The 144,179-nt window shown below is 39.6% G+C and overlaps 4 protein-coding genes across 6 annotated transcripts in view; 1 reads left to right on the forward strand and 3 right to left on the reverse strand.

The window, feature by feature from the left end:
- The window catches only part of trim3b (tripartite motif containing 3b), a 32,520-nt gene extending 23,139 nt beyond the window's left edge, over positions 1–9,381 (forward strand). For 2 of the 3 annotated variants that reach the window (XM_028594799.1, XM_028594798.1), the window contains 14 exons: positions 180–290; positions 453–604; positions 2,172–2,352; positions 2,578–2,679; positions 2,835–2,933; positions 3,321–3,473; positions 3,858–4,236; positions 4,596–4,699; positions 4,809–4,976; positions 5,114–5,282; positions 5,805–5,846; positions 6,551–6,621; positions 6,723–6,863; positions 7,131–9,381. In XM_028594799.1, coding sequence (XP_028450600.1) covers positions 180–290; positions 453–604; positions 2,172–2,352; positions 2,578–2,679; positions 2,835–2,933; positions 3,321–3,473; positions 3,858–4,236; positions 4,596–4,699; positions 4,809–4,976; positions 5,114–5,282; positions 5,805–5,846; positions 6,551–6,621; positions 6,723–6,863; positions 7,131–7,283 — 2,025 coding nt within the window. In that variant the 3' untranslated portion in view covers positions 7,284–9,381. The remainder of the gene's footprint in view (positions 1–179; positions 291–452; positions 605–2,171; positions 2,353–2,577; positions 2,680–2,834; positions 2,934–3,320; positions 3,474–3,857; positions 4,237–4,595; positions 4,700–4,808; positions 4,977–5,113; positions 5,283–5,804; positions 5,847–6,550; positions 6,622–6,722; positions 6,864–7,130) is intronic. The other variant, XM_028594800.1, reaches the window with a different exon arrangement.
- Positions 9,382–10,635: 1,254 nt separating this feature from the next.
- On the reverse strand, positions 10,636–18,903 carry trim47 (tripartite motif containing 47). Its single transcript, XM_028595085.1, has 8 exons — positions 18,650–18,903; positions 18,035–18,246; positions 15,034–15,079; positions 14,713–14,808; positions 14,269–14,493; positions 13,977–13,999; positions 13,760–13,881; positions 10,636–12,846 (listed from the first exon to the last, which is right to left on the reverse strand). Exons 1-8 carry the CDS (start codon positions 18,830–18,832, stop codon positions 12,317–12,319), a joined length of 1,437 nt encoding a protein of 478 aa, XP_028450886.1. The 5' UTR covers positions 18,833–18,903; the 3' UTR covers positions 10,636–12,316.
- A 2,795-nt stretch (positions 18,904–21,698) lies between these two features.
- LOC114566569 (FRAS1 related extracellular matrix 2) lies at positions 21,699–82,519 on the reverse strand. The gene is made up of 24 exons (XM_028595127.1): positions 77,343–82,519; positions 74,011–74,100; positions 61,828–61,974; positions 48,498–48,728; positions 44,459–44,584; positions 42,924–43,175; positions 35,015–35,164; positions 34,682–34,891; positions 33,908–34,105; positions 33,312–33,476; positions 32,849–33,031; positions 31,700–31,830; positions 31,066–31,224; positions 30,042–30,345; positions 28,425–28,556; positions 27,702–28,033; positions 25,118–25,310; positions 24,879–25,004; positions 24,586–24,713; positions 24,339–24,473; positions 24,075–24,201; positions 23,283–23,470; positions 22,999–23,145; positions 21,699–22,443 (listed from the first exon to the last, which is right to left on the reverse strand). Exons 1-24 carry the CDS (start codon positions 82,315–82,317, stop codon positions 21,895–21,897), a joined length of 9,378 nt encoding a protein of 3,125 aa, XP_028450928.1. The 5' UTR covers positions 82,318–82,519; the 3' UTR covers positions 21,699–21,894.
- Positions 82,520–94,897: 12,378 nt separating this feature from the next.
- Positions 94,898–108,529, reverse strand: ufm1 (ubiquitin-fold modifier 1). The gene is made up of 6 exons (XM_028596111.1): positions 108,347–108,529; positions 108,180–108,236; positions 104,142–104,199; positions 102,186–102,225; positions 97,735–97,767; positions 94,898–95,624 (listed from the first exon to the last, which is right to left on the reverse strand). Coding segments are annotated over exons 1-6 (291 nt in total). The 5' UTR covers positions 108,349–108,529; the 3' UTR covers positions 94,898–95,523.
- Positions 108,530–144,179: the final 35,650 nt, after the last annotated feature.

Genomic DNA, 144,179 nt, shown 5'->3' on the forward strand with positions numbered 1-144,179 from the left:
CTGGCCAAGGACCTTTTGTTTAATGTCATTTCCCCTCTCTTTCTACTTTTGTTTTCTGTCACCTCTCAATTGTCCATTGCCAAATAAGGGGAAAAAATACCCCTTACAGATAATTATCTCTAAAAGTGTTTTGAAATGATTGAAAAGCTGCTGATGAAGTTTAAAATGTTTTCGTCCAGGTCCTTCAACGAGAGCCCGAGTGCTCACGGCCGGAGGCCTGCAGTGTCCTGGAGTCAGTTAGCGCTGCAGCTGCAGGGAAGCCCCTCTGCTGCCCAAACCATGAGGGAAAGGTGGGAAGCCCTTTTGTGATCACCTCATCAAAATTGCTCAACCTCATTAGTTTTAGCAATAATTAATGTAAAAGAAACTGAATCTTAAATGATATACTTACTTACTGCGAAGCCCAGCAGTGAAGCAGTTTTCTTTTTTACTCCGTTTGTCTCCCTCTGCAGGTGATGGAGTTCTACTGCGAGTCGTGTGAGACAGCCATGTGTCTGGACTGTACAGAGGGTGAGCACCAGGAGCATGTGACTGTTCCTCTGCAGGACGTCGTGGAACAGCACAAGGCTGCGCTGAAGACACAGCTGGATGCCATACTGAGCAGGTGGGGACTTGATACCTTTTTTCGGAATATTTATTTCACTTCAGGTGCTTTAAGCATTTGATGTAGAGCAGTAGTGGTAGTGGCAAAAAGGGGCTGGATACAACTGATAAGAATGAGATGCCCGCATTCTGTTAATACTCCCATACGTTTATTGTGCTGCAACGTTTCGACCCTGCCGGATCTTCCTCAGGCAAATGGCATTCAACAGTGGCTCAAGCATATACATAGGGCACATACATGGTCAGCTGATCATGCATCATTTAAACTGATGGGCCTAAGTGCCACCTTTACCATAGTTACCACATAAAACCATTAGTGATAAAATTACATATACACAATATGCACACAGACAATGAAACAGTAGGCTCGTTCGAGATGAACTGCGCCTCCCCTGTAAAGTGGACGAGAGCAGGCGGCAGCAGCCCGGGGCGGTGAGAAAAATCCGCTCTCAAGTCGGACAGTTTCCAGCCGTTTCCAGCAGCCTTCAGGCTGAACAGGAAGTGACAGAAACACTGTGGTCCGATTCTGATTTCATGAAATGTTATCAGACCCATATATCTGCTCTTACACAGTCTCCAGTTGTTTTTATTATGACTGAATGCTTAATGTAGAATGCTCTACATGCGATCTGTTGCTGATTTTAACCAACAACACAGTGTAGCTGATCCATAATCACATTTAGCAAACAGATTTAGTCTGTCTGACTTCTGAACATCACTATCAGCCACACAACATGTGTTCTGTACGGAATAAAATTTTAAATCAGACAAATAGCAGTTACAATCCCTCCAATTCAAAATCAATAAAAAGTTTATATAAAACGTCATTGTGTTGAGTCAATTCTGTACCAATCAGCTGTTAGATCAGCTGAGAGGCCGGCGTTTCCCAGCATGCCCTGGGTCCGCCTGGGTCTTGCAGTTGGTGGAGAGCAACTGCGGCGCCTGGCTCTAAAAACTGCGGCCGCCTTGATCTCGTGAGATTATCGTTGCCCCCGTGTGCGTGACGTCAGAGCAAGTTGGGATCAAGTCGGACACAAATCTAAGCGGCATGCATTGGGCGGCGATTGCCGGTGATCGATTCTGCGCAGATCTGGCTCATCTCGAACGGGCCTAATGAAAGAATTGGCCCAAAACCCTTACTTACAAAATAACATTATGTGCTACACTATCCCACATTTACACTGTTTTTCACATTAGACCAATCCCACACACAGTATCACAAGAAAAGACATTACAGAAAAGGCTTTATATCAAATTCTTCATTCAAGCCGTTTTGAGACATTGTGTTGAGGTAATAAATCCAAAAAGTTTCTCTCTGACGAAGCCTTCTACCATGACCTTGGAGGGTTCTAAGCAGAGTGCGGGCATCTCATTCTTTTCAGCTTTAAGCATTTGGCCCAGGTTTGACATCTGCCATCAAAGATCACCTATACTATGCTGTGATTAGCATGTCAAAACATGGTACTGGGTAAAGTGGCATGTTCATTAAAGAATAATTTTGTTTGTGTAGCTTTATAGCTAGTTCTTCAGATATTTTTTTTTCAAAATCACATTGTGACATCTTGCAGGCTCCCACAGCTAACAATATCCATCGAGCTGGTGAGTGAGATCTCCCGCCAGCTGAATGAAGGGAAGAACAAGGCGGTGGCAGAGATTACCAGTACGTTTGAAGAGCTGGAACGGGCGCTGCATCAGCGCAAGACGGCCCTCATCACAGACCTGGAGAACATCTGCAGCACTAAGCAGAAGGTTAGTTAGGTTTCAGACTTTCACATATATAGTCCATGCACTCACCCAGGTGCACTTGCATCTTTGCATGCTCATTGTCAGATGCACAAACACACACAGGCATTTTACGGAGTAGTTGAGCATGATATGCCACATCTCTCACATTCCTATCAACTCTTCTTCTCTCCTTTTTTTCTTACTCTTTTGTGCCCCTTTTTTCCTTATCTTTCATGTACCTGAGTGCAGGTCCTGCAGGCCCAGCTTTCATCTCTCCTCCAGGGGAAGGAACACATCCAGAGCAGTTGCAGCTTTACTGAGCAGGCTCTTAGCCATGGGAGTGCTACTGAGGTGAGCTGGCAGATTGTAATTTGTACAAGCAGGCTAACAAACAGGTTACAACTCAGATGGGAATTAACTGTGTTGCAGTCGTGTAGCAGGATGTGAGTTTTGCATTAAGATACACAAAAAAGACTGAATACAATATGTGTCTCTTGCAAGTATAGGTGCTGCTAGTTCAGAAGCAGATGAGTGAGCGGGTAACAGCGCTGGCAAGACACGACTTCCCAGAGAGACCACAGGAGAATGCACACCTGGATTGTCAGGTATTGTTTATTCTGATTCAAACTGTTTTTCTGCTCTCGGTTTTCATTACGGTGGTCTGACTGACGTTCCCACATTGTCACAAAATGAGACCTTTATGGCAACAGTTTTCTCTCACTTACAATCTCAAGTTAAAATGTGAGGTTTGTTGTAAACCCTTTTTCACTTTAGCTGGGATTGATCTCTGTAAGGAAAAGATAACTTCAGAACAAACTATTTTGACAACTTCTATTCCACAAGAAACTCACAAAGCCTTAATGTTCTGTTAGCTTGTGGCATTTGGCCACCAACCATGAAAATGTAATTTCTTCTAGCAGTTAGGGATTCTTCAGTCAAAAGTAGATTCTTCAGTTGAAAGTATTAAAAATCTTGTGTGCTGTTTGCTTCAGGTGGAGACTGAAGGTCTGCGGCGCTCTATCCAGAACCTGGGAGTTCTCATCACCACAGCCGCTGTGGCCCACACCTCCGTCGCCACAGGAGAGGGCCTCCGCCACGCAGCAACTGGGCAGATCCAAACAATTACTGTGACAACAAAAGACAAAGTACTGTCTTTATTTTTTAGCCTCACTGCCATTTTCTACACGTGCAGAGTGAACCCTGGATAAAGCATAGCAGCTTTTACATTTTGTTTTCACTTGAATATGTTGACCAACATACTGTATTTATTTGCTTTAGTCACATATTTCAATTTAGTTTTTCATTTGAATTCCAAATGTCATGCTTTTTCTCTTGTTCTCTTGCAAGAAGTCATTTATTTTATGATGGCCATTTTAACAGGGATTATTATAATCAAAAACAAATCTGTTAGGAGCTTGTGATGTGTCTGTAGAAAGTGCTGCCTTGGAAGCTGCAACTATGTGCTTATTGCTTGAACAAAAATAGATGTTCTTTTGTTCTGAAATTGAATCAATGACCTCTCTCTGCAGGATGGGGAGCTGGTGCGGACAGGAAATGCTGTTTTAAAAGCGGAGATAACGTCTGCTGACAGGAGCCGTGTTGCAGAGGCGGAGATAACGGACAATAAGAATGGGACATATGAGGTGGGCTACACGTTACGCTCTGAGGGAGAGTACACTTTCTCTCTGTTGCTGTATGGCCAACCGTTACGTGGCAGCCCGTTCCGCCTGCGGGCGATCAAGCCCTCAGATGTGCCACAATCTCCAGATGACGTGAAGAGGAGGGTGAAGTCTCCCAGCGGGACAGGGGGCCACATACGGCAGAAAGCAGTGCGACGGCCTTCCAGCATGTACAGCACCACCAAGAAAAAGGAGAACCCCATCGAGGATGAGCTCATCTACAGAGTGGGTAAGACAGATGACCCATCCAGGAGAGAAAGTTGCACACTGTACGTGCCAAACCAAACACCATGCAGACATTAGACTTATCATCACTGCAAACTCATTGCTAAGCCATACAACAAGTTTTTAGATTGACATCCTCCCCTCTAGGCAGCTTATGTTTTCACTTCATGCCAGTAGACCACAGAATGAGAATCGACTTGCTGTGACTTGATAGAAGAGATGACATCCAGAAAAAAAAAAAAAAAAAAAACATTACATACAGTATGTTGTCAGAAGGTGAAACGTAGAAAACAAATATGGTTGTTGTGAAAAAGGTGAATGGGAGAATTTGGTTTACTGAGTCTGTTATTATTTATTTGTCAGGTTCCCGAGGCAGAGAAAAAGGGGAGTTCACAAATCTGCAGGGAATCTCAGCGTCTTGTAGCGGCAGAGTGGTGGTGGCTGACAGCAACAACCAGTGTATACAGGTGAGACTGACTCAGAGAGAAAAATGCATGTAAGTGCAACCATGTATGCCTTTACTATATTGTAGTACTGTGATCATGACACAGTTCACTCAAAAGGGGCTGATTACAGGTATTCTCCAATGATGGCCAGTTCAAGATGCGCTTTGGGGTCAGAGGTCGGTCTCCGGGGCAACTGCAGAGACCGACTGGTGTCACTGTGGACATGAACGGGGACATTGTGGTGGCCGACTATGACAATAGATGGGTCAGCATCTTCTCCTCTGATGGGAAGTTTAAGGTGAAATCTCATAGTTTATTTGCTCAGTTCTGAAGATACAGTATGCCTAACTTAAGGTTCATTCGTTTCCCTATTGAAAAATAATTTCAAAGTTTTTCTTTCCCTCCTAAAATCCTTTTTGTCTTCCTCCCTCACAGAATAAGATCGGTGCAGGCCGGCTCATGGGTCCTAAGGGTGTTGCTGTTGATAAGAATGGACACATCATCACTGTGGACAACAAGGCCTGCTGTGTCTTTATCTTTCAATCCAATGGGAAGTTGGTGACTAAATTTGGAGGCAGGGGGACCTCTGACAGACAGTTTGCAGGTGAGACGGAGGCCTCAATATGTAACAAAAGACCACTTTTTAACTCCGCTCCCAAACAATGTCTGTCAGTGAGGCAGTGGTGTCTACAAGATTTTAAAGGAAATCCATCATAATATTTATCATAATTTAGCATATATGACAACACAAAATACCACATGGATACTATCTGTATTATTTTGAAAGAGATAAATACAGTAAATAAAACTAGCGAGGAATAAAACAATAATCAATATACAGTATATAGTTTTGTTGACCCCTTTACTGCCAGTTTGAGCAAAGCAATAATGTACCTCTGTGCTCTCATTCTATGTTTGAATATAGACCAATACATACATTCTGCTTCAAAATGGAAGCCTGTACATATACTTGTAGCCAAAGTCCCAGGCGGTGCAGTAGCCCCCTGCTTCCCTACAAACTGCGCCTGTGTGGACCACCCTACTCTTTTTTTCTTCTTTGCTTATGCTTTATCTCTGACTGCCTATTTTCCTTTCTTTCTGTTCTTCCTCCTGTTTTTCAATCCAGAAAAACTTGGCCCAAACTTTAATAAATCTGGCTCAGTTTTCAGTAAGTACTCAGTGTGGCCTTGCTGCAACCTTAATCCCACAGTGCAGTGCCCTCTGTCTAACCCGACTCCCTGATCATGTGTCCGTCCCTCTGAGAACTCAGATTGTTGACAAATGGAAGCTGTGCCTGTACAATATTAACCCAGAAACAAGTACATGCCATTGTAATAATCCCTTACTATTACAATAACGAACATTTTGTCATGTGCATTGTGTTTTTTTGTGTCAGTGGATATGAAAAGATTAGTGTGAATGATTTGCACTGCTCTGACTCCACTGCCATTAAACTAACCGGTGTTCCCTGTTTGCTACAAGACAATCAGTGTTGGGGGCTAAAGAGCTCATTAGTGGGTAACTCAGCCAATTGGTTTCGCTTCACATACATAGCTAGCCATATTAGCCTTAAGCCTTTCTTTATAATCTAATTTAGAGTTTTGGTACTGTTTTGACATTCTGAAAAATACAGGAAAACTATTTTAACTTACGTTAAAGCATTTAATGCATGAAAAGAATGCCATCAAATCAGAAAAAAATCTGATTAAACTAGGTTTTGTAATTGCAGCTTTAGGCACAACTAGCTAAAATTTGGGTTTAAACGGGCTTCTAACAGTAAAGACAATGGTGCAAACTACAGGGATCGGTTTATATTCCAAGTACAGCAAATTCCACATTAACCTGCCTCTCTCTCTCTCTCTCCTTATCCAGGTCCACACTTTGTTGCAGTGAACAACAAGAATGAAATTATTGTGACCGATTTTCACAATCACTCTGTAAAGGTAAAGGCATAGTTTTTCCTTCATAGAGATAATATGTACTGTATCAAAGTACACACTCATATGTAGACAACATGTGTGTTTTTACTGACTTCCTGCCCCAGGTTTACAGTGCAGATGGAGAGTTCTTGTTCAAATTTGGCTCTCACGGTGAAGGCAATGGCCAATTCAATGCTCCCACTGGTGTGGCTGTGGACGCCAACGGAAACATCATCGTAGCTGACTGGGGTAACAGCAGAATCCAGGTGAGACTATACAGGCTATATATATCAACTTCACAACTTTGAGATTTGTGTATATTTACAAAATAGCTGTGTTTTTCAGCAAATGAAAAATTGTCATATTTAAGTTACAAAGACAAAGTTACATTAGGTCATAAAATGCTATGGGAAAGGATAACTTTTTAAAAATAAAAAGCTAAATAAGATCTTGAGTATTTTGTTAATGCTAACACTGCATTATGTTGCGACATAAACACTGAAAACTCAAACTTTTGTGTTTTTCTATTTCAGGTGTTTGACAGCACAGGCTCCTTCTTATCTTACATTAACACCTCAGCTGACCCGCTGTACGGCCCCCAGGGGCTCGCCCTCACCTCAGATGGACATGTTGCTGTTGCCGACTCTGGGAACCACTGCTTTAAGGTTTACAGATATCTTCAGTAGGCTGAGGGAAAGCATCGCCGACACAACCCCTGCTTAAACGCGTACTGCTTGCGGACATAGAGCTGCAGTGTGCCTGCACACTTTACATTGGCCCCAGGTTCCACAAATGAATTTCATTTTCATTTTGTTTGTACATACTTCAGAATATCTACTATTCAGAGCTAAAGACAAAGACATGTTTTTGCATGAAAAACAACCAAAATACCTAAATTCAAGTCTAAAAAAAAGAATGTTATAAGGACAAAATAAGCTAGTTATCCCAAAACTTATTGCAAGAAGTGATATTAATTTCCTCTCTGAGAAAAAAGAAATTTCAAGAGACTATCCTGGTGAAATAAAGGTTAAAAAAGAAATAAAATGTCACATCCTGTAATAAGAGATTTCCCTATATGATCTCTCATGGTCATAGTCTTTGTTTTTCACCAAATCCTGTGAGGGAAAAAATGAACTTGAAAGTAACTAGGTGGAACAAGGTGGAACAAGGTGTTGCAGCTGTATGTCTCACAAGTGTGACCTCACCAGTAGATAGGCTGCCAGAACGAAGTTGGTGATACACTGCAATTTGTTTGGGCAATGCAGATGGACAACACTACCCGCAACCAGGAAAAAAAGCGAGGCACGGAAGCTAAAGTTTACTACCGGTTTCCTGATGTTGCTTTGTGATTGAAATAACAATGCTCAGGCCTTTCCTTGAACACTGTTTGATGTCTGTGTGCTCCAAAAAATGTCCTTGTCGTCACTGCCTTCAATTCCGCATCAGTAAACGCAACGGAACACATGCAGACAGGAATGTGTTGTTTAAAAGAAATTTTTTTGTATTCTTATTTTGCACCTTATCACTCTGACAAGATCCTTGCAGATATGTGCACAGATATAGATTTTGGTTTTCTTTTAAGTCATAAGATGGTGTTGACCTATACGCACGTTTTTTTCTTTTGGTAGCCAAAGACGAGCAGCAAGAAGCACAACAGTTCATAAAATAACAAGGTCATTGAACACAACATCTAGTCTTCTTCTTTAAACCAAAACAGACTTCTTACTGTATATCTGACCCCAATAGTTCTTGCACTTTTGTGTACCTAATGTAGTTGTACATGCGGTATGCATATTTAGGTGTACATATGGATTTGGTGTCCATGTTCTTTCACTATATAGCCTACTTATTACAACACTTAATGAATCAACACTGAAGCATAATTATACTAATACAGTAGAAGGTAGAAGTAGTAGCCAAATGAATAACTTGCAGACATCAATGGAACAAAGTTGTATAAACATTATTTGCTGTACTTTTTTTTTTCAAAGGATTTAGTTTTTTTTTTTTTTTTTTTCTTTTCTACATAATTTGTTCTACAAATTATTTTTCTAATTGGTGCATTTGAACTGTCTCCTCTTTGCCAAACATATTTGTACATAGGCCTTGTAACTGAAAGCGGTTCCCTCTTTCGCCTCTTCCCAGAGCTCCCATCCATTAAACAGTCCTTTTGCCAAAACATATCATTGTAAGTTGTTGTTGAACATTGCACAAAATACAAATATAAGAGTTATATAGTTTGTAAGAGTAATATATGCCTCTGTGTATAGTTATCATTTAACATAATCCTAAAGTGTACTGTATATTACAATCACATTCTTGTTGTCGCCGACAAGCCCCTTTATCATGGGTTTTTCCAGTATTTGTATTCATTTGCTTGGTTGTTCGGTGCTTTGAAGGTTTTCTGTGTGGTTTCTCAAGGAACAACACCACCAGCTAACACCAGGTTTTTCACCTGTATTTTATGGATAAACTGTCTCTGATAATTGATCTGTAATCCATTATATCTTCCCAACTGCATTTCCTATTTAATGGAAAACTTAGTTGACTTTCCATAAATCAGACCCATGTGTTTGTTTTTTATGTCTGTCTATCTCTCACCTGTGACGGTTCCACTTAATGTCCGTGTTAAACAAAGGAAGCACATAGGAAACAGTACATCAACCATCTTGTGTAGCCACTAGCCTACAGTATACTACAGGAGGCCAGTCTTGCAAGAAGTAATCACTACATTTATGTAATCATGGCAAAGGTATGATTGTAAATAAAGAATTACACTATGAACTATTGTGTGAATGCTCCGTTTTGTTAAGGGTTATGATATATTGTTTTTGAAATGAGGTTGATGTTTATATGCTGCTTTTTGGCATAATTTAGAAACCAACTTATCCACGTTTTTTTCTTGCTGAAAATAAGAGTCTGAATATACAGTTGCCTCATGAAGTAGATTAGTCACATCCTGACAGGCCGTTTTTGTTAAATGCCCTTACTCTAGTGGCTATTTGAAAAAAAATGTCAGTCAGTCAGTCAGTTTCATGCTATAGAAATTGGAAAAATGACTTGACTGAATCAGTTACTCCTAAAAACTCAATGAGTGGACATTTCATCTTATATCTTTGGTAGTAATTCGATTGTTAGGCCTTCATTTTCTTTATAAAAACTTATCTAAAAAACACTATTTTGCACATTCAACACAAATATAAATTTTAAATATATTGAATATTACAGAAATAAATCAGACATTGGCATCTTCATTGGAAGACGGTCAAAATCATCATCTATCTTTAGAGACTCATCTGTAACCCAAATGAGTCATAAAAGACTACCGATCAAAATCTGTTGCATAAGGTCACACAAGCAGCAATTACAAATTATGCTCATGATAATGCTTTGCCATGGATACCAAGTTGTCCCCATAAGTTCGTAGAGCCAAGCACCCATAAACATAGTTTTAATCAGTCTAATGAATGGACAATCATTCATGTTAATGCATTTGTATCACATTGTATGGTCAACCACATATCCGCAAAGAGACAGAAAAAAAAGTCATTACCGGTGCAGGATGGAAGAACTCCGATTTCTCACCTCCTCCTTAAATGTTCTGGCAGTATGAAAACTGAATCAGCAACACCAAAACTGTCTCAGAAGGTTAAATGAGAATGTTGGACCAGAATAACAAACTGGGAGCAGCAACCCACTTGAGAAGCCTCTTATAGGTAGCAGCCTGGTCACTGCACAAAGTTTGTTCCTTTGGCAATTCTGACAAGTGTAGTTTGGAATGTAAACAAAGGGAGCCCTTCACAGGAACTTCCACATACCAAAGTTATTCAGGTGTAAACATCAGACCTAATTCAGTAGGTTTTGACTCCACTGTTTTGCAGAGCCCTTGTGGGTAAACTATTAGATTTTTAAACCAAATACCAGGCCAGAAACACATTTCAACCCCTAACGAATATATTTGTTGTTTTGTTTTTATAACACCCATATAGACTGGCTGCCTCATGTAACGAAGGTAATGATGACACTGAGCAAAGTGGGTACACAAGTGGATAATAGAGGCTTTAAGGAAAATAAAACAATGATGTGTCCCCTTTTATTCTTGTAAAGTCTGAGAAACACTAAGCACATTTAAAGCAGGTGAAATGGCAACAAACTGGGACTACAGAGATTAGGGGTCATACTTGAGACACAGCCCAAACACTGCTAAGCTGAATACATGAATGAAACTAAGTAATGTAATGTTTATGTATTAAATGAGGTACAGCATCTTAGACAAAACATGGATCAGCAAATACTCCAAGTTAAAAAGTACAGTGTTTTGCAGTCATAACACCTTAGATGTGTGAAAATAAACTTAAAGAAAAGGAGCAGCTTGAAATTGGCTGGAGGAATGGCCAGTCTCAAATATCACTGCTCGTGTAGTTAAATGTTTCTATGCTCGTCGTTCATAAATCATTTGAAAATAAATACATAATAAAAAAAACGTACAACCCTGTAAGATAGCAAATATCCAACTTGTAGGTCCATAACACTGTGGAAAACTGCAGGAGAAAACATAAAAAGATAATCATCTCAAATAAAGCAAGGTTTAAAATCATAAGTTTATGAATGTCCAGATGAAAAACAGAAATTCCAATGGAAAGAGTTGGATAATTGACCTAAAAATGACAGAACCAATTTGTAGCACCAGGACAAACTCAACAACTAGCAATTAAAAATATAAAAAGGAGGACTACTTAAAGGAATATAATTAAGGAAATGCTGCGGGAATATGTAAATGCAAACAAAAAACATGAACATGTAATAAAACTTTCATTCAGCATTCCATAGGTTTACATTTCAGTCAAGTCCCCCAGGCTCTTGGCTGTTGATGGAATGTCTTTAAAGTAAAACACGTCTACCGGTTCACCCGTTAAACGACAACATACATGGGGACATTAAGCTGTAAAGCTTAATTCTTGTATAACATATGAAAATGGTTGCTTTGTCTTTTACCTGCTCATTTAAGCAGACTGAAAAAAAAGGTTTGATTTTTTTTTTTTTAAATACCTTGAACAAAGCGAAATGGAATGTAGTCATACCTTCAGTATCACTGCTCACAAAAAAAATAGGCACAAAATGTGACTCAGAGCAATATACAGAGGAATTTGCAATTTCAAAAATGTACGGAATTTAAAACAAAGTATAGATAAAAGGTGATTTTAAAAAGGCTAATGATCAAATGTCTGTACTGACGTTAACGTCAACAAAAACATACAACCTGAGCCATTCCTTTCTGAAAGTCTAATCATTGTCTGGGAGCTGAAATCCCAGTACATGGCGGCCAATTTCAGTCAAATAATTCTGACCACTAACAGCACTAAACTGACTGTTCTTCGGTCTAAAATGAATGACAGTTAACGGCTAAGATCCCCTCAATGTGATAATGAGGTCATATTTCCTTTAAGTTCTACCCAACAAGGCAACAGCACTGACCCTGCCTGGCAAATAATTTGCCCATATGAGTAAATGTACACTAGTATGGCATAGTGGTTGCTATAAGGAGAAGAGCTGCTCTAATCAATGAGAGCATCTGCATCCCAGCAGACACAGTGACAACAAAGCACCTCTCCAAAACCCCCCAGCCACAGTAGTAAGGGTATGAGCCTACATATCTGAAAACACTGGCATACAGAGTTTATCCTTTAGAACTAGATTTAAAACACTTATCGCAGCTCTCTCAGTAATAGTGACATATCTGCAGCCTGCTGCCTGGATCATTCTTTCCTGGGCTGAAGAAAGGATAGACCGGCTCTTCAAAGCATGTGTCAAACATGTACAATCTCTTCATTGTGACCGCGTCATAGAAACTAAGGCGCCCATTGTCATAGTCCAGGTACACGCCGACCCGAGGAGAGTTCCAGTAGTCGGCGACAGGGATGCGCCCGTCCTCTCCGTTGGCATACAGCCGGTCCTGCAGAGACAGGCTCCAGTATCCTGCGGAGGGAGTGAGGCTAACGAAGCCCTTCCTATTGCTGCACTCAGTGGTGACTCCCAGGTACCACACACCTTTGTCCTTCACATCCACTTCCCAGTAGTGCTGTCCACTGGCATACTGGGCTGTGGCAAGGACACCACAGAACCTGGTGAAACGGGCTGGCATGTCTGGTTCCTGGTTCCGAACACGGCCCTCCTCCACTTTGGTGTCAAAGTCTGAGATAAGCAGGTTTGGGTGAGCCGTGTCTGGGTCTAAGGTGAGGTTCTGAGGCACTACACAGAAAGAAGGAGCAGAGTTAGTTCACCTTGCTCTTAGATTAGGCTGAAGCTGGCAGTACATTTGGGAAGAAATGAGAAGAAAAAAAAAAAAAAAAATGTATTAATTGCTGCAGTGAAAGTAGGCTCCAAATCCATTGGATGCAACTTTATTGAACTTTTTATTTGTCTCTGCTCACTTACTTTTGCTTATAGCACCATAATCAATAGTAGTTTTGGGAGCACAAATGAATCCATCTATCCATTATCTATGCACACTTGTCCTTAGCAAGGGGGCGTGGAGCCTATCCCAGCTGACATTGGGCCAGAGGCGGGGGACACCCTGGACAAGTCACCAGTCGATCACATGGCTGACATTTCATTGGTTACTGGAAATTCTTAAGAAACCTTGTCATTGGTTTGTAAAAATATTAATTTGGCTGCTCTCCAATAAGCTGTGACTTATTCTTCTTGTGACATGTATATATTCACACTATGTTCCTATGTGTCATTTGAGAGCTGCGGAGTAAAACTGAATGACACTTTTGCTTTGTAACTTCCTGTAATTAATTACACATTAATTACATAAAACTTTTGCAATATAGCACTTTAACCAGTCTCTGCGTTTCTTTGTATTCTCTGTGTGCCAAAAAATATCCAAAACAGGACTGTGAGAGAAAGCCCTAGCATTCAGAGTAAACCCACACAGGCAAGGGAAGAACAGAAACCGGAAACCTTAGCTAGCTGGCAGGTTTGAACCCAGAATGTCCTGCTGTGATGAGACAGTGTTAATCTACTGCGCCACCATGACTCCCAAAATAAATGTGATTAAGATAAAAACATTTTAATAACTTGTGTATTCTGCCAGTCTTAGACCTTACAATGCAACACTTTGTTCAGTGCATGCTTCTGTTTGTAGAGTAAAACTCACTGGTATGCAGCACGTGCATCATCTTCTTCCACATGATCAGCTGGAAGGGCCCTGAGAAGTGTGTGAATTCAGTCGGACAATTAACAGTGTCCAGAGATGTGAAAGGCTTGCAATGGATGTATCTGTGGAATGAAATTTGAATAAAATGTGATTATGCAAAGGTTGATTTATTAAAAGTAAATATTAATTTAACATATCAAATAACTAAGCTACTTACTCATGGAATGTCTCAGCAAGGCTCTGTTTGAAGACCAAAAACACATTTGATTACTATTGAACACTTCATATCACTCAGTTGCAGAGAATTTTGCTTTGTACAATCAGTTGTGGTTTTAATGTGTAATTCAAACACGTTTCATAACATGTTTTTAAAGCTTTGGTTCATTATACCGACAGTAACCGTTTATCTTGGACAGAAATCAATCTCTACGGTAAGCCTCCTGAAGAAGTACGGTGTTTTGAGTGTTAAATAAATCTCCTCTGTGAATCAGACAGCTGATGTGACTCACCTCAAAGCTAGTTTTCCCACTGATGTGGCTGTGGATATCAGCAATAGCTTTATCCACAGCTGCCACCTCTGTCTCCACAATCTTCAAGTTCTCGTCTATGACGGCCATGGAGGCCACTTCCTCCGCATCCAGGCTCTCAAGCAGGGAGTCTCGCTCATCTAGCAAGAATTGGACCAAGGCACCAACATCTGCCTCAATCTTCTCCTTGAGTCTCTGTTTCTTCGACTGAGGTTCAGAGGATTAGGATGAAAAATTTGAGGATGATGAGAAGTGCCAATGGTGAGTATGTTCAGTGTTAACTGTAACATTTCTGTGCAGTGTGTATTCTAAAAATAAATAAATTAAAAGACTGCTTGAACCAAACATACACATTTAAAAGTCAACAGCAACAAAATATGCTTAAAAAGAAGAAAGAAAAAAAAAAAAAAAAGGGCCATTACATACCCTCACTTCACTTCTGGTGCGCTCATCAGCGGTTATAACTTTTACACATTGAGACTTCTGCCAGTTGAGCTCCATTAGCCTCAGTTTCAACTCCATCTGTAACAAACGTGTACATCAAGACACAGGCACGCAGGAAAACAGCCCATAATGAATCATATCACACAAAAAACAACAACAAAAAAAACCTGCAAATATTCTAGATTTAGTGGATAAGACATATGGCAAAGGCCTTTCAATCTCTGAACTCTTGGCCAAATATACAGGAGACGACTTACACACAGCAGAGAATGCATCCTAGCAAATTCATACATTTAGACTTACCTTCATGTCCTTCACAACTTCGGGCACTGGCGCTACCTCATGGTGTCTGAAACAAAAATAAAAAAAAACTTAACCAGGGGTGTACTATGAAGTAAGATTAGTGGGTTAGCAAGGTATGTTGATCCTTAAGCCAGAGTTATCAATGTTATGAAGGTGGCTCTCTTTTAACCTGGCTGGATCGCCATGGCAATTTATGCTACAGGCCTTACCTTATGGTTTTAGTTTTGGATTGAAATCCGCTAAAAAGTGACATTCACTAATCAACTCCTTTGGAAATAGTGTCACTCTATAGTCAATATTTAATCTACGAGTTTTATTTTAGGGTTTTCTGGCCATTTGCCCACACTGGCGCTAAAAGCATTCTTTAAAATCGCAGGTAGCATACTTTTACTTGCATATGAAATGCGGTATAATTCATTCAAACCATACCATAATGTTACCACTTAGGATTATGTTTTTATGCTTGGCAACAATTTGCTGAAGTCTGTTTTTTCACTGCTGGCATTGCAGCCAATAGAACACAAATTTGAAAAATCGAGTAGTCTATTGGTATTTATCATAGATAATCAAATTAATTAACTTTGATTGGCCAAAAACTAAAGTGATTTCCACGTATCCCTTATCATGGGACAGTGTCCCAGAATATGCAGATGTCAAGTTAGAAACTGTAGACATTGAGCGGTAGGAATTTTCACTATTAGTCATTTTTATGGGAACGTGTTTAGAGCCTTAGGAAGAAAGACTGGGTTAACAAAAGACGGTTGATAAGGCCCTTCGTTATAGCAGTTATCTCTGACTGGGGCTTCAGGCGGGCATCTGTTGAGCCAGCTAACGCAAAGAAAGTTTTGGTACGCTGTCTACAACAAACAGAAGATAGGTTTTCATTGAGTGCTTCTTACTAAACCACATTTCTTGTATCCTTGAGGTCAAACAAAAAAAAAAAAAAAAAAGTGTTCAAGAGTATTTCCTTCACAGCTTTTTTTTTTTTTTTTTTTTTTTTTTAAAATAGGGTCAAAAATTCCACAGGGTACCTTTAAAAAGGCTGTCTGAGTACTATTCCCAGGAAGCTTTTTTTTTTTAAAGATTATTTTTTGGGGCTTTTTCCTTTAATGACAGTGACTAGACCAGAAAAGGGGAGAGAGATGGGGGATGAAACGCAGCAAAGGGAAGCGGGTCGGATTCAAACCCGCGCCGCTGCAGGACTCAGCCAACATGGGGCGAATGCTCTTACTGGGTGAGCTAGGGGCCGCCCCTCCCAGGATGCATTTTAACATGGGTGCATGCTATAGGAACTCTAACCTTAGATGTCTTTTACTTGCATTCATGTTGAAAAGGTGCACACAAATACACACCATGTGCCCTGTTGCTTAGTGACTAATTTACCCTTAAACATTTCCCCAGCCCTGATGTTTGCTAAAGCCCATGTATTGTACATGTGAAGTTCTGCAGTGAAATCAAATGTCCTCTGCTCTGGAAGATATCACCACCATTTTGATCTGTGTGTCCACTTGTAATAGCGCACACACACACACACACACACACACACACACACACACACACACACACACACACACACACACACACACACACACACACACACACACACACACACACACACACACACACACACACACACACACACACACACACACACACACACACACACACACACACACACACACACACACACACACACACACACACACACACACACACACACACACACACACACACACACACACACACACACACACACACACACACACACACACATTCTTCACCACTCTGAAAACAGTCAATAATTTCAGTTGGACTTTAACTTCACATGACTATTTGGGTAATAATATCTACTTGTCATTCATTAAACTGTAAGCTTAATACAACAGTTTAACAGTACAAAACACTAAAAGGCCCAATGGTGGGGGGTGGGTATACTGATGAAGTTTAGAAGCCAACAGACACAGATAAGAGTTGGTACTCTTATAAAAGTGAAGGACATGACATCAAGGGCAGAAGATGATGTTGCAAGGCAAGCTGTATTTTGCATAAGCCAAGATACATGACACAGACTATCTTTTGGAAATGAGTCAAACAAAGTATGGTATAACTTTGCACATATTGATGTTATGTTCATGTTAAAACTATGGTGGCTTTTATTTAAACAGGGACAACGCACAAGTTAACATTTACCTTGTATAAGAACAAGGAGTGATGCATTGTAACGGGTTGTAGCACTTGGCATGTCAGTAAAAGTATACAATTGCCTGAATCCTTATTTTCTACAACACTCACACTGATGTGCATTAAAGTTTGCAATGCTATTATAAAGTGGAAAAGAGACACATTCAACCCTCTCAAAATGATCATCATCAACAGCTACATGTCCTGCTGTTGCTGATTTCTAATGGGAGATATGTTTGCAATGGTTTTATGGAGAGAAAAAAAAAGATAAAAATGGACTAGTGCATTGCTAGTAAACTGATATATCTTTATCATAACAATGATGGCTTATGAAGGGACAAAAAGACTAGACAAAAGATTGAGTTCTCATTAAGGTTTAGTGTAGGCATTACTACTGGCGGATATACATTTTCCAGTATCCCATTTGTCACAACAAATCGGATATTTTGTATTTAAATGGAAACCTTATTGAAATGTTCAGAAACCTGGCAATGGTTAAGTCACAGTTTTCACCAGATCAATACTTTAATCTGATAAAGAAACTGAGGTTTCAGAAGTGTTACTGTCAAACGCTGGGAATATCTGCAGTTCATAATGCATGTAAATGTAGCTAAAACATTGCATGTCATGGGTTTCGGCGCTTCTGCATGGGCATTAAGTTTAATATGTATTTGTATGGATTCATTTAACTGGCATCCTGACCTGTGCAATCTCAGAGACTAGTAATTAGTTGCAACCAAACTTGTGCAACAAATAGCTACCTTAATACAATGTGTCAAAATTTTCCCTTTTAAAAAAAGGAGGTGCAAACACAACCAACCTGTGTGCTCTAGATTCCCTGCAGACCACACAGATGGGCCTTTTATCAGTCTGGCAGTACAATTTCAGCTCCTCTCCATGTTGGTCACACTTTCCATCTACTTTAACGGGTTGAGATGGTGTAGGGCAAGACCCCAGACACTCCAAATCGTTCAGTTTAGCGACCAGGTTCTGAACCAGGTAGTTTTTAGTGAAGCTCCTCTTGTTGAACACCTGAGAGAACAAAGAAAGCAACTGAGAAAGACGCGGATATCTGCTTATAACCTAGGCCAAAGTTAGTATTATTTCGTTCAGTATATAATGTTATTCACTTATTCTGCATTAAAACGCATCATTAATAGCTAAAACACAAAGCTAGGTCGTTATTGTTAGCTAACTTACCTGCTGATAATTTAGCGTTAGCCAGCCATCATAGCAACGGTAACGTTAGCCCCAAAAAAAAAAAAAAAAACACTGCGTAGCTAATGTAATTTTTCAAAGACTAACCGTCAACCAGCTACTCTGAATTCGCTTACACGTAGAAGTAATACGGTCACAAGTATACTAAACATATTTCTTAGGGGGTGGGGGGTTAGGTGCACGATGGTATACATAACGTTAACGTGTATTAACTTACCGTTCGGCATTGAGGGCACTGATATCCGTAGTCTCCGCCATTTTCATCCCAGTGCATGCAGATGCAAAACCGACAGAAATTGTGCCCGCATTTCAGTATAACAGGGTCTTTGAAGAAGTCCAGACAAATTGCACATGTGAGCTCTTTCCTCAGGTCGTCGCCAGCTGCTCCAGCAGTAGCCATGTTTACCAGCCGAACAGACAGCAGCACAACACTGCCACTGCAGGAAGTGAAGAAAGAGGAGGGAGGGAAGCAAGCGGGCACATTTGTGGTGCGTCATTTCCTTCTTAACCAATCAGATTTCTCCTCTCTCTCACTCGCATGTGAAAAAGTAAAATATCTTGCGAGGGAAGTAAAATAACACTTAAATGAAATGACATTTACAGATGCTGCTGATATGTTGTATGATGATATGTAATGTAGGCCTATTCATTACGTCAGTTAGTGTCTCTTTCTTTAATTTTTTTCACTTTCCTAATAATCACACCAGTTGATTATTATGATTTGCCTATGAAATGTAATTTGGAAATGTGTGTGCTTATGTAAGATATGCATATAAACAGAACTGTTTTAACTTGTAAGGGACAAGTCAAAGTCAGGTCTCAAGTCAATGAGGGCAGGTTGCCAATCAATTGCAAGTTTCTCAGGTCTCTGACTGCTGACCATTAAAATGTAAATACGGTTTTCTACATAGCTGAGACTAAGTGCTTTATAATAAAAATCAAATATTCAAAGTGTTTGTGTGAGCTTGGCTCATACCTTTTTATTTTCATTTGTTCAAGAATTAACATGGCTGCCAACTGAGATAAGATTGAATGTTTTGGCTTTTCCAGTCTCAGGTCAAGTCTTTAGGTCTCAAGTAGGCCTATGCCCAGTGTCAAAGCAGTAAAGTCCCATCAAGTCATAAGTCCTTGTATTGGAGTCTGACTTAAGTCTGTCTCAAATCTCAACTCTAGAGCTCTGCATAAATACTTGGTAATCAACAACAACCAGTAAGCAACACTATTTATTCTTAAATACATATACATAAAAACCCATTCATAAAAAGACACAGACTGAATATTAAGTTTGATTGTTTGTGCAGAAATTGTAAAATACATGGTGATAACTGGCTGTGGAATATACATTACATTGCATAGCTTGGATTGGATTGTGAGGGATGTGACTCAAAAAGTGCATTTGATGTCAGATATGGTGCTATCTCCAAATTCATCAGGGCAAGAACAAAAAAATCACAACCGGGTTTCATCAGACTTTTCCATGTATAAACCATCACATCCCTCGCTGATTCACACCTCAGCTGATTTCCGGCTTAGGTTCATCACATAAGCTAGCCCTGATAAATATTAGAAATAATTACACAATGATGACCGACAACACCATAATAAGACAAATATTTAGGAACACTGATCTCAGCATGTTGTATATCCATAGCAGAGTAAGACACAGGTTTAACAACACATGTAAACAAGAAATTTCACCAGTGATATAAACAAACAAACGAGACAGCAGATTATAAATGCCTCAAACGTAATATTTTTACATGGTGACATACTGATTTGTAAGCAGCTATTTTGTTTGCCTCTTATGTTCGAAAACATGACTCAGAAGACTTAAATCCCACACAGCACGAGTGACAAATAAAGCTTACAGGAACATAATGTGAGAAGAAGGTCAAATCATTGGATATGGATACAGTATTTGCATGTTCACAGCACCACACTTAGTAGTAGTGTATCACAAAAGTGGAAAGTGGCTCTGTAGAGATTCTCTTCAGTCAACAGTAGTAAATTGCGTTACACCACACGGTCCATTGTCTGTAAAAGAAATAACTCCTGAGATGTGTGTCTTTATACACACGTATTAACCAGTATTATTATTAATATATATTTTTTTTAATTAGGAAACAGTATGCCCAACATATTTTGAATAAATATGACAACATCACAGAAACACATAGTGGAGCAACAACACTGAGAGGATGGATAGCAGTAAACGTTGTGGTAACAGAAGCAGTGATTAACTGTAAACACGTGACAAAGTAAATGAACAACCCAACTCAGCAGCAACTGAAATGTTCAATACATTTAACATTCCCCATCATACGGTAAACAAAATAAAGAACAGTGAATTAATAAAATGATTAACTGGTTAATAAACATACATTTTGACTGCAGTGGTATTAATCTCCTGTCTGATAAGAAACTTCAGCAGGTATAGTTCACAGATAAGAAACAGGTGGTGGCATCTTGTGTTTTTCATTATAAATTGTGTAATCCAGAATGACTGTCCAAGCCAATATTTCAGGACAAAATTGTATGCCTGAAGGCACAGTTCACCCTAGAATGAAAATAAATCTACTCATGCAGCATAATCTTAAATGTTTTGTAGCCAAACATTTAGGCTTTCAATACCCAATATATTCCTCAATGATATTATCCTCTGGCAATTGATGCACTTTACAACTTTGAGGACAGTAAGTGAAACACTGGACTTTTGCATGCATAATGCAATTGTCAAGAAACTAAATTAGAATAAGGCTGCACAATGTGTGCAGAAATCTGTTGTATCCTTTGCATGCTGTAGAAAAGATGGTCTTGTTACCATTAATATTTTGGTAGACACACAGCAGTACCAGGGCTCACAAACTTCAGTTAAGTTTTGACTGACAAAGGGGCAGGTCGATAACATCCAAGGGTTCTTTTTCACTGGAACTATTCCTTTTAGTATGAACATTGACATTATCCAGTCCCCTTTACCCGAGGTAAACCTGCAGCACTAAATCTCTGACTTGGCCTGTGTGACACTAGCTTTATGAGAAAAAGTGCTCTTAGTGACTGGGACTGCCCTGAAGGGATATAGCTGCTTCAGGCACTTTAACACCATAAAGCCATTAAGGGAGAAAGAAAATACCATGCTACTAGCAGCACAATTTGGAATGTTAAGTGAAGACAGTGTATAGGACTGTCTTCTCTGCTGTTTTCTGTTGCAGTTATCAAGGTATGTAATGGATTTAATACTATAGAACCCCCCCCACCACCACCACTACACACACACACACACACACACACACACACACACACACACACACACACACGCACACTAATGCATATGATCAATCTCAGATTTTTGGTGTTATGAAAGTAATTTAATACCAGTTTAAAAAAAAGGAAATCAAAAATTTTATAAAAGCCCTCACATACTCTACATCCCTTTGTCCATCTGTACATACAAGCATCCATTGCTCAGACCTCTGAGCTGTTGTGGCAGTCTTGCATCCTCACCACCAACATGGGCTCCGTACTGACAGACCCTTTCACCACCTCCTGCACCCCCTCTATCCATCCCTTCTTCCCATCCTTCTGTCTGGATCTCAGCACTAGTATGATGGTGACAATAATGAGGACAGTCAGCAGCAGCCCCACCAGTGCCCCCACCACAGTCACCAGACCATCCTCTTCCTCCTTTGCGTTCAGCCCACTAGTTTCCAGCCCATCAGTAAAAAGCTCATTTGACCCCCCTGCCCGCCGCTTGGTGCGGTCCAAAGCGATGTGCATGATATTGGTACCACGGTTGTTGTCTGCTCTGATATCCTCCGCAATCTCTGGGACTTCATCACCAGTCGACCTCCTGGAGCGATTACTTTTGCTGCTCGATGGGGTCAAGGAAAGATCGTTGCTTGTGGAAACCAAAGAGTGGTACTCTAGGCTGCGCTTTCCAATGCCTCTGTTGGCATTCTCTTTGGAGCGGACTGTGTAAATGGTGTGAATATACCACTCACGGCCTGCAGCAACCTGAAGAAAACACAAAATGATGCATATTTTAGAATTATGTTCAATTTATAAAATGAGCAGACATAATTGGTTAAATGGCCAAAATTAACACATCTTGCAAAATTCATTATGTACATTTATTTGTGATAAGATGGGACCTGCTGGTGTTAAATTGACTCATTAGACTATGGATTTACCAGCCTTGAATTGATTGAATGTATTTAATGATTTAAAATACAATAACTGCAATGCATTATTAACAATCATCGGGATTTAATCACCATAATGTCTCACATCCATTGTGGCCGAAACAATACAACATAAAACCCTATCACCACCAGTCGATACAAAACATATATACAACACTGTACATACAACAGGAGAGTGGCACAGCCTACATATTTCAAGTTCTATTCATATAGCTGCAAACTTCACAACTGTATCCCACAATAGCACATGCACAGCAAAACTTTTTAAAGATTTATACATTGAATGACAAAGTTACTTACTACTGTAGCTGCTGGTTCACAATACAAATCTGTCATTGGCAGTGAGGAACAGTAAGATGTAGAATACCTGGAACATGGCTGTAGAGTCCAACCTAAAGCCATCAGACCCGGGCTGTCTGACGAGGGACATGGCTGATGGATCATCCACTGCCAGCACAGCATTAAAACTGACATCACCAAACACACGTGCCTGAGTCTCTGGCTGAGCCTTGTCCTGGTGAGTAGTGTATAAAGAGAATAAAGGAAGTAAGGAAAATATTTTTTGTGTTGATTGTAAAATATTATTACTATTATTATTCATTATTACTGTTTGTAATGAAATTGCAACATTAAAAACCAGAATATACTCACAATAATCTTGAATCTATAGAGCAATGACGGGGAGTCAGCCAGGCAGCCAAATTCAAACTTGGTCGGGTTGTACTTTGGAACATACCCATCAGCACCAGTGCAGAGGAACACCTTCTCTATGCTACAGAAGAAAGAGTCCCCGAGGTTCTGCACAGGGTCCACCATCACACGGCCGTAGATGGTATCACCTGAAATAAAGGAAGAAGACATGAATCCTAAAGTCTACACCAAGTTATTATTACAAATTATACTTTTAAATCCAAGAAGGACAGACTATTTAATGGAAGTAAATTAAAATAAATGTAAAGGGCCCTAGACGGTTTTGTATGTTTTAGCCACTGAACTACAAATCCATGTATATTACTGTCAACCATGTCCACAGCATACAGTACCATTGCTTTCAACCATACTATGTTCCAGGTAGAAAAGAAAAGCACCAAATTCACTTTATCCTATTCATGATGTCAGTGTTTGCATTTTGGTTTTCTTTTAGAATTTATTTGTGAATTCAATGCTTTTAGACTCAAATATAAGATGTCAGTTCCTTTAAATGTCACACAACATTATCACATTTAACAAAAATAAAAAAAAAACTTTTGTTCACTGTGATGGATTAGCCACACTAGGTCAAGCAAGGCTTATTTTTGGCAAGTAGATTTTCATATTGTGCTGACATGAAGTGATATAAAATAAATTCACCTGTAGAGAATGGGATAAAAAACATCTACAACCACGAGTACTTTTAAATTTTCACTGCACTGAAAAGTCTTTACGTAGTGAGAGCGCACTTACCCTCAGAAAAGGCTATGTCAGTCTCCTGACCAAAGCCCATGGAGCCATCAGAGAGCCACAAGCTCCTCTTGGATAGCAAGAACATCTGAGTGTTCAGACTGAATTCCACTGCAACTGGGTCACTCACCTAAAGAGGGATGCATAGCAAAGTACAGCATAACAAAGGAAGAGAGACAGCCAGTGACAGAGAAAGAAAGAAAATCTTCACGAAACAAAGAAATATGTCACTTTTGGATCTTACAAATCAAACAGAAACTGCCTTACTTGCTGGAATCTGATGTCTAGATCGAAGGTGACGGGTTCTCTGGGACTGCAGACAGGTGGAAGCGTGTATTCCATATTCTGGGCTGTTGTGCAGGGGATCAGCTTCACTGTGTAGGTCCCAGAGTAGTCTCTCACCTGTACGGAGCAAAGAGGACAGATACTCAAGCCTCATTCTGTATTTGTATCTGTATCCGTCCAGCTGCTTGAGCACACAGGGCCCCAGGGCACAAACAAATTTCATACTTACAGCAAAGTCAGATGTGAAGGTCCACTGCTGGACTGGCTGGTTGTAAGTGGGCTCACTCCTCACTAATGTGAGGTTAAAGGTCAGGCCGGGATGGTCCACACTCATCACCATGGAGGACATGGGGGTTTCTTGGTAATGAAAAGGGGGGAGAAGTTCATATTAGAGGACTAATTTACAATCAAAAATCAAATGTGATGCCTTCAACTAATCACTCAAGCAATGTATCTGTATATTCAGTGACACTATTGAGGGATAGTAACAGTGACATGGTTATAATAATCTGTCAGTCTCACCATCTGATTTTATTCTTCCTCCAGAATGAGACTCCACAAACAGACCCCTGAAACGAGCCTTGGTGCGAAAATTTACCACCAAACGTCCCTGTTCATTGATGCGCATGCTCGTTGGATACAACGCACCTGGAAAAATGACATACAAACACACCGGATTCTAAAAAACTGTGTTTAGTTATGTGGATGATATTGAGTCCAGAACCGCAAAACATAACATATTCACGGTCTTGGGAGCTTACCTTGTAACTCGGCCTGCGGGGGGCTGCCGATGCCATCCTTCCAGAGAATGGCTGTGTCATACACGAAAGTGAGACGCAGCTCTGACTGCAGGTCAAAGTGCTGCCAGCCGCCAGTTCCAACAGGAGAGTGGAACACATACGACACGTAAAGAGGCACACGCAGGGTCACGTAGGACTGGACCAGATTCAGCACCTGTAAGGGTATTTCAGTCAGTGACGAGGGAAGAACTAGGGCTTTCAAAAACAGTCACTATTTTAGACAAATAATGTAAAATTCATTCAAAATGTAATATTGACAAGGCACTCTGTTTATGTACTTGATATTATGGTTGAAGTTACTGTATAAGCAAGAAATCCTCAGTATGTGTGACAAGAACTGTATTATCCTTTTAGATTACAGGGTGATTGTAGGTCGATAAGCTATAATAAGTGCTGAGAAGATGTAAAAGATGAACACATTGTCCTCCTCCACAAGGCGCTTGAACTGTTTCACTCCTACTCAGTGTTGCGGAAAAGTCTTCCTGTGTTGTACACAAGAAACCACAGTGGGCAGCAATGTGGGCTTGACTAGTTATTTTCTATCTTGGTTTTCTTTTTCAAGTTTTTTTAAGTATTTAAAAACCTGATCACAATTACTTTGATTTTGTAAGCTGAACAAAAAACAAAAAAAACATGTGGATACTATTCTATATGCTTTAAACCCCTGTTAACATGTATTCTTAGATGTATTTCAATGAGGGCAGCCACTAGGTGTCTCTGCTCACCCACATAACATGAACAAGTTTTTGAAAGTTTGACAAAGCCAGAGTATTTTAGAAACAGATTGAAATGTGCCACATCATCTTTGTTTGACTTGAAGTGGAAACAAGTCAATTTGTATTGTCAATTACCAAAATGAATGCTGGGCAGGAGATTAAGTGAAAAGAGAACCTAAGAAAAGCAATTTGGTAGAAGATGTTTTTTGGTATGTCTCTGATCAACCATTTTTCATCACTTGAGTACATACACTGTAACATCCCATCTTGTGGAACAGAAAGTGGTGCAATGTATACTGCACAGAACAGAATGAAGATAGCACATTGAGTCCGAGTGAGTTGTCTTGAAATATCATGATCTTTTTCTTTTCTTGTACTGTAAGTTCCACCTTTCAATTAGTGCATGTTTTCCACAGACAAAGAAAAGAAGTCCGCAGTTATGGAGACCAAAATACAAAGCTGTCACAAAAAACCAAGAATAAAACATTGATCAAGATGATTATTGCAGTCAAAAACCTGAAGTTTTTTAAACATTAATTTTGTCTTTTGTTCTTGAGAAGTAGCTGGATTATTTCATTGTTTCTGTGTGCTTTGATTCATGCACGCTGCTAGAGGCTGCAAGGCTTCCTTTTTTTTCTTTGGGCAATACTTTGAGAAAGAAAAAACATAACCCTAGTGACAGTGTGACAGTGATCTCTCTTAACGAAATGGACTTGAGGTCTTGGAGGATGACAGGCATCATGTGTAACTATGTGTGCAAGCAGTACTTACTCTGACTGGGGACGAGTAAACTAATTTCTTATGGCTTCACCATCTCCTTCTCTCTCTCTCACACACACACACACACACACACACACACACACACACACACACACACACACACACACACACACAAAACGCCACACACAATCAGCAGTCAGCAGCAACGGCAAGCAAGAAGCTCACAGATCAAAGGCTGGAGGAATAAAAGAGCAGCAGGACATGCGCGAGGGAGCAAGGGTTTCTCTCAATCCACAATAACAACGAGAACCATGAGTATACTGCAGATCTGTACAGTATACAACACAAACAACAATTGCAGCATCTGCTGCAATGACGCAACAACAGCGAACAGCTACTGGAAGTTTGTTAGCATGTACTTGAAAGCTGGCACGTAATACCAAAACTGCTATATTCTCTGGTGAGTTCAACTGTCATGCCACCAAGCCAGTAAAAGAAAAACTGTACAAAGCTGCCTGACAGGTTACTAAGATTTACCTTAACCTTGACAGAATGTTGGTGTAGTCAAGATTTCAAAGACTCCTAACAAAGTGTTTTCCCCTTTCATGATTTCAAAGACTTCCTGTGAATCTAAGCTTTAATGCTCCATTGCTCCACGTTAATACAGTAGCAGTGGTGAGCATTAGGGGAATGACAGGTTGGCAATACTTTGTTTGAGTGTGTATGTTTTTGTGTGGATGCAAACATGCACACAAAGGCACACTGGGGCACAGAGCTGGAAAACACACACAAACAAACCTGCAGTGAATGAGACGTAAAATGCAGGCAAACAAATATGGTGCCGTTCTGTCTGTGCAACCCTCTCAATCAGAAAGCTGTAAATAGACTGAACATACAGACAGAAACACACACAGGTGGACACACACATACACACACAAACACACACACACACACACACACACACACACACACACACACACACACACACACAAGGCTAACAGTCAAACAGATGTACATACAAAGCCTAGATTGGAATGTGTGCGTTTCTGTGTACATTTGTCTACAATGTAGACAAATGTACACAGAAACGCACAAAAACACACACACACCTGTCCATCAGTCCCTATGGTGCCTCCACAGTCTGTGAGAAGTTCAGACATGTGGAAGTAGCTGGTGAACTCCCAGAGACAGGCTTCCAGGTTGAGGTTCCTGTAGAAGCGCAATGTGCTGTTTCCCCGCAGAGAGTTGCTGAACTGATAGGGCGCTGTGTCTCCCACGCTTTCGGGGCTGCGCGTCAAGGCGGTGATGAAGCTGTGACCTGTGGTGACCTCGTTGTAGTCAAGCAAGTTGGAGCAGCGGTGGTTTCCGACCCGAGTTCCATCTTGACTGAGAGTCAGTTCAAAGTTCGTGAGGGCACGAGTGGAAATTACTGGAAGCATACCTGCAAGGTAAAAAAAGAAGATGTGATTCTTACTGTGTTCAACTATCTTTCAACCTGTACTGAAATAAATCATTATTTCAAAAACTTGGTGGAAAGAAATAGTTGAGAGCAAAAAAGTGCTGAAAAGAAAACCATCGGAGCAACAGAAAAAAAGGAAGAAGGAAACCTGGAGGAGACGAGGCAGAAGGAAACTGATTAAAAATCAAGAAGGGAATGTTAAGTAGCAGGTGGTGTGGAGGGTTTCTGCAGCAGGGGTTCGATACAACCCAGCAAGATCTACCGTATATTCTGGCTGTAACGCTCCTGAGGATCCACGGACGTGAATATTAGACACACTACATTACACTTCACTTCATCTGTGGTACAAGTCCTGCCTCCAGCTCCTACCTACCATCTATGTGAGGCATGGTGACAGTCACTTTGATAAGGTTGGGGTGTTTCTGGTCATCTGCTCCAGTGTAGCGCAGCTTGGCAGAGAAAGGCTCAGCGCCAACGGTCCCCATCTTACGTGGTTGACACATACCTTTATATGACAGAGGAGCAGAGAGGAGAGATTCTGAACCACACGACAGACTGCAACACTTTGGAGGAAAGACAATGGCTATGATTGTGTCTATAGCTGATTACTAATGTGATAAAGTTATGTTTACATTTAAATAACCTTGACAGAATGTAGGTGTGTATACTGTAATATCATGCTGGGACTATTTCTGAGTCAGGTAGCAATTTCCACTTTTCAAAGAATACCTTGAGACCACCCTGAGTATCCCTGAACTTGTTGCATTCATAATGTGTAGGTGGAATGTGTGCAGCATAAGTAATAACATAGCAACAGCAAAAAAGCGTGGTTTTATTTTTATAATTGAGAAAGAAAGAGTGTGAGCTTAGACCCTTGAGTACATCCAGCACATTTAAGAGTGAAATATTGTACTCCACTAAATATATCTGACAGTTTTACTTAGACAGTAGTTACATTGCAGAATATTTTGACATACAAAACATACAATGATCTTATAAAATATGACATATTGTTAAAACTACAACAGTAAAACTCTTATCACACATTGATGCATCAGTGACCATCCAATAAAACGATATTTGATACTATAACCAGCAGGTCATTTGAAGGGGAGGAGGGGTGATGACCAAAATGCATGTCCCTTGTTAACCTGCCATCCCCCCTCTCCATCCCCTAGCAGAGAAAGTGCAGGGAGGAGGGGTTATAATAAATAATAATTATTTATTTCAGACCCAGGGGGATCCATATCACAATGAAAAACACACAGAGTAAAACATACTTGTTGAATATGTTAATCTGTTAATCTAGTCTGCCTGACTCACTGATCTTTTATCTGACCGAAGTTTGTGCAAGTTAGAACATATGGCCCCAACGATGGCTCTGAAATACCAGTAGCCTAACTGTGCTGTGTATTGATAAATCCATGGCGCTGTCTGAGTCCCTTCCTGTCAGTTTCGTTGTGGATCTATAATGTTCTTTAAACTATATAGCTATGTGAGGGGGGGGGTATAAATAAATAAATAAATACAGAACCAAAAGAGTCATGGGGCGGTTCGCTAGTCGCAGGTGAACTGTTAAAAATTAATAAATCGCCTACTCACTATAACATTCACAGGGGGCAATTTTCTGCATTGAGAACTTTTTCTTTTTATACACATTTTGCTTAAATACATATTTATATTATATATATATATATATATATATATATATATATATATATATATATATATATATATATATATAGTATACACTATACTATATAATAATATGTATTTTAATCAAGGATCAAGGGATATTTTGAATTATGCAGCTGTACTGTACTGTAGGTACTGTTCATTCAAAGGCACTATTCCTGAACATTCATAATGCTTGGCGAACAAAGCCATTTGGCTTTTGGTTCTCATTGCAACATCGGGCCCTGTTCAATTCCTCCTCCAGAAAACTGGCAAAATAAAACATAGAGACGGATGTTCATTGTTCTGTCCTCACCTTCCTCCTGGCTGATAGTGATGATAGGGCTGTTGAGCTCTAATCCCTCATCCCCATTAGAATGAACAGCTCTAGCAGCACACTGGACCCTGGAGCCTGCCTGGAAGTAGACTGAGTCCAATGTGATCATCTTGGAGGACGTAAAGAAGGTGTCAAAGTCCAATTCCCTCATGGGACTGGTGACGCCATCAGGGCCAGCTGGGGCGCTGATGAGCCAGCGGTAGTGGGTCAAGGTGTTGTTGATGTGCTCGCTGACACAGATAGAGCCTGTCTTGTCATAGTCTGGGTATTTTGTGTTGCAAGCCTGGAGGATGGATAAGGAATAAAGCAGGAGTGGGCAGGGATAGCAGAGATATGGGAAAAATTCAGCAGATGCCACAGGACAAAAGGATAAAGAGGTGCAGAAAGAGGGTAAGCAACTGTTGCCAAGAACATCCAGGTGTTTCAGTGTGTTACATTTTCGTATTTAAGCTTTTAAAATGGCTTTCATACAATTAGAACGATACATATGGGATAAAGGGGTAAGCTTTGAAGTGTTACGTGGATATCCCAGTAAAACCTGTTGACAAAACGCCTCCTGATGCAGCACTCAACATTTCAATTTTGTCTCCCTGACCACAACGCAGACACACACACACACACACACACACACACACACACACACACACACACACACACACACACACACACACACACACACACACACACACACACACACACACACACACACACACACACACACACCAAATGACTTAACACATCACCAAAATCCATTTCAGTGTCTCACTATTCAATAGTGGAAGTGATTCTCCTATAAGGACTGTGGCCTACTAAACTGTATAATGTGTCTTTTAAGGACAGACTGGCCAACTACGGAAGGACAGCTTAACTTTGGCTGAAGAAAAGTATGGGTCCTGAGGGATAACAATGGGCCTTCTACTCCCAGAGGATGTGAGTCCTGATTAGATCCTGTTGAGTCACAGTTTCCTGGGCATTGCTAGAGAACTGTTTTTGTAGAACTCACCGTGACACAGATGACGGGGTAGCCGGCTGGTGGATGGAGGCTGTCTGTTGTCCTGGTGACATCATCGTAATGGAGCAGTGACACCACATGAGGCAAAGAGGGGAAGGTAACATCAGCCATGCTGTTGGTCTCCTCGATGTAAACTATCACTTTAGTTACCTGTTTCAGAAAAAAAGAGGTAAGATTAATACAAACTACTGACGCAGTGCTGTTTGTGAATCAAGACACATTGAATTACTATCAATGAAATGATTAAAGTTATCACAGAGCTGTTTACAATCTGAGTCATGGCTGCTTCTTGGTTTCTCTTTATACCCTTCTCTCTCATTTCTCCCACTCTGTCTGTTTTCTTCTGCAGATAATCTATTATTTATTGTGAAATGTTTTCATTGCTCTTTTTGGCTACAACTACAGTAAAGTGTTCTTGTTGTCTGGGCCAGGTCACCCTTGTAAAAGAGATCCCTGGTCTCAGTGGGACAGACCTGAATAAATATGGGAAATCCAAATCAGAAAAAATAAAAAATAAAATTGTTTTTCATCTCTTAACTTTTTCATCAACCATAAATTACATGACTGTTAGTTTGGATTTTGTGTGATATGTTGTGTGATGGATGGGCAGGAACACATTCCTAACCTGAGTTTTAGCCACCATGTTTTCATCAGGCTTCAGGTGGAGAGTAAAGGCTTCCCTCATCTCTCGGACACCATCAAATAGCACCTCCAGCTCCACCACGTGTTCCTTATCCCCCTGTTTGAACTTAATGTCTGGGCACACACAAACACACATAAAGGCACACACGAAAACCAAGAAAAGTAGTTTTATATAGATCATCATTAGAACAAGTGTTAAGCATTGATGGTTCTGGCACCGTGAGTAATTGTTGTTTATTGTTGAGTTTAGTTTTCCACATCAAAAATGAAAAGCCCAATTCACGTTTTATTACTTCAGTGGAAAATACCACTTAACTAAAAAGCATTGCAGGTTTTTATTTGAATAGTGCCAAAGGTGGTCCATCTTCTAGCAAGGCAGGTATGAGAGCTTTGCATTAGAAATGTGCTGCACTGAGAAAATATTGTGCAAAATGAGAAATTCAAAACTGTATGATTCCAAACTGCTGGGAAATTTGAACGGTGAGTAGGCACGTATAATTTGAATAAACTGAATGTATTTGTATAAATATTTCAAGCCTTGATCAAGCTAAGAGAGAACTGCGCTAAAAGCTGAGTGCATGGAAAGGAAGATTTAACCCTGCTGACAAAGCATGAAGTATACTGAAATTTAATTCAAAATGACATGACCCTCCACTGGACTATTGGAGAAATTACCTTTCCCCACTTGGGATGAAATTAGAAATCAATGACCGCCTATGTCTACTTTCATTAATTCAACTCTCATATAGGGAGTCTTGTTTCAAAACGTCTCTTATTATTGTAGCTGCTGCAAATGCATAATAAAAATCTATCAGGAGGATATCTGCAGGCCAGTAAGAATAAAGGTAATGTATGATGTGTAGTAATGTATGATGTGTAGTTTTTAACCAAAGATTGTTTTAGGACATTCATTTAACATGTTAAATGACTACAACGGTACAACGGTCCACTGGTTACCACTCTTTTCCTGTTAGTTAGTAAACTCTTCACTTCCTTGTTAAAGTCACATTACTGTTGCATGGTAATGCTGTTTAATTGCAGCCCGATTTGAGAAGTGAGGGTTTTTTAATATTAAAATGCCACAATGTTGCTTTAACCATGACAGACATAAGAGGATGCGTGTAAGCTTTACCTTGAGACACAGGGTAGTAGTCCTCTCCTGAGATAGCTGACCCGTCTTTGGTGTGAACGCGGACCACCGACACTTTCGATGTGTCACCCAGTCGTACCACAGGGATCCTCACAGTTGCCACAGCACCGGCTTCCTTCGGTTCACTGACACTGTACTTGGTCTCCAAAAAACGAATGATGGGTTCTGAGGTGCACAGAAAGGGAGAAGAATATAATAAAATGCTAACACATTGTTGGATTATGGACTAGAACCTTTAATTATCACTCCCTTTACTATTACTGCTGATGATAATTATAATAAAAAAACATATGTATTGAGGTATACTGCATTTACCATTCATATTTATCAGCCTAAACTACTTAACTACATTAACTGCTTTTTATTTTACTATATATTTTATTCATTATATACTGATATATATTTCTTTCCTACCCCTCCGTCTCCCCCTCTTCATCTCACTTACTGTCAGCTGTGTCCTTGATTTTCACCAGGGTCTCATTCAGAGCTCCCACTGATGCGCCAAACTGTGAGTCGCTCTTCGGGTTCCCTAAGACCAACCGCAGCTCTTCTCCTTCCTCGTAGAGCGTGTCATCAACCAGTGACAGAATGCATGGCTTCGCCGCCTCGCCTAGAGTGTACATCAAGATGGTGATGACAGTACATGTCAAAAAATTTCAGGTGGAAGAAAGGATAGAATAAGTTCTGCAATAATTCATTTTTTTCTTTTTACAACATACATCTTTTTTTTTATATAACTTTAACCCACACAACCCTTTCATCAGTTCCTCTAGAGTTTTCAGAAGCTGTTTGCACATATTTTGTAAAGAAATACTGAAAATGACAGCGCAGTAGGTAATGTGTGGAGCATAGTTAAACTTTCAAGCCCTTGTGATATCTGCAAGGCACTGTTGATTTTGCAGAAAAGGTGTGACAAAAAAAACTGCTTCTTGTTTAAAGCACTTTATTTGATTGAAAAGGTGTCAACTCTCAAGACACAAGATACATTTTTTTTAAAATGAGAGAAAATGTGTGATGTACTTGTGTGATTTATGAAATTACCTGGTAAGAAAGAGATCATAGATGTTTCTGTGTTTGGTCGCTCATCAAAGTCGGAGGCGACCTGTGCAGATCCTTGACGGGTGTAACAGCGAACAGTGGATTTGTGTCTGATGTCGCCACTGCGGTACACAGTTGCTGTGATCTGACCGTCACTCTCCTCTCCGGTGTACACCGGCTCGCGGAACTGGACCTTTGGCACTGGAAATCACATAGGAAAAAGCGAGTAATGATGTCTAGCGTGTTGTCTGGGCTGAATTTAACTGACTGGAGTGATTTTAAAAAGCCAATCAAACAGCAGAGGTGTCACAGCATGCCGAATGTAGGTAATGAAAGTTGTGAAACTATGAATACATAGTTAAAGAAAAGTGACAATATATTGCTGTCTAGTAAAGCTGCAAAATTGCAGTCTAAAGAAGTTGTCCTGACAAGCTGAAAAAAACATGTTTCTGGGTCGACCTCTAGCACACCCAGTAGAGTGTACACCCCATGTAAGATGAGTCCCTGGCAGTGGTCTGGGTTTAAATCCGACCCGTGGCCATTTGTTGCATGTTTTCTCCCCTTTCCTATCTTCAAGCTGTCCTATCAAAAGATAATCTTAAAAAAAAATAAAAAACATGTTTCAAAGACATTCATTAAATTTTTCAATGCTTTGGACAGTTATCTTCACTAATAACAATAAACTTTATTCATATAGCACATCCGACACAGACAGATACAATTACATATTCAGATTATACAAAGAAAAACTCCCAATTGATAAATGAAGTCACTCACAGTCAGACACAGAGTCATTGATGAAGACTGAAGCCTTCCCAGGTTCACCCAGGATGCCGTTCATTGGCATACGTAGGACAAGCTCAAAGCTCTCAGTCCCCTCCAGCTCTGGCTGTCCCAGGTCATCCAGAATGGTGACCCGGAACGTCTGCATGCTGATGCCCGGGGCAAAGTCCAGGTTACGACTGATGCCCACATAGTCAATACCGGCTAGAGGAATGACAATGATAAGACTTAGTAGACGTGCAGAATGCAGACAGATGATCTTATTGGTAAATTCAATAATTTCCAATAAATCACAAGCAACACTTGACTCTGTTACTGGGAGCTTACCTTCTGCAGAGACGGGTTCAGACTTGCGAGAGCGGACAGTGACAGTGCCAGATTTGGACAGATCGGTTCCTGTCCTCCACACTTTGACCTCCACGTATCCATCACTCTCATCCACATGATACTCTACCTCTCCAAAGTAAAACACGGGAGCTGTAGAACAAAGAACACAAAAGGGAAATAATTAAATTAATAGTATTTGTTTCATCTTTTATAATATTGTATTGTTGAACGAGAGTATGTGAAAATCCCAAAAACAATTAAAAACTATACTCCTGCTTTTTGAAATATTTTTGCTTTTTGAAATGTATTTGTATTAATCCAAAAGACAGCTAAAACTAAATGTATCAGCTCAAGAACAGTGGAGACTGTGCTTCTGCTTTTGACATGAGTTAACCCAAAAACAGCTAAAATATATTTCTGCTCTTGAAACTATAATACTGCCTTTGATTTTGGTTTATGAGTGCTAATGTGCCTTTAGAAATATAATCATGCTACGTTTTTGTGTTATTGAGATTACTATAAACATGCTTAGAGACATTTTAGTGTGAGTTACTGTGTGAAGCTGCCTATTTGACCCTGCAGTCGTGAAGAGGAAGTGTCTGCAAGAGGCTTCAGATGCCTAAGTTGCTTTGTGTAACTGTCTGCCTGAACCTGCACAGCTGGAAAGAGGAAGTGCTGTTGGGTCCTTGTATACATGCACTTGGGGGTTAGGCTCTGGGTGCATACAGGAGTGTAAAAGGTTACTGCTCTGACCTATTGATCAATGCAGTCGAACTGAGCCGTTAGATTCTATGTTAGATAGCAACATGCACATGTATAAAGGAAATATAGTCATATGAGATGGTTTTTACGTATATCCAACCTGATGCTTGCTTTAAGACTGAATTACCATGTAAGGTGAAACAAATGTGATAAAACACACCTCGCTGTGATGGGGGGTTGAACCCCAAGAAATGTAAATATAAAAATGCAAAAAGTGCTCTCTCTCCCTTGGGCTTGTTTTCTGCTCTTTTGACCAATACCCTACAACAGGGGTCGGCAACCTTAGGCACGCGTGCCACCATGGGCACGCGGGACCTTAACCAATGGCACGCTGGCAATATGTGTGCAAGAGAGTTATTGATGTGTTGAAATCATGGTTGAAATGCTGAAGCACTCTCTCATCCGCATGCCAAATTACAACGTTCACAGTTGCCGACCTCATAGGTGCTGATACCGTGGGTGCTCCGGAGCTTGAGCACCCACGAAAAATACTGAGCGTCTGTCATAGTGTGATTGGTCATGTCGGTGGCATTGATTTATAATTTCCCACGAAGCTGATTAAACTTCTCATCTCCAATCCTATCTGTGAGAAGTGGCGCTGTCCTGAGTTGAAAGCTAGCTTACTTTACGGCGTGTGTTCGTGTCGGCCGCTGTCCATTTCCTAAGGTTCTGAAATGCAAACAATGTTGACTACTTTTTTTTTTTTTTAACTGTGTGCGCGTGTGAGCACCCACGGAGGAAAACATAAATCGGCACCTGTGCGCGACCTGTTATTTACGGTAGTTTAATTGACTCATATCTCTGACTGGGAACAATACAAAGAGGATTACCAACGGCCGCTGGGGCAGATGAACTAACGCTAGTCTCGTTACTGTAAGGAGGCTACAATTAAACCTTCGTGAGTTAAAAGCCAAAACTTATCAGTGCACTCACCTGTGTAGACCGGCATCAACATGTAGAAAGCGATATTTCAATCTGCTCTGTCTGCTCAGTCCACTCTTGTCCACCGCACTGTTTTACTCAAACACAGCTCTACTCTAGTCTGCAAATAGCTAATTTTTACAAAACAAGCTAAAAGAAAAGCTGTCGGTTTGTAGTCTATTTTTCTTAGTTTGCAGGGAATCTTGAAATTTGGACAAATTCTTATAAACTTAAGCTGTCTGAAGAAACCATCCTCTCCGCTGGAGCGGTAAATATGGATGCATTATTAGACCAAAACAAATACATGTGGCTACTTAATATGCACGTGAATGACGCAATCGTTATGTTCTTCATTCTTGATAATGATGCTGGTTGTGTTATTATTTTGCCACAGCATCATTTCATTGAAAATGAGGCATACAGGACCTGCTTATCAGTCCATTCGTCATTAAAGCTGGGCTTTTCCACAACTTTTCGCTTCAGGCTCTTTGACAGTGATATTTTTGTCAGCCCATTTTCCACCAATCAGGACTGCATACTAAAACCATGTTTCCATAATAATAATATACAATAATAATAATAATTGCAAGGTCCTGATTATTACAGATTCCCTGGATATTACATTTTGATGTGATGTCATAAAAAAAAAAATTAATGTTAACATGGCACACTAATAAACAAGAAATTTTGAAAAGGGCACTTCATATCAAAAAGGTTGCCGACCCCTGCCCTACAAGTAGGGACCTCCTGTGTCTTAGAGCATTTTTTGAGTGATTGAACTCTGTTCATTTTTTCATTTATTTTATTTGCTTGTTAACTCTTTGCTTTTTAAAAAAATAATAAAATCACCTGTGTTCGTCTTGAGCAAGGTGACCCAAAAAACCTTGTGAGTCTTTTTTTGCTCTTTTAGAAGACTTTCTTTCCTTTTTTCCTTTTTCGAAAAGGGAAGTGGTGGCCTCCTCTTTAACCGTGCAGTTTGCAGCAACCCCGGGGACCGACCTGACAAGCAGACCTTTGATCCTCCAGCTGAGCGTAAACCTCTGTGACCAAGGCAGAGGCAGCTGTCCGAGTGTGAGTAATCAATTGTAATTGTTTGGTTATAAAGATCTTCTGTGTGCTGTGTATTTCACATACGGGGGACATCTAGGTTGTCAATCAAAAGCCTCTTGTCTCGTCATCGGGTTTCCACTGTAGCGAGAACCTGCGAATGCGGGGGTGTGTGTGTCTCTCTAAAAATAATCTAAAAACCATAGGGAAGTATCTAAACTAATTCCTTTGGACCTATTAATGTTTATAATACAATATTTATAATATTTGAACCTATAATGTTTTAATACCTACAGTATTAAATATAGGGAAGTATCTGAAATAACTCCTTTAATATAGGCTTAACCATCCGCCCCGCTGACAGTATCTATAACGGCTGTACGGCAGAAGAGGGCTTAGAGGGCGAGGGTTATCTAGAGGGAGAAAGGGAGTTGGCTTTAAATGAAAAAGTGATACCATGACTAGTTAACTGTCACATTGTTCCACAGTATATTCTAACATGAATTTCCAGACTGTTGAACATATTAAAGATTTTAGAGCTTTTATTGATCATTGCACTTTTGCTACAGGTGATTTGGCCTTTTTAGTGCTCTATTAGTTGTTAAACTGCTGATTGACACCTTTGTAGCTAACAAATTCTGTTTTATGACCTGCAACTTCATATGACCCTTTGTAGCAGGGTTCATATTTGCAACTTTGTTATTTTACTTTTTGTTTAGTTAATGTGTGCACCTGTGGTAACATTAGGCCTATCAGCAGCCACCCGCAGTCTGACATAATTCATTTGTAAAGCCAGCAGCCAGACACAGAGGTCAAACTGCGACAGCCCATTAGTCTAAAGTTAAACTGCAGGGAAGTGTGACTTTTCAACCTTTCCTGGCCTCTCATCCCACCTTATTGTTGCCATTCTTCTGACGGAAACCACTGAGTAGCAACAAAAAAATATGCACTTAGCACTAAAAAACAAGGTATGTGTGTGTGTGTGTGTGTGTTTGTGTGTGTGTATAACAAGGTCTATGTGTGTGTGTGTGTGTGTGTATGTGTGTGTGTCTGTCTGTCTCTTTCTCTGAATGTGGTATAGCGAGCTGGTGAGACAGAGAGAAAGCGGCCCCCTAGACTGCTCAAAGGCTTGTTTGAACTGGTATTGTTTCCTGTGGCAGCAAAAGTGGAGGCAGTCCAATGTGTATTTGACAGCTTTATTTCTCTCAAACCCCCTGTCAAGTCCAAAAACCTGACAGAATAGAAGTTCTTCTGTGTTTGTTTTAAGATGCTACTTTATTTCACTCGGCTCCTTTCTTATATTCTGGCATATAATCCAAAAATAGCATGCGTATTATAATTTTTTTTTTGTGTCATGATCAAACACTTCAGCAGTCCAGAGATATTTCTTTTCCTGAATATTACTTACTGATATATGAACTTTCATATTTTATTTATATACTTTAACTGGGCCAGATAACAAAATCTAAGCATAGTGTGCGTAACTAAGAGAATGAGAAAATGTACTGCAGTTACAGTTTGACTCTCAATTTAACAGAATAAGTGACAGCCCAGGGAAACAATACCTAGCGAGTATCACACATCAAGTGCAGCCTTTGTCCTCTCTCTCTATCTAAAGACTTTGAGGTTTCTCAATGCATCTGTCTTTCTCTCATACCTTTACTCCTACACACTCTGCATCAGCTAACAGATGTAGCGCTGGTTTGTAATGCAAATAGAATTTGTGTATTTGCACAGTGGCAGGGTCAAATAAAAATTACAGATTGTGTAGGTTGGAAAAACACATGGATAAAAACATAACCAAATACTTTGGTAAACAGTGATGGTGCTGATAAGTGTAATTTTTGGATGGTTATTATGGCATGGTTATTATTAATGCATGCCTCAACAACAGTAGCGGAAACATGTAGCATATCTGTAAACACTATGTAAGCAGTCTGGCACACATTCCTTTATGCCCAGAGAGGAAACTTCTGCTTGACTGCTAATATACATGTCAGAATTCACACATGTCCCAACTGTGCCTGCAGACGACACATTTTTGTCAACTCAAGAGGGAATTGAGTGATGAGTGAGAACTGCGTCCTCTCTGCCTTCTGGGGCCATGCCTGTGGTTTAGCACTCTAAAGTGTGTTTGAGGGCTGGTGAAGGTGCACAGCCAAATTGTGATAATTACAATGTGTGGGTTACTGTAGCCATTTGTGTGTCACTGTGCCTTTAAATACAGTTTATAAAGCATTCTCAGCTGTCCTATAGAGAAGGGCCCTTGCTTTTGGAAGATCTTACAAAATTGTCTGTAAATATTACCCTCAAGCATAAGGTGTTTTTCTTTATGTTATAAACTTCCCACTGGTGCTTTGGGTTAAAATGCATATATACATACATAACATACATAATGATATATGTTCTGCTACGTACATCACGTTAATTTTGTCTAACTTTTCTCAAATTTTCTTGACTATTTTTATTTCTTTTCTTTTTTAATTCAACAGGAGGTAAATAAAGTTAAGGAAGAAAATGACCTTCTCACCACAATTTGCTGCCTGTATGCTAATTGAGGATATGTGGAAGATGGAATGCATAATTAAAATAATTTGGTTTACAGCGAGGTCATAATGTACAAACAAGCAATGAGCGAGCATATATACTCATTTGGGAGTGTAACCAATGGTAAGGCTGCCCTAATATTGAAATAAAGGACTGGGTTTCCAAGAAATATTTGAGCTAATCTACAATACTACAAACTCAGCTGTGGCCATATGCACCCGACTGAGAGAATCTGGTGTGTGGTGTGTGTGTGTGTGAGAGAGAGAGAGAGAGAGAGAGAGAGAGAGAGAGAGAGAGAGAGAGAGAGAGAGAGAGAGAGAGAGAGAGAGAGAGAGAGAGAGAGAGAGAGAGAGAGAGAGAAAGGTGTTACTGGAAAAATAGATGGAAGGAGAACGGCGGACTGAACTTGACTTTGACCTGGGGGGAAGGAAAAATGGGGCTAGAGAGAGCACTAGCAGTCACACTTAGAGTTTTACAAGTGCTTTTCTCACCACTTACCTTTGATGCAGAATTTGAGGTCTAACATTAACTTGGTCTATGCACACACACACACACACACACACACACACACACACAAAAACATTCTTGTTTTTTCCTTGGCCAGTTGAGGGTGTATTAAAGGGTGATGTAATGATGTGTACTGATTTTTACATTTTGAATTGAATGCTGTGCTTTTTGAATTGTATTAAAGTGAAGGAGGGTGCAGTCTGACTTTCTGGGTGCAGGTATTAGTGCTGTCTGTGACGGTGTATTATCCTTTGGGAGGCTAAAAATGACACCTCTCACTGGAGTTGGGCTTTCACAAACATATTTCCATTCCTTTGAACTCAGCAACACAACTGAAGTCTTCTGACAATATACTAACAATCAGACAGTGTGTCATGTTTCCTGTTAACTAGCCCCCAGATGCCTCCATGCACACACAAACACACACACATTCAATTTGGCACAATTGTTTGTATCCCTAAATGAGTCGTCATTGTCTTATTTATCACAGTCTGCAATCTGTCAATGGTATGACAAGTCCTCTTTGACACTATTCCTTCCAATACAATGTATGACAAAATAAATGAATGTGTTTTGCGGTCATGGAAGGCTTTTGTATCATGTGGATGCGCCAACAGTTTTGTTGTCATTACTTACAATTCCTGATGTGAGCGGCAGAAACTACGTACTATAGCTTTAACTATATTTAATAATTCATTTTAGTTATGGGCCCCTTTCACGCAGGCCAAAGCCAACCATTTATCATTTTTTTTATAACAGTAAATATTTTACATTCATTATTATGATAACATTTTTGGGGGGTTTAAGCTGGCCACTTTTGATTATTGTTAATCAATGAATGGTTGGTGCCCCTGGGCACCGGCCCAAGTGCCCTTATGGATAATCCGGGCCTGCTTTCACATCAATAAAGGTCACAACATATGACCAATAATAAGTTCAATATCTACTTAACAAGGTAAGAGAACACTCAAATAGGAACGAAAATTAATTCAGGGCACAGCCATGTTTATACATGTAGAGCATTGTAGCCAATACAAACAAGTAATTAACTAACTGGACTAGATGTAGGTCAGTCAGATCTTATTGTTGATATGTTTTCTCAGAACTCATCTTAAAATATTGGTTTAGGATTTTACTAACAGGAAACCTGGGCAATTTTGATAGTTTGCATTTCTCTAGTTTGATGCCAGATGAGTGGGTTAGCTTATTAGCGTGTATCAGAGGACATACATAAGGACAGTAAAAACTTCCTTGACACTATTTATAAGGCCTTGGTGATGCTGGAATTTGACCCAAATATATTACAGCACCAGTCCCTCGTCTCTAGAAAAAAGAAGTGGGACTATAATGTAACAATCCATAGCATAGCATTTAACAAGAAATCTTGAGCAGAGACATTCAATCTTTCTAATAATGTTTATAAAGTGTATCAATGCAAAATAGTGAGATGGTGGGGAATGCCTGTAGACTGGAATAATAATTTCCCAGCAGGCTTCTCCCTCCCCAGATAAATCCTCTACTCATTTCTGTGCCTGTCAGAAGATTTAATCTACTTTGTCCATACGATGTTGTAACAGGATGAAGCCGACCAGGGACATGTCTACATAATGTAGTCCCACTGGACTCCTGTGTGAGTCTCGACTTTAATTAAAAATTGTCTGAATGACAGTGTAACAGGAGGTTGATTCCATGTGTCTGCTGCGGGTAAACAGTCTATGTCATCGTGTTTCCAACATGCCTCAACAGCCAGTAAGTCTGTAAACAAGCTTAATTAAGTGAATTCCTGTGATATAAAGGCTCTGATGACAATTCACGTCAAGAACGTCAAGCACTGTGGACACCCACACACTGTGTTTAATGCACCTGTACTGTATGTGTCCATATAGTACGTAGTATGTGTTGTTTAACCTAAAGCCCTGAACATACACGTACCATGCTGATAGAAATGGAATCTTCTCAGTCTCTTTGGAGACATAACACCACAACCTCTCATCTGTGTGATTTGGGTATATCACGTTCAAAGAGAAAATTGTTTAACAGGAATTTTTTTCTACAACGTTATTATAACTTGCACAGAAAGATCACTGGAAATAGGAAGATGGGGGGCAGCATAAGCATGCCTTACCATCATCAATATCTTCCAAGATGTTGACTTTGGTGGTGGGGTAGTGGATTCCCAGACGCCCTCCGACAGGCAGTGAAAGAGTGACATTGAAGCTCTCTTCTCCCTCGTACAGAGAGTCGTCGATAATCACCACGAGACACCGCTTCTCCCTCTCGCCCTTATCGAAGCGAAGGACGCTGCCGTGCTCCTCCGGACGGGAGATGTAGTCCGAGTAAGACAGGATGGTGGTAGGAATGGTCCCTGAGGCAGAACCTTCAGAGGGAACAGCAAAAGTAGAGACAACAGGAGTTTAGGAAAAAAATTAAAGATACTCCACATTTAAAAAGTACATAAATAAAACATAGTATTTGTAAAAGGCATCAGAAAATGCAAGCCCTTGGTACATACTGTATAGCAGTTTTTCAGACAGCATATTTTATCTTAGGAATACTGAGTGCTTAGTTTCAGGTCAATTTTTTCCTGTAATGGATCCACTGCATTTATAGTAGTAATAATAATTTACATATTCATAATTCTCAGAATTTGATGTGAAAAGTAGTGATTTTCAGAGAGGTTTGAGCACATCAGGTTAACAAACAAAAAAATGTCATCAGTAATTAGATACATTTTCCCTTTCGTTTATATAAAATCAGACGGTAGACATTACGGCTTGTGAAAGTTTGACCTTTAATTGCAGCAAGCATTTTAATGCCAGAATACAATGGAAACAGACCAACTCCACGGGTTGTCTCAAAATCAAACCTGTGGTGTAGCCATTATAGCTGTTTAACATTTAACAAAAGTGCCTTCATTAATCTAATCAGTGAATGCATTATCACTTCATGTGTCTACATATATTTAACGGGACTTAACTGCATGAGGAGAACATACATGCTACAAAAAGAGAGTGGTGCTGTTGCGGAGGTTGTATGGAAGCATGTTATTGATTTGAATAAATGACTTTAAAACTCAAAAAAAAGCCCCAGCTAACAGCTAACGGTGATACTACTGAGCTTATGCTGCTACTTTTCATTCGTGAGAATGCAAATGTGGTGTGAACTGCATCTTTTCCAGTGCGTTGGCTGTGTTTTAAACAGATTTCATTGGCATATCAAACAGGAAAAGTGCAACAGGTGCACTTGACACTCCAACATAAACATGGGTACATTAACATCACATCCAAACAGTGTGAATACCAGATTTGAAGGCACAATCTTTGATGGAAATGCAAACAAGATTGAAACTATACTACTATTATTCTCAAATTGAATGAGACTTTTTTTTGTGTGCAGTATCCCTAAACAACATTTAAATGTGAGTTATGAGTGTTGTCGGATGCTGTTATTATTTATTTCAAGTATGATAATATGTGTATTTTAAACTAAGTTTAATGTTTTATCTATACCTCACACTTTAATTATCTATGTAAATACAGGATATGTGGTAAAAATAACATTCATCATCTAATATGATTAGTCTGACTAGCAAGCTGGCAGACAGGCAGGGTACCCTGAGGGTAAACAGGTGAGATGAGGTGAGAAAAAGCTAGTCTGTACCCTGCTGTGTGTAGCAGACCACCATGAGCTCCTGGCTGATGTCTCCACTGCGGTGTACCGGGATGAAAAGCTCTCCAACATCTTCCTCCACTGAGTGGATCTGTTCAGGAAAGAACACAGTCGACTCTGTTTGGAGGAGAAAAGAGAATGAATGAAGGGAGAGAGGTAAAAAGAAAAGGGTAATGATATGTATAACAATCTACAAAAATCCACAGTACATTAGGCCATCAAGGGCTTTTGTTCTGGCTCTGCATTAGTGAGCTGCAGCTGAATTTCTTTATATAAATCTATTGAAGTGGTGGTCCTGCAGTGAGCTTATTCATATTCAAAAATAACACTCCTTCACAGTTTTTCGGTCCGATGCAACCAGAGGTGCTCTTCAAAGAGACCCCTTTGGAAGTTTTTCTTACTGCCTGGTGTGTCGCAGACAATTCCACATGCAAGCCTCAAAGTTCCTCCCACAGAGTGGCATCAACTTGGAGTTTCACACATCGACTCTTCTATACGCAGAGGGGTCAGCAGAACCAGCAAAACCATCACTTTAATTTTTTTCTTTCTCTCATTCTCCACTCGTCTCTCCTTCTCTGAGACGACTTTGTGATGGAGAGAGAGACTTAGAGCCAGTGAAAGCATCATCTATCAAAGCAAAGAACTTATACAGAAACAATAAATGCTGGAGCTATTTTCTACAGACGCACAGGGACCAATAAAAATGCTAGCAGAGTGGACTGAGCTTCAGCTCGTCCCAGATCTTCTTGTGACTTTGTTCACCCTCTCTCTTTGAGCGTGTGAATGAATGAGTTAATGAACGATGGGAGCTTCAAGACACTTGGTGCTTGCTTGTGTGACAAAAACTTGCATTAAAATTGCAAGTGCTGGAGTGTGAAAAATCTGTGAAAAAACAGATTTGGATGTTTATTTCAACACCCAGCATAAAAAGAGATCAACACCTGAGATGACTCTTTGGGATGAAGTCATCAACATACGACAATCTTACGCACCGCAGGGGGTCAAACATTTTCTCTTCTCTTACGGTAACTCTCCTCTCAATCTTCTCCCCTCTCGTCCATTTCTCCTTTCTGTCGCTGCCCACAATCTGTCACTCCCCAGGGGGTTACAGGGACTCATAGCAGGGGATTAGGGTCTACTGCTTACCTTTCACACACACACACACACACACACACACACACACACACACACACACACACACACACACACACCGTTATACCCCAAGTTTCTTCTCTCTCTCTCTCTCTCTCCACACATTTACTGCACACTTCCTCTCCTCACAGTTCTTTCACATTTCACCTCACACTTAGCTCTTCTAGTGCCTCTAAATCCACCCAAGAATTACAAAAAGGTAATTTTCAGCCAAGTGGGTCAAGTTCACCTTCTGGAGGAAAACACACAGTCATTTTAAAACATTCATTGGGAGAAAAAAACAAACATATGCTTTTAGAGAGGGTGTTAAAATAGTCAACACTTGCACCTGATCTTGCTATTGTCTTGCCAACATAAAAAAAAAAAAAAAAAAAAAAAAACAGTTTGGTTTTTATTTTTTTATGTCTAGAACTGCTCCATTATTGATAATTTCATGAATACTCTATGGATGTAGGGAGGTTTTCTTTGCTTCTAGTGTCTGATTGTTGTTGCACATTTTGTTGCAGATTGTAAAACTGGTCATGCCCATAAGCTAAATGTCAAAAAAGTAACTGTAAATTTAAAACAAAACAGCCTCTAAAGACCCACATCTGATAGCGCTATGTAACATACAGTATATATTAACACAGCATTCAAAGCAGCAGCACACTCACAAAATGTGATGTGTCCTACATTAGGCAAGATATTCTACACGCTCCTATGATTTCACAAGGATATGCTTGCCTGCAGCTGGCCTTGCGATGTCAGACAGAACAAAAAATTACAAAGCAGAAAACTTTAGTGGAATGACCTTGGTGCAAAATGCAGCATCGTAACTGATATATCTACTGATATATAGCATCCCTGCTATATAGAGGAAACAACAAAGATATCACTGACTGCAAGATGCTGGTACTGCTTGCAGCAAACAGCAGGCTGCTACCTTCATCTTCAGTCAGTACTGTGCATGGATTATATATGAAGAAAGTCACAAAGTTTTAAAGGAGGAGGCTATCACACCCGGTAATTAAACAGAGTTTGTGTCTGCTGTAGTACTGGAAGTGGGTGCACCACAGGCAACCACAATAAAGAACAAGCCCACTCCACATTATTAATAAAAGGCAACAGGCTTATACAAAAGAGTGGTGGAGGGTTCGCATTTTTACAACAAAACAATGATAAACAATAAAGAAGAGCTACAGGCATTCATGCAGACAGAGACTGTCAAACAAACAAATTTAGCTTGTTATACTCGCCTTAATTTTGGAACACTTTTGGTTAAAGTTAGCGATCCTCTCTCCTCCTCTAAAGCTATTAGCCTAGCTGACATGTCCTCTGGGGAGGGAATCTCCGGCTAACCAGAAGACCAGGCAAAGCCAGTTTTCATCTTTAGAGAAAGAAGCTGGAGTACATCTAACGCCACAGGCATAGCTAAAGCTTCACTGGCCCATTAGAGTGGCACATCTCTGTCACATTAGACAATCCCTGGAGATGACAGAAAACAAATCAGCACCTGCCCTCCACACACACCATAATTAACCCACAGGGGAGGATAGATTGAGAAGGGAGAATATGAGGGGGAGAGAGAAAGATAACAGCATAGTGAAAGAGAGAGAACAAGAAGAAAAATGAGAGAGTGATGAGAGCAGCTGTTGTGCATTACCACATCACAATGGAAGCTTTAGTGTTTCCATCTTTGTTGCACATCTACAATTACTTAAAAGTTGTAATGAGGAGGGGAGCAACGCATACACAAAACTGAATGTAAAAGCTGCAGAAAAGTAATTATGGCCTTAATAGAGCAGAGCAGCCAGTATGTCACACTACTCAATATTCCATTAACATTTCAATTTGCAGGCAAAGACAAAAAGAACGAAGAGAGTAAAAATGGCAGATTACAAACAATTTAAGAGAGAAAGCGAAAGACTTCCTGTACTGGGTTTGACCAATGTTAACTGCTAAACCGCAATATCAAATTTGGATACCAACCTTTGATTTGGCCTTGGTAATGGACAAATAAATTAACAAGTAGCTCTAAACATACCGCTTTTTTTGTATCATTGGGTTTTAGGAATAAGCATTCTACTCAGTAATGGTGAGTGTAAAAACACAACACAATCATCATCCCTACAACAAATCCCCACTGGTTGTCATGTCATATTTCTCTTCCTTTATTCATAGAGGACATATTTGACATGACTATATCTAAAGTGGAAAGTGTTTATATTGACAATTCTTCATGTGCCAAGTTGACTGATGCTTCACAGAACAAATGTGATATACGGTAAAGTGTTTCGTATTTTTCATTACTTTGATAACTTGACTGGCGGTTTTGGATTTTGTGTGTTGTGCATTATAAATGTCGGAAACTTCACCATGTCTGTTACATTTGTCTGTTTAGATGGGCAAAGCAAACACCTCTGCTTTAATTAACTTATATTCTTATTATATAATCCTCCATACTGTCTGTCCATAGAGGCTGCATTAAATTTTTTTCTGGTTATGGAATAGGGACACTAAACTGAATAAAAACATATTTATGAAGGGAAATAAAGAATGAATCAATTATTGGCTCTTTGCGCACTACAATTCTTTATAATCTTTGAGTTTCATAAATGAAGCCCATAGAGAAACTGGGCACCCCTGTTATGGATGAATGCTACAAACACCTAAAATTCTGCATCTGTATTCTAGAAATGGTCCTACTGCCAAGATAGAAAAACCTCTAAGAGTATTCAGACTAAATGGGCAAAAATGTATAAATACATTTCAGCTTTTGTAGTCTATTATGGAGAAAAACACCACCATCATATTGTCATCACAAAAGAATATTCAATGGTCTATATAAAAAATAAAAATATTCATGTGTGCGCTGAGTGAAGGACGTATAAAGACTGACCGTCACTTGGATCCAGGATCTCAACTGTTGCTGCGGCAGGGAACTCCATCACCCCCATTACCGGCTCTGAGAGCAAAATCTGGAAGGTCTCTGCCTGCTCGTACTTCCCATCAGTCAGTATCCGAACCCGCCACGTGGCTCTGGTCTGTCCCGGGTTGAACTGGACCTGCCTCTGGGACTTGCCCTTGAAATCCTTGTCTTTCTTCGCGCTACCATCTTGTGTGCCAATGCCTGAATGATACAGAGAGGGATTGACGTGAAAAGGAAAAGGAAAGGCCAAGTGAGTAAAAAATAAGACAGACAGGAAGAAGTGAAGACAGAACAAAGAAAGCGACCATGACAGCGTGAGAGACAGGAGAGAGAAACAGATAAAAACAAGATTAGATATTCACACCCTTTAATGTTGTTCAGAGAGTGGTGAGAAAAAGAGTGTTGCGTCTATTTTTCTTCACTGATCACTTACAGAGCCTCAGGAATGTGTGAAACGAATTTGTGACTAAAGCGTTTAAATAGGCATATTCAACTTTACTGAGATGGATTAGCAACCATGATTGTTTCCCAAGGGTTAGGTATTCTTGTGAGAATGTGTCTGTGTCTCCTTTTCTCTTCAAATGTCTCTTATTTAATTTATAACAGGGCTTTCATGTGAATCCACTTTACAACGATCCATCTAACATTCATGCTCATCAATCCACCTTCTTCAAAGTAGCAGAGCTTACTGGGTTTCAAACACACATCAAAGAAGCCTAGGTGGCATAAGTCATACAATAATGTATTACATTTTGAAATATGCTGTTTACATTCCTTTGTCTGCATTGACAATGTCTCATGAGAACAATGTGAGCAGAGCCATGCCAGGATGATGCATGTGCCTGTACATAAAAAAAGGACTTGTTTTCCTGTTTTCAGAAAAAAAAGATGGTGACAAAAACATGCAGACGAGACTGGATACATTAGATCATACACACAGTAGGATATGAGCTGTGAGGATTGTATGCAAAATGTAATCTGAAAATAATCATACACAGAAATACACACTTTAACGCAGTCCCATTCATTTGTGTCACTGTACCTGTGAGGACCTTCAGTGTTTTTATTTATTCACAACACCAAGAGTAACTGACCAAATGTACTGCAGAGTGAATTATGGGTGTGGGTTTACACCAAAACACCAAATACCAATACTTCTCTCTGGACTCACTGTTTTGGACCAATTGTAAAGACAACATTTTTTCCACTGATGGTCCCCACAGCCGACCATAATGGAATGCTGCACTCTCACCTTTGACATGATCTTTAGCCAGCAGAACATTAAACATAACACCCTCTTTCTCTTAATTTTTGGCCAAGGGTATTGTCATCTCTCAACCTTCTTTGCTTCTCTGCACGGGCGTCGGACTGGGGGTAAAACCGATACTGATTACCAGGGCCCAAGGGGAGAGAGGGCCCTTGAAAAGTCTGTAATATATTTTATTTCACCTGGATATTTTCATTTCCTAATTAAATTTCATAATGCATGTCAGATGAAATGTAAAGTTAGTGTATTGGCTGAATAACTTGGTTGATTGACTGACTACATTTTGTATACAAAAAAGAGACCATCTAAGGTCTCACCCACCCCTTGCTAATGCGCCAAATGGTTTAATCCATCTGCACGCATTTTGTTTACGTTAGCTAGTTCAGTTAGGCGTCTGGTGGAGCAACTTCTGCTGTAGAAATGTCTTTCTCAAAGAAAGCCAAATCAGGCTACCAAAAAAGAAAGGAAAGACAGGAGAAGGAGAGAAAACAAAATGGGGGGAAACAATTGGTAACTGACTTCTTTTCAAAGAAAGGTGAGCACAAACTAAAAAACGAAATCCATGGTGCTAAACTACTTGAATATCTCTGTGACTGAGACTGAGACAACCCATAGAAAGAGCAGAACATACACTTTAAAATGATAATTTGGTTATACTTGTAATCTGAGGTAAAGGCTAAATAAATAAACTACACTAGCAATGCTGTTTGCATATAACACACCATTGTAATAGCCTAATTTAAAACATGTTTAATTTTAAATTAATAGGCTATAATGTCTATAATTAGCAATAATAGGCTAATCAGTGTCATAGGTAGCTTGGTATCTTATCGGTAGATACATATCATGTCAACATTATAGTTATGTCAGATTTAGTAGAAGCTGATATTAACATTGTGAAACACATGGCCCTCAGTTTCAGAAACTGTCACAGCAGGGAGCAACAGACCCCTCAGCCTCCTTTTTGGATTTGAAACCAGGGAAGCTTATATCAAATATAAAGCAAACCATGTTTAGCCATTTTGACTGAATGGTGTTAAGTAACACTAACATCTTAGTGTGTTTTATTATATTAGGTTACTATTAGGATAAGACGTTAATATCAGATATCCTTCATAGAGAAAGATGACAGAGAACATCTGATTGAGGATGATGGGAGTGAAGACAGCAGGGAGCATGAGTGTTGCTCTGAGCACAGTGTGGAAATGAGAGCTGAAGAACTGGAAAGTAGGCAGAGCAGTGCAGACCAGTTTTTGCCAGAGGATCCAGGACTATGGCCAGATAAATTAACAGATGATCAGAGAGACACCATAGTACGCAGGCTGGCAAGTAAAGGTACAAAGAAAACCAACAAAATGTAGTAGTAACCACAGTAAAGTAGGCTAGAGAATGTTGACAAAGGAGGTTTGAAATGTGTGTTATCAGGCTACTCTAAGCATTACAGTTAATAGTTATTACCCTATAAACTGCTAGGCCTACAGTTTCATGTGTACAGAGGCCCGATTATTTATTTTTTTTAGGGCCCAGGGTCTGGTGCTACGCCCCTACTTCTCTGCTTTTTCTCAACAGGAAAAGATGATGCTATTGCTCATCACAGCTGCACTAATACAACACAAAAAAAATCCACTTCTCTGGGGGCTGTTGAAAGTCTTTCTGGCGACTAATGGATGATCAGTCAGGACAACTCATGGTTCACTTGCTAAGTAGTCCAATCAGCTTAACCTGGGTCAAGTTTTCTGAGGTAGGCCTACATCAAAATTCATCATGAAAAAATTATAATATTTTACAGAGCACAGTGAAAATACCACCAAAATACAGTGTAATACTAAGCTTAAACCCAAGTCCTGCTTCTCACCTGACCTGCAACTGAAATAAAGTTAGGAGAACTGAAGTAGTTCTGCTTCAAACAAATCATCCTCTGGGAAACATAAATGTGTTAGTAAATTTCATAGCAACCTTTCATTGGATTTTGATATTTCTCTTGCAGAAATGTAAATTTCCACTTGCTTGTGGTGGTCGAGAAAAGGTCACTGAGAGAGATCAAGACCATGACTTTCGAAAGCAAACCTCATGGCAATTTGTGAAGAAATTGTTGATGATTGTTGATATCTAGCTGTGGACAAGAGTTTTGCTCGAATAGACATACTAACCAAGAAACACTGCCATTTTTAGGCTGTACTATTAGCATCAGAAATGTTTTTTTTAAAACTTTGAGGGGCTGCAGATATGCTGATGATTTCTTTTTATAGTTTAATCATGTAAAATGACTTCATTGTAACTTTCAACCTATAAACTGTTATATATAGCTACTCAACGTAGCTAGATATGATCCTTACGATTTCTGTCCTCATTGATTCAGTGAGACCTGTTGCTACTGGTGACAACAGCATATGCATATTAATAATACAGAACCCAGAATTTGATATAACATGATGTGTGTATTGTCCACTAATGGCAGCAAACTCATCTTGAGCAGCCACATGTAGCTCTGTTTAGCGTAGAACAAACCGTGGACTGGGAGAAATTATCGTATCACACTTTTAATAACAGACTTCGCCATTAACAACGAAGACTACTACAGTAAAGACGCAATTATAGACAATTAGAAAAGTGTCCTCATAACAGATGACTTTAATCTTTCCTATATTTCTCATCTTTCTATCCTGATGTTTAGTTGATTGACATCAAATAGCACACACATACACACACAGACACACAGTCACACACACACACACACACACACACACACACACACAGAAACCTACAAGAGAAAATGAATGTTGATCTTAAAAGGGTGGAGTCTTATTCAGCCACCCTTGCTGGACTCCCCGGAGGGAAGAGACACGTTGCATGGGGTCGCACTGAGGTTCCTTCTCAGCAGGTGGAAACATAACCACCCAAAGGCTTTTGATCTCTATGGTACTGTTCCTCAGAGCTACAGTCCCTTGTGTTGTGTCTCCATAAAACACACACACACACACACACACACACACACACACACACACACACACACGCACACACACACACACACACACACATATTGTATTGTAGTTTGTTTCACTATTGAAAGCAAACACTGCAACAAGCTGAGTTTGACTGTATGTAAATTCTACAATTCACCATGAAATGTATGATTGCAGATACCTTCATGCTCATTGCATGATAAATATAATTTCACCTCGAGGCAGCTGAGGGGGAGAGCTGGAGCAAAGACGTTCAGGGGGGCAACACTTTCTATTCTCTCGAGTGAAATTAAATTATCTCTTCATCTATCCTGTTTGGCAACAGTAATGAGGCTGGAATACATCCTACAGGAGATGATTAACCTGGGAAATGTACATCTTGTTAACAATTCTCCATTTATCTCTCAGCAAGGACAGACCAGAAAAGGACAGCGCAGAAAGGGGGAAAACTGTATTCAAGCAGTGAGCTTTGACTTATGCAAGGATTAAAAAAGAAGAATGAGAATTCAATTCCATCCTAATACATAGATATAAAACAATAGATATGAAACGTCATTCTGAATTGCCTTTCCGAGATGGAAACATATGGTGGCAATCTTACCTTAGTTATGTTTTAGTTTTGCTACAATTGAAACCTATGGTAAAAGAGACTCATGTTGTCTTTAAAATCCTTGCTTTTCTCTACCAATATACTTTTATTCAAAGTATTGAGCACAAGAAAACTTTGCCTGTCTGGAATGAACAACATTTTTTTTTTGTAGAATTTAGATTATTATAGCGTCAAGAGAACAAATAATGCATTCAATCACAGAGATAATCTCATAATTGTGCATTTATATTGCAGATAATATTTTTTTTTAATTTTGCCTGAATTTAATATGTAGGCTAATCACTGTCTTTTATATTCTGAATGGCTAAAATGTAGAAAATCCTAAATAGATTCAGATTATTACAGAGGCCTATAGGCAGGTAATTAAATCAGACAACAAGAGAGAAACAACATACTGTAATTTATTAATATATTATTATTTTCTTAAATTTGATATATATATATATATATATATATATATATATATATATATATATATATATATATATATATATTTCCTATACATTGTGTCACTTCCAGTCAACTTGTTTTTGTTGATAAAGCAAGTTTTGTTTTGTTTTGTTTTGTCTCAATTGTCTTTCATTCTCTTCACGGTATTGTATTGAATATTAAATTTATGGTGATAATAGGGAGAAATTGCAGGAATTTTTACCCAAACTGCTGAAGTACAAACTGGATTACTTTACCTGATCAAGAGACATGGATTATGTTCGATTTGCTTTACTGATTGTGTAAAGGCATGAGGTAAGCTAACAACAATGTTAATATATGATGACTGATTGCAGGATATAAGGTGGCTAATTTTGGGTTAGCCAGATGTGGTAAACATCACGTTAAGTCCGACCCCTCGGCTGATTGTGTGGACGGTTAGTGTTCCGTGTTGCTGTCATGTGGTCAACGTGACTGTAGGGTTGATTTGCCTGGGCTTCACTCTTTGTGTAGTTTGTAACGCAACTGGCTGGATTTATCTTGAGATATTATCAAACAGGATTTAGGAGTTAAGATGAGCACTGCTCCCTGTTAACAGTTAAACATCCATGGAATCAGTTGCTCAGCGGACAAATGTTATCGTTATTATGTTGTAACGTTTGTTATAACCTTACCTTTGAGCTAAGTTAGCGGAGTTTGCTGGTCATAAATTGTCTGTTTTGCTAACAAATCAATGCTGTTGAGCGCTTGAGCGCAGTTACTCTGACTTAAGTTATTGTAGAACTCAGCTGGTCCAATGGTAGATAACAGTAAAGTTACTTAGTTCACTGACCTTTTTGTCGTTTTAGTTGACCTATATGTAAAAAATAAATGTCTCATCTACTCTATAATGACGTGTGGAAAGTGATGCCAGCCTCCCTAGTCACTTTGGTCCTTTTGGTAAAGCATGTTGCACAGCTGATGGTGGCAATTTAAAACAGTATACCGAGGTAAGATGGCGGACAGTTATCCCATTAGTTATGACGTCATGTCACATCTACTGTTTTATATATGTCCTAGTATTACTTACTCATTAGCAAAGAAGAGAGGAAGAAAATATGAAAAGACAGGTAAGGAAAGGAAAGATGTCACATTGTGAGGACTTTGAGAGTGGAGGGTTTCTTAAAGGGAACAGGAAGATGTGACTAAAACAAAGACAAGTATGGAGAAGAACCAGCAAGGATGCACTGCAATGGGTAACAACAACATACAGAATGCACACAAAGAAGTGGGAAAATAGAAGACAGAGCAAGAACAGACAGTGAATGAGCGATGCACTGGAGTTAGACAGAGAGAGCGGGGAAGAAGGTAGATATAGAACGAATGACAAAGGGAGAGTGGGTGGAAGAAGACAGCCTATGGCATAGACCCAGGGCTATAGGGCACTAGGGGCGGGGGGGCATGGTGTCTTTGATGAGGAAAAGCAGGTTAGAAGCAAAAGGACCAAACACTCTCCATGGTGAGATGAAGTGAGGAGGGATTAGGGATGAAAAGAAAAGAAAGTAAGACAGGTTAAGTGGGTGGACAAGTCAGTGGAACGGTGTCACAAGAGACAAAGTGACAGAACAATAGTTCCATATTGTAACTCCAGATTCTATAGAGTAGAGTATAGGCATTGTCCTCTAAAGGCTCTGACTCACCAACCCAATGGCTGACCATCGGCAGAAAAGGCAGTCTGACTGATCTGTATTGTCGCCCAAAAAATGAAAACCGGAAATGATGGAACATCTCTCTAGACCTAGTAAACATAGGGGGGGGTTGTTGTCAGTCATTGTTTTCTTCAGAGAGTGTTGATAGTAGTCAAGAAGGATTGTTGCTGTCATTACTCGCTGAACGGAAGAAAATATGATGGCTAGTAATAAGAAGATACTGGTGTTTTTTTCGCCCAGATTCGCTAGTCAAGGGCTAGCACTCCACCATTCAGAATGGTCCTTGAGTCCAACTGCCAACAAGTCAAATCAGCCAAAATGAACGCGGACGGCTCCTCCAACTGACGACGGCACGGAACACACCGAACAGACTCGAGTCACCGACCTCGCCAGACCGACGGCCGATAATCGGGTTGGTGTGTCAGAGCCTTTAGAGCTGTTTCCTAGGGTTTGTCACAGGAGACAAAGTGACAGAACTCAATTAAAAGAAGACATAGCAAGTAAGGAAAAGGGCAAACACCCATGAAAATGAAACTGAAGGTTCATATTTTTCTCAGAAAAACAGTAGTAGAAAAATCCAATCTGATCCCATGCTCTTGTCTAGCCCCGTTCTGCCTGAGCTCTGCTTTGCGGGGGCATCTTTAAACCTTGATCTTATCTCAGCTTTCCTCCTTCACTGATCCTCTCCACCTGTACGTCCTGTTGTGATGGAGCATGTGCAACAGCTCTTCTTCAATGTTGCCGGCACCACAGCAGCTTTCATCCGCTAACCCTTGCAACGATCACTGGGTGTTTTTCTCCATGCTTTTCAATCCCTGACACACTCCCTGTCTAATCTAATGTCATCTGTCTATCTACTGCACTGTATCTGCACATGCAGTGTCTTCTGTTGCCAGAAATTTTTATTTTTTCCATTCCTTTCCTTTTCTTTTTATATTTACAGGATGTTGTTCTGTCATCAATAATCTTTTCATTTACAGCTCTGGTTTTGTAGTGATCTTTGATCTCTGTTACTACCCTCCCATATCCCCCTTTAGCACACCTCTCACACACACAGTTGCACATATAGTGAGAAAGTATTAGTAAACTGATGTTTTTTATTGTTTTGGTTCAACTTCAGCGCCATTGGATTTGAAATGAAACAACGGCTCTGAGGTTAAAGTTTTGACTTGAGCTTTGAGGTTGTTCATACCCGTATTGGCTGAACAGGCTCATAGCCCTCAATGAAACAATTGAGTAGATTAATCAATTAGTCAGTCAACAGAAAATGAATTGCAATCATTGAGATAATTAGAACAAATGTCAAACTATTTGATGGTTCTGGCTTCTCAAATGTAAGGATTTGCAGATTTTTCGCTGTTTTATATCATTGTAAATTAAATAGCTTTGGATTTTAAACTGCTGGTGGGACAAAAAAAGCAACTGAATTATGTCATCTTGAGCTCTGGGAAATTGTAATGGCCATTTTTCTCTAAATATTTTTTTTTGTCACAATGTTACAGGATCCTAAACATAGTAACAAGTTAACCAAGGAGGTTTTATGGTAAAACAGTGTTTTCTAGTTGATCCCAATCCAACTGATGATAATGTGCTTCACTGCTGAAGACCTGGCTGAAGACAGAAAACCCCAAAACAAGAAAGAAGTGAAAATGGCTGCTGTTTGGAGCCTGGCAGGGCATCACCAAGCAATATACCAAGTGCCTGCTGATATCTGTGTGTGCTGTCATTGACAGCAAAGGATTTGCAACCAAATATTACATGTGATTGTTCCACTATTTTCTGTCCCCACAAATTGGTGTTAAACAGGGTTGCAGTTCCATCAACAAGTCCTCCATGTGGGTGTATAAAAACCCTTAAATAAAGCTGAGAGTTTAACCTTATTGTTTAATTTCAAACCCAACGTGCTGGAAAATATGTGTCTATCGTAATATTTTTAAAAATGTGTCTGTCGTAATATCATCAACATCATCACTCTATTTTTGGCATTTTTCAGTGGTGACTATGAATGTGTTTGTCTCATGACAATGAATTTCAAATCACGTAAAATAGCCAGGTGTTTATCATTTGCCATATGATTTTTGAAGTTTCCTTTGTAGCTTGGATTCTGCTCTTTAAAGTAAACATCCTGTCTCAAAATGTATATCTGTTGATTTGTTCATTCCCTATAACACATGTGAGTCATATTACTGTACAATTTGAGTACCATCAGCAGTATGTGTCAGCTTTAATAGCTAACTGACAATCGATATAAAGGCAAAATGAGGCAAATTATTAAGAGGCCAATCCTTCACACACACTGCAAAATGATGCACTGTGGCGAAGAGAAAACTCAAAAATCATTAAGACTCGAGCCAAACACATGAAAGCTAAATTAGCAAAGAGGAATACAAGTAGAGCCTCAACAACGCTGACTCTCAATGAGATATATGCAGTGACACCAACTACAGTCTTATAATGATTTCCATTGACACCAAATATCAAGCAAAGGTACCATTACTGTGGCAGTATTGGATTGGATTGCAGTATGGTGTTCCTGCTATTTTGTCCACCTCGAGTACGTCGCCACTCTGTTATTGGTTCATTTGCTTCATTCTTCTGTTCACCAGCCCAGCAAATTGAAATCTATGAAAGTTATTAGACTTCGATCACTTTCTGTTTTTCATTCTGTGTTGCTCTACACTAGATTTCATCATCAGTGCCTGAACCGATCCACACAGGGCATATACACACACACACACACACACACACACACACACACACACACACACACACACACACACACACATATATAGAGATACAGACATACAAGCATACACACATATTTAAAATGCTGGTGTCAGGGTGCCTCTGGTTTGGTGCTGTGGGGTAAGATACACTCTTTTCTTAAGGTTACGAGTAAACATTCCCACTCTTTAATCTCCCTTCAAGCCATGGACTTATTCATAAGAATGCCTCAGCTCAACATGTTGTAGCTACGTCGTTAGTCGCTCTAAGGAGGTCTTGAAAGTAAATGTGTGTGCATGTGTTGTGTGTGGTTAGAGATAACCAGGTGCTCACACATCAACTGTGCAGAGAGATGAGAGTCAGAACGCAAGCTTTCATGTGTGCCAAAGACATACACTTAACACCTTCCTGAGAGGAATCACATATACTACACACATGCACACACACACACACACACACACACACACACACACACACACACACACACACACACACACACACACACACACACACACACACACACACACACACACACACACACACACATATACTCACACACACACTAAAATCTTACATAAACTGCTACACTGTGATGCTAACACCTGACCCAACGATTAAAAGGGATCAGAATGATGATGAGAGGCTGAAGAGAGTAAAAGCTACTTACAGCTGCTGCTTCTCCCAGAGCAAATGAGCTGCCGCATGACAAAGTCAGGTCTAAGAGTAGCGTTCAGGGACAACATCCTCAGCAGCCTTTCAACCTCACGCAAACACTCAGACATAAGCACATAAACATGCTGGGCTGTTGTTTCCAATATAAAATCACCTCCATCTGCTGGTCAAAAAGCTTCTTAAAAACTCTGGCAGTGATGTTTTTGTAGCTGGCTGGATTAGAGGTTTGAGCAGTACAGAGCCAGAAGTGTGGTCTCTGCCCACTCTGTGTTTTGTACAGTGATGAGTGCTGCAGCCGGCATGATGCTCACTTTGAGGATAAGACCGAGATGATTTTATTTGGAAATAGGGGGTGTGTGGATGATGACTGCCTGGGTTTGTTTCCTGGGAAAAAACTGTCTAGCGTGAAGAACCTTGGTGTCATTTTTGACTCTGAGCTTAAATTTGACCGGCAAATTAATGCTGTCGTTAAGAAAAGTTTCTTCCATCTTAGATCAATATCTAAATTGAAATCTATCCTTACTTTTGATGATATGGAGAAGGTTGTTCATGCCTTTGTGTCATCACGTTTGGATTACTGTAATGTTTTGTATCTGGGTGTGAGTCGGGCTTCTCTGTCCCGTTTGCAGCTCGTTCAGAACTCAGCTGCCAGACTTTTAACTGGTACTAAGAACAGAGAACACATTACTCCGGTTTTAATGAAACTACATTGGTTACCCATACGATACAGAATCTATTACAAAGCGTTGTATGTTTTTAAGTCCCTGCATGGTCTAGCCCCTGAGTATGTTACTGATTTAATCAGCCAATGTCAATCCAGCAGATCTCTGCGATCAAATGATCAGTCACTTCTTGTAGTTCCACGAACGCGCTTAAAGTGTAAAGGTGATCGGGCTTTCTCTGTTGTAGCTCCTAGGCTTTGGAATGACCTTCCTCTGTCTGTAAAAACCTGTCCTTCTCTGGGGGTTTTTCAGAGTGCTCTGAAAACTCACTTGTTTTCCTTAGCATTTGATAATGCTTTGTAAGTTGTTTGTTTTGTTTTTTAAGTTTTTATGTTTTTCTACTTTCTACTTCTTCTTATGTACAGCACTTTGGTTCCACTTGTGGTTTTGAAAGTGCTTTATAAATAAAGTTGAGTTGAGTTGAGTTGAGTTTGTTTCTAAGTTTGCTGATGATTCACTAATATTCAGTCTTCTGGCAATTCTATAAAATGTTGACATTTAACAGTCTAATGTGGCTATAAGGCTAAGCCATTCATACTCCAAAGATAAACCTTAGACTGAATTTTTAGAACGGCAGCTTTTTTTTTTTTTTTTTTGAAGAAGGACACATTTTTCCAAGAACAAGACTGTGATGCGTTTTTTTGTTTTACAAAGTCACCAGTACACTAAACAATTTTTTTCTGGGAGTAGCTTTGTATTGGGTCTGATCTAAATGTAATCTCAATCTTTTACACTGCAGTTTAAGACCCTGCTGATCAAACCCACTTGTCAGAGATATTAGGAACCTCTTAGTAAAACCCATACAGTATAATCAGATCAACATTCATTCCTATCTACAGCTTTGCTTTACATAGATAGGGAGATGATGGTGTGGCAATTTTGTTAATTGATACGAATGATGTTTGATTGTATCAAAGACTAGCTAGCTAACCTCAATAATCTCACCGCTGTTTCTGCTCTCAGAGTTTTCTTTGTGAATTTAGTTGTATCAACCTGCTCAATGCAATGCATTGTTATTGCTTTTTGACATGCATTTTTCATGTCCTCAGTGTGACAAACCACTTGGCCATCTGGGACAAATCATGCTAAACTGAAGGAGCATGTTTCTTCAGAAGCAGTTTTGTATAGGCTGGTAAAAAATGAGTTACATCTCTGCACAGTGCACCACATTGACCTTACAGCTATCTCATCTAGCCTCCTCAAGCAAATAACAAAACATTATTATTGCAAACCTCTAAAATGGCTCAAGGCCAAACAAAATAACTTTGGCTTAGACGATAAATCTGGTTAAATTGTGTGTTGAAAGGAAACGTTAGCTATTGCTTTTTGGCTTCAGCTGTCAGATAATATGTTTAGTCTTTTTGTGTGTATTGGAGAGCACCACTCCATGTGAATGATAGGTACATAAAGCTCTGCAGTGAAGCGAAAGACAAATGACAATGTGCTTGTTAGGAAGAGGAACATAGAGCCAAAAACCTGATATTAACAGCAATGTAAAGTAATGAAAGTTGAAATGAATGCTACAGAAAAGGAGACGGTACGAGGACAGAAACAATACTAAGAAGCTACAGCCACATTAACAGCTCTGTGAGGCTGTATTCAGGCACAGTAGTGCTTTGAGCTAAATGCTATCACCAGCATGCTAACATATTCACAATGAAAATGCTAATAAGCTATGCTAATATGATGTTTAGAAGGTAAAATGTTTACCTTGTTCACCAATTTTGTTTGTCGTGTTACCATGCTACCATTCTCAAATTGCTGATGCTGAGGAGAATGTCATTACTCTAGTAATTGGCATCTGGTCCACACACAAAATATTGGACAATTTAAAAATCTAAGGTTATGATGGCGCGAGATGAAAAATACTCACAATTCATCATGAGGGGGACATAAATGCGTTTACCAAATGTCATGGCAATCAATCTAACAGTTGTTGAAACATCTCACTCAAAACCAAAAATGTCAACCTCATGTTTGCACTAAAGGTCAGGGTATCACCAAAGTATTTAGGATTTATCGTCTATCATCAACCAAATGTTTTGGCAATCCATCTAGCAGTTGTTGATATTTGTGATATTTCAATCTGGACTAAAGTGGTAAACTGATTAACCGACTGACAGACCGACATTGTCATCCCTAGGGCCAAACTGCTAACTGGCTAAAAACACAAAGTGTGTTCTCTTGGAAGAGAGGAAGAGAAACAGAAAGACAAACAGACGAACCAATGAAAGATGTCTCTCCCAGGTATCCTCTCCGTCTGAGCACCACCTCCAGGAACTTGTCATCTTCATCCACCACGTAGTACTCTTTCTCCAGAGAGATCCAGGCCCAGTCCAGACGGAACTGCTGTCCCTTGAGCTTGTTCCCACCTGGACAAAATACATACGAACATAGTGAATACATTTTGTTACTCCTGATTGTAAACATGTTTTCTCTCATACCTACCTGAATTGACAGTATACTTAATTCTTCTTACTGTAAAAAAGTGTCTCTGTGGAACTGCTGTGTGCTGGGGTGGGTCTGTGCCTATTTAAATGCCAAATGCTGAGTTCAATATTCAGTAAAAACTGAAAAGGAAACTCTGGGAAAATATGTGACCCAAGGGGGCAATTGCTGTAAAACTGTAAGGAAGAAAAAGTGTTTTAATTATTTTCAATCCAAATGTTCCCAACACATCTACTGCAGAATATTTACAGATTCATAAAAAATAAACCACACAATATTACACCTTTCTATATCTAACAATATATATCGATGTCAATATTTGCATGTGCTCCACAATAAACAGCATCCTGAGTATTTGATTAATGCTAGCTAATCAGTGTTGTTAAGGAAGGGTTTGCAGAGTAAATGGTAATGTTATTGTTAATAGAACTACTCAATAGCCTGCCACTTCAACAGGCAGACAGGAAGTGCGGCTAATTCACCCACCTGCAGGGAAAAAAGATTGAGTTCCGTGTTAATTAAAGGAAATAATGAGATAGCATTGTAAAACTTGAATGAAAGAAGTGGAGGTGGGATCTTTCTCTTTTTTTTCTGCTTTTGTGTAGTGATAAACAATGGCTAAGTATGCATGGCATTCCTGTGAGTGCTAAACTAAATGTCTGATTGTGTTTAACTGGCAGAGGGAAATGCAGAGGTGGAGGACTCCTTGCGCAAACGTAATGTGTAGCTCTATTGATGACAGTTTTAGAGCTGTTTGTTCTTTCAAGTTATTTATGCCTTCTAAAATGCTGGAGCAATAAGGCTTTCAAAAGCACAAACATCAGAGCACTTCGCCTCCATCATCGTAGAGGTCATAAACGGCAGCAGGGCAGCATAATTGTTAAAACCTCCTTGTGCAAAAAAGGTAGTGCTACTGTGTTACTTATACTGTACTCTGACACTGATGACAGAAAACAAAGGAGCATTTCCCTATCCTGATCAATAAAATATCATAAATGGCATCACAAGGAGTGGAGATGATACCCTCCATCTCCACAAATAATTTCATATACAGGTTCAGCTCTCTGTTAGAATAAAGCTTCAACATGGCATGTCGACACGGTGCTAAAACGCAGCAGTGGTTTTAGCACTTTCTGTCTTGGCAGACATAGCTACAACATGCTGAGGTGAGGAGACAGCTAATATAAACAGACTCATGTATCCTCCAAAAAGCCTGTAGGCCAAGTTCAGGCTTCACTTAGCGGGTGCAAATAAGAAATCGCATACATACACCACCGCAACGCAAACAACTTTTCAATCCCAACTTCACTGAAACCTTTAATTTAATCCCAGCTACCTGATAGTAAATGCAGCATAAGGTGCCTGAGATCTTAGTGTGTCTGTATTTGTATGTTTGTGTGTCTACCAGTCCTTCTGTGTGACCTCCCACTGAAGTTGAGGAGCTGTGTGCACAGACAATAAGCATCCGAGTCAGATAAGTTTCAGACTGGCTCATTCCTCGAGCCTTTTGGATTAATAAAAGCCCTCTCACATGGGCTGACCATACAAAAAAGCAGCTTTGAAATCATCCTCAATAGAACTAAATTCACTTTATATCCTCTTTCAAAGACTTTCCTAACAAAAACTCACCACAAGGGTTTTTTTAACCAATTAGTGATCATATCTTCTACACAAAACATTTCAAGGATCAGGACACTGATGCTGGCTTGTGATGTAGGATCTACTTTACAGCGTAATCACTGTCAGCTATTTTATAATCATAAAGGGTTAAAATCAAAGCATGTACCCTTATATGGTCAGTACTGTAAGAGAACAAGTGTGCTGCATGTAATCATGTAAACCATCTTGTTTTGGTCTACATGGTCTGAGACAATATAGACTCAGCTCCTAACTTGGATAACGCAGTTTAGTCTATAGAGTCTCAACTATATGGTCAAGCAAGCTTAATATTTTAGCCTCTTTTAGCTCATTGTTTTGGTTTTATTAGTATTTACTGTATTGTTTAATCTTCCACGTAGGTAGATTCATTCTTTCAAATGCACATCAAAACAAGTGCTACTGACCTTCACATACTACAGTATAGGCCTGAGTATCTGCTCGTAATGTCATGAAACTTGAGACCATCTAAAGTCAAGAGACGTTGATGTTAAAATCAAAGTGAAGTTGAAAGTTATTTTTGATTTTGTAAAGCATTATATGTTATTAAATTCTTGATCTGATTCCGACTTGAGTCAAATCAAAGTGATTTGAGAGCACAGGCCTGCCATGCTTGTTCTGTTTAAATCAGCTTACTGTAAGAGCAAACATTTAGAGAAAAAGAACAGTAAGACAGCAAGAAATATCTCTGAACATTGGCAATATTGGGTGTCACAATAACTGTTTCTTAGATTAAAATAAGAAAAAAACTATTACAAAGTAACTAAGTCTTTTTTTGGTTTCTTTTCATATATATACAGTACAGGCCAAAAGTTTGGACACACCTTCTCATTCAATGCGTTTTCTTTATTTTCATGACTATTTACATTGTAGATTCTCACTGAAGGCATCAAAACTATGAATGAACATATATGGAATTATGTACTTAACAAAAAAGTGTGAAATAACTGAAAACATGTCTTGTATTTTAGATTCTTCAAAATAGCCACCCTTTTCTTTTTTTGATAACTCTGCAAACCCTTGGTGTTCTCTCAATGAGCTTCATGAGGTAGTCACCTGAAATGGTTTTCACTTCACAGGTGTGCTTTGTCAGAGTTAATTAGTGGATTTTTTCCCCTTATTAATAAAAAAGCAAAGGGTGGCTACTTTGAAGAATCTAAAATATAAGACATGTTTTCAGTTATTTCACACTTTTTTTGTTAAGTACATAATTCCATATGTGTTCATTCATAGTTTTGATGCCTTCAGTGAGAATCTACAATGTAAATAGTCATGAAAATAAAAAGGAAACACACTGAATGAGAAGGTGTGTCCAAACTTTTGGCCTGTACTGTATATATATATATATATATATATATATATATATATTTATATTTATATAGCTACATACTGTTGTCAGCCTAGCAAGCACCATTTTAGACTTTTCTAAGTTACACCAACAGACAAAATGAACTTCATGTTTTACACAATATGTTGTAACCTGCTGAATACTGTGGGCCCTATCTTGCACTCAGTGCAATTGCCTTTTTACACCGACGCATGTATCATTCCTATTTTGCACCCGACGCACAGCGGACTTTTCCCTCCACAGACGCACGTCGGTAAAATAGGGAATGTATATGCGCTCCCGGGGGCGGTTCAGCGAAAAGAGGAGGCGTGTTCCGGCGCAAACGTTACTTAGTGCTATTTTGCAGTTTCAGAAAACCATTCCGCCACTGACCAGGAAAAACCTGGTCTAAAGTCAGTGGTGCGTTATTCAGATGCTATTTTAGGGGCGCATGCTTGGCCATAATGTAGCGTGTGCACAACGCGCATACACTTCTCTCATCTAAACGGACGCGTTCCCATTTTTGCAAACCATACATAATTACAAAGGAAAATATTACTGAAAATGCGCTTCAGGTGTTTGGATAGATCAGGAGGCACTTTACAGTACAGTCCTCAAAAAGTTGCAGCATTCTTTGTGGCTTGTTTTGATTTACACAACATTTCCATGAATCATGGATGTGTTGATAACATAAATGAGGAAATATTAGAGGACTTAAGGAGACGTGATGTTGAACTACGGCGGGATCTGGTCCGGGAGTAATGCTCGATGTGATCCTGATGGAGTGGGTGGACGGAGATGGAGTGGGGGAAGAGGAAGGGGCACAACAGGAGCAGGTGGTGCGTTTGGAGGCCCACGCTCCATGGCTGCAGCAATCCTCTCCAGACTTGAGGAGATGCGCCGAGAGGCCGCAGCAACATTGCCACCCGGACAAGACGGGAATTTATTACTTTGCCGCATCCCGGACAGCTACCGCTGGCGTGCGCCAGGCAAATCCGCCGTCATAGTAGCAGTCCGCCATGGAACAAGCGTGCCTGCTCTTAAAGGGAATGTGAGATGACGCTCTGATTGGTTTATTGCACGTTACGCCCAAACCACACCTAGCTACTTCAGACCAACCCATTTTAGATTTGCGTCGGGCGCAAGAGTCATTTATCCGCCGGTATAATAGCAACAGCGCCCGAGATCCACCCACAAAGCTACTTGCGTGTTGCGTTTCATACTTGCGTTTCAGATCGTTAAAATAGGGCCCTGTATGTTACATGTCACACAGCTACACAAATCATTTCCTTCTTGGGATAATAAAGCAATCAGACTGAACTCGTCAGGAAATAAATACATTATACAGTCTGTCCATGGCCACCACTAGGCACGGCAAATATGGATAGAGCACTCATTCTGCAACCTGACAGCGACCACAATTTCAAAATTGCCATATTAAATCTTCACATCAGATTCCCTGGAAATGCTTTTTCAAACTCTTGTCCAACACAGACTCACTATACTCACTATACTCACATTTATTTGTAGCACACACACATATACTATCATTCACAGGTTTTGGAGATGTGTGAAGATAGCGTTAAAGTGTCTGCGAGTGTTAGTGAAATGTGGGGGACGGAGAGGGCCTATCCTGTATGAGGTCACCTCTTTTTGAGCTGGACTGTAAGTTGTGCTTTTGATAACAGAAACTGCTGGAGCATGTTCTGTAACAGCCAACACTGCTAAAATTACATTTAGATTAGAAACATCACCACCGGATAAATAAATGGAGATTTTTTTTTTTCTGACTTTACTGATGTATTTGTGTGTTTGTATGTGTGTGTGTGTGTGTCTGAGACTTCACACCCAAAATCAAAGGAAATTTATCACAGTGAGGCGATGCCGTCTGCTACTAAGTACATTTATTCTGCTGCTGGCGGTGTGGCCCTTTCCTCTCTGTTACGTCTCCATCTGCCTTCTGTACTCCTTTGTATACGAGTCCCCAAGTCCCAGTGCAACTGGCAACCAACAAACCCGAAGATCTCTCTCACCATGGAAAACTTTTGAGAAACATTGGACTAGGGCGTAATCGCTAAATCTGCTATTTATTCAGTTGGCAACTGACATCACAAAGCATGTAGCATGTGAAGCGCTGCGACACACCATCTGAGTACCTCTCTACATAAATTGTGATGGTTGACAAAATACATATATCTTACTCCCCATCAAGATGTTTCAATACCTTTTAGTTTATCCTGACAGATGTGAAGCAGTCACTGTACAAACGTTGGAGGCTGTGTGCAACTTTTGTGTGTGTGTGTGTGTGTGTGGTTTATGACAACAAGAAAATCCATTTGTATGCAAGAGTAAATATAATTGCAAAAGGCATAAAGGCATTATTAAAACAAAATTTGCTCCACATCTCTCCTATTATCAATTGCTGCACTGGTTGTTGGTGGATACCTGATTTAGCATGTGTATCAAGTAAGCTGATAATCCATGCATAGCGTGAATGACAACATCAACACCTATGGCAGTTATGACACAAATGTGTCAAAAAATCCTGTTGTTACAGTATTGGCAACCACTCTGTTAATCATTCAGTGGAAGAGTGTGTGTGTGTGTGTGTGTGTGTGTGTGTGTGTGTGTGTGTGTGTGTGTGTGTGTGTGTGTGTGTGTTTGTGTATTCCACCAATTTAGGCTTTGCCCAAGGCAATCAGCATGATAGTGGAAATCACCTGAGGTGTGGTGAAATATCAGTAGGCTGACCAGGAATTCATGGCCCTGGGCAAAGACAAGTATTTAAAATGCTGCTCAACTCGAGTGCAATTTGAAGCCAATGCGTGTGAGCTTTCTTTGTTGTTAATTTGGGATCAAGCACATTTCTACTGTCTGGTCTGCTGCCTTACATGTGTGTGTGGGTAATTATTTCCACTAGTTACTGCATTTGATCAATCACTTCACAGGATGTCAAACCAAATAGAAGGACAAATCTGGTGTAGGAGTTTTACACACTGTATATGTGGTAGTGTGTCTGTGTGAGCCTCTGGGCACACAGGAAGTGAAGGGGACAGACCACCCCACCAACCTTAAAGAGATAAAAGTTGAATAATGTTTCCTCCTTACATTAAATAGCCATCAGGCATGACTTTGCTGCAGAAACACCTTAAGCAACCTTACACATGAAACCATAAGAAACTGACATCTGGGGCAGAGAACACTCAATCCTTTGAAGTTCTTGTGATACACTTAATAACCGTAAGGTTTTTCACTGATGTCTACAAAGACAGTCATATTCGACCCTGGGCATAGCTTAAAGGGAGAAGGCTCTAGGGCCAAAGAAATGGTGCATCCTTGAGGTGTATGTGTGCGTCAGCAGTTGTGCATACATGTACACATAAGCCTGTATCAGTGTGTAAACGCCTACATTTCTGTGTGTGTTGAGTGTCCGATGACTGATTACACCTAAAAGCAATTGTTCTCCTGCAGCATTTTTTTTGTGCTCATTACAGAGACAGAACTCCAGTAGGCCTATCACTTTAGCTTCAGCAAGACACCCCATGCCACCACCAATATACTATTTAACAGAGGGATGAGTTTAATGTATTTCAGGATGGTTACTGGCACCCCCGAGAGCTAACTGTGTCTGAGCACGTAGATGATAAACTAGCTACTGCAGTCTCTGGTTTCTTCTTCCCTCTGCTCTCATTCCCCTCAATTATCTCCTCAGACTCCGTAAAACAAAAGTTTAAGTTTTCCAGAAATGTTCATTTTTACAGCAAATGTTTACTTTGAGATATATGGTTTTTACTTGAGGGTTTTAAAATACAAACAATAAAGCAGAGCTAACAACAGCTCCCCAGTACTGTTTATTTTTATTTTGCAATGTGAACAGACATTTTTGCAATATATATATATATATATATAAATATATATATACCATAATACTGTAGCAGAAAACAAAGACGGTAAGGAAGACTTACAAAGGCCGTAAAACAGAGAATGAAGTTTCCAACCATTTCATTTTGTATAACAGACAATTATACGCTACATCACAAGGAGGCAGGACAGGGTGAAAATTAGATGGAAAAAACTAACTTCTAAGATAAAAAAAGAGTAAAGTAACTGTGTGGAAAAAAGGTTACAGAAAAACTAAAGATGAGAAGAGAGAAAATCAGATGCTGATAATTTGGAGCCATTTATTCATATAGTCAAAAATGTAATGTACATTTCAGTGGCAAAATAAATGTTACAAAAGATCCATCTTTTTGTTTATACTTGAGATTAGAGGGTGTTTGGTCATGCTTGTGTGTTTACATGTCGAACGTGGCTGTCAAGCATAGAGAGATACAGAATCAAAGATGATTAACATGATGAAAAATCTCTTCAACGAGTCTCACACTCACATCTCAATGCTCTAATGAGATGCAGATCATAGCGAGCGACATTCACAACTGCAGAATGTGCTGTAATCCTAGAACAGAGAGATCCATCAGCAGCTACGCTGACAGACGAACATGGCAGGCGGGTACAGACAGCAGGAAAAGACAGCGAGGGTGTGACAGTAAAACCAAATCCTGATGCCTGAGACAGAGCCGACACTCGGCAAAATAAACCACAGCATACTTTGAGATTAAACTCGGCGAGACAGGAGGGCAAAATATAAAGACTGTACCTCGAGAGGAAAAGAGGACATTGAGAGGCGGTGAGAAAAACAAAAATTACAAATAAAAAAATAAATATATTTATGATGAACATGTGGTGCTGAGTGGAGTAAAAGAATAGAAAAGGAATAAAACACATCCAACAAGATCTAAGACTGAAAGAGTGAGAAGAGAGAGATGAAGAGGATGAAGATAGGAGAGTTTGGCCCTTGGAGAAGTGATTGACAGTAAATTCATGAATGCAGACAGATGAAGTGAATCCTCTCCTAAAGCCAGGGGACTTGTTAGTGTGTGTGTGTGTGTGTGTGTGTGTGTGTGTGTGTGTCTGTGTGTGTGCTGCATGCTGATGTATTACCTTAAAATTCTGCCCCGATCAGTAAACTTTGCTCAACAGGTTGACAACAACAAAAACAAAGGTCAAGGGATTACCCTCCATTTGTGACCATGGTGACAGTTCGTTTAAGCCTGTGATTGTTTGCTTTTTTAGGTTTTTTCACATCACCTTCTCAAAGCAGGTGAGATGCATGAAAAGAGGACTGGGAAAAGATGTAGTACAATAAGTTTCAACTTTGGAATGAATTACAGACAGCTTTTCAATTCTAAAACTGGATTGTCCCATTTACATTCAGTGTTCATTGGTGACTTCAAACTTCTGAGCCAAGACATAATCAGACTATGTCATTCTACTATTTTAAAAGTTATTATAGAAGCAGTTTAAAATTGAGTCATTTATTTCTTTTTCATCCATTAGAAAAGAAAGTCTGCATGCTTATAAATAATTTGCTAAGGCTTATCATTCAACAGATAGAGGCAACAGGAGGAGGTCATTTCATCTGAAGTGTTGGCCTTGCTTTTATGAAAAGAGGCCTTTTGAAGAGAGGAGAAATGTTGCACCACAGATCCACAACCACAGATCCACCACCAATCACATGCACAAACAAAACAATGAAGAACTGGTGCCCTTGCAGTGTAGTCTGCGGTGATAATTAGTCTTCTAACACCAACATGGTGAAGTCACACACAAAGTATTTTGTGTATATTCAAGAGATATTTGCGAAGGCCACCAAATGCTTGTAATGTGTACTGTGTGCAGTGTAATGTGAATAAAAGCTGCAGTGGATGTTCTAAGGGGATATATTGTAACTCTAGATAAAACAGTGGTATGTTGTGTTTGCTCATTTGCAAGGAGGGGTGAGGATGGGATGAAAGGATTCTATTGTAACAATCAACCTCATTGCAGCAGGAGGAGAACCGTACAGAAAGAAAAGGAGATGAGCAGAGAAACATGCTGGCCTTATTCAGTAGGTACTTCCTTCTCAGAAAAGATCCTACTGTGTGAGAATATATAAAACATCTTTTGCATTGTAACTACATGAAAATGGCAAATCATGTCTACAATATAATGTATTTTTTAAAGCAGCAGGGTAATTGCTATCAGATAAAAAAAATGCAAATTCACCCATATTACAAGTTTTTCCATTTTCCCTTAGTGGTATCTAGCCATGCAGAGAGCTTTGGTTTTTGATATCTCAGATATCTCAAAACCTAGACAAATAAAACCAAAACTATCTTTAAACATTAATGGCAACTATTGATTGAGAATTGATGAATGAAAGTAGTTTTGCAAGCAAAAATACAAAGTCTCCTGTTCCAGTTTCCCAATTCGGAAGGTTCGCTCTTTTTTTCATGTGATAGTAAACAGAATATATGTGGGTTTGCAAAAAAAATAAGACAAAATTATGAATCAATCGAGACAATAATTGGCAGACCAATCAATAGTGAAAATCATCATTAGTTGCTGAGTATTTTGTAATCATTTTGTTTTCATAATTTTCAAATTTGCCTCATTATAATTTGTGTTGTTTTTTCTGCTGCACCACTGTCATCTGAACATCCCACAGCCAAAGAGAAGCCTGGGAAACAAGCCTTGTTACCGCCCATTACAGTTAACTATAGTGATCCTCCGGTCTTAACCTATGACAGAAGGTGCTTCCTGCCACTCTTTCCCTGTAGATGAGCTTGTAATAGGGCCCCGTAATTACCAGTAGCTGCCTCGGGGCTCTGCCCAGCTCAAACGCCCAGGGCTCTCATTACCCACAATGCTGCCTGGGCTCTTAAATATCAAAAACCTCTTTGTGCTGGAGGCCGTACCGCCCCTTAGCCTACGGCAACCCCTCTGTGCTCTGCTGTGCCTGCATGTGTGGGATCATTTGCGTGTGTACCAGCGCACATCTGGATTAGTGTTTTAACACATTTTTATATACATAGGTGTGCCTGCTTAAATGAATATAATGTTACATATAAAGCTCACCTTCTGTAAAATAGAGGCGTGTAGACATTTTTGGGGGGATGACACTGAGAAGGATGCTTTGCTTTGTTGTATCTGCTGATGTGATTCACTGTAGTGCTGCATTTTAACAGTATGTTAATAGTGTGTTTTTGTTTTCCTTTTCAAATCCCATATCCACAATTAGTTTGCAGTAACACCAACTCTCCTTAGAGGGAGGGATACATTTACTGTATTTAAATGAGGATTGCAGATGGGTGAAAAAAAATGGGTGGTATATGTCTAATTTAGTCATTTTCACACAGAAAGTAGGTGCACATTTACACACGTACAATTAGGTTGCAATGGAGTAAAAATGTATTAACAACTCAATTAGTTAAAAAATAGGAAAGGAAAAGAGAGCAGAAGCCAATTACAAATAAGCCCATTCCCTGTGATATGCTTTAAAAAGTGGGAACTGGGATTTGTGGCTCTGCGGTCATGACACTTAAACCTAAACCACAATGGGAAAGCTTTATGAAAGCATTCATTTAGGATGCTTTATCCTTTTAATATAAAATCTAGACTTTGTATAATGCCATTCCATGTGCTTGTTTTGTTTAATAACTTATACTTTCTTGCATTGCTTTGCAATCATGTCAATAAATATATAATCATTATTTAAACTGGAAATAGGACAAACAAAATACAGGACAAAACACATATAGAACAATAAGAAAATGTGCTTCTAACAAGACTAAGACAACCAACCTGTGTATGTATTGGTATTTGCAACATTTCACACTTGTTGGTGCTGCTTCTACTCTTGTATGATTGTGCAGCATTTATTCATTTGGAATGCATTTCCATTAATGTTTGTTTTTTCTCTTGTATATGATTTGTTCTTAGGAGACCACAGGTATGCATACCCCAATAATTGCGGATTTCTGATTGCTTAATTAGCTGCTGCCTTAATAAATGGACTCTAACTCCATATAGAACAGAATGTAAAGAGGCAGTTTCATGGGCATAATTTAGGAATTGAATGACGGTCATAATGCATATCAAATAAATCATAACGCAGAGGACTTTACAAATAGAAATGTCCTCAAGCTGAAGCGCTCTTTGCTCTTTGTATGAGAACTCTTCTAACCTTCTGGAGTCAAACAGTTCAAATACTGACATTTCGCACAGTTTAGACTGACCAACTTAGCACTTCTTTATTTTGATCTACATTATGTATAGTAGATTGTATTTTAAATACATGTTTTTAACATTGTTTCTTTGCTGAGAAAAAGCCCTGAGAAATCTTCCTTGCATCAAGATAGAATAGACATTAATACTATTTGACATATCCTGCAGTCATATTCACAAATTACACAGACAGTCCCATTTAATCTTGAAACTGTGAAAGTGATGTGCGTTAATCTCAGCACCTCAAAAATGACTTTCCTATCTTTTATGAACCTGTGAGCCTCATTAGTTCACCAGTAAGTTAATAAGATGTAGCATCATTTGTAGCATACCGTTACAGACAAAGGGCCTCTGTCAGCCTACGCGGATTTGTCACAGATTGATATTCTGACCCACAACTGCACTATTGCTCTGAATGTCAGATCACTTTATAGGCAAATCCTGAATCAAATGAAGTCAGTGCACATAGTGTATCAGTCGCCCTTATGCATCTGAAGCTGACAGAAAAAAGGCTTCCATTTAGCCCAATGATTGTAAATGAAAACAACAGAATAATTAAAAATATTCTTTACTGACCTGTTCCTTCCAGAAACAATTTACAAAATGAATCTCGCTATGAGCTAAAATATGATGCAAGTGTGATTCTCTAAACCTTGACAACTGCTGTAGAGTTACAGATTCACCAAGAGATGAGTCCAAAGGTAAGGGAGACCATACCATACCCACAACGTGACAGGTTTGATTTTCACCTGAGGCAATTTGTATCTATCAACATTTTGTTGAAATGTCATTTGGCAACCCATTTAGGATCTTTCTCAACAGTCTCTGTGCAGAAAAATTGAAATGCTAAAATAAAAATATAAAAACGTACCATAATCCTTCACGGAGAAATGGAAGAGATCACTTGTAGCATTTTCGTCATTCCATAACACATAGCAGATGTTGAGGTCATCGATATCAGCTGTAACAGAAGAGCAACTTTAGTTTTTTGGAGTGCCGAGTGATAAAACAGGTATAAAAATCAGGGCTGCAGGAAGCACAAGAAAAATAATTTTGTGCAAATATGGTAAATCCCTGTCAACAACAAAACCAACAAACAAAAACAAAACAAAACCTCAAAATGATAAACAAACAACAACAAATGTTTTGATGTAACTACCGACATGCTAAGTAAGGCCAGTATACTCTGGATTTCAAAATGAAGTTGTGTCAATGTGAGATGATGCGTTATGAAAAGTTTAACCTTGCCCCAAGTTAAATCAAGGTGATGGCTAAATTATAAATTGTTTATCGAAGAGATTTGTCCTTGTCATGATTAAAAATATATATTTATGAAACAATTTGCATTTTAAGACAATAAAAACCTTCATGTGAAGTTTCACGCTGGCTACACAGAAATAGCCTCAAACACACTTTGAAGTTGTATTAATGCTTTATCGCTTGTTCAAACACTCTTTCTGTCGAATAATTGTTCAAAGATGGAAGCTGTCCTGCTTCAACACCATATCAGCAACAGTAACAGCAGGTCTCTAGTATCACACTGATTTTATTCCTTATCAGCACTCAGCATGAACAATTTACTACCAGAGAAAGCATTCTGAAAGTCATGCATCCGTAATCCAGGACGATAAGGCCGCAACCTCAAATCCGAGAAAGCTCGAGCTAAACCAACAGAAAACGCTTAAATCCTGAACCTGCCAGCTTTCTGTGTCAACAGCTCCGAAAACCAGGTGACAGTGGATCTTTTAATGACAGACGAGGGTAAGAATGTTAAAAGCAGGATTGCAGCGGGTTCATACACTTCCACAGCTGTTTTCTTACCTATTCTGAATTACAGGGTGTCTGCCTGCCTTTTTTCCCCACCGTTCTACAAAAATCATCAAGACTGTGAAAGGGCTTGGCCTCTGTGAACCACCTCCTTCAATAATAGATTTCAGAGGAAGGAGGTTCATAAAAGTATGAACCCCTGACTCCTGGCTGGGACGAATCTTAAACCTCTCCGGTGGCTTCCTGTCATTGCTGCCTCTCCTTCCCTTCTAACATGGAGGCACGGATTAAAAAGAACAAAACCATCTTACATTTGTACAATAGAAGAACATTTCTTTAAGAGCATTGTTTCAAATTAATGTTCATCTTTTCACATTAGCGAGTATCGATCTGATCGCACAGGAGAAGCGGCAGGAAAAGGTTCTTTTCAGTGTTAAGAAGTGTTGTGACGCAGCCTTGAACCTGAGGACCTTGCAAATGTAAAGTCAACACTGTGAACCAGGGGCACATTGTTCATCAAATATTTAAAGAGAAAGCCTCATGGGATGTGCCCTGGAAATAGGACGAGTAAATAAAGAGCGAGGGATTGTCTCTTTCACCTGACTGATTCCTCTGACGAGCCTGTTTGCTCTCTCTCACTCACTCTCTCACGCCCCTTGCCTCATTCTTTATTTCTCTCATGCCACCTACACCTCCCCCTCGCCCCCTTTCCTCCTGGCTCTTTTGCACTCTCTTCCACTTTACTTGCTCTCTCTGCCCCTCTTCTGCTCCTTTGCCTCTCTTTCTCGCCGCACTCTTGTCTCATCTGTGCCCTTTATACCTCAAAGACTGCAGCCGCTCAGTGGTCGCCATAATTGTCCGTCTCCTGCAGACTGAAGAGTTTTTTTTACTCTGTTCTCAGCCCCCTGTGCTTGTGCTAAGCTGTGGCACAAGCAGTGAATTTTCTTACTTGGTCGTATAATTGCCTCAGCATGACATGAAATTCTGCATTGCTTGCATTGCTTTAAACCTCAATCAGGGGCATTGTTGTCTTGATTCTGTCTGCATTATCAATAAACAGACACATGCAGAAATGTTTAATCATTCATAGTGCAGGTGGCATATCTCGCTTTGAATGTTGGTGCTTTATATACATGTATTTTGTTAAGAGGTTTCAGGTTTCTAAATTAATTTTAAGATGTACAAATTGCTAAAAATGATTACAAATTTTGAAGTGTCAAACCATGAGGATGTGCTGCAAACTCAAATGCCATCCTGTCACCAAAAGATCTGCTCTGACCTTTTCACATGATCCTCTACTTCTGTCCTGCTTCATTTAACAAACCACTGTTGAGAACATCAGATGTGAACATTTCCCCGGAGATGCAGAAATAATAAATTATTCATCCCGAACCGTCTAAAAGACATTTGCGTGAAACATCAGCCTCTAACTTCGGTCTCCTAATTATGATTTGATGAGGAAGGCACATCTAATTATTACTCCATAAATTAAAATCTTTAGTAGGCAGTGTGAAACATTAATCAAAACTTATAGATTTGCAGGGATTTTTAACTTTAACATGTTTTTCTCTGAAGTTTAGTATCACATGATGAGTATCATATCACACTTTAGGGGATTATAATTATTTGATTACAAAGAATTATGATTAAAACCGGTTTAATTTGCCAAATAAGCATGGTAATGATACATAACCATTTTTTGTAATACTTTATAATAACTACACACTATGAAGTATTGGTTAAGTATTAATATACTTAATATAATATACTAATTATTAAAATACTTAATTTATCATTTATAAAGTATTGTTCCTACATTATTACACAATATTATGGTATTCATAAACAGTTATACATGTTTTATTCTTGATTGATAAGCTCATCTATAATGTGTTCAATTATTGTATTTTCATAATTTATGAATGAGGGATTCACCATTTCTAAATTAAGTATTACATCAATTACAAACAAGCTATTAAGGAGTTGTCAATAGTTCACAAGATCATTAAGAAAGTGTAAGTAAATAATTACCAAACTATTTATTGTACATTTATGCATGTATTTACACATATAATGATTTAGACATGCACTAATGGTCGGTTAGTGTGTTAATGTATGTTTTATAAACACGTATTAATACTGCAAATTTAATATTATGTATATTATGTCATCTTGTCAAAAAAAAATGTATAGGGAGGTGGTGAGACGGGGAGGGTATGTGTTCATGTTGTGAGTTGTATGTTCTTGTTTTTTTTATTGTTATTTGGAATAACCTTTAATGTTACTTTGTTTACAGGAACTGGCAGTTACATTTTAAAATCCCATCCCTCAACCACTGCACAGTACTTAACAAAATTGTTGTCATTTGATTATGCCACCCACATGCAATATTCATGCAAAGGTCATACATTATAATAGTGAAGGGTGTTTGTTTACCTTGACTAAATGTGTTGATGGACTTGTTTCCTTCTCCCAGGTTAACGATGTAGCCGTGTTTGGGCTGCATGGTGACGTGGAACACCAGGGACGCTGGGGTGCTGTCTCTGTCCTCTGCTCTCAGCACTTTGGAGCTGATAGGGAACCCCAGGTGACCTGTGGCCAAGATTTTCAAAGCAGGGGCACCTTTATTCACCACGATCTGGGGGACGCCGTTGTCGATCGCCACAATGGTGATCTTCATGGTTTGAGGGCGCCGAGTCTCAAACACAGTGTCGGGGAAGACATAAAAGTCAGTGTGTGTGCCATCGGTGACTGTAAAGGAGAAGGAGTCCTCTAATGATTCAGTTCCGTCGTGTTTGTAGCTGATGAGGTTTTCATTGAGGTCTTGTTTGGTGAAGCTGGTGACGGGTGCGGACTGGTTGTAGAGGAGTTTACCATGAACAGGCAACTGGGTGACAGTGAACTTTAGCAACTTTTCAGCCGTGTCCTGGTCCTCAGCGGTGAGCTCAAATGGTGTAATCAGCTTAATCTGCCCTTCTGTGACAACTAAACTATTTACAGTAACAACAGGTTTCTTATTATCAACATCCACAATAGAGACTCTGAATGTTCTGAATATAGGATTATAGCCGTCAGTGACTTCAAACTCAAAACTGTCCATTTTCACCTCATCGTCGGAGGTGTGGATGTAGTAAATCTTACTGCCCGCCAGCTGGAGCTGAGTAAAAGACACAATGGGCATCCCGGGAGTATCTGTACATTCCAGGTGGCCTCTTACGGGGGCCCTTGTGATGGTGAAGACTAAATTCTCATCAGGGCTGTTGAGGTCAGTGGTGCTGAGAAGATCTGTGGTCAAAGTCACTCTGCCACCTTCTCTCAGAGACACGCCTTTACTGACCACATCAGGGAACACCATGTCAATACTGCCCACAGTGATGTAGAAGTAACGATCAATTAGTGGGTTCATTCCATCTGTGACATCAAATTTAATCAAGTCTCGGATGCCCTCCTGTCCGCTGTGTGTGTAAAGTATAAGCCCTGCGTCGATTTCAGCTTGTGTGAAATTCATGCCGAGCGTGATGTTCTCCAGAGAACCAGATGGGATTTTCCTCTGCAGGAGACCCTGACCAGGCCCGAACCGGATAATATATGTGAGTGTACTGTCATCTGAATCTAAATCTGTTGCTTTGAGCACTTGGTTGTTAATCTCTTTGGTCTCCCCAATTTCCACCTCCAGGCCGTCGTTGATGAGCATTCTGGGGGTCTCGTCATCCACAGCAATGATCACAACCATGGCTGTTTTCTGCACGGAGTACTTTCCATCAGTCAGAGTGACATCAAAGCTGTCCTCTGTTGTCTCTGAGTCATCATGCTCATAAATAATACTTGATGCCTCCCGAATCTGCTCTAAAGTGAAATTAGTCACCAAAATTGAGCCTGTTGATAGCTGGTTTAAAATGGCACCATGTTTGGGAGGTTTGGAAATGATGAACATCAGCTCCTCAGGTGGAATATCGACATCGGCCCCGTTCAGAATCGGAGTGTCGATGACGATGTTCATCCCCTCCATCACGACTATCTCTCTCAAATAAATCTCTGGCATTTCATCATTTGCTGGGATGATGACAATTGGGAAGAAATGGTTCTCTGAGAAATTGATCCCATCAGAGCACCTAAATGTGAACCTGTCTTCCACTGGCTCTACCCCTTTGTGAATGCTCTGCACATAGTAGACATTCCCCTCCCTGATGTCTCTGATGGTAAAAGCACTGATGGCTGTTCCTGACCTGGACTTTTCTGAGCCTGGGGCGGGTGATATATTTTCCACATAGCCAGCAGTGGGCTGAACAATGATGGTGCAAAGGATATCATCCGTTGGAGTGTCATTATCATCAGCGTTCAAGTGCTGAGGGCCGATGGCGTATTTCTCCCCTTCAATGACACTGAATTGAATCCCAACTCCGACTTCAGGGGCCTGGCTGTCAACAGGAAGGATAGTGACTCGAACGTGGACTCCGTTGACCTTATTGCCACCCACTGTCCAATCATCGGACATGTCTGTGAGAGTCAAATTGAAGCCATCCTGCTGAGAGGAGACACCTATCTCACCACCGGTGTGTGCATACACAACTACGCCATTAATAATATCAGCCTGTGTAAACTGAGTGGCAGGCACTCCTTTAACCAATATTTCACCCATAACTGGAGGATCTTCCACAATAAAAGTCAACTGGAGGTCATCTGTGTCATCATCATGGCCTTGAATGACATTAGTTGTGATTTCTGTGGCTCCGTTTTCCAGCACATCCATATGAGAGCCGATTGTTCCCAGAGGCAGGCTGAGTGTTGGAGTTTCATCATCGACAGGCTTTACATTAACTTTGACCGTCACGGTTACAACATGAAACCCATCACTGACATCCAGCTGAAATTCATCGCTTATCGTCTCCTCCCCACCATGTATATATGATATCTTCCCCTCTGAGATATCCTGAGGTCTGAAAACCCCTTTTTTCTCTAGATCAGTGAATGCAAAATGTACCTGGCCATGCTTAGGGGGCTGGCTTAGAGTAAAGGTAATCTGTTTGCTATCCGTGTCAAGGTCTGTTGTGTCTAGCTCCGCAATACTGATGATGTGCATACCACGTTCAAACACAGTAAAGCCTGTGTTTGTAATCTCAGGGGGTTTGTTGTTGACAGGCTGGAGGTAGATAGTGAAAGCTCCTTCTACGTTGTTCCCAGCCGTGTCTTCAACAGTGTAACGAAACTGCACGACGTGGGCTGTTATTCCAAGCTCAACATCCGGGGGGCCATAGGAGATCTTATGGTGGTTAATTTGAGCTTGTGTGAACTCAGTGACTTCAGTGTCGGGGCTGTCTGTCAGAACCAAAGAACCAAACACAACTGGGTTATTTTCATCTGTATCTATCGGGGGCTGGATAACTGTGTATTTGAGGTCTCGATCCTCAGAGTCCAAATCAGTGTAGCGCAGAACTTCTTTGCTAAAATGAGTGAGCTTGTACTCCTGAACAGTCATCTGCAGTGTGGTGCCAGGGAAAAGCTCAGGGGGTACGTCATCTATGGGTAAAACACGAATTATAAATACACTCTCTCCTGACTCATTAGGGGGGTCATTGTCATCCTGGACTGTAAACAAAAACTGATCCATGATGGTATCTGTGTTATGAGGGCCTGTATGCTTGTAACACAACTTCCCGTCAGTGATATCTTTCTGAAGCCACTCTGTCACTTCCTTCTCATACACTTCATCCTCAGAGTTGAACTTCCAAGAGGAGGGGTCCTCTGGAGCATCTGACTGCCTTAAGAGCACTGTGCCAATAGTGGAAAACGGAGGGACAATGGTGAATTTAATAGTTGAGTCCTCAGAGTCAATATCAGCAGCGCTGAGCATGAGAGGAGAAATAGGCATCATCTGGTTTTTGAACAGCACCAGGCCGGTGTTGGCATTTATAATCGGTGGCTCGTCATCAGTGGGAACGATTGTGATGGGAAAAAGGAATTCTACTTCGTTTTTTCCATCCGACATCTTGAAGACAATGTTGTCGCTGTATGTGTCGCTCCCATCGTGCTGGTACACAACGAACCCTGTTGTAAGGTCAGCAGGTGTGAAGAGTTTCCTGTGAGAGCCCAGCACCATGAGGTCCCCGTGGCGCAGCCCATCCACCACCGTGATGGTGACAGTGTCCAGGTTGTCTTCATCACTGATTTCCAAGTTGTGGGCACTGAAGAGAGGCCTAGACTGCCCCTCGTACAACAGCTGACCCGTGTTACGCGTTACGACAGGGGCCAAAGAGTTCATCGGCTTCACAACTATCATAAAAGCGAAGGGGTCTGAGACGGCCCCGTCTGTGTCTACCACTTCAAACTCAAGCTGGAAAATCCTCTCAGTGTCTGAATCAAGGGAGGGGGGCTTGTAAGCTATTTTCAGATCATACAAGTCTCTCTGGTAGAAAGACGTGATGGGGAGGTTTCTGTCATCGGTGCTGACTATGTAGCCCTCCTCATAAGATAAAGGAGAGGTGATGTTGAAAATAAGCTCATCTGGTTCTGACTCTGCATCTTCAGCAGCGAGCATATCAGGGGTGAGGGCGGTCATGACAAACTGGCTGATCTCCATCATCATCATTGACACAAAGCTGGGTTTGGGGGGAGTGTTTTCTTCTCCCTCTTTGATGCGAATCATAAGATGGAAATACTCCTGTTTCACCACGTTGCCTTCCTTATCATGCAGCTCCACAACCATGGGAACATAGTCCCTGTTGGGAGACTTGCGGTCAAACGTGTGCTCATAGCGGATGTCAGCTTGTGTGAATTGATCACAGTCCATCATTTTGGAAAGTTTTCCCCCATCATTGAGTCTTCCGTATCTCGGCAGTGCGCTGCTGCTAGACAGGGATGTAACTTCACATTTATGAGAGTCTCTGTCATAAGTGAACTCTAAAATCTTCTTATCAATGGGGTTACTGATCGCTTTGAGATTATCAACAGTGAGAGGCATGTTTTTGGTGAGTAACTCTAGCTGCGTAAAAACTACTTCAACCTCCATCATAAACGGGATAATAACGGTTTCGGTTTGCGCATCATACCTGAGCTGCAGCCTCACTCTGTCTTTAGCCGGACTTCTCGACCCGTAGTGGAAGTATGTCACATCATTGGGACCGAAATCACACGGAAACTTTTTGGGAGAGAGATGCCCCGGTCTCTGCGAGAGCGGATCATTATCCAGGACTGTGATGCTGCACCGGTCCCACGGCTGCCTCTGAATCACCAAATCATTGATGGGGTCGATGAAGACAGATCTCCCGAAAGGCACGCGTATTCCGTTGTTGGCCACCAAGATTGCATCTTCTGACAGTTCAGATCTCAGCGCGTAAAATAATCCAGAGCTGTCGGGCAGCGCGAAAACAATACCTGTGACTGAAAAACACAGGAGAAGTCTATTGAACAACATCGTTTCGACGGATGTGATCCAAACCAACCGAAAACAGTCGCTTTGCCAAAATGATGTTGAAAAACAATCCGGTCTTTTTTACACGAAAACGTCAAAATCCCCAAAGTGTTGGGAGTCCGCTGGATGCCTACACGGTGACTCCCACGCATCTACCCGTCCGGACCCTCGACATACTCGGTGAGAATAGCGCGCAGGAGTTTTAACTTCAGACACTTGAGAGCCTGCGTAAAAGTGCTGCCGCCCATCTCTGCACATATTGGAGGATTTTGAGGGCTTGTTACCTCAGCCCTGTCGCCAATAGGCAGAACAGCTGACATTCACAGATGGGGGGGTGAAGATGAGCTAAATTACACAGATTCCAGATTATTACATATAGCGCAATTACTGAGTTTCTCCTGCCAGGATCATTGCAAGATATAACAATGATGTTTAAAGATAATATTGCCTTGAAGGAAAATAGCAAATTTAAGTATGTTTCATTAATACTCATAACACAGATCATATAATCATGTCAACATTCAGATACACACATGTCAAAATTATAACCCAGGGGGCTGCAAATAATGTCAATGTTTGCCATGCTATGTCAGAAAGAGAAAGTTCAATAGCTTTGTTATGTTGCTGCTTTGATGATAGAGGCACATTTAACTTACTAAAGGGTTAAAACATTAATGAATAATTTTAATAGGGCATAACTGATCATTGTTAACAAAACAATTTGTATATTGCACATTAGTACAGATAATGTGCACTAGAAAATAAAGCTCAGGGGCATCCTGGTGGGGTATCTAAGACACATTAACTGCAAAATCCCTCGTTTAAGTGTGCTCATAGAACAGCTGCAATTCATCTGTCTCTCTCTCTCTCTCTCTCTCTCTCTCTCTCTCTCTCCAAATCCTTCTCTACTGTCACACTTTCAAATAACCCCCCATGTATACGTGTCCAGTGACTACAAATTATTTTGCATATCATGGTATTCCATAAAGTCTTGACAATCTTGAGTGCAACAAAAATCTAATTTTGTTGCAGAAAACTGTAAAATTAGTTTTTTAGGGCTGAGGTGTGATGATGAACTTCAGTCTTTATAACCTAAAATACAGGGATACTGCCATTAGTCTGCTCGTCGTTGGCTAATTAGTCCTCTCTAATGTTCCTCCGCATTCACACTAACCCCACACTTGCTGCAGAACGCTTATATGTAAATAAGTTGATGCTACAAAAAATGCTGCAAACCTTTTCTTAAGACTGGAGAAAATCTATCGTTCTAGACCTTGGTGGTCTCAGGGGGAAATTTGTACAGCAAGTTGGAACGTATGTCAAGGCAAAGTCATGAGAGTACGCCCAATTCTCTCGCCTTGCTCTGTAAACTAGATTTGTGATCTGATAAATTCTCTGACATTACACTTACACTTTTGGCTTCAGCAACTGTTGTGGTCAAATAAAAGTATGGCTGCCATTAATCAAATATAAGTCAGTCAGAAGTGTGTGCAAACATTTGAACAATTACTTTGAAACATGGTATACCTTTCAGGAATGTACATGAATTCATGTTTATCTGTGTTTTTTGCCCCCAACGGCTCCTTCCAGGCAGCGCAGCCTGGACGGCACTAGGACTGGTTATGGTTATGGTTATGGTTAAGGTTAGGGTTAGGTGCCTTGAAGGCAGCGGTCACAGCGCTGCCTGGAAAGAGATGTTGGGGGCTTAAAACACCATCGAACTGAATTCATCAAAGAGGGGCCGAGCATCAGCACTGTGAATATGAAACAATTCATACTAACACCAACGAAATGAAATACAAATTATACAGTCCCTAAAAATTCAATTGAAGGACATTTCTATCGCCATGGAACTGTTTATAAGTTTCAATCATAAATAGCCTATTTGAAAAGTTCCAAGCTGTTGTTACAGTACAAACCTGACAGCCTTTAGTCTTTAAAATCCCCAGGCCAGAACCTTAGAAGTACTATTGTGACTGCATTTTGTTCTGACTCACCACCACCCACATTTAAAATGCCAGGTGATTAGAGGGTGTCTAGTGCCTTGTTATTTCAAAGTATGTGGCACCCCTGGCTTTTCCAGCTGTCATACCTTTTATATGTGCCAGAACATTCTTCTTGTGACTTAATATCAGATAAACCATTCAGATGCTGTACATGCATGTTAGATTTGAAATGTGAAAAGTAAATGCATTTAGACGGACTAAATATATTGGATACTGAGTGGATACTGATGAGAGACAGAGGGAGTGATGAGGAACAAAGGAGGGATGTAAAGATCATTATTAAGTCAACAAAATTAGAGACTAGTAATCATTTTCACCTGGAACTTTAAGCTGCAATGTTTGTTTCCAACACAATTATTTTCCATAGAAAAACATAAAAAGGAGTCCATAGCATGATAAGCACCTGTTTATTTTAATTATTTTGATGTGTATTTCTGTTCCCATCTGACTAATTAGCACTAAAACTCTGGCGCACCCCTGCCCCCCATCTCTATCACCCACCAAGCACACTGAAACTTTCGGAAAGTCCAGCCTCAGATTTATGACATATTCATACGATACTGGATGTGGGGTTCCTTCTGCACAGCAGCTGCTCCGCTGTGATAAGGCCACACATGGAGATTCTGGGGTTTGAGCTTACATGGGAATGAGAAAGAACAGTCAAGTAATGAGGCAGTGTGAGGGTTAGGTACCCATCAGATTGTTGCATTTGCATAACATCTTGGCGTGCATGCCTCAAATGACAAAAACATTCCATTCTTATCATAAAAGCTAATTTATTTCAATAGACATTTTGTGATGAGCTGGACACACATTCATAATTACAAGCCGAATGAATATTCACCATTGTTATTCAGCAGCAGGAACACACCAAATATCTGTGACATTCTTATTGTGAAATAGCATTATTGTTGTTTGGCCTGTGAATGTATGAAACAGGTTTTGTAATTCTTTTGTCTAGTTACCAAGCCACGAAAAAGTCCCAAAATAACTGCTACTAAAACAATGTGAGCCCCCTAAAAAGTGCCTGTACTCCACTGAGAAAATTTGGTTTGTTTGTACTGTAGACACCACCCACACACACAACTCTGCCCCAACAGAATCAAGAAGTAGGAGCTTTAATCTGTGATGTTGTGACGAAGCTGAGAGTGACAGCGGAAGTACAGGATGTTCTTTCTGGGGACATTTTCTGCTTCTGATGTGTCTTTTACTTCACAATATGCTTTTGCAGGCGGATGTCCAGTAGGGTCCATGCACAAAATCAGTTTATTGTCCAAGGAGAAGCTCCAGGTTTTGCATCTTCATTGCAATTGCTTTAGGAGAAGATCACTCCTGGTCACACTTTTTTTAAATAAAAGACCCATAACTCAAATGAATAATGTACATTATGTGAATTTATTCATAAAGGAATAACGGCACAAAATGGAATTCACCATACATACACACTTTTTGGGGTTTCTTGTGCTTGTCACCATATTTGTCAGTCTTGCTCTTGCTCATAGCATCACCATTTATTACTGTTTTTCTGATTTGTTAAAACACTAAGACCCATTCTCTGAACCAAATGCTCAGTGGCCTAAACCCATTTGTCGAGTCAATCACTACTCTTGCCAAGCTCTACACATTCTCACTTGCTAAAACACATTTCACACTGTGACGCACTTGTGTTGCAAAATGGTTAACACAGGCAGCAAAAGTTAAACACTACTACAACACAGTTGTCATCGTTTACACACAACTCAAAATTGTACACACGTTTCTAGTTGATCAAACCAATTGTAGAGAATATAAGCCAGTTCAAGAGGGCACAGGTTGCACTGGAGCATTGAATGTTGATGTCTGATTTTGCAGTTTCACAATATTTTTTAGTGTGCTGTCATGCTTATCATTTAGTTTTATTTGTTATTTTGCCTTTTGCAGTTGGACTACTGCATTGTTCTACAAGTGCCTAATTCTGTACACAGACATTTACAGTAATATTGTATTACTTGCACTACTTGTAGTGTACAAGATATAAACTGTAGTTGTGATATACTTTTTGTTTTCATTGCAAAATGTGTTTACTGTATGAAATAATTAAAAAAAAATCTGAAACTACATGCCCTGAACACTGTGTTCTTGAATTTTTTAGGTGATTCCTGTTGTGTTTAGTTATGGACTGGCTGTGTGTGTGATCTGAAAGCATTGTTTGATTTTGGCAGCAGAGTCAGGTGTTTTGTAAATATAGTTTGACAATTTGGTTTTGTGTTCACAATTTTGAGAATATGGGTGAGGGTTTCAAGAAATGTGTCTTAGCAATCGAGAAAAACTGTAAAGAAAACTAACGTTTCGGTCCCACTGGTACTCTTGATGAAGCTCCAGAGGTCCAGAGGTCCTTCACCATATTTGAACAGCTGTAGTCATTTTGCATATTACATTTGATCAGTCTAAAATAAAATGTATTGATGTATTATTAAAACTTCTCACCAGTATAAAGTAGTTATAATTAGTGTCTACTTGACCACCTATTAAAATGCAGTTTACATATTAATGCATCATGAATAATAATCCAATCGAGCAATATGACTCTCTAGGTCATTCTGCATAATGAGTATACTTTCACTTTTGATAGTAAAGTAGATTTTACGTTAAAAAGTTACAATTTTGACGCAGTACTTTTATAAAGTATTTGTACATTGTGCTATCAGTACTTTTACTTAAGTAAAGTATCTGAATGCTTCTTCCACCACTTCCTCCTGTATATACATCACACAGCTGTTACTCTCATGCTTTCAACACTCAATATCAATGAAAGGAGCGGGCCTCCTGTCAGTCTCCGCTCTGTCCTCACTATCTCTATAACCTGTTGCTTCTTGAGGAAACCCACACATAAAAGCATTAGCTCGACATGCAAAACCACTGATTTTACCTCACTGCAGAACCAACCTGCAATTACTTTTTGTCTGGGTCAGCTGAAAGTGCAATGGGAAACCCCCGTGCGCTCACATTCACACAAGGACATACAAATACACAGATTCACATCTGGTCTGTCTTTGTTCCCATGTTACAGTCGTGAAAAAGTAGGCATTCAGAGGACACACCAGGAACTCTTTTCTCCAAACAGGCATCTCAGCGCTGCTGCTGCTCTGTAATCATCAACACAATGACCGTGTGAGTTTACACAAAGTGCTATTCTGGTAAATGTTTGCTGTCTGGTAAAACTGCCTGTTTGTTCCTGCGTCTCACACACTGGTTTACATCACAGATTACAATGCTCCTGTAGGTATCTGCCTTTCAGTTAGAGGAACGAAGTTATTATCGTGAATTAGAGGGGTAATTGGGTAAATATCTGTTGCATCTGTGAATCTGCTTCTAGATGAATTGCCCTTGAAATTGTGAGAAATGACAGAATTTCAATGGACCGCTCTGACCCTTTCTGGCTTTTGAAAAGCATTCTTTGCATTCATTTCTTTTAGGTCTACCAGCTATTGGACTTTTGCGAAAGCCTGTGCTTCCCAAGTTCACAGGTGGCACTTTTACCATTAATGCAGAAGAGCCTCTATAGTGAACTGTTAGCATTAATGACTTGTTTACAGCTCGTGTTTGAAACTGTTTCCAGCTGGTTGGCTTTGTGACATGCCCCTCACGGAGCCTATTCTCTCTATTTCATGTGATTTCACAGAGGTGATGAGTCTAATAGGGAACAAGCCTGCCACACTCCATCACACATCAGACAAAGCTCTCACCCCCCAGCCCTGAAGGCAGTGTCAATTTGCAGCGGCTGATGTCCGCTTCTGTGGCTTGTTGGAGGTGAACATTTGTTACAGTACTTTTACAGTTGTTACCATAAACTGTAATACGGACCAAAGTTTGAGGAGAGGAGAGGAGTATTTTAAAACCAATGAAACACTTATTAGCATATTTTAAAGACTTCTCCTTTAATTGTTTTTCTATTTTTACATAAACCTTCTGGAGCGTAAGTACAGATAAAAATAGAAGGCCCACAGCGAATAACTAATTAAGCTGTTTATATTCCTGAGACCAAATATTCCTGAGGAGAACGAAGAAACTTACTCACTACACAGTTACATAGTTACACAGTAGATGCAACTAAGGCTGTTTAAATGATTGATCTGCCTTATTCAAATCCGGAGGAATGGGGGTGTTTCTTTTCTTTTCATCACACTAATGAAATCGTTTTGTTATGTTGTAAAACAGCAAATAATCTGCAAGATCCCCTGATAGTGTTTAAAGTCATGCTTTCCATTTAAATGATGAGAGAAAGAAATTGTGTTAGTATTTTTTTAAAAGGCTACTGCTCTCTGGTGGAGAAGAGCAGCAGCAGCATCCCAGGAAACGGCTCATGAGTCAAGTTCTAAAGGTTATCAGGTGTTGACATGAATCAAGTTGCCCTGACAGCTAAATGAGAACCATGGGTTCAGTATCAGAACTGAAAATGTTCTTTGCTAATACTAGTGTTGTGTTACAATGATTTATTTTCGCTGATCTCGACACAGCTGTTTAAGTTTTTGCTGGCTCAAGGCTGAGAGCAGTACACAGAGGACTACCACAGTTTTCTGCATGGACGGTATTACGAAAGATATAGTGTAGAAGGACATCAGAGATTTCAGATGAGGGGGAAAAAATCCATGTTCAACCTGCAAACTATCTTCAGTGAGGATTCTCCCCGTGACATATGACATCACAGACATCTATCTGCTCTCTGTGTTTTGTCCACCTTGCATAGAAAAGAATCCTATGCAGAAACTGTGAAAGCTGCACTGTTAAAGGGAGACTTCAAAGAAAAGAGAGTGAGTATCAGTGCCTAATAAAGTTTCCATCACAGCCAAACTCCACCTGAACTGACACCCTTTCCCTTTACTCCAATTCTGTTCTTTGCTCTGTTCATTGTCCATTAACACCGGCTGTACACACACTAACACACACACACACACACACACACACACACACACACACAGCACACAGACATTTAGCATCAGTGTACCAGTTGGGATGTATATGGGATGAATTTGCACTGCATTTTGAGAAGAAGTGAAAGACAAGGAAGATGTTAGGATAATTATTTATCAAAGAATGGACAAATCACAGGAGTTCTCTTAAAAGTGTCTTTACTTGCAGCAAGTAGCGTCAGTTTACAGCACTCCAGCACAAGTACAGAAAGTGACTATGATAGTCTTTAACAGCAGCTTTTTATAGAGGAAAAAGGAGTAATATTACAAAGAGATACTGTCTTCTTATCTCTGGTCGGTCTCCTCCACATGTGCTCTGCCCTCAGGGGCATTCTGTGCTTTTCACAAGGTCAGTGGCTCTCATGATTATCTCACGAGAAACAGAAATAGTTGCACACAGACTTCATGCAAATAGTTTAACACTAAAATGAAGCAAAGACTATAGCAAACATAACTTTTTTAACAGAAGGGCTTCTAAAAAATAGATATGTCAAATATATAATAAATAAAATGAGATGTGCACATTATGCAATACTGCTTAAAAGGTGCTCTAAAAATACTTTTAATTTGATGTTGATAACTCAGACTTGCCTGTCTTGATATAACTAGTCTACACTTATAAAACAAAAAGCACAAGACACAAGATGGCCAGCCATGCCTAAACTGTACAGAAACACAGCTATCCTACTACGATCCTACTTCCAACCACTAACTTCAGACAGTCACTGACAGAAAGCTAAGCCTCCTCAGTGGGGCTAACCTACCAGGGATGACAGTGAGGGAAAAAATGCCAAGGGCTTTAGCCATTTAATATTGCACTTCAAAAGTTGTCACTCTAAAGTTTGGGGACTCACAAAAGACGGATATAAAAAAAATAATTATGGTGAAAATTTTAAACAGAAGACGCTGAGTTATTCCAACTTTTTAGTTTCTATGGAGACTGATACTCAATTATGTCTTTCATGAGAACCTGCCTGCCTCCTAAAAGCCCATTTCTTTCAAACCCCACACCTCCCATTTGTAATGCAGACTCTCTGTAAAAAATGAAACTCCTAAGCCGAGATAACCCTGATGACACCATTAGGTTTTATTCTCAGATTTTAGGGAACTCCCTCCAGAACAACAGAAGACATACAAGACATTCATACAGTAATACAACTGAAGTAAACTGAACTTCATGTGTAAAACCGACGTAGTGCCACTTTAACGGACCCAGTCATGTTTATTGATAAATGCTAGACGATAAACAAAGTTAAAATTAAAATTGGGTAATCCCAAAACCTCATATATGCTTAGAAGAGCATTCAATCCAGTCTTATCTAGCTATTATTACTAAAAATAGCTAATATTATTATTATACTGTAATCCGTTTTGTCCATTGCTATTTCAATAATTACTCATAATTTCTAAGTGACACTCGTTGCTCTCAGGCCTCAACATACATGACTAGTCTACAGCCATGCTGTCAGGCTGTACAGAGGGACAGCAGTGCTTTCAGCTAAATACTAACTTTAGCATTCTAACATGCTGATGTTTAGCAGGTATAATGTTTACCATGTTGACCACATTAGTTTTAGCGTGTTAGCATCCTAACATTTACTTATTAGCACTAAACACAAAGTACAGCCAAAGCTGATGGGAATGACAATAGTTTTGAAGATATTTGGCGATAAACAACACATTTTGACTTGATGGCGGTGCTAGATGAAAAGTCAGAGTCACCAAAAAGTACCAAATTTCATGGCAATCCATCCAATAGTTGTCAAGACATTTCACTAAACAAAACAACATGAGAGAATATATATATATATATATATATATATATATATATATATATATATATATATATATAGCAACAAAAATATTAACCTCATGGTTGTAGTCAGGGGACCACCAAGCAGTCAGTAGGATTTATAAAGAATGAATGTCCAATCCATCCAATAGAGTAGTTGTGAAGCTCATATCCCTGAAGTCCAGCTGCATACACACGGCATGCAACGACTGAGACAAAATGAGCAAAGAAGCTAAACTCTGCCTGTGGCTATTGTGTCCTTAGAATACACTCTTTGAGTGGTTTATTGATACTCCCACAACCCCTTTAACACATTGGTACAGACATTTGGTGCAGAGAGAGAAGAGATACAAAGAATAAGGGGATTATAAAAGATTAGCTCTAGGACTGCCTCAACAGATTAAGGAGACCACTTAAACTCAAAGGAGAAAAACAGTCAGGCAACTTTCAAAAGTTTCTCTCTTGCTGTTAAAAACAGAAGAGATGCTATAAAATCTAATATATTAGCGGAGTCAAGGGTATAAGTCAAGTTAATGAATTGTCTCTTTATCTTAATGTAAACTGCTTGTGCTTTTGAATCCAGGCTTAAAGAGAGTAGCAGGTGCTTGTATCCAAAGTGAACAGTTCCATCACAGAAATAAGGTCTGCAGACTTAGAAAAGCTAGAAGAGTGTACACAAAATGTGAGTAGCTACCAGGAAACAAATGAGGAACAAAATCAGTAATTCCTAATCAAATTTTATAGATATATTTTTTTATAGATTATATTTTTTATAGCTAATGATTAGTTAAAAATTAAGACATGCTCTAAAATGCTGCCTTATAGCCACCTTATGTATCTCACATTAGCTTGAAGGATAGCAGAGGCTCAGATCTATGATAAAGAAGAATATCCCTCTTGGCAGAGATTTGTGAAGTGTTACTAATTTCTGAATTAGTAAAAATTGCAGCATATCTAAATGTGCTGGATGCCTAAATATCTATACTCTTCCAAGATTAGAGGGTTGATGTTTGAAAGAGGAAGACATACAAGAACATGAATCAGAGAGGTCCAACAGTGTATGCTTCTCACTGGGGTTTCCCTCCAGCTGCCATTCTAATTTCAAGACAGAAGGGGGTAGAATAAGTTCATATACATAATTAAATTATCTTGATGCAGAGCCTGAAATTCCTTTAGTGCATTTATCAATTTCCCTGAGGTGTGATTCCACTTGGCTAGTGTGTGGTGATTGAGGTCCCAGTTCATTTTGTACACTGTTTGCACACACACCTGCGTATACACGTGCTGCATGTGTTTGACTAACAGATGTGTGAGAATAAAGTAAAAATGAGCTGGATGGGCTGTCAGATGGGGGCTGTTTCCATTCTCTGGTTCCCTATTTCTTACTGGCTCACTGACCTGTGGCTGCAGACAGTGCTGGTTTTATCTACGCTGAGTCTGGGGAGGACCACCAGATCTCATTTTAGATTGGCTGCCTTTAATGGAAGGCCAAGGAGCATGCTCAACATGTCATTTATAAAGCAGCGGGAGTCCATGGCAAAACCCATTTTACAGCAAGTGGTTTTTGATTCCTCTACAGCAGGGGTGTCAACAATGGCCTTAGAATGCTGTCGTGGCAGAAGCAACTTGCGTTTGTCAAAATCAAGCTGACAAGAAACTCTGTCGCAGATAAAGTTTCTGATCTTTATGGAGTGGTTTATTGGTCTGGCCCACTTGAGATCAAATTAGGGGTATGTGGCCCATGATCTAAAATGAGTTTGACACCCCTGCTCTGCAGTATCTCTCTTTCTCACACAAAAACACACACACGCACGCACACGCACGCACGCACGCACGCACGCACGCACGCACGCACGCACGCACGCACACACACACACACACACACACACACACACACACACACACACACACACACACACACACACACACACACACACACACACACACACACACACACACACACACACACACACACTCTGCATGTTTGCCATCTTCAAACTGAGACCCATTCTCAGACTCAGATCATGAGCTTTGAATGGACCAACTTTGATCACAAGACAAATAATATAATAAATAATAAAATAATGTGACAAGTTTGCTCATTGTGAAATTTGAATAAAGCCACAAATCAAGCAAGTGTTTCATCAGATGGCTCAGTGGTTTACAATGCAATAACAGAGGTTCAAAGTGTATTGCTGTAGTATGTTTCTGTAGTTTCTCCTTTTGTATGCATCTGTCTGAATTCACACAGATGCTACACCCACACTGCTGCACTTTGAGAAGAAAATGGTGTCTGATTATGTACACAAATACAAAAGGATTTAGAGCAGTGTCTGTCTGGAGGCTGCCTGAAAACATGTTTCCTGGGAGCAATGATTGACTTGCTGACGCCTGGAACATTAGCTTGGTTGCGGTGGTGGACTCATTCTGAACTTGGCTCAGGAAAGAAGGCTCAACCTGAAATGTGATTATGTAGCATCTTTCTACTTCATTGCTCATACAGAATAAAACTGCAGCACACGCTATGGTTAAGTGTGAAATTTCAATTTCATGCCCAAAAGAACACAGAGGATGTGATGAAATGAGCTGATTTCTTTCTTTTTAATGAATTTATCATCTTTTTTTCTTAGTTTTTCTTGTAATTATTCAGCATGTAATATGTCAAATACTTATGCTGGCCTGAAAAAAAACATCCGTAATTAGAAATTTTCAAAAGAAAGAAAAACAGATGGATTTTTAAGATTTCCATTGCAATTTAAACCTGGTACACATAATGCTTATTTCATTTATAAAACATTATTTTGCAAATAACATCAGTAATTAAGCGTTTTTCTTTAGACCCACACTGCAACAGTTAACATCTGCTGCATTCAGGGCACTCTGCGGTCTTTTCCCATTTCCCATCAAAAGTAAATTTCTGGTGAATGTGCCCAACAGCAACTTTGATCAAAATAAATGAGAAAATCCATTTGTGATGGCACTTCAGCAACCCCCCCTCACCATCTGAGTCTGCATCCTAATGAATAGTGAGACACAGCGGCATGCTTTCTTTGGTGCATTACAGCATGGAAGCTCCATTATTCTCTCTAGACTATTTTTCTTTATAAAGTATGCATTGTAGTTTTTCCAGGCTGAAGAAAGAGAACCAATTAATAACCAAATGACTCAGACCTTCTCTAATAATACTGATTTATGATGGGGATAATGAACTGCTTTCCCTCATTATTCAGTCACAGAAACAATAAAGCACATTTCAACATAAACTACTGGTCTACGCAGTAGTTATGCATTTGTTTTTTTGTGGATGAGAATAATCTGGAGACCAAATATGAAGGTATGTTTTCCATCCACTGATTTTTTTTAATTGACCGCAGATACGGCCAAAGGAAAAAGACCAACAACTGCAATCAAATGCTAAATTTATTTCCCAGATGACAACCAGTGCTTTTTGCTGTTGCATGGACCTTACCTCAGTGACAGCTATTGTGACACATTATGGGGCCTCTGTATTTTATTCAAAGCTTTTTGGATGCCTGCCTTGTTTTCTCACACCTGCTCCTCGCCTCCTAATTAAGCTTGCAGTGCATATTAAATAGTTCATATTACTCAATGTAATGTTTTTATATTTATTGTGCATAAATGGGGCATAATACATGGTTTGAAATATGGAAGCAAGGCATTTGGGTGAGTACAAACTGATGTTAAAATGTATCCTGACAGAGGGCAGCAAAGCTCCACGTGCCTGCACAGTTTGACAGATGAACAATCACATGTCCTTACAGCTAAAATGTAAATCTGTTCCTCTAGTTATTGAAGAAGCTGGCCCGCGATACAAGTTCAGTGCAGATCCATGATGCAAGTTTATTTATCTTGTGTTTGAGAAATACTTTTTTTTGACAGTAGCCCGACAGAAAAGAATATCGAATGTCAACAGACAATTTACCTGCATATCGACAGCCACTCAATATAACGACAATGGACCTTAAAAGCATGTAGTACATGTAGTTAAAAGGTTCACCTCTTGCATTACCATGTTCACAATTCTGATAAAGACAAAAGTAAACATTGCAAAATAGGCATGTGTTGATGTTAGTCATACTGATTTATTGTCATTTACAAAGATACAAAAGCTATTACTGTTGACTCCATTTTTTGTTAATCTTAGCTAAAAAAAAATGTTCCCATGATGCAGCTGCTGTGTTTGTGTATATTAATTACTCTGCTCCTCTGGGTACCCTTGATGTCACTCCAATCTTTTGATGCAACTACATTTACAGAAGAAAAAAAACTTGACTGAGAATGAAGAAGCAGGGAGCATGCAAGTGTGTGTCATCATCAAGTTTATATATATATATATTCTCATGTGAGTCACTGTCAGTTGTGGGCCAGAAAATAAATATGACACATGCGGCTGAGGTGTTTCCTGGGTCTCAAGTGTTATATCATTCTGCTGTGTGAGTCATTATGCTGTCAACGAGGAAAAGCAGCATCGGTCTCCTTCTCCTCCCACTCTGTCTCTGGGAATGATGCGAAGCTCTGAGCCGTGTTTAAGAAACACGTTACCTGCAACACAGGACAGAGCACCACATAAGGATCACAGTTCATAATCTGTGTTCCTAAATAAAAGGGGTTTTATGGTCACTGAGCTGGACACTGCAAACAACATGTTAACTCACCAGCCGGGAGAGAAACCTTTTTTCACTATCAAAAATGATGGTTTGTCCAACATAGTGATGAAAAATACTGACAACTACTTGAGTTTGTTTGTTGTAATTTAACTGCATCGGATTAGTTCAAAGCTTGATGCAAATGCATGCTAATTAAAATACATATATTTGTTTACAAAGTTGCACACAAGTTGGGCAGTTACACAGACATTTGGATTAAATGTAAATTTTTAAAACAAGTCAGGGACATGTCTTAACTGAAGGATGAAATAATTTCCAGATGCCTATTTGTCGTTCAACGGTAGCCAGTTATTCAGCAATCAGGTAGATTTTGGTGCGCATGTACACAGCAAGTTCATTTGAATATAACTTATAATACTGCATTATGGAATCACATACAGCAATTGTATTCATTAATTTGTTCATTCAACCAGCAATCATGCTGAGACCATATGTTATAACTCATTCCTGTTATGTCACTGGAAATGTTTAATATTGGTCTTACTAAAGACCTGTGAAGGAAAAGAGAATTGTAAAATTTCACCGGATCACTTTCCACCGTGTACTCAATCCTGAGAACAAGAGGCGGAGTGGCTGCAGTGGGTGAAAAAAGGCAATCCGACAGAGGTGTCTGAACTGAGGCTATTCTTGGCTGCACACAGCATGGATGTTCTACAGATAAAAGGCTGTTGTGAATGCCCACCACTCTTTCCTTTTCTTAGCAGAAAAGACTCTGTGTTGCCTTCAGTCAAAGCAGGCATTACCTTATCTTGCTCTATGCAGAAAACCCAGTCATCCATTACCCGGCTACACAGTTAAGTATGAACCTCAGGGAAAACCCAAGAAGACTGATACAGAAAAAAGTGATTCGTCAACTGGCAATAATGTGGGAATCCAAAGTCAAGTGAATTCTGACCAAACAGCTTGGTGCATCTAGTTCGCCTCCAGAACATTAAATACTGCCACTTGAGGCACCGCATTTGTATTCATGAATCAGTAACACCATTTCCATACAAACAACAGAGATGTCAGTTAAGTTAGGATTATTTCAGTAAACCTTGCTTATTTAACCCCAATATAAATGTGGCTAGATGTTTTAGCGCAACCAACAGTGCAATATTTCATCACCTTTGGGTTAGGGACAGATTGGGTGCAGTTACTCTACAAATAAAGATTTTCCTTCCCAGGGCAGCCAATCATGGGCTTGGACTCCTCTGCCCTTCCAAAAAAATGGGTTTTGGCATTTCCACTTTGCAACACAATTCAGGATGTAGAAAGAGAAAAGATGAGAGACCAGGCAACAGTCATGGGGCAGAGTCCAACTCAGGATGTCACAGTTACAAAGTAAACGCCTAAGCAAGTCAAAACCATTTAGGTTGTTTTCACTAATGCTTATGTCTCAGTCACTGAATATTACCGATCAGCAATATCTTGCCAAGCTGGTAAGGTTAGTGATAACTGATTTCTTACGTATTAGCCATAAATTCCACCCTTTACACTGAGTCAATGGTCTGTCTTTTGCATCCATTAATACCATTACTTAACTGTAATCTTCAAACTTGATTTAAATAACATTATATTGGCTGGGACTGCTTGATCACAGATCGATTTGTTACGTTACCTCAAGTAAAGGCTTTTCATACTAAGCCTGACATTTCTTTGCCTTCTTTAAAAAGGAACCACCCACATAAGTCACTGCCCCTGGGGGCTTTATCAAATTAATCTTTTAGAATATTAACACAATGCCACCAGCATCACTAAAGGGCATTATGAAACATGCTTTATTCAAGTTCTGCTGTGATAAAAGCACATGAGGCAAAGAGCTTAAAAGAAAGCCCTGAAGTTGATTATGCATCCAAACACCTTAATATATAAAGGAAGGGAAAAATGCATCTTACACCATCTAGAGGGGCTTTTGTGGTGATATATATAAAAAAAAACAAAAAAAACATAAATGCTTTTTCTGTGACAAAAAAGATGGGATTCAAAACAACATAACAGCTTACCTGCTGACTGGGCAGGGTTGATTCCTATTCCATCTGCATGGTGACCATGAAAGAAAAAACAATGCAATGTAAAGTGAAAAGACTGTCAGGCAAATGACATGAAAAAAAGACCATTTATACCAGTTTATCCATAATGATGTTGCACTAGACAAAACAAGAATGAGAGCATGCCTCAGCAGCAGGCAACTCCATCTGGAATAATAACAAACCAGCCATTACTCTCTAACTCATATTTGGCATAGCAGTCACATCTCAGCCATTTAATAGAAAACTCGTTTTGCAACATTAATGTGCCCAATTATTTCCACAGCCCCCTAAAAGTTTCATCTTTCTATAAGAAAATACATCAGGCATACATTCTATAAACTTATCTTTCCTAATTGCCTGTCAGTACAGAGCACAGGTAAACAAAAACATAATCAGTTCTTTTGTGGCGCCGCACAGTTTAATTGTTGGGAAACAATGAAAGACAATTTTCCTTCCAACAACCACAGAGACCATTTACTGTAATTTGTTCTGGTGATTACTGTAGCTGTGGTTACAAGTGTTCTGGAGGAGGATGAATCCAGCTGAATAGGTTTTACATTTTACTGGCTTAGGTTATTTTAGACATGCATCTTTTGGGTATTTGATAGAAACTCTTTCTATTATTTTGCCAGACAAAATTCAAACTGCTTGAATTTAGTTAAATGTCAACCTTTGTGTTGTAGGTAACGTAATCAAGTGAAATAATCACTTTAAGAGGTCCTTCGTTCCGCATGCTGTAGAGGCACAGAATGCAAAAGGACTGCACTATAAAATCAATCAATCAAAATGTATTTGTATAGCGCTTTACCACAACCAGCAGGTATCCAAAGTGCTTCACATCTGGAACTAAGAATAGACAACATATCTTGCAATAAGAAGAATGAAACGTAGAAAACAGTAAAATCATAAAAGGTTACACAGAAACAGGAAGAGGAAATTGTCACACCACTACTGCGTATTAAAAGCCATTCTAAAACAGGTAGGTTTTGAGTTTAGACCTGAAAAGAGCAACATCTGTAATCGTGCAAATATCAGGGGGTAACTTGTTCCAGAGTCTCGGGGCAGCAACCGCAAAAGCCTGATCACCCCATCGTTTGTACCTTGACCTCGGCACTTCTAAAACCAGTTGGTTAGAAGACCGCAAAGACCGGCTGTGCTCACGCAGGGTTAAAATCTCGGATAGGTACTCCGGGGCTAGGCCATTAAGGGCCTTAAAAACAAAAAATTAAATCTTAAAATCTATTCTAAAAACGCACAGGGAGCCAATGTAGGGTGTAACGAACGGGAGTGATGTGTGCCCGTCTAGATGTATTTGTTAAAAAGCGAGCTGCAGCATTTGCACAAGTTGAAGACATGAGATGGAGGTTTGATTCAAACCAACATAGAGAGCATTACAGTAATCCAACCTTGAACTAATAAAGGCATGGATCGCTTTTTCTAGATCATGCCTGTTAAGGAATGGCTTAACTTTAGCTAGTAGACGGAGCTGGAATATGCTCATTCTAACAACATTGCTGATTTGTTTGTCAAATTTCACGTCGCATTCAAAAGTAACCCCCAAATTTCTGACAGCTGGCTTAAAATATGAAGCCAGTGCTCCCAAACTCAAAGATGGACCGTTTGTCGTGCCTGAAGTACTGAAGATTATACACTCCGTTTTATCTTCGTTCAAGTTAAGAAAGTTTTGTGACAGCCACAACTTAATATCATTGATACAACTAAGCAGGGAGTCTAATGCGACACTGTCATTCGGTTTGATAGGCAAATAAATTTGCAAATCATCTGCATAACAGTGAAAAGATAAGTTGTGCTTTCCTATAATAGCCCCTAACGGCAATATATAGCAAGAAAACAGCATTGGGCCAAGAATTGAACCCTGGGATACCCCACAAGAGAGAGGAGCAGTTGACAAGGAGCAGTCACCAATCATAACAGAAAAGCTCCTATTCGCCAAATAGACAAAATAAAAAGACAAGGTATTTTTAAATATGTTCACTTGTAGTCTGTATCCTACCTCCTCTCCACCTTCAGTTGTTTCTGCCCATTGCACAATTGTTGTTTTATGTTTAATGGGGTTTAGTATTAGTGTGCTGTGTGTTTAATAACATCCAATGTCATGGTTGTGTTTTCATGTTTTTGAGAAGCAAAAAGACAAATTTCCACCAAGGTGGACAATAAAGTCTTATACATCTTATCTATCAACTGAATTATGAAGTAATTCTAGTAGCATTATATCAAGTAAGCTATGATTTTAGAATTGCTTACAGCTGAATAGGTTTTACATTTTTAATAACAATTTCTGCTGTATGTAGGCTCTAATTAGCTACCTTAAAACTTTATTTTGCAACTGCTTCACAGCAATTTCCCTCAGGATAAATAAAGTTTTATCTTATCTTACTTGTGAAGCGTCAATTATAGGCCAGTGTGTGTCAGTGGGGTCTGGGGGCCGACACAGATCAATAAAGGTCGATAAAGGTCTGCCTCTTAAGCAGAATTCGTAGCAGAAACAGAGAACTGTTTATACTCTGTGGATTGATGGTCAAAATTGCTGCACCCTCTGGGTGTTTAAAGTGAAAGACACACAGCAATGTTCTCCTGTGAAACCTCAGGACCTGGACTCAAAGTGCATCAATACATTTGCCATGTATTTCACATGGTGCTCGTGTAATGTTACGGAGAATACCTCCAATCCCCTCTTTGAGATTGTATTAAAAGTCTGGTAATGTACTGTAATGTCAAGACATGTAGTTACCATGTGCTTCAGACATACTGTAAATGTTAATTCAATCATTTTGAATTTCAGTTGTAATACAGTACAAATATGCAAAAATGAAGGTGACAATATTTTCCCTGATCATTATGATATATCATTATTAGAGGTGGGAGATATATCGTTTAGACGATAATATCCAAATTGTTATCTGGACGATATGCAAATATGGGATATCGAATATTTCATAATTTGTACAATCCGACCCCCCAAACATGAAAAGAGCTGAAGGAAGTTAAAGAGAAAACAAATAACGCACACTATAACCTTCTAAACAATTATATGTAGCGATTTTAATACTGTAGGGGTTTGTTTGACTGTATTTTTTTGTACAAAATCACGATCGTCCCGCACGAGAGTAAGCTGCTACTAGTTCTTACCTGTGCGTTATGACGTTCACTCATGTCAACAAAGATGGCGGTGCGCGATTGTGCAGCGGCTCTCCTCTCGGTGTATATTTATACAAGTACGTACAGCCACACTGAACCAATCAATACAGGACCACGATATAACACAGCCGTTACGAGAGCCTTCCAGGGGGCTCATAACATCCCGGAGGAAATAGCCTGACCGAGCCCTGCAGGTTGTTGTCGGCGCTAGCACGCCGAGCTAGTTATCTACCGGCAGAATGAGTAAATAACTCCGACGACGACCAGAGGCGGAGGACTGCATTTTTGTGCACAATGAATGGAGTACCAACTGCAGGATCGTTGCCCAGTACGGCTCACCTGACCTGGAGCCCTGTCGGTAATATACTGTACATTTTATTTACTACGAAAACAGCACACTGCCGTCTACATAGCCCCCGATGCTAACGTTAGCAAAAGTTTGGTTCACTGCTAACCATAGTGAACAAACTGCAGCGCGATCACCTGGATATGAGATACAGGGGACTTTTACAAGGCGTCCTTAAAGTCTGTTCCCCTCCAACTTTCTCCCAGCATGTAGATTGTGTTACTAGAGGGAAGAACACACTAGACCATGTATACTCTAACATCAAAAAAGCACACAGAACTGCACTTCTCTCTCACCTGGGCCAGTCGGATCACATCCAACTCCTGATCCCAGCATAAATCCCGGTCAGAAGGACTATACAGCCAAGTAGAAGGACTATCAGAACCTAGTCTGACCCGGCCCTGTCCCAGATCCAGGACTGCTTCCAATAAGGACATGGTTGTGTGCAATATGTTACAGAACAGAGCCCTTTGTTTATTGTTATGATTTCATCTTGCTTGTACATTTTCCCAAGAGAACCACCAAAATTGCCTCCGAACAGGGCTTCTTTTAACTTCTAGAAGGATTTCAAAAATATCGTCTGAATATCGATATCGAAAAAAAATATTGAGATATTCATTTTTGTCAATATCTCCCACCCCTAATCATTATCTGTTTTGAGAGCATTCACCAGCATCACACTGCAGCTCAAAGACTGTTAGAGCGCCCTCAAATCCTCACAGTTTGTTGTTGAGGTTTTGAAACTCAGATGAGTTTCCAAAGATCTGTGTCAAAACACACGCTTTCTAAAGAATGAAACTCCCTCTGAAGTAAGAACGTCCTTAATAACTGTCAAGCTGGTAAACATGTCACTTCTGCACTTGGAGTAACTTGGAGAGACAAAAAACATTAGTAGAAAGACTTATCTACACAAACTCACCATTTGTTATTATTGCACTAGTTGCTGATGGCACTTTGAACTGTAAAAGAAAATGAAGCAGAGAAAAATTCAGAACATACATATCAGAAATATCAGCAGCACAACATATTTTGGTTAAATAAGCAGGGACATGTTGCAAACCTAATTCTGCTTGGCCTGAGAGATAGTGTGATTAAATCATCAAAAAGGAGAGCTTCATCCACTGAGTCAGCACACTGAGATTCACAGACTTTGTTGGGTGACAACCTCAAAATTGTAGTTATGATGTCTTCAGAAACAAACTTGGCGAAACAAGCAGGAAGAAAATGCTGTGTAGTGCGATTTGTTTTCTGTCTTTTGTTTGCCAACTTTTAAAACACACACACACACACACACACACACACACACACACACACACACACACACACACACACACACACACACACACACACACACACACACACACACACACACGCGCCTGAGGGAAAGATAGCAACGCTTGAATTTCGGGAAGAAAATCACTCAGCATGGTCACACAATACATGTCCTGCTTCAGTGTGTGGCAGAAGAGGATGTGAGCTGGTGAGGTGTGCAGTGAAAGGTTAGTGGGTGCAGTCTGTCAGAGAAGATAAGGTTAGCTAAATGCTGCTCACCAAACTACTGCCAGCTAGCACTAGCAGCTCACATGAAAACTTTGTTTTATGCCCTAATTCCAGAGGAGTATGGTGAATGGCAACTGTAAAATACCACATTTTAGATCGAAATTTGGACAATCAGCTTTTTCCAACTCTGGAACACATTACCAACTGAAATCAAATTAATTCCAGATACAAAATCTTTTACAACAAAGGTTAAGTGTACTTATATGATTTCTCTGTCTCTCTGTCCAACTCATAAGCCACTGTTATAATGATCGCTGAAAGTAAAGTCTAAAAATACACCCCTACTAATTACAGGTAAAAATTGGCACTGGCTAATCACTTAATTCTACTGACCAATTTGTGAGCCTTTGACAAAAAAACATTTTCCCAGACTAATTCTGTTTAAAACAGTCGGTTTGGTAATAGAAGAAAATTAACACCCAATATACCAAAACACCCTCATACCTAAATGACAGAATAGGTCAACTGTTAATGACAATGACTCCCAAAACGACAGATAAGAAGTAGTACATCAGTCGGTAGCTCCAGTCCTCTGTCAGTATCCTTTCGGCCACCTGTGTGTGTTTATGGAAGTTTGAAATGTAAGAAATACTTCTATCTTCAGAGGTTGCCCACTAATAATTTTTTTTTCTGTTTATTTAATTTCCTGCATTTTCCTTCTAAGATTTCACCTTTTAAAGCTATAGTGCGTAGTTTTTGTCGCCCCCATGAGGAATTCTAAGTAATGACAACAACAAGTTCGCCGTGTCCACATGATACAGCCTGATCGTGCAAGCCCCCAGTTGCAAATAGCCAAGGAGGACACAGAGGATTAAAAAAAACATTATGGACTCTTCAGAAGAGTAATTATCTTCACTCAAGATTCTACGTGGGAAAGTCACCGGGCGCCACAATCTTCTGAACATAGTCATACTGAGAAATACAGAGAGAGTTGTGTGGAGCTGGTAGTCTTAATTAGCTTTGTAGCAACTCATTTGGCAATGGCTTGAATGTAACGGACGTTCATTAATATCAAAAAGTTACGCACTAAAGCTTTAAGTTTATGCTGAGTCTTGTTGTGAATGTATATTAAATCTGTATTGATTAATAAATAAATAAATGCTCTCTGGGGGACAAACAGTTTGTAAATTGTCTCAAACATTAACATATACACCATATCTCTATATTTATCTACATGATGTTAAGGCTAAATGAAATTCATGCAGTGCAGTCCCGCATGAAAAGGATATCAAAGATGTGAACTATCCTAATGTCTAGTTTACGTCTCACTCCCTGTTACGGATTACATATTTATAGTATAGTATAGTAAGCTTACCTCCTCAGCTGCAAACTTCAAAACTGCTGTGAATGGTGTGCTGTCTGGGACACTTAGTCTGTAACAAAACAATGCATTGAACAGGATTTTAAATATCATCTCTCAACCTATTGGCCTGAGCTTCGATCGACAAGTGTACAGCAGCAAGTAGCCAAGAGAGAAGCAAAGCATACTGTAGCCTCCTGCATCTTTATAGCAGCATTATAAGTGAGAGTGAAAGCTGGTCACATTACCAAGACCACCATGTTGCCTTAACTGAGAGTGGGTGATAACTTGTTTGAATGTGACTGGTGATTATAAAGATAAGCTAATGGTGTGCTCAAGTTCAGTCCTCTGCCAGAATTAATACGATGCCTCATTTACCATCTTTATTATCCCTCTATTCATGCTAAGACTTTAACAGCTGCAGCGAGACATCGTCTGACCTCATTAGAGAATCGTCTCCCTGTCTGCATGGCCTCAGTTTATTTGCCACTACTTATTTCCAAGTACTCAAGTCAGAAAATTCAATGTGAAGCTCTGTTGGGAAGTTTGACCAAGCATTATGTTGCAAAAAATGGCTGTGGGAAAAAACACGTTCAAAAGTTTAGTTGACATTTTGTGCCTGTTTTTTTTTTTTTCTCTCCTGTCAATATCAGTTTGACCTATGGCAGATATGCTGTTTTTTTAGGGGTGGGGGAAAAAATCAATACAGCATAGTATCGCAATATTTTTCGTGGCAATACTGTATCGATACACAGACGCCAAGTATCGATCTTTTATGATATATGTGTTGGTCAGTTTGTCTGCTAGACAATCCAATTTTGCAGCAATAAAATTGAAGTGAGATGAACAGAGAGAAATGTTTCTCTTTAGATGAAACAGATGTTGACAAAATTTTCCTTTGGGGACATCATTAGAAATTGGGAAAAATTTGAATTTGGAAAAAAGGTAATATATTGCAGTATATCGCAGAATATTGCAATATGTTTAAAATCGCAATAATATCGTATCGTGACATAAGTATCGGGATGATATCGTATCGTGAGGCCTCTGGTGATTCCCACCGAACTGTTTTTGGCAACAACGTGGCTCATTCCAGCACTATCTTTAACATGCACAGGACAAAGATAGAAATGAGTAAGTAATGTAAGTAAATAAGTTTTGGGCCATTTTAGCCTTAAATAGGCAGGACAGCTGTAGACAGGAAAGGGGGGAGAGAGTGGGAAGACATGCAGCAAATGGCCACAAGTCGGACTTGAACCCTGAGCCACTGCATTGAGGACTGAGCCTCTGCATGTGGGCGCCCCCGCTCTACCAGGTGAGCTACCCAGGCACCCAAATAACCATGTTTTTAGGTAAGCCTATTAATTTCATTTAGGATCATTTATATCACTGAGTGAGTTGTGGTGCTTTTGAACAAAAAATATAAACAGAAAATCATACCCCTCTATAGTAGTGTTGTGGCTTTAGTCTAATTCACACTGACGCCTGGGCACTTGTTATAATCAAAAGAAGAACTAGTGCAGCAGAAGTAGTTTAGTCGGCGCAAACAATGGCAAACCTCACAGAAAGAATTATTCAACCTGCTCCATCCTCGTTGACGGAACTTGATAGAAATCACGTAGAGATGTTCCCCAATACTGCCTAAAACGCTGGTATTGGGAAGTACTGGAGTTTATGCACCGATCCGATACCACGTAATAAAGCCCTAAAGAAAATCTACGTTAAAGTAGTTTATTTATGTTCTTTTTCCGTTATAACCGACTGTCAAACTGGAGAATAAAAGAAAGTTGTACGACATTCATTGTTTGTTTGTTCATGTTTTACAAAGAGTTTAACCTGAGCCAGACAGACAACAAAGATAGAAATAATATCACATCCATACAGGGATAGTAGTATACAGCTGTTATATCATATCACATCCATACAGGGATAGTAGTATACAGTTGTTAAAACATAATAAAATATATGACCCACTGGTATCGGATCGGTACTCGGTATCGGCCGATACGCAAGTTCAGGTATTGGAATCGGTATCGGGAAGCAAAAAATGGTATCGGACCATCACTAGAATCATGCTATATGCAGGCTTTGCAAAGCTTAAGTTAAGTATTTTGGAAACACCACAAACTTGAGAACTCACATGGTACGCCATCACCCAGTGATTAACATTAAAGACTTGGACGAACAACAACCTAAAGTACCCAACATGCCAGTCAACCAACAGACTCTTTCAATGCTCTAACCTCCCACCAAACTCTGAACAAAAAGCTCTTTTTATTTAACAGTTTTATTTTACACTTGAATTACATGTATTTGAAAGCTGGCTTGGCACTTTGCAGTTTTTAGTTGCAAAAGTTTTTATTTTTGTATGAAGACATATAAAGTAATGTCAAACTACATTTAATTTGTTGTTTATTTTCTTTTAAAATTGTATGTCTACTGAAATCACATGGGAAAAGTAACTACATTTACATACTGTGAATCGTTTTTTTTTAATAAAAAATCGATTTTGAATAAAATCTTGAGCCTAAAAATCAATATTGAATCGTGACATTTTCTGAATCGTGCACCCCTAGGAATTAGCTTAGTTCTTTCTCACAATTATCCTTCACCAAACAACAAAATGGAAAGCAGTAACAGAAAGATTACTGCAAAGCATGGTGTGACAGTTGCTTCATACTGCACAAAACATTAGCACATAATAGGGGTTCCACGTCCTAGGATCACATACACACTGCTCTAACTAGTAGCAAATTGTAGTGAATCAAATACTTATTTGTATGCACTTCAAAGTACATTTTCTTAATTTGGCGTGACAGGATTAGAATCAATGCAATCAAAAACGTAATTTGATTTTACTTTACAGAAACTGCATAAAATCCTCATCCATTCAAAATGTGTTGTTTGACCAGTATGATGTAGACTCTCTAAAATACAGTTTTCAAATGAATCTACTGAACGGGGGAACGCTTTTCTGTGCTCACATTAAATTTGAGTTACATACAAACATGATTTTGTGACATCACAAATAGTTTGGAAGCCAATGTGGTACAGTGAGCAAACAGTAACTGCATCAGTGTGCAACTTATTTTTGTGATGTGGAAACTTGAAGCTTCCAGAGCACATACATTGGCAATTTACTTCACAGTAAAGTAATAGAAGTAATGTGTCCAGCAGTTAATCTTTTGAAATAATATTTGTGTATTCATAGATTCTGGATTTTTCAAAGAGACAGAAGAAATACATGTAATTTTTCTCCTTCTTTCTTTTTTGGTGTGGAAAAATCTTATCAAACAGAAATTTGAATTCCAATTATTTTCAGGTCTTAAAACATGCTTGTAAGTGTGATAAAAACACAGCAGACGTGGATTATGCTGCACTTAGAGTGGCATGCCTAGAAATGATGGGTCTTATAAACACAGAGGATGACCGTCCACTAATTGAACTGCTGTGTGTTTTTACCACCAGTCAGATGCTGCTAAATGAATGTCAGCCACCAGTAATGCACTGCTCACAGCAGTCTGTCTATGAGTGTGACTTCACAAGGTCCACTGTACATGTAGCCAAGCCTGTCATTATTTATGTTTCTGCTCCTCCTGTCCATCATCTCTGTTCTGTTTTATCACAGTATTCAAACTTGCCACAGAACAAGGAGCTCAGTAACAACGTGATATTAATAGTATTATTATTTATTTATTTTAAAGCAATGAAGCCATAGACCAGATGGTACACAGTCAGGTCCATTTCATTCATAATACCCCTTACAAATGCTAATGCTACCAAACTAGCCGATATAAAATGTCTAACATAGCTAAATTAACGGAACTGTTTACTGGTGTAACGTAACGTTACCTTTTGATTTAGTATGTGAATCACAGCTTACACTAACGTTGACAGATGTTGTCTCACTGACCACGTTTTCTGTAGCTCGAGGTAAACACACCAGCTCAGGATTCCACAACAAGCTAATAATAATAAATAGTTTTTTTTAAACCCTGAAATGTAGCTAACTGTAACGTTAAGCTGTGACTGCTGAGCTGTCAGTGTACTTACACTTTGTATGGCATCCGGGGGTCCGATGTCAGGGTGATTTTAAACGTTACTTTAGACCTAATGGAGACGATGACAAGAGCGTTATTAGCACCGTAATTTTGGCTAACGAACATGAAATGTATTCAGGGAAAAATAACTCAAAAAAGGGGAGAAACCGAGAAACTCACATTTTTTGGACGAGTCGACTCCGTCTACGATCTGTTTATACACACCCGGAAGTCAGAAGGACCCATACATACACGTCATCCATTTAGTTACATTTTTGACACATATCTGTGTAGGTTTAGTCTTTTCAGGAGTATCTCAGTATTTTTTCAAATAACTGAATTTCTGCACGAAAGGTCGTGTATGATTATCAAAAAATGAAGGTATCATTGGTGCTATTAACTGTCAGGCATTCACACCAAACGACTAACGTTTGCCGTAAATGACAATAGAATGCGCACATCCATGGAGAACATCCATGAGGCGCACTGACATTTTGGGTGCCTGTTCTACTCCTCTTTCAGGTAGAATTAAAGTATCCTTTTTTTAGTGTACGCAGCAGAATTACAAGAGAATGTTACACATTATTACTCTCAGTCACAGTGCAGACACTCATTTACACACGTGAGATTTCAGTGCTGGGTCTTTCCCAGAAAGAAGTGAAAAAGCAGAGGAAGATGTGGTGCTGGAAAAAAGAGCAAAGGAAGACAACCTTTATGTGGCGTTAGCTAATGGGAAATATATATCTTGTAGAATCGTTTGCAAGTCAATTATTTTTATAGATAAGTATTAGGTCTAGACATTGAATATATCAAAATCAAGCAATATCCCTTGAGAATTTTATTATTTTATGTTTTACAATTGACATGAAAACAGTGACTTAATTCAGCATATTCAGAACAGTAGAATATTTTAATTTTCAGTTTCTTGCCTGATCTGATTCTCCTTGATCATAGAGAGAATCACATAATCAGGAAGAGATTCCATACATAAACAGGTTTTCCAGACTGAATCCTGAAAGAAGAGATATTTGCTTTGAAGCAGAAAGGCTAGACAAAAGTAGGACAGTTGTCCATCATCCCTTTTGGAGGAGGCATGAGAGTGCATTTAAAATGCAAAATATAACGACTGTAGTCAGTGCATTGAGCAGCCTCCGCTGAAAGAGCTTATTAACATACCAGAAGCAGGTTCTATGGGTAGAGAGAGAGAGAGCAATGTCAATTACCTGCAGAAGCATAACAGTAATCAATGCTATTAGGGGCATGTGCACACACATGCTAACAAACAGGCGTGCACATAACGTGTAGGTGTATAGTACATCCATAAAATGTGCATGTGTACATGCAACAGCCATCTTTTTACTAGCCAAAAAGGTCCGTCACTGATGAACCATCTGTATTATTTCTCACTGCATCAACAGAAATCTTGAGATAATTAAATACTCTCACCCACAGGGAAAGGGTAGAGGAAACATGATGACCCAGTAAGAAAAAAGCAAAGCAACATTGGTAAGTAGCGCACAGTGTGTAAATTACATTCAGTGTCTACAGCCATTGTTGGAGAACCCTGTGACTTACAAACACATATTCTCTATTTATATGTAGGACATTCTGTTGCTACAAATACTCTGCAACACCCCCTCAGTAATCCTTTTGAGTTCCAAGTTCTTACATTTTTGTGTGCCTCTTTTGATTCAGTGGTTTTATGTTCCTGTGTTATGTATTTTTACTAGTCACATATTATCAGCCAGCATGTATGGCTCATGTACACCGTTTTGAAAACTGTGTAGTTGACCTGAGAGATACAATGTAGATATCTGAAAAGCCTGAACTTTTCTCACACTCATTTCCTGACCTAACCTCTCTCCACACCGACGACAGCCCACTTGATAAGCTGTATATTGCCAGCTTGTATTGGTTTATAATAGACATTTGGTTCCTCGATTGTCCTTTAGTTAAAGTATAGACCCAGCAAAGTGTGCTGCTCCATTCAAAGAGGTAGTTCATAATTAATGCCTGAATAAGCAGCCCCTAACCTCTTAGCACCCTGCTATTTTGAATATTTTGAATAGCAGGGATTTAAGACTAGATTTAAAGCCCGGGCTTAGCTTATCAACAGTACCAGCAACACTGGAGCAAAGGGTCACTACGAGGGCAATATCTAAAAATAGTGTATATATAAGATGAACATCAAGTATTAGAATTAACTTAACACTATAAAGTTGTCTCTGTCATTGCTTCTTTCCCCTGGCTTGCCTAATGGCCCATAGCATTTACATCCCATACCATATTTTGTGTTGACTAAACATAAACCTACATAAGGTCTATTATACTTTGTGTTATGCTGTTAAAGCTAATGAATGTGCAGCAAATAATGTGATAATGAATGTCACTACAATATGCTTACTGTTACTGAAGACATGGCTCCAGTCTGTACTGATCTAGTACAGTAGATATTATTAATAAATCTGACACTATACCTCATTCTCCTCTCTGTTCCTCGTGCTGACTTGGTCTTTGTGGTTAAACTGACAACTCTCAAAAAATCTCTCCACAAATAATTGTAATTGTACAAAAATGTACCATAATGTTTTTCACAGCATACAGTTACTGTACAACTGAAATACTTTACATGTTGTTATTCTGTTGCCCGATAGGTTTATGTAACCATACAGATTATCTTCTCATAGTTGTCATAATGCCAGTGTTCTTTTTTTAAAAAGATTTTATGCATTTGTATTATTTGGTTGACGTAACACTAACAAACAGCTAATCGTCTAAACGGTCAAGATGCCACTTTTGCTTGTTGCACCACTGAGTCTCTAAATCAAGTTCTTAGCTGAATCTGTATAACCCTAATCTAAAACTGTCAATACAGAAAATTGGCAAGTTTGGCAAAAAATTCTCATTTTCTTGGCGGTGTATATTTATTCTTTGATCGGATATTGTTTGACAGAATGATAGTTTTGTTAGTTATGTGCTGTATTCTATTTAAAGGTGCTCTAAGCAATGTGACGCGTTTTTTAGGCTATAACATTTTTTGTCACATACAGCAAACATCTCCTCGCTATCCGCTAGCTGCCTGTCCCCTGAAAACACTGTAAAAAAACGTGGTCTCTGTAGACAGCCCAGGCTCCACAAACGGCAACAAAAACAAACTGCCAACCTGCACCACTAAACATAACAAACAGTGTTCCAGCCAATAATCGACAACAAGGATTTGAGGGTGGGGGTGGGGTTGGGGTTGGGTAAAGGTAAAGGTACTTTATTGTCACATACACATACATGTAGCGAAATTCATCCTCTGCATTTAACCCATCCCTTAAGGGAGCAGTGGGCAGCCAATCACAGCTCCACCAACTCCAGATCTGAGCCAGTGCCTTGATCAAGGGCACTGACTGGAGAACCTAGTACAGGTTTTTGATTTTTGACTATTGATTGGTTAGTGCGCGGAAGGGAGAGGGAGGGGACGGGATGAGGAGGAGGGAGGGGTGAGCTAGCCTTGTTTTGTTTGACAATTCTTCGAACGTCAACAAGAAGTAACGTCACCCAACATCGCTTAGAGCACCTTTAAAGTGATGGTTCGGGGTAATTTCCTCGAGCCAAACACCCCCCCAGAAGCTTTTTTCACCTGGGTCAAACATTGGGAGAGTTAGCGTAGAGTAGCGTTATCAGCTGAATAGCTTATTAGCGCAGGGGCTAATGGACCCACGTTTGTATCTCGTAAATGACCCCACTAATAATGCCCGAAATGATACCAAACTTCTACACTAGTACAAATAGGTTATGCACTCATAAAACAATGGATTAGAAAGTTTGTAAGTATACCAGAAGTTTATGAACATTTGCCTGCTCTCTGTTGCTGCTGCTGCTGCTGCTATTGCAGTTAGACAGTGCTTAGGGCCGTCTACAAATTACTACACCGAAAAGCGATACAACAAAAATATTTATTAATTTCATGATTAAATAAGGTAATGTCTCCAAACTTACCTCAATTATTACTTGTCTCCTGCTAGTTATACTACAGCATTTACTTTAAAAAAAAAGTTCAATAAAAAAATATTTTTGTTGCATCTCTTTTCGGTGTTGTAATTTGTAGACGGCCATAAGCACTCGTCTTACAGCAGCAACAACAACAGCAGAGAGCAAAAGCCAGCAGGCAAGTGTTATTTACATAAACTTCTGGTGTACTTACAAACTTTACAATCCATTGTTTTATGAGTGCATAACCTATTTGTACTACTGTAGACGTTTGGTATCATTTCGGGCATTATTAGTGGGGTCATTTACAAGATACAAACGTGGGTCCATTAGCCCCTGCGCTAAGCTATTCAGCTGATAACGCTGCTCTACGCTAACTCTCCCAATGTTAGACCCAGCTGAAAAAAACTTCTGGGGGGGTGTTTGGCTCGAGGTCATGGTGCAAAAGACCCTAGGGTGAAATTACTCCGAACCATCACTTTAAGGAGAGATGTCATACAACTCGGGAGCGTGCCTATGTTCCCACAGCTCTAATGAAATGTTCCCACATTTCTATGATTTTTTTTCAAAATTAGGCCCTATGTTCCCACATTTCCTTTTTCATAAATTTGAATCAGATTTTATCCCCCTTTCTCCCAATTTGGTAGCCAATTACACCCAACCTGTTATCCAGTAGCAATGGACTACAAAGGGAATGTAACCCTAACCCTAACATAGGGCCTAATTTTAAGAAAAATCTTAGAAATGTGGGAACACAGGGCTGGCCTCTAGCTCCTGCATCCTGCAGCGGCGCAGGGTTCAAATTTGACCTGCTGCCCTTTGCTGTGTGTCATTCCCCATCTCTCTCCCTCTTTCATATCTATCCACTGTCTAATGAAGGGAAAAGCCCCAAAAAATAATCTCTCAAAAAAAAAAGAAATGTGGGAACATAGAGCTGTGGGAACATAGGGCCTATTTTTCAGTGAAAAAAAAGAAATGTGGGAACATAGGTCTGTGGGAACATAGGGCTGACCCCATACAACTCTACAGCTTTGGTTTATTTTTGTAGAAAAACACGTTTGTTGGTAACCAAAAGGTATCACACTGGTATATCAGCACCAATAATTGGGCATAGAACCTTCTCAAACAATAATCATTCCTACTAAACCGGTAACCTTACTGAAAGGTTGGTCTGTAATTTATTATCAAAAATGTTGATGAATAATCATCTGTGAAAACTATTGCAAAGAGACCTTAGGAGACAAGCCCCTGTGTCACTCTTCTAATATTTACTTATTTTACATAATCCCCAGCATCCTGAGTTTAATTAATTTTGATCTGAGGAATAAGTTGCCTGGGCTGTGTTAACACGGAGAGAGCATGATAAGCAAAGTACCAAAGCTTTTCCAATGACACAGTTACATGGCATGCTGTTTGTATACAGTGAATAACTCCCAGATATTCCACACTGCTCCACTGTCTCTTGCTGCTATTAATATTATTGATAGGTCTTGTAGGATTCTCGTAGGGTACAGATTTGATCATTGGCAAATTATCAAAGATGTTTTATCAATATTAATAAAGTTATGAATATGGTTATTAATAACTTTATCAAATCGGCAAACAATCAAAACGGGGCACCACCCTGCAAGTCAGGGACCAATAATCAAACTGTGGAACAGTCTCATTTCTGTGGTAATCCTTTAAAAAGGAAATAAAGGAAGGGGTGAATCCAAGCACGGACCTGATCGACCAGCAATTATTACAACAAGTACACAAATAATCACAAGCAACTGCTAATTAAGTATGATAAGATTTATTAACGTCCAAATTATCAGTAGCTAACCAGGTTTAACCAGACTCTTGGTCCCCAACAGTCTATTTAACCTTCCTGTTGTTAATGCATTCCCCAAATGCTCTTCAAGAGACAAGTCGTTTTCCTGGTGGCACACTGAGCCCAAACTAAATGAATCATAGATGCAAGTGAGAGGCCAAATGTAAACAGTGCATCATTAAAGCACACACATACACACACACACACACACACACACACACACACACACGCACATGCACACATACACACAGTTACCAAAATCTAATGATGCATGACATAATAATTTAGTTAGGTGTATGCACTGTGGGTTTAGGAAATGAAAAGCAACTGGGGAAAAACATGTTTTTATCTATTTCATATTTTCGTTCAAACTCCATTTTACATCACTATTGTGCGGTATTCCCCTTGATGGCTAAAAATTCTTCTTTGTAAAAAAAGGTATATCTTATCTCTCAGCATGACCCTACCTCTCACACACAGCGCATATTTATAACCTGCAGTCAACTGCGTATCAATTCTACAGACCGGTGGTCACGTAGCGGGCAAGCAAAAGGGTTGTCAATGTCATATCAAGATAGAAGCAAATTAAAGGGCAATAGCCAAGAGCAGACAAGCCTTCATTTTAATTACATGCTTCATTCCAAATGCATTGTATGTTGCAAGGAAGATCTCCCGACTGGTTCGGAAAAGATGAATGAATAGCCAAAATAACGAGAAGATTGATGGAGAACAATGTAAAGCTTATGCAGTGTAAACTGAAGATAAGTGTTAGGAGAGAGGACAGGAAAGAGAAGAAGCAGAAGGCAGCAGTCGGGTGTAAAGAAGGGTAGAGAGGTTGTGTGGTGTGTGTGTGTGTGTGTGGTCCTGATGAAGAATCAACATGTCACCAGGATGATAATTAGCAGCATCCTCCATTTCTGCCTCACCGCTTTATTTCTATATAATATGAAAAGGTGTTAAAGTAAAAAATACATGTTTTGCATTCTACTATGATTTTGTACCATACTTTACCATACAGTATGAAATGTCTTCACATAGAATAATATTGTATGAAAATGTACAGAAATGCTCAAAGTTACTCAAACATTGTGTGTTTTGTTCTTGCTTTATCCCACACCACCATCATCTTTCTCTCTCCCTTTTGTCAGTGTCTTTTTAAGTTTCCTCACTGATGCGCTGCAACGGCTTTCCAAATTTAGCACCCCTCTCCTCTCCTGTCTCCGTTCATCTTCACAATTCTGAATCCAATTTGTCATTTACCGTCTTTCTGTCACCCTTGTCCTTCCTTAAAGATTGGAATCGAATGTGCTGCTGACAGTTAAAGCAGCTTTCCATCGCAGTCGAGCTTAATAGCATTAAGGTGGCTTTACCTGTGGTTTCCTTCTCCTCAAATTCTCCAAAGGCTAACCAAAAGTACCAACAATTACAGATAAGACCATTATATGTGGCGGATAGCTCTCAAAGAAACAGTGGCAACTCACAAATTGATCATCATTACCAACCTTTTAAACCATAAACTCCTCCAGTATTAGACTTTTGTGCACCTGCCTAACCCCCAAGAGTATGTGCATAGATAATGGGTATGTGTGTGTGTGTGTGTGTGTGTGTGTGTGTGTGTGTGTGTGTGTGTGTGTAAGCGTGAACAGTGCATCTATTTGTGCCTCAGCTGCCTACACAGATGATGAGGCCTAAAGCACTAATTAGAGCGCCTATGATTACTGTTCATTCCCCTTTTTCTGGCATCACTCACGTACTTTCAGACATTAAAAAACTATATTTAGATGAGGTAAATCTGTTTCTGCAAGAAAACAGTGTACCACAACCAGTGGGGACAGCATGATTGGCATCTGTAACAAGGTAAATAGGTATTTTGCAGCCAAAGCTGAAAAAACGTTTTCAGTTTATTCACTGGATTTTTGAAAGACGTCCATAAGCCTAGCCTATAAGGGTTGCAGAATTCCGCCTACGCAGACGAACATTCATTTTATGTTAAAAGAAGAAGCACCAGTGTTTTTGTCCTTACCTGACTCATCAGATTAATTTTAGAGTGAATAGCCTTTGTGAAATCAATACTAACCTGCTAAGTGCGTATCATTTGTTATGCTGCAAGGAGCGTATTTTTCTCCCAAGTTCTGTTTGAGACAGCTACGTCTGATCAGAGAAAACTAAGTTCTGTATGGTTTAGTCGCCACAGTCATAAAAGTAACAAAACATGCCAAATATGCTCTATAAAATAACTTTTAATAACACAACTGACTTTAGAACTAAAAGAAAAGGGCAGTCTCCTCTGCAGGATGTCAGTGGCAGTTTAAAGTGAAAATAGATTAACAGCTTACCTTCCTTAATAAATCTCCCTCTGTTTTAATCATTCACACAATGATTTTAATAAAGCTTGACTGATGGAGCATTAGTGGAAATATATTACTACAAGCTACAAAAGGCTGGCACAAAACAAAACATAAAAGATAAACGAACACACAAGCAGACAAAAAACTGTAAATATCAGTATGGATTATTATTCTAATAATTGTTTATTCTCAATTGTAATTACATTTATCTACATAGACTACATTAATCATGTATCAGCTCACTGCATAGAATCATAGGCCTGCAGAGAAATGATGTTCAGATTGTGTGCTCATTCCCAGTCCAGTTTTTATGGTGATGGACTGGTGACTCCATTTTATGGCTAAGTAGCTGTATTTAGCTCTAATCGGTCTCTGGCACTAACATCTCTCATCCTCTGCCATATAAACAGCCAGTCATTGCAGATGGTCAATGTCCTCACACACTCCAAATATCTCTAACACACACACACACACACACACACACACACACGTGACTGAAAACAGAATGTGTTTTACCACTCATTAGCTTGAGAAATTATTTCCATGTTGCTGTCATGCTTATAATTAATTTCATGGATGTTGTACATGGCCATGGCGCTTGAATGGCCTTAAAATGAAATGCTGATGCAGCCTACTGTTTATTATATGTTTTCATTGCTGTATATTATTTCCCGTGGCCCTCTCTTTCAATATGTGCTGTGATGCCATGTGGTTTAGTAATATGTTTCTGCACCAATGCAACCAAGGCAATTTACTGCACATTCATCATATTTGACACATAAAGTTGTAGACAATATGCACCAAATTGTTAGGGGGGGGGGAAGACTTGTCAGAGCCTATCATCGGACGATACTTGAAAGTTAACATGTGGTAGAGCTTCAGATTTTTAGGTGAGGTTGGAGCCCTGTCAGAGATAGTTTAATGCTGTGCATACTCATCTTTATGCCTCGTCTGCAAGCGTAAGTGTATATCAAAACATTGTGGTGCAAATGATTACTAAAATTGACACAAAGCACCTAAAGTGCATCAAGCTATGAACAGTTCCAGGCTGTACGTTACTGTTAGACAAATTAAAGCAGTTTACATGTATAGCTGACGCTGGTATCCAGAGATAGCTCATTGAGTGCATGCACATCAGAAATGTTGAAAATAAACACTTTGAAATAGCACTGGGCAAGGTAACACTTCAGAATAATATAAAATAAGGTGTACAATGCCTGAGTGGTTACCAAGGAATGAGTAAAAAGCAAACCAGAAACACATTTATCAGCTGAGTAAAGAAAAAGGATTTAATAGCATTAAGGTGGCTTTACCTGTGGTTTCTTACTCCTCAAATTCTCCAAAGATATAGATGTTATTCATTGGAAAGGGGGATGTTGCATGGAGATACATTTTTCTGTGTATTTCAGAAACAGATAAGGTCAGTCTTACTGTACTGACAGTGGTATGGCAGAAGCAAAGCACTGATGTAATTGGTGTGCAAGCTTTCAGCTGTCGTGTAAACCATTTAACATAACATAATATGGTAGATTCATTTTTTTCAGTGTAGTTCCATGCAACCTCAATGGGATGAGATGTGTTTATTTTTTGATGAGACACTGGAAATATGTATCAGAATCAGAATTTATTGGCCAGGCTTGCGCAAACAAACAAGGAATTTGACTCCGGTTAATCTTTGCTCTCAAAGTACAACACTCACTTAACATATAAGAATAAAACAAGAAAGGACAGTAAGAAATATAAAAAATACTGTTAAGTATGCAGTATAACAATACAACAGAATTTAGAAATTTACAAAAAATATACAATAACAATTTGTGTAGCTCCAGCTACTTCCTCTATTTTAAGTGCATTTCCACAGATAACAGTTAGATAAATAATAGCTCTTGTTTATTTTATTCATAAACCACATAAAACCTTACTAAAGAAGGGTTAAAGTTGAAATGTAGTTTGTTCTACAAATAACTTCCCAATACTGATCCTCTAAACCACAATTCCTTCTTAATTAAACATTAAGAGTCATGTTTCTAGTTCAGCTTGTCAACGTGATTACCAATTAAATTTTAACATAAATCAGTTTTCGTGCTTAGCACATGTTTTGTGAATACCAAGGCATCTAATGCAGGAAAAGAATGATAAGATACTTATGCTAAAACCTTACCATAGTAGAAAGAGATGGCAAGATAATGAAATGCACTTCTGAAGCTAGTGGAGATCAGCCTTGTGTTTTTGGCACCAGGGTGTCAGCACAGAGTGTACCCAGGGCCTCCTTCAGCAATCAGAGGCTTAATGGATGACTGGCCTGGGAAACAGCAGGGGCCCGTTTCAGGAAGGAGGTTTAACAAACTGAGTCTAACCCTGATGTCTGAGTTGATTTACCCTGAGGTGGGAAACTCTGAGTTTTCGGTTCCAGAACAGCTGATTTGAGTTGGTTCAATCAACTCAGAGTAGGTTCACTCAGAGTTAAGTGTGTGCACCGCCGCTATAAAAAAAACCTAACCCTATAAGAAGGTAGCATGAATGGCGCAATGATACTACGATTCACCATGGTAACAACCACAAACAATCTGGTCAGCGGAAATACTCACATGCACGTATGCGCACATACAGCGAGTGTGAACATATATTTTGTTAAAAAAGCAATACAGCGGCTGCTGCAAAAGAGAGAGAATTTGCATCGGAGAAAATTGCTGCAAGAGTAAATGCGTAAGTTCCAATATAGTGTATTCATTTCATATTTAATCATTAGTATAATATTACTGGTGAAATGGTATTGAACCTATAATCTATTTAATTTAGGTGTAATCCTTTGGGCATAAAAGTCCTAGGTGTACTAATCCCATTCTGAGGCTGCAGCACCATCATTAACAGACTTATAATTCATAATCTTTTATTTCAAAGGGTTTACATCATTCACCTACCTAGTATTCGCAATACTGTGGAACTCCTTTTTAATGGCTCTTACTGGTTTGTTTCCAGGGAACACTACAAAAACATTTAAAAAACGTTTCAGAGCGAGTCACATTTTTCTGATGGCTTTTTGCTATACAGTGGCTTTACTAATATGCTCCGCATCACCAATGTTGTAAAGAAAACTGCCGTTTGCAAAAAAACGTAATGTGACGCAAAGAATCTGCTGCAATGGATGTAAGAGCATGTCCACGATGGGTGACGTTAGTGATATGAGGACGGATAAGATAGACTGGGAAGAAAAACAATACTGCTCCCTGTTTAACTCCCTGTGATGTAATACAGCTTCTTTGGCGGGATTGTCGACAAAAGGAAATGCCATGTTTTGAGAAAAAAATAAAAAGTTTTATAGTCTGCCTAACACAGTTAATAAACCAACACTGTTTTTTTATTCATGCGATTCATGTTCTAACTCAGGATGTGCTTGTCTCACACACACTGGCACACACACTCACACACTTGTGGAGGCATACACACAGAGGGATGGTACAGACAGACACACAGAGGGGTAGTGGGATTTCAAACGGCTTTGGGGAGGACAACGTGATCTTTCAGAGACTATCAAGCATTAGTTTTGCACAGCTTATGGTAGATAGCAGCATTCTGCACTGCCAATGTGGCATTTGGTTGGATGCATGCGCATTTGTCAGTCTTGACAGTCTATAATTTGTGTTTGTGACGCCCAGTTGCTCATCAAGTCTTGTGCCACAAACACCCGTAAGGTCTGTGCCTCATGGCTTTGGCATGGAATGCATGTCTAACCAGTTTAAATTGGATATCAACATAGCTTCAAGCAAGAAATAAAAATAATCTTATTCTGATGTGGCTGTATGAATGAAAGTCAACTGTGGAACTATCGTTATTGTATGCATGTTGCATATATTGCATGAAGTGACAATGGTGAAGGTGCCAGCGCCTGTAGTTGTTAGACTTATGGCAAACATGCTGTAGCAAAGTTGTCACTGCGGTCCACCACGGCATTTGTTTGGCTCTATTATAAACAATTTCTTACTCTGGCCAACTGTTCTCCTAGGAGCAGAGTAATTCAGTAAGCACATGTGTTAGCCTCTCCCAATAAACCAATTTCATTTTAGATACTGTATATTAGCTTGTGGTGTTTCTGCTCATCCAGCACAAGGATATCGGTTTCCTCTTGGGACAAGCTTTAGTGGCAGGATCTTTCCCTGTAAATGCACCTTAGTGCAATTTGCTGGTTGATGATGCAAACCCCTGAACTGAAAATGTATTCCTACTAATCCCACCTCTACCATGACAGTGCCAATTTATTTTAACCAATTTGTATCTGTGAGGTATGGATTATAACATGTTCTTCATTAGCAACAAGTTACTTAAATTCAAATGACAGCTAACACATTTCATTCGGGTCCAATTGGTAAAATCTTTAAAACAAAACAGCATTTTCCTCCATACCTTTTACACAATAGCTGCAGTCTTTATTATTACATGATTCTCCAAACCTTGGCCCTCTGGACCTCCTGGCTGGGTGTAACAAAGTTTAAAAGCCAATTACTACAATAATGTGGTCTTAATGATGACAAATTCTTCCCGTTTTGCTTTAGTAGTAATATGCAGGCAGGGTGTGCTAAACTTGTTACAGTAAATCAATATTGGATTAGGTTTTTAACTTTATAATGGAGTAAACAGAATAGGTGTTTTATTAAATTGCATGATCAAATTTTCTTCTCATGTCTGGAACGATGTGTCACAACATTTGTAGAGATGAAAGAGCCATCCGTGTGATTGTGTTATAGCTATTCAGTCACATTATTTGCAAGTCCGATTGTCCAGCTAAGTGGTTGCTGTCTTATACTACGGCCTGTCAAGCTTCCTGCCTGTCTACTTGTTGGTCATAAATTTGTCAGTTATTTTCAGTTAGTTTTAGTTATGCTAATGTTTCAATTGATTGTCTGTTAATTGCTAAGGCTATACTTTTATATTTAATCCTACATTCTGCATGTTTGTGCAATGCCTCTCCTCCAGCCTGTTTAAACCTATATTGTGTAATTTTTTTAGTTGATTCTTAGCACAAAAAACCTTCACAAATATGTGCTCATTCATGTGTAATTACTTCCACTAACTAATCAAAGTATTCTCGTACGCATAGAATCTGCCATTCAGAATCATTCAGAATACATACTGTCGGTACACGATCCGTTCTGCCTGCACGATGCGTTCTGCACATGCGCGATCCGTTATGCACATGCGCAAAATGTTCGCGCATGCGCTGTTGTACGAGGATTTACGACACTGCACGATCTGTTCCCATGTCTGTTCCACGCTTCTGGTCGACAGCCAAGCTAACGTTAGTTTAGCTAACAGCTAATTCGGCTAACGACTAGCTGAGACAGCATGTAATAACTTTAAAAGACCCTCAAAATAAAACTTGAAAATAAACATTAACATATATAACAGCTGTTACGTCAGTTCTACTTTATTTGTGCTCATTTAAAATACAATCACTCAATATTTGTCTTTATTGTTATTACTGTAAAGTCTTAAAGGGGTGATAGAATGCAAAACCGATTTTACCCTGTCATAGTTGAATAACGACAGTTCGGTGGGTAAATAGGACATACATAGAAGCTCAAAGTCTCACTGACACCCCTTTACTATGAAAAAATCTAATTTCAAATTTTGTCCGACTGTGTGTTGGAGTTCAGCGCCGGTGCTGCCTGTGTTGCTGCCTCGCTGCCCAGCCTGCCTTCCTTCACACACCCCGGCCTGCTCTGAGCTCGATTGAGCTCCGTTACGACTGGAAGCCCACAGCACTCCATACCCGCGCAAAGTCACCGGTTTTTGGCAAATGGACTACTACACGCTGGTCCTCTGACAGAGCTCCAGGGCCTGCAGTTCCCCTCTTCCTAATGCCAGGTGTGTGTGAGTGAGAGCGCGGTCAGAGAGCTTGTTACGCCAGCAATCTCTTATAATGTGTGTAATTATAATGTGTTGAGTTATTTAAACAAACGATTGGTGAAATACACGCCTTTTGTCCGCGAGTCTCATTGATAGAGCCTGCGGCTGGATGGAGCTATAGCTAGAGGAGGCTAGCTATAGCTAGCATCTTCTTAGAATTCCTCTGGAATTCACAAAAATTCATTAACTTGAAATCGGACACCGTTGTTAGCTTTATAAGACATTTAGTTAGATGTTGTATAACTGGCGTGACGAAATTCAAACTGTAAATATACTCGAATTACGACCAAAAATGAAGCTAGCTTACTAGCTGCAATCTTGTACACATAGGATTGTAGGGATTGTCGCAGCTAACGAAACCCTTACAGCTCACAAATATTCATTAATTTGAAATCGGACACCGTTGTTAGCTTTATAAGACATTTAGTTAGATGTTGTATAACTGGCTTGACAAAATTCAAACTGTAAATATACTCGGAATTATGCCGAAAATGAGGCTAACTATCCGTGATTTGTAGCTACACACAGCTAGGATTGAAGGGACAGTCGCAGCTAACGAAACCCTTACAGCTCACAAATATTCATTAACTTGAAATTGGACACCGTTTTTAGCTTTATAAAACATTTAGTTAGATGTGTAAGTGGCGTGACAAAATTCAAACTGTAAATATACTCGAATTACGACCAAAAATGAAGCTAACTAGCCGCAATCTTGTACACATAGGATTGTAGGGACAGTTGCAGCTAACGAAACCCTTACAGTTCACAAATATTCAATAACGTGAAATCGGACACCGTTGTTAGCTTTATAAAACATTTAGTTAGATGTTGTATGACTGGCGTGACGAAATTCAAACTGTAAATATACTCAAATTACGACCAAAAATGAAGCTAACTATCTGTGATTTGTAGCTACACATAGGTAGGATTGAAGTGACAGTCGCAGCTAACGAAACACCTAGCTAAACTTCACAAATATTAATTAACTTGAAATCGGACACCGTTGTAAGCTTTATAAGACATTTAGGTGTATGTTGTATAGCTAAGTGGCGTGACATTGTGTGTAACATGTGGTAAGAGATTGCTGGTGTAACAAGCTCGCTGACCGCGCTCTCACTATCACACAACGGGCCATTTAGCTAGCAGGAAGAGGGGAGTTACAGGCACTGGAGCTCTGTCAGGGCTGCCAGCCGTAACGGAGCTGACAGCAGGCCGGGCTCTGTGAAGGAAGGCTGGCCGGGCGGCGAGGCAGCAGCACCGCCGCTGAAGTCCGACACAGTCTTACCATATTTGCAATTAGCCTTCAATTTTCGTAAATGGCCCATATTTGAGCTTTATATAGTTGATTTCTCACATAAAAAAGTCTCAGAAGTGAATTTGGTAATGAAACATTGCAGTGTCTGGAATATGAGATTCTGTCACTTCTCTAATGTGTGTGTATTGGGGATTCGCTCAACCAATCAGCGCGCATCTCTAATGTCTGCTTATGGCAATTCGCTCAACCAATCAGCGTGCAGCTCATCTAAATATTCACGAGCATACCATATTTGGAAGAAAAGCTCTTGTTACAAATAGGGCCAAAACACAGGGATGCATAAGGGCCAATAAAATATCAACCAGGCCATTTTCAGCCCAACCAATGTTACAGACCCCATTAGGAGACCATAAGGAACAGTGTGAAATACTCTATATAATCATTCTATCACCCCTTTAATTTAGCTGTAGCATGCTTTTCCCATTAAGTTTGACTTAACGTTATTTTAGACTGAATCTAGCTGTCAGCTAGCGGTTAGCCAAATTAGCTGTTAGCTAAAGTAACGTTAGCTTCCCGGTGGAGGCTAGCCATAGGCTAGCGTGGAACAGATCGTGCAGGTCGTATCCTCGGTAAAACAGTATTATCTTGCGCATGCGCAGAACGGATCGTGCAGGCGGAACGGATTGTGTACCGACCATAGACAGTATATAAGAATGAACCAACAGATCCGTTGCTCTGGACGGAGACCAGTGAAGGCTATTAGAAGCACTTTTCCAGTGATCGCCAGCTTTACTGCACAGCCTCCAACTGAGAGAGACAACGTAAATGTGACGTGAGCAACGTGTCTGAAAATTGTAAGTCTTCTGGTAGCTGTGCCAAGAGAAATCTCAATCATTCCCAATCTTACAGAGACGGAGAGTGTAGGTATATGTAAGGAGATAACATGGGCACAGGCTAATTATTGCTAACTAAAATGCTAGTTAACATTAGTAATTAATCCTAAACAGCTCATGTAAGTCGAAACTGCCTGCAAGCTTATCCTGTATTATACGGTAATTCCTCTACTATGTGACACAATCGTTAGCCTATTTTTACAAAAACGTCTGCTACGGAGCCATAACGTGAGGTACAAGGTAATGGAGCCTTTTATACATTGTTGTGTTTTTTTAGAACTAAACAATGGACAAATAGAGTCTTTAAACGCTTCAGATGTAAAGTTATTCGCTGTCAAAGTGATGTCAAAATGAATGCTAGTCAGTGGAATGCTAACGGGAGGCAACCCGGTCTCACGGCAGTTCGTGTAAATGTCCACGTTATTCTTAATCTATTGATACGTGTTCACTGAGACGTTTTTCTCGTTTTTTACGTGTAAATGTCACATTATTTTCTCAGGGAAAGGACACCGGGAGGCGGCCGAAAAGGTCGCTCCATAAGCCGGGAGGCGCCCGCGAGACGGCCCGCTGGGGACGCCCCACAATAACGGGATGGCGGAGGTTGGGTTTAGGAAAAAACTTACGGGGAAAGGGCGCCTTAAACGGCGGGGAAAGGGCGCCGTAAAAGCCGGGAGACGCGCCACAGTAACACGCGGGACAAAACGCCACACGCAGGGACGCCATCCCCGGGAAACAAAGCGCCGCAAACAGGACGCGATCCCGGCTTGCCCGGGTGAAAGTCCTGTGTTGTTTGAAAGTCCTGTGTTGTTTGACCCATCCACCACCCCGACCAACCTCCCTACGCGGATTTTCGGCTTTTTATATTACTTCCTACAATTTCGTGCTGTGGCCACAAAATATGCTTCCCATTGAAATACATTACTTTACATTTTCGTGTTGTCCACCACGTAAAAACCGGCAAAAACGTCTCCGTGAACACGTATCAATAGATTCAAATAACGTCACATTTACACGAACTTCCATGAAACCGGGCTGCGGGAGGTGATGGCTTTGTAGCATCAAAATGGCGCCATAGGAGGTTTGAGTTCTGAAGCGAAGCTTACCCCCTTGGTACCGACACATACTAGCAAATTGCTCGAATAATGGCCGCCATGTAGCACCCCCATCTTTAAAATACATTAGCCAAAGAGGGACATACCTCCGCCTTTCGCGCTTTTACACTCAGTCGCACCGTGACAAATGCCAGGGAGGGGGAGAAGATTACTCGCGACTGTCGGCAGATTTGAAAGCCTGTTGAAAATGGACGATCACGCCTATTCTCTATGACATGTAACGGAGTCGGCAAGGAAATTAAAAAGAGAATTAAAACGACAACACAACAAGACCAAAATTAATATTGGAGTGGCTTTTCCAAGATGGAGCAAGAGCTCTAAGGAGCAAGGATTTTAAAAGGGATGCCAAAGTTGCCTGCTTTCTTCTCGACAGGTAATTCTGCCTATTTGTGTAAATTCAAAGTTTCATAGTTGCTCGGCTAACTATAGCATGGTTGTGCATAACGTCGTGATTTCCCTGGCAGACAACTCACGTCATGCAGTTGTAACACAGACAGCTAGAACAGCTGCGTGTAAACAATGGAGATACTAAGAGCTAATTTCGGGTTCGGCCACCGTAGGAGTTAGAACACGCTCGGAATGGGGGTGGCTAGAAAGTAATTTAGTTGGTTGTCATATACAATTTCACCGCTAGATGGGAGAAATTCTTACACAATGTAGCTTTAACATATTTATGTCTAAACACTCTGGAGAGCCACATGCAGCTTCTGTGATGACTTATAACAGCTTTAGAGATTCCCATTGCCCTAAGGCCTCCTTGCTTTTGTCAACCATGTTTTGTTCACATTGCCACGGTGGCTGAGTTCAGTGTTTGTCCCTTTTCCAATACACCGAAAGCTCTGATAGTGCAAACATAATGAGCTCTCAGATATAATGTGCTTCTATATGTTGCATGCCCTGTGGAAAGATCACTTAAGAGACACCACGTGTCAAGGTGCGTGCACGTGCGTGTGTGTGTGCGCGTGTGTGTTTTAATGAATATTGCAGTTGATATGGAGAGGCAAGGGGCATTGTAAATTGTGAACAAAACGAATTTACCATCCCTAATCCTTTTAATGGACAGACTCCCTCCATGAGGCTCTCCACAAAGTAATAAGTCATCATACGTCCGATATGGTTACACTATAGACAGGTCAAACCTGATCGATACCACAATGGCTGCCATAATCTACTGCAGTGAGACTGACAAAAAGGGAGGGATCACATAATTAAGAAAGTTAATCTAGACACCAGCCAGCTATTGACATTCTCCGTAGAACACCTGGTAACCATGGAGACGGGTTTTCGCTTATTGTCTGAGGATGAATAATTTTTCCTTATATTCAGTAGCCATCCCAGGAGATGAATAGGATAGGAAGTGAGAGAAGTGAAAGATTTGCAAACTCATGATAAATCAGGCAGAATAAGTTTGTTTAGAAATGTCTGATTGTGCCGAAATTTGTTTCGGTTGATATTTTATTGGCCCTTATGTATCCCTGTGTTTTGGCACTATTTGTAACAAGAGCTTTTCTTCCAAATATGGTATGCTCATGAATATTTAGATGAGCTGATTGGTTGAGCTAATTGCCATACGCACACATTAGAGACGCATGCTGATTGGTTGAGCGAATTGCCATACACACACATTAGAGAAATCAACTATAAAAAGCTCAAATTGTTTTCTCGTTTTACGAAAATGTATGGCTAATTGCAAATTTGGTTAAGACGTATCGGACTTTAGGAGCTCCACACAGTCTGACAAGAAAGTGGCAGCCTGCTGGGCTCCATACCCAGGGCAAAGTCACCCTTTGTGGATTATTACACTATGGGGCTCCGCGGCCGGCTGCCGGCATGACTATAATATATTTACAGTTTGAATTTCGTCACGGCACTGATATCACAGCTACCCCAAGGTCTTACAAAGCTAACGTTGTGTCCAATTTGAATTTAAGGTATTTTTATGAACTCAGGGTCTTGCTAGGAGGAGCAGCTAGCTAGCTAGCTATATGTCCCATTCAATACAATGGGGAAATATCGCAGCTAGCTAGCTACACTTTCGGCATAACTATAGTATATTTACAGTTTGAATTTCATCACGGCATGTATATTACAGGTTCCCCAACGTCTTACAAAGCTTAGCTAACACTCAATTGAATGCATTTTTGTGAATGTCAGAGTTAGGAGGAGGCTTGCTAGCTCTCATTGATGGACTAGAGCTCACCGCGGCTCTATCAATGAGACTCGCGGACAAGAGGCGTGAAAGAACCTGCAGGCTGCGGTAAGAGATTGCAGGCGTAACAAGCTCGCTGACCGCGCTCTCAGTCACTCACCGGCCGGCTGGTAGCAGGAAGAGGGGAGGGAGAACAGCGAGCTGCAGGCCCTGGAGCTCTGTCAGGTGTGGTAGTCCAGTCAGCCAGAAAAAGGATAAGTTTGCGCAGGTATTGAGCACCAGGCCGCCGGCTGAGGTCAGTTGAATTCACAGCAGGCCAGGGTCTGTGACGGAGGACAGGCAGGGCGGCGATATAGCAACCCTGGCAGCACCGGCCGCTGAACTCCGACACACTGTGTGTCGGAGTTGACACAGTCGGACAAAATTAGCCATCCATTTTAGTACGAACGGCCCATATTTTAGCTTTACATAGTTGATTTCTCGCATAAAAAAGTTTCAGAAGTGAATTTTGTAATGGAATAGCAGTGATCTGCAAACTACCTGCTCTCAGGTCAGTTGTGTAGCCTATGTAAATGTTGGGGTGTGACCGTTCTCTTAATACACCCATGGGCGTGACAAAGGTACAGGTTTTGAGATGCTTACGTAAGCAACTAGCTTTGTTGAGATTCGCCCGTTTTCAGCGGCATTTTCAAAATATGAGATTTTCATAGTAAGGGGTGTAAATGGGATTTTGAGCTTCTATGTATGTCCTATTTACCCACCAAACTGTCAGCATTCTATCACCCCTTTAATGAAAAAGGTCAATTGGAAAGTGCTTTGAGGCAAAAGTGGGATGCTGTTATGATGCTCTGTGCTGGCCTACTGTAAAAGGAGGGGAAATGGGTTGAAAGTTAAATTGTGTTGGTTAACATTAACACTTCAACTGTTGTTGTTTCAGTGAAATTAATTGAATTAATGGATGGTTTAATTTCGTGGTAGGAGCTGGGTGAAACTGATTAACTTATGGAAACTTTTGGAATTAGGGGGAATCTATTATGAATGGTTGTTGTAGAAACGGGCTCTGCTTAATTATGGTCATGCCAATAAAGCCAATTTGAATGATTTGATCAATTCACCCGTTTTCATTCATCATAAAAGAGACAGCAGTACAGAGAAGATCCTCAATATAGCTTGTGTGTCTGCAATTCAAGTCTGGATAGATCTGAATATTAATTTGCATTCTGTAACACTTTAATGTTCATAATATCTAAAATATTAAACCAAAAGACACGTCTTCATAGAGTGAAGAATCATTACCACCCATGTTTTACAAAGGCTACTGAAGCAACGAGAGCGTGTAGGTTGAAGGCAGTGCAGAGGCTGTGTGCTGTAAAACCATATCAGGCCACAGCTACTCACCCACTGGAATGTGTGTCCAGTGAGTCAGTAGTTTGTCAGGGTGACGATACATAGACTGGGCATTTCGTAAAGCTCCAGAGTTCCCCATCTCGTCCCCTCATCTCAAAGAGAAGGGCACTCCAGAGAGCAGTGAATAACCATATCTGGAACCAACACATGGAGAAGCCCACCCACCTGATTTGCTTTACAATATCATCAGAGTTTTAAGTACTTCTCGGAAAATTAAAATAACATACACATACGCACAAACACATGCACTTGTGCACGGCCAGCCCATTGCCAACATTTATAAAATTAACTTTTTTAGCTTTCTGTCTGATGGATCAAAGAGGTTGTAAAAAAAGCAATACTCCCAGTGATTGCTGAAGTAATTTTAATATTTTATTTCAATAGAAATCTTTACATCCATTATCTGCCCTGTTGCTGGTACAAAGTAATGTACCTCAACTGAAAAGACTGTACTGCTTGATGACACCAATATTTGTCCAAAGTGTTCATTCAGATAGTGGGTGTGTTTGAATGGAATTTGCATCTCTCAGCACACTCACCTTGCCTATGAGAGGTGAGAATTAGAACATGGGTGTTTCTAGTCATGATTAGAGACCTATTCAGTATGATGACTGTTGCCCATTGACATTAATAGTGTTACAGGGATGTCTAACAATTCTGCTAGAGCAGCAATGACAGCAAAGCAGTGTAGAATGTATGCAGATAAAAGCCACGTAAAGATTTAAGCTGCGTATCTGAGTGGAAAAAAAATCATCCTTGATGTAGTCAAGCGATGGCACACAACAGAAGGGAACATTATAGTGTGCTTAGTTTCATTCTTCACTTCAGGGACAAACAGCTCACCTGCTCACTTAGCTTCTAAAGAATAGCTCGCTTCAGAAAGAAAATTACAACCTTTTAGATTTATGTTATTTTCCCTTTTGTAATGCGCACCTGCTGATGTTGAATTCTCCATATTGGGTAATCCACATTAACTCACCATTCCACTGAGCAATAATTCTTTTGGCTATATTGTTATGGAGTTATCCACATAGTATGATGGGATTTTTGGATGCCTGGCATCAGCTCTGAAATGTCACCGGCTGAATATTTATCAGCACAGGACATTTAAAAAACTCAATTCCTTCTCGGGTAAAACACCGAATAACATCAGTCTTCCATTGAGCTCAGTTGACGTTTAATAAAAACACTATTAAAGGTCCCCTTACCAATGTGATGCCACAGTGGGAGCTGATGCCATTCTAGGCTGCAGTCATTAGAACAGATTTTCTCACTTTCAACGAATGCATCAGTTCTAGTCAAATACTGACATATTACAAATGTATGGTTGCTGTGGAAAATTATTCTAGATACTCCATTTTACTACTTGGCCTTTTGAAATGTTTATGTGTAACAGAACTCTCACATTAGTCGCCATTTGTACTCAAGGTTATAATCGTTAACGAAAACGAACGAAATAACGAAAACTAGGTGGGAAAAAACATTGTCAACTGAAATAAAAATAAAAACGAGGCATACAAAAAACGATAACTAAACTAAAACTGTAATGTCTGTTTGCAAAACTAACTAAAATAAAATTATCGAGTAAATGTCCTTAGTTTTCGTCTTTGTCAATGTCTTTCACAGAGCAAATAACTTTATATCTTTCAGGTGGAGGGTGGGGGTGTGGCCTTGACCAACTGCCACTTTGCTTGTTTGAAAGCCATGATGCCTCTCTCTCATGGGTGGGCCAAATTCTCTGGGCGGGCAAAGCAGAGAAAGAGGAGGTAACCTTGCTCCTTATGATCTCATAAGGAGAAGATTCCAGATTGGCCCATCTGAGCTTTCATTTTCTCAAAGGCAAAGCAGGATACTCAGGGCTCGGTTTACACCTATCGCCATTTCTAGCCACTGGGGGACCATAGGCAGGCTGGGGGAATGCATATTAACGTTAAAAAATGTTCATGCCATGGGACCTTTAACAAGCAGTGACAGGGCAAGGAGAACGCAAAGCCCCCTTCCCCCAAAACAGAAGCTAATTCCAGGCCGGTACAGGGCATGGATGTATGGGGCCAGGGCCAGGCAGCATGACGGAGACAACCACAGGACAGAGAACACTACAGACGGGCTTTCACTGGCGACCCGATAGCTGCTGGTTAGTAAATGCGCATGAACACTAAAAGCGTGGGTTAATATGTGGATTAATACTGGGATGTTTAGTTACACAACTGTGTGAGTCGATTGACTTCAAAAAGTTTGCAACTTTACTCGAACCAAATTTCTTCAAAAAGTCTTCTTTAGTCTGTTGGCTATTTAGGTTGTTTCCTAGCACACAACGTTACTAACACATTTTGCACTTACTGCTGTGTCTTGTGTAGACTATTTACATATTTGTGCTCATCATCATATGTACATTTTATGTAGTGGTGTTATTGTTGAATACATTGTGAATACATATTTCTAAAATTGTATGATGTTTTTGTGTAGTTATTATTACACAATACTTTTTTCTGACCTTTTTGAATCTTGCCCCTGACAAATAACCCATATTACAAAAAACACTAAAACTTATAAAAACTAAAGTAAAACTAAGCATTTTCAAAAATAAACTAAACTTAACTAGCAAACCCGCTTAAAAAACTAATTAAAACTAAATTGAATCTGAAAACAAAAAGTCAAAACGAAATAAAAATAACAACTAACAAAAAATGCAAAACTATAATAATCTGAAATGAGGACAGTACAAATTGTAAGGTCCTCATTTCCTTTTTTTTTTAACCACGTAACTGAAATGGAAACTTGAACATATCAAGACAGGCATAGAATTGTAAAAAAACAAATCCTTTGAACAAATCCTTTAAATCATATTTATCAACATAAAAAAATACATACACACCACTATGTCTCTTAACCTTTAATGGATTTACAGCAGTTGAAATATGACCGTTCATCATTCATCATACACCTGTCAGGTCAAAAAATTATTTTGTCCAATACTTCAGTTTAAGACCATATCCCTGCAAAAGGAATAACATTCCCATTAGCCTCTGCTGTTTTGTGCTAATTAGCATGCTAACAAAAGCTAAACTAAGATGGTGAACATGCTAACATTATACCTGCTAAACATCAGCATGTAAACATAGTCATTGTGTGCCTATACATACAACCTTACAGATCCACTAGCATGGCTATAGACTCGTCTTGTGTGATGTGAGGAGACGCTGCAGTCAGAGACACAATTGCTTGTTTAATATAAGTCAATATCAATCAGTGCTCACTTGGTACAAAGTAAAAAATCTAAATGGAATCAAAACAGCAAACTCCTATGTAATTCATTAAGAAACTCGGGTTTGTGGAGATCTGCTATGAGTTGTCGAGTTTGCCGTTACGGGCGCAGCCATCCTGGTTGCGGATGTGACGATTTTAGACGAGAGGGAGGAGTGAGGGAGGAGCCCTTACACGCTACATGATGTTACACACTTTCACTGGAAATCACATCATAGCCACGCCCTAAGACACCCTCTGCTTTATCGCCGATTTTAAAATCAACGAGACCATAATTAAAAAAATGAACATCATTCTGTATTGCAGAAGACTTAAAACTAGCAATTGAGACCATAAACTCATTATGAAAACTGAGGTAATAAATCAAGTGAGAAGTGGGTCACTTTCGCATAGACTTCTACAGAAACCAACCTCCTTTTGCAATTGCACGTTTCTCCCCCTGCTGAAATTCAGATAGAATGCAGGTTTAAGGCACTTCCGCTTTTGCAGCACTTCGCCAAACCGGATGCTTTGTCCATTCATATTATACAGTCTATGGTCCTTACAGAGTTGAGAGATTTTATCTATTCTAGAGGAAGCTTATCCCTACAGAAATTTTCACTTGTACAGGGAGTAAACCAATTAAATCTAGTGGCAGTTTAAAACTTCTCCTGACATCATGCATGTACTGTCAGATTGTCTCAGTTAAGTGCATCCTTTCTAAAGCAATTAAAGCCATAGAGGATGATGTTAAAGTGTTGTGGCTCAGAGAGTGTTATAATGCGGCTGGAATATCTCATAAAAAAATTCTATCTTCTGATTAGACAGTTCTTTGAATGCAGTGTCATAGTTTCGGCTGCACTGCATCTATTTATGAGAAATAACCACGTAACAGCACATTGTTATTAGTGCAAAAGGAGAGATAGTTCCGTGGCCATCTCAGAGCTAATACACTGTCACACTCACAAGGTCACAAAAAGTTAACGATCTCTTGTAAAATGTAATGATGACTATGATTTCCTGCTATTTCGAACCATAGGCCTTGGTGGTGTTGAGTTAAAAGATGCTGCGGCCGGATGGAGAGCAAATCTAATTCAAAGCATTACTTCCTCAGGAGATTTTTAGTCTTCAGACCAAGAGGGGATGTTTTCCAAATGGTTGGGCTCAAGTTACATGCAGCCAGTCATCTGTAATGCAATAATGATGTTAGAAAACACAGGAGGGGAGATCAAGTGTGTCCAGCAAGTAGCTTATACCCCCGTTCAGCCTTCTCAAAAAAACAGAGCCATGAACAACTTTAAAATCTTCCTACACTGCAGTTTTATCCCTTCATCTCCTTCTATACCTAAGTCTTTGCTTTTATACTTTATACTTTATACACTCAAACACCAGCTGGTCTTTGGTGCATGAAAAGACAGACCTTTACTTTCAAATAAAAAGTCTCTTTTTATTTCACAGGCAGATATCTTTCACTCCACTTACTTTGTTCCCACATATATGCCAAGCTCCACTAAATCCTGGCCTTATTTTCTACCGTTATCTCAAGCTAGTTAGTTTCAATCATGCATGTCTAAAATACCACCAGGTATGGCTATTATGGTGTTTTAGGTCCACAAATCTCAATTATATATATTCATATTTTTTGGCTTTACTGTGTTTTATTAATGCACCCATGCACTATGATTTTTATTTTATCTTATTTTATTTACCCTTTTGAGGAAACAATATCAAATTTCAAATGTATCTTTTGTAATTTAAATTACACATAAATTACTTATCCATGTATCTATCACATTACTTTTGTTTCACAATAATAAATGTTTTACAATTTGCCATGCACTGTAGTCAAGCTAAGAGGTTTCAAGTCCCGGAGGCTTTAATACAGTCACCCACTTACACAGAATTGTAACTTGTGCTAAATGTGCTTTCCTTAAAGTATTTTAAAAGATTTTTTATTTTTGTAACAATACAAATAACACTTTTCAGGGGTATGGGATACAAAAGGAATAGTTTTGTCTTTTTTTACTTTGTAGCTTACTTTAGTTATTATAACACAAAATAGAACACATCTTAAGCTACTGGAAGGAAACAGTGATGGCTTTATTATCTAGGCAGTTGCATAAGTGCCTGAGGATGATAAATGATGAGCTTCTAGTATTGATCAAGTGTTAGTAGTAGTACAAAACGAAATAAATGCAGGCAATATGATGGATGACAAGTCGGTCAGAGTCTCTGGATAAATTGAAAGCAGTTTGTGCTGTTTAAGAGGGGAGAGGTTAGGAAGACAGCAGGGCCAACCTATGAAATCACTAATATATATATATATATATATATATATATATATATATATATATATATATATATGTATGTATGTATGTATGTATGTATGTATATATGTATGTATATGTGTGTGTGTGTGTATATATATATATATATATATATATATATATATATATATATATATATATATATGTGTGTGTGTGTGTGTGTGTGTATATATATATATATATATATATATATATATATATATATATAAGCTCTGGTTAAAGAGAGGTCAGAGTCATGTGGTGCCACAAGATCCTCTTTATAAGTCTCCACCATATCCTTCATCAGCTGCCATTGATTATCTATCCTGAAGAGAAGACTGTACTATATAACCAACCATTTCGGCTGATAAATAGTGAATCTTAATTTGAAACATCAATGCTTCTTTCTCATCTATTTTCATCTTTATGTAAAATGTGACTGTTAATGGGCAAAACATTAACATCCAATGTTGTTGTTTTTGCCATGATGCATGAAGATGAATGTTTTAACACATGTAGTCCTCTCTCAAGATTTAATGCTGACAAGCACCGAAAGGCCTTTTTGTTGTACTAAACTGAATGCAGCAGATTGGCGCGCCATAGAGTCACACTGTCTCCGCTAACACAAAAAGTGAATTTAAAGGATGTTTGCAACATGACAATTAAATAGAAAAACTGTAAGGGCCAACTACTGTAATGGTGCTGTGCATAGCCACTCAGAGAGTCTTTGGTGTTTGAGCAAAATCAGCAACCAGGCTCACAATGGGCCCTATCTTGCACCCGGCGCAGCGCGGCACAAACCCCGACGCAAGCGTTTAGGTAAAAGGGAGAGTTCTCTGCACTTCTGCAGACCACAACAATCCGGTGCAACCAAGGCAGGACACAACAGTATAAAATAACAAGTGTCTTTGCTATTTTAAGACCGCCTAGCGTCCACATCATTTAAATAGCAAATGCACCTGCGCCCATCTGTGCGCCGATGGGCGTGCTGGTCTTACAGGGAGGTGTGTTCAGGTGATTCTTGGCGTATTGCTATCTTGAGGCAGCGAGAAGTGATCGCGCCATTGACCAACAAAAACGTGGTCTATAGTCAATAGCGCAGCATTTCATTGTTATTTTAACAGCACATCAGTAAAATGTGCCTAGGCTTATGCAAAGCACATGCACACTATACTTGTTACACACACAGGGAAGCGCAGCAGCACACAGACATGCAAAAGATTACAAATACAAATCCGCCATCATAATAGCAATGCGCCAAGGTACAAACGCGCCTGGCTTTTAAAGGGAATGGCAGATGACATTCTGATTGGTTTATTGCATGTTACACCCAAAGACGCGCCTGAAGACACTAAGTACAATCCTATTAAACCATGCGCCCGGCACACAGACCCTTTTTTCCGCCGTCAAACTAGCAAAAATGGATTTGGACACGCCCTAAACGCAGCTGCGCCATGCGCTTAGATCGTAAAAATAGGGCCCTAAAGTGTCACGTCAAAAACAAGGCATTAATAACCACACCATTTCTGATGATGAAGTAAACTGATGACCTTGAAATATGCATACATGATCATGGAAACAGATGTGGTCAAACATGTGGTCAAACAGATGTGGTCAAACAGATGTGGTCAAACAGATGTGGTCAAACAAATGTGTACAGTAGTGGAAAATGTGAATTAATAAATGAATATGGCAGCTTTACCTCAGAAATTACAGGCATGACATTTAACTCCGGATAATTTTATTTTACAAATTTAAAATGCAGAAATGCTGTCGCCCTTACTGTATCGGCCTGAAGTGTTGACACATAATTACAAACAATGGGTAAGTAAACAGTCTTTCCATACAGCTGATGCCAAGTTACATTACTGGAGTTTTGCCCATTGTTAGTATTCAGTGTTTGAAAATGCCGAGTCAAACAAGCTGAGGATTAAGACTTAAAGTTGTCATAAAAAATGCTGCAGAATGTCTGACATGCCACTAGATTCTCCAACATATGGAATGCCTCTTGATTATTCTACACCACGGAAAGTATGATCCTTCCTTTACAGCTAATTTAAATGCTGATTATAGGTATCCTATTTTCACAATTCACCAGGAAATGGGCATTTACAGGCAATGTTTGGTTAATGCATTCTGGTAACATTTTAGGTTACACTTTCTAGTGCGGCATTCATCCCAAGTATACAAGAAATGTACAGAGCATGCAGCAGCAGTAACAAGCAAAAACATCATAATGAGGATATCATTTCATGATGGAAACTGTGCAGTTGTTTGAAGCTGAGCAGCATTAAGTTTACATGGCAGTGAAAGTATTTGCTGTCAAACTCCAGTGTAATTCTGATGTTTCTACTAAGTGACTGGAAGCGCAAACAGGAAACAATAGAACAGTATCAGAATCATTTAACATCTCTTTTCTCTTGTGTTGATTCGAAAAAGGCAAGTTACAGTCAAGCAGCCCCACACTGTTCATTTAATGACGTAGTAAATGCTTCTTAAGAGATTTTTAAAAATATCACTATTTGTATCATTTTCACATGTTTAATGTACCCTAATGCTGCTTTTCTGTGGTATTTTTTTTCTTTGTTGTTTGTTGTCTTTGGCACAGATACCCTGTGGTGTTTTATTCAATCCGTTGATTGAAATGCTTTCAGCCTTAATGCGTCTGTTGGAAGCTTTCTCTCTCTTTTTTTCTCTGTTTATCTATCTATGTATGACATAAATCTGACTTACTGTAAGACGTAAATGGAATGTCTAAATGGAGCTTTTTGTGTCTGTGTGTTTACTGAAATTTCATTTTCTACAAACAGTATAGCAACAGCAAATCACATTTTTCTTTTATGAAATCATTGAAATTAAACCAGAATATTACATAACAAAAAACTTAATTTCCCTTGCTCTCTCTCTCTCAGCTGATTGCTTCTCTCTTTCTGTAAAAAGCTTAATCTCATGGCCACGTAGGCCTATTACCCTGATATGGGTTAGGGTACACACTGTAAAAAAACGCGTTCTCTGAAGACAGCTCAGGCTCCACAAACGGCACCAAAAACTACTGTATACAAGAATCCAACAATAGGAAATGATGTCTGTCTTGTAAAGCACATGTATTTATCCTTTAAAAATACTTGTCCACAAAATTCATGTAATATTCTTTGTCTCGTCACTCATACATGCAGAGCTCTGTACAGAGACAACACAGTGACAAAAAAAATGAAAAACTATAATTACAGAGCACTATAAATGTCTGTGTATTTTTAAGAGAGTGGTCATTTCCATGGTGAGTGTCCTTTGAGAGACTCTAGAAAGCTCTCTCCTCCCAAGGTGCTAGATTACGCTTTTTGAGCAATTTGCTGTTGTTTTGTACCCACCCGCAGTAATTACACTGTAAAACCAGCTACCTATCTGGCAAGATGAAAAGTGAGGAGACCGGTGCTGGGTCATTTTGATGGTACCAATAAACTCTCACTGAATCAGCTAAGAAGCGTGCTGTTTTAATGGAAGAGGCGTGAGGGAAAGGAGTAAAATCAGCAGGGCATGCTAATACTCTCAGCTGTAGTACTCAACCTTGACTCAGGAGGTCTGCATAACTGTGATAAATGGAAAAGAGAATTTCGCAATGATGCACTTCTTATTTGACATTTTTACTACAATGCAGTGGTGCTGAATATTTTTATGTGGTCTCTTTGCTCTACCAGTTCATCTGAAAATGAGTTACAAGTGACCAAAAAGTTTGAATCATTAGGTTTCTGCTCACACATAAGTCTATTAAGAACTCTTTTGCCTTGATTTTGTATTTTGTGTCATTTTTCTTCTCATCTACTCTCATGTAACCAGTAATTGTGCATTGTTGAGTATACCTGCCCTCCTTCACCAATTATTTCTTAAGTGCTGTCAAGCAAGGCACTTAACCCCCCCAACACTATCTCATAAAAGTCTGAAATGAAGACTCTTTTTTTTTTATATAGATTACATTTCTACACCACAACAAAGTTTTTTTGGTGCAGTATTTTTGCTTGTTCTCCATTAGTCTCGCATTGCCAGACCTTCCTCCACAGCGCTGCAGAGGAGGGTCTGGCTAGTCCACACAGCATTGTGGGATGGGAGAAAAACATACTCTGGTTTATTGGCATTACTTTAAACCAATCACAATCGTCTTGGCCGTCTTGAGCCTCTCCAAAATAGCCTTGGGAAGGAACTTGTTTTGGTGGAACGTGTACGTTCAAAGGTTGTTTTAGTCAGGCAACAGAAAACTCAGATTGGATGGATAGTCTAGCTAGCTGTCTGGATTTACCCTGCAGAGATCTGAGAAAAGGTTAACTATAATCCTCATAAATCGACCGGAGTTTAAAATGTCAACACAAAGGAAACCCAAGGCAATGGATATCTGGCCTAAATGATTGAAATCTGGCAGAATTTCCGTCGGTAACGGAGCAATCCCAAAGTAGAACGTCAAGGATAAATGTATAATTGCACAACTGGTTAAAATGTTGAATGATAATCAAAGGTGCCGGTTCAGAGAGGCAGTTGACAATACAGAATGTTTGATTAGATGACAAAAGCCCATGCTATGTGTTGTTCTATAAAAGTCTTCCCCACATCCTCAGACACTGCTGGTCTTTCCCCTGTGTTCCCCTGTTTGCTTAATATCCTATTAGAGGAGGACACAAGCAATGCAGTTTGAGCTAATAATAGGATTTCTTTGGAGTTTTCTTTTTACCCAAGGCAAGAGGGAGAAGGAATAAAGCATGAAACATGACTTCCATTGGTCTGCTCAACTTACCTTTATTTGCATTGTGATTGGATTCCTTGTTCGATAACCCGTGACCCCAATACCTTTGGAGAGGTCGATAAGTGTAATTACCATCAGCCCCTCAAGGTGTGTGTGTGTGTGTGTGTGTGTGTGTGTGTGTGTGTGTGTGTGTGTGTGTGTGTGTGTGTGTGTGTGTGTGTGTGTGTGTGTGTGTGTGTGTGTGTGTGTGTGTTCACAATCACATCCATAATCAAATCACTCCAGAACAGCTTTTTGTATTGTTAAAAGCTGAGGAAAGAAACACTGTTAAGCAAGGGGCAATACCACCAATTACTGTTACAGTTTGATTGGGCAATATCATAATAAGTACAATAATAATAAGATGATAAAATAAAGCAATAGTTTCTGACACAGACTTTTACTGAGGCTTTCTTCTCCTTTTGTTGTATGTATGCCATTTTCTCTGATTAACTTAATTTGTTATATCACTATTTTAGCTGATAGCCTTCCTTCACGGTCTCATATCTCGTGACATTTCCATTCTTTGACAGAAGGTGATGATAATACTTAAGTGTGGTCGCTTTTCAAGTGAAAGGAACAAGCAGCATCCACACAACAGTTAAATGTGTCCTTGTTGAACCTGCACAAGGAAAAAAATAATATTCAAGTCAGTGTATCATATTTACAAGACACTTCTAATAGAACAATGGATTATAACAGTAAGTGAGGTTAAAGGCATCTTGCCCAGAGTCAAATGCAAAGATAAGCATGAATTTAATTCCAGCGTGCCAAGTAAAGGTACAAAGCAAAGAGAGGCAGGAGAAAGAAGCAGCCTAGCTATGTCAAAAATGAAAAAAATGCTCCTTCCAACAACTCTAAAACTGTCTTTTATTATGCACATTGCTTTTTGTTTACTTCATGTGAGGTTTTCACATAAAAATGAAACCTTTTGGTTCTAAAGTGGAAACAAATCTATATTTTGATTATCAAAACTTACCTTGTATTGTCAGATGGGGGCCGTTTTCAGATTTTCTCATTGGTGAAGAACTCCAGCTGTAGTATAGTTATATATTATAATAGATTACTTTGTAGATAAGATGATGGGAAAAAGTAACAGTGTCTACAAAAACTAAAACCCCCTCTGCTGCATATTCCACTTCTCAACTGCCAATTATATTCTCAATATGTTTGAAACATGTGTCATTCTTCCAAAATATGGCTAATTATGCCACTATTTGGTGAAGGTTCAGGTGGGGGATAGCATCACAAGGAAGCAGAATGTTGAGTCATATTTTATCTATGGCAGACATGACGTAGACACATGCATCTGTATTTAAAGAAGTTAGCAGTGGCACAGTGACACACATGGACACAAGGAGCACACATGCAAGGGAATTAGAGAAAAAAACAGGCTGAAATATAGATTACTTTTGGGTTTTAACATTTATTTCATGAAACTAGGGGCCGCTATGATGAACACAGTATTCACCATCTGTAGACTGTGAAACCTTAATGATGTGTGTTTAGGTAGGTGTTATTTGCATGCTGATACTTATAAATTATTCCACCCGAATTTTACATTCATGAAAATATCTGAATGAATTAAATCACGTAAGTCATCTTTCAACTTTGAACATGTCAGGCATGAATATTTTACTTATGTTCAATTATGTCCCTTGTTGAAAAAGAACCTTATACTGTATCAGAGGGACCAGAATTCAAAGCTGTACGCCTCCAACTAGGGCACTGTTTTTTCCTTTTGAACAGAGCTTTCATAAGGTCCTTCTTAACCATGTGCAGCAGGAACTCTCTGCAACATAAATTATAGGAACCTTTTGGCAACGGCTGCATGAACACAAAAAAGCAAAAAGCAAAGCGTCACTCTAACCTAGGATTTGTTCGTTTGCCCGCCTGTTCGTAATCCCCCCACACAAGCAAGGGATAGTTCAAAGCCTTTGTTGAAATAGTGTAAGGATATCTCAAAAGCAAACTAAATCCTGAATATATGTTTGTTTTGTAAGCCAGTCAGACAGACCGAGATGTGTGAAAACACCTCGGGCAAGGGCAGCGACAACACTTTGTGTAAACGCCATTAATTACAATTTTGTTTGTAAAACGTAATCATGAGCAGCTAAATAACTTTAGTAAATTGAACAAAGTCATTTATATCCTCATTTCAGGCATAGTTTATGCCCTCCAACTTAGTGGCTGCTGACTTTTTAGCTTTTAGCCTTGTTAGTGGTATAGAAATAGAAATTCTTTTTACTTTACCCATGCCCCAACGACTAGCTTTATAAGCTAATTAGCGGTTTGCGATAAAACTGGTCACATTCGATTAGCATAAAAACATCCTGAACGGTCGACTCGGTACACGTGTTATTAACTCCTAGGTTCATTTTGTGCCAGATTTGTCCTTTAAATAGAATATCTTGTGTTAAAATCTGGGTCGACAAGCTGAAAGAAAGGTGGGAAAAGGGAAGTTACAAAAACTTACTGTAGTGTTAGTTGGAGGAAGGTGACATCTTTGCCAGACACCACAAAAAGCCAAGGTGTACTGTACACTATGTGTATACATAGGTTAAAAGAGAGAAAAAGAGTATTTTACTTGAATCCCTCTTCTTTCTCACTTTCACTTCAGACATGTCAAAACCATCACTCTTTTTCTTCTGTGTGTCTGAGTGGCTCCAGGACATTGTTCAGTAGCATTGCTCCCGAAAAAGGCCTTTCGACTCCCCCATCTGGCTGGCCCCCTTGATAGAGGGGGTCAGACAGGGGGCAACACCTGGCTCTCCACCAGCTCCCTTGGGGCACAGAGGCTCACACATTAATTCACTGAATTGAGAGGATCTGTCATTGAATCTAATGCACACACCCTGATGCTTAAAGCATACATACAGGCACACCCTCACAGCTACGCACGCATACACACGCGCACACACACATACACATATCTCAAAGGACAACAGTAGCCTTAGCAACAGAAGTGGTGCCAGTTATTTCTCCCCTGATTTTTACCTTCTCTCTGAACACATGCTTACGAATAATACTCAGTTGAGGACACAACTGTTTGAAATGCTTTCAAACTAAATATACACAATTCTCTCTGAGAGAGTAAATATTTAATTGTGCTTGCCTGCTTTGGCGCATTTGTTCATTCTTCAGAGTGATGGCCATTTGTAATGTAGAGCAATTCAGATCTCAGTGGTTCCCTGCTTTTTAAAACAAAAGGCTACGTTATTACCTTACATGTTGTCTCCGATTCCGATACCTGAACTTGCGTATCGGCCGATACCGAGTACCGATCCGATACCAGAATGTCATATATTTTATTATGTTTTAACAGCTGTATACTACTATCCCTGTATGGATGTGATATGATTTTTATCTTTGTTGTTGGTCTGGCTCAGGTTAAACTCTTTGTGAAACATGAACAAACACAAACAATGAATGCCCCAGAACTTTCTTTTATTCTCCAGTTTGACAGTCAGTTATAACGGAAAAAGAACATAAATAAACTACTTTAATGTAGATTTTCTTTAGGGCTTTATTACGTGGTATCGGATCGGTGCATAAACTCCAGTACTTCCCGATACCGATACCAGCGTCATCAGTATCGGAACATCTCTAATGTTGTCCTTGAATTTTTGTTGCATTGTAGGACAATTACCTTTTAAATGATGACACATAATTACAGAGGTACTTTAAAACCTCCAGTCCCACTGATTTGTGTGTCTGATGTGTTAGAGATTTTGGAGGAAATCAGCAGCAGAAGAAAATAGGTCATCACACCTGCAGTAGTGGTGTTACGTGAAAGAGAAGCCACACATGCATAGCGTGCAGTTATTTTGTCTTATACAAACAAATATTATGGCCAATAAGCTGCATTTTGTTTGCCATGATATTACACCAAGACAGAGTAGATACCGTAGGAGGGGAATCAACTGAGCCACCTTTGGACTTTAATCACAGCATGTCTATTAAATGGAGTGAATTCATCAGACAGTTAAAGGGATGTAATGCATCTTGAGTAACAGATGACCAACAGTATCCTTAAAAAACTACTAACTTCAGAGCATTGACCACCCATATGCTGCAAGAAATATTGGATCCCTATTCATGTAGCTTCATTAACTGCCCCTCAGTGATTTCTTTGTGGTACATTGTGTAGTGGTTCCTCTTGGCTTTTTCTCTTGTGGGGGCAGCACATGATAGACCCACCGCTAGAAATTGATGACAGAAAGAAGGAGTAAGGACGTCCAGTAAATTAGGTCTAATGGGGGTTTGATACCAGCAGAGGCTAATGTATGTGTCAGTAGCCATGTGTCTATTCAAAGTGTCATACAGTATCAGACAAAAGACAAAATTAAAAGTGAGGTAGAAAGCTCCTAAGCAACAAGAAAACTTGATTGCAAACTACTGTACAGCAATATTATGGTGTTGTGACAGCTATAGTATCACTATCAAAGCTTAAAATTGTCTAATAACTCTATATAACTCCACACAAAAAATAACTAGTTATCCTGAAAAAGTCAGTTTACGGATGCTTATCATATTGGGATAATTACATTGTCCTAGTGGTCACGCAGCCTGCCGGGCTAAGTCGGTGGAATGCTGATGCTGCAGGGATGGTATGAAAACAACCCACACAAAGTCTCAGGACATGAGCAGAGATTTTTGCCGCCAGAGAATACATTTTGTTGAAAATTGCTGTCAGAATTACCCAAATGTTGGCACCATCTGAACACTTTTCCAGGGGTGGATTGTGCCAAAGATGCAAATAGAAACGGAACTGCATACTGTACATAACAGTACAGTACTAACAACATAAATAGCACATAATAATAATATAATAATA

This window comes from Perca flavescens, chromosome 13 (genome assembly GCF_004354835.1).
Source record: "Perca flavescens isolate YP-PL-M2 chromosome 13, PFLA_1.0, whole genome shotgun sequence".
NCBI classification, from domain to species: Eukaryota; Metazoa; Chordata; class Actinopteri; order Perciformes; family Percidae; genus Perca; species Perca flavescens.

Coding starts and splice junctions, on each gene's coding strand:
- ufm1 (XM_028596111.1), bottom strand. Junction 104,200..108,179: donor CCCCGGATGCCATACAAAGT/GTAAGTACACTG, acceptor GTTTTGTTACAG/ACTAAGTGTCCCAGACAGCA. Junction 95,625..97,734: donor CAACCCTGCCCAGTCAGCAG/GTAAGCTGTTAT, acceptor CCTGTGTTGCAG/GTAACGTGTTTCTTAAACAC.
- LOC114566569 (XM_028595127.1), bottom strand. CDS start 82,317: ATGTTGTTCAATAGACTTCTCCTGTGTTTTTCAGTCACAGGTATTGTT. Junction 34,106..34,681: donor CAATGACTCTGTGTCTGACT/GTGAGTGACTTC, acceptor TGTGATTTCCAG/TGCCAAAGGTCCAGTTCCGC. Junction 24,202..24,338: donor TAGACATCAGATTCCAGCAA/GTAAGGCAGTTT, acceptor ATCCCTCTTTAG/GTGAGTGACCCAGTTGCAGT.
- trim47 (XM_028595085.1), bottom strand. CDS start 18,832: ATGGCTACTGCTGGAGCAGCTGGCGACGACCTGAGGAAAGAGCTCACA. Junction 14,000..14,268: donor GTGGGAAAACTAGCTTTGAG/GTGAGTCACATC, acceptor GTCTTCAAACAG/AGCCTTGCTGAGACATTCCA. Junction 12,847..13,759: donor GATGCACGTGCTGCATACCA/GTGAGTTTTACT, acceptor CTTTCTGTGTAG/TGCCTCAGAACCTCACCTTA.